Source organism: Nicotiana tabacum, chromosome 4 (assembly GCF_000715075.1).
Source record: "Nicotiana tabacum cultivar K326 chromosome 4, ASM71507v2, whole genome shotgun sequence".
Taxonomy (NCBI): domain Eukaryota; kingdom Viridiplantae; phylum Streptophyta; class Magnoliopsida; order Solanales; family Solanaceae; genus Nicotiana; species Nicotiana tabacum.
Genome location: NC_134083.1, coordinates 55,113,402 through 55,257,580, shown reverse-complemented (window position 1 = coordinate 55,257,580; position 144,179 = coordinate 55,113,402). Strand labels below are relative to the sequence as shown.

Sequence of the window (144,179 nt, the reverse complement as noted above, 5' to 3'; positions counted from 1 at the left end):
CGAGTTCATAATCTTTGAATTTATAAACAGCCGGGTATTGAGTGTTGCCCCTCAAAAGTTGTTTAAGTTCTTCACTGAGCCTGCAAAGGGTCAATTATAGTAAGATCAGCAGGTTATGGATACTAGCTACAACTGTGAAGACATCTAGGCTAGGTCTAAACCTGATCATTCAGAAGGATGAAGGGCCTATCGAAGAGTATCCAACAGCCTTGTGTTCTTTCAAAGTGCTGGCTAACCAGTCCAGTCCCTCGTATAGGCCATCCCCTCTAAGAGCACATGTACCTTGTATATGCCATTTTCGGTTTTTAAGCTCATAGAGACCAAGGCCTTCACACACTTCCATTGGTGTCATTGCTCCTTTCTGGATAAAAAAAGATATTCAAGATGATAAAAATTAGAGACCAACACTAAAGGGAGGAAATAGCATGTGGATAAATGAAACTTATAGTTTCTTGCCACTACGTGACTACATGAAACATCATCTTTTTTTTCTTCGAAATGGTAAATATATTATAGAATTGGAATAGCACAACGATTGTGCCTGTTTACTATCTATGCAGATTCTCTGTACACTGTTACCTGGGTCTCTGAGTCATTTACAAAATCCATCTTACCACAATTTCTTGCTTTGACAGACTATTGCTTTTAAGTGATAAAATTCTTGCTTTTAACAACTCTTTTCTAGAAGCTCACTCAGCTACAAGAATCAGCATCCAGGCAGAGCCAAGCAATTCAATGATTACGGACGTCTACTTTCTGAAGGTTTTATTGCAAAGACAGAAATAATAACAACAACAACAAACCCAGTGTATTCCACAAATAGGGGGTCTGGGGAGGGTATTATATACGCAGCCTTAGCCCTACCTTATGCAGGTAGATTTGCAAAGACAAGACAGAAAGATAAGGAAAAAGAATGAGTTGTTTCTTTGGTGGAAACTGGAAAGCAAGAAAGAGAAATAAGGGTGGTCTGTGCACTTGTTCATTGGAGACCATGTTAACCTACTTTCAGGGGCGGATCTACCTTGAGAGATAGGGGTGGTACAGCACCCGCAAGCTTTTGCAAAAATTTTGAAAATGTATCCATATATCTAGTACAAGACGAATATATAAATTAAGTGCCACCCGCAATACAAAAATGAGATGTGGGTGCCACTGGTTTGTCGAAGGCTTTAAGGTCTTTGTATCCTAAAGAACCTGAGCTTGAATATCTATGGACACATTTAATGCTCTAGGTTGCTGGTGTGCTTTTCATTTTCCTTGTTCCTATTCTTTTTTATTTCCTTTTTTCCTCTGCTGAGCTCTTGTTCTAACCTCTCTTTTTCTTCCATTTGTTTGCTATGTGTCCCTCTCTCTTGTTCTTTTTCTTCTTTTTTTTTCTTTTTTTGCTTCTTCTTTTCTTAAAAAAAAATCTTTGCATTAACCTTCCTTTTTGCCCACAAGTATACTTACTTCAGAAGCAACTTCTTTTGATAAGTCATTTGAATTAATTTTAGGAAGTATCTCTTTTTTAAGATGACGCGACATTAATCTATATATACTGGAGTATAATTGAGCAATATCACTCTCTTCTATTGACTTTTAAAAAAAATTGCTTTGCAAAGAATTGCTATACAAACTTGGGAATTAAGAGAAATAATGAACTCGAGAATATTGAAGGTAAATTAATCTAGTTAAACAAACAATTTGAAGTGGTTAAGCTATTTTATAAGCAAATTTTATAATTGGGGGTGCTCCTTCATTAATTTTTTTTTCCCGCAATTTCCTTTCATGATATAATTTAAATTTAAGGTTGAAAAAAAAAGTAACTAGACAAAATCGAACTTATTTGTTGCTTATGTAAATGAAATGCTTAATCAACTTAATCGGAGTAACAAAAACCTTATTGAATCTACCCGCCTTTTTTATTCGGCCTTTGCGACTAGAGGTAGATATATGATTTATATAAACAATGGCACCCGCAACCTCTAAATCCTTGATCCGCCACTGCCTACTTTGAATACCGGAACTGAGTGAGAAACTATCTACTGAGACAGATACCACTTTGGTTTCAATAATAAAGGATCAGAATACATGTGTTAAGTCCGCTTAGATTTAGGTAGAACCTATCTTATGAGATATGGACAATAGTTCAGTTTCACTAATCAAGGAATCAAGGACTACAGCATATCATCCTCATCCAAAGGAAATTTTAGTTATAACAAACTACAGAGCAGAACATCTCAAAGTCAAGGACAATAAATCTGATACGTTGCTCAATGACATCTACAACACCTTTGAACCTTTATTTTCTTTTTAAAATAAAAATGGTAACAGTAAGTTGAACCTTTATAGTTTCTTGGATTCATTTAGTAGCTTTAGCCTACTTTTTTTTAATGTCTAAAAACCAAGTAATCCTTGAACCGATGGTCTTATTGGAAAGAGTCTCTCTACCTAGACAAGGTAGGGCTAAGGTCTACATAAAGATTACCCTCCCTAGACCCCACTTGTGGGATTACATGGGGTATTTAGTTGTTGTTGTTGTTGTGTAAAGACCAAGTAATAAGAGAAAAATGGAAAATAAGCATTTAATTGCATTTTGAGGACGAGTAACATACTGGAACAAAAAGCAACTTACCATGTCCTGTTTGTTAGCAAAAATCAAGATGATTGCATTAAGCATGAATGGATCTCTGATGATGGCCTGAAAACACAATAATTTTTATAAGGAAAACCTATTTTTGAACAGGAAAACACATTATAAAGGCCATTTAATTCTGTCATCGACAAAGAAGCCTGACTCATAAATTAAGGTCTAGAGAAACAACCTGAAATTCTTGTTTCGCCTTTCCAATTCTCTCCCGGTCCAAAGAGTCGACGACATAAATCTGTATAACATTAATACACTTAGTGAAGAGATATTGTATATAGTTTAGAGAGGCAATTTACAACAACAACAAATACCCAGTAATATCCCACACTGTGGGGTCTGGGGAGGGTAGTGTGTACGCGGACCTTACCCCTACCTTGTGAGGATAGAGAGGCTGTTTCCAATAAACCCTCGGCTCAGGAAAGCATAAGCACCACATTAATGAAAATATAGACAAGAAGAGACGGTACCAAAAAGTCATATAAAAGCAGAATAAAAACAACAAGACAGTAAGGTGATCAACAATGAAAGAAAACAGTTAGTCATAAAAATCTACTACCAACAGAAAGCGAGACTGCGTGCCAATACTACTGTTATGAACACTTTAGACTACCTACTCTACTACCCAAATCCTCGACCTCCATATCTTCCTATTAAGGGTCATGTCCTCGGTCAGCTGAAGCTGCACCATGTCTTGCCTAATCACCTCTCCCCACCTCTTCCTTAGCCTACCTCTACCTCTCTGTAGGCCCTCCAATGTCAACCTCTCACGCCTCCTCACCGGTACGTATGTGCTCCTCCTCCTCACATGACCAAACCACCTAAGCCGCGCTTCCCGCAACTTGTCCTCAATAGGGGTCATACCCACCTTGTCGCGAATAACTTCATTTATGATCCTATCTAACCTGGTGTGCCCGCACATCCATTTCAACATCCTCCTCTCTGCTACCTTCATCTTCTGGACATGAGCGATCTTGACTGGCCAACACTTCGCCCCATACAACATCGTTGGTCTGATCACCACTCTGTAGAACTTACCCTTAAGTTTCGGTGGCACCTTCTTGTCACACAAAACACCGGAAGCGAGTCTCCATTTCATCCATCCCGCCCCAATACGATGGGTGACATCTTCATCAATCTCCCCATCCCCCTGAATAATAGACCCAAGGTACTTAAAACTCCCTCTCCTAAGGATGACCTGCGAGTCCAGCCTCACCTCCCCTTCCCCTCCTTGAGTCTCGCCACTGAACTTACACTCCAAGTATTCAGTCTTAGTCTGGCTCAACTTGAAACCTTTAGATTCCAGGGTCTGCCTCCATACCTCTAATTGCGTGTTCACACCGTCTCGCGTCTCGTAAACAAGAGAAGCGGTAAGTTTTGTCAATCGTAAGGATTGGGCAAAAATATATTTAATAATGCATGTTTATTTTGTATACCAAATTCAAGCATTTGGATAAAAATATTCATATGTTTTCTTATTTGAAATATTCATCTCTTTTCATTCCCTTTTGTCCTTCTGCGTGGTCTGTGGAGGGGTGGGGCTCAGAAGGAAGGGGCAAATAAACTTGGCCCCAAAGTTGGAGGGAGAAGTATACAATTGAGTGTATAGTTAGATCCTTGATAATTAATTTCATCACTTTCAAGACTTTAAATTCCTCTTTGTTGTTACGCAAAGTAAAGAAATGATTTGCAGATATAGAGTAGAAACGAAAGAATACAATCTTTATTCTTTTAAGAAATAGAAAACAAAGAATAATAATGGGTGCAGTTACCAGTCCATCTGTGTTATTGAAGTAGTGCCTCCAGAGTGGCCTTAATTTCTCTTGTCCACCAACATCCCACACCGTAAAAATTACATTTTTGTACTGTACTTTTTCCACATTGAATCCTGCAAGACATGCAAATACAATCATTTTTTACAGTGGTTTCAGACACGCATAGACAAGTATTCACCTGGTGATGCAGATGTTTTAGGGTATTTTCTCCCAAAGCTTTAATGACATTACAAGCAGGACGAATTTTCACATCAACGCTCAAGATTTCAAACTTCCCTGATGCAAATATTATGTTGAGATAAAAAGCAATGACATCAAAATTAGAAAAACCATAACGTATTTTAAGTCACATAAGATAAGATCTGACTCCGAGACGCGACAACCAAAGTAATGTAAGAAAATGAAAAGGATTCACCTAAGGAAGAAGAGAGAAGTATGTGATTTATCCCCAAAAGAAAAAAAAAAAGATGTAGAAAGTATGCCATGGAATCAAGTGTTGCACCTGATAACCGGGAGGCAGTTTGCAAGTAAAGAGGAAGTCAATTAGATAGGATAAGCCAGCTTTTGTTAAGGTTCCATTAACTATTTTGGTTAGTGCTGGGAGCAATTTCCCAAATAAGTTACTTCATGAAGTAGTATGCACCAGCCACTCTCAGAAATTCATAATGAACTAACAATGACCAATAGAAAGTTATAAACTGTCGTCTCCGACAAACATTTTCCCATCTATTCTTTTGGATACCGGGTAGCTCTGTCAAACAACAAGAAACAAAAAAGAAAGCAATATGCCCATGCTGACAGTGACTTTACCACAACCAGATTGATTGAAGTTCTAGAAATACGAACTTCATAATTGTTCCCATACCACAGTAAGCAGAAGCTAAAACAAACAGCATACCAATGGTAGGAACGGTTGATAGAACTTCTCCTATGTGCAGTTTGTATAATATAGTTGTTTTGCCAGCCGCATCGAGCCCAAGCATTACAACCTATCCCAGTTGAAATTAGAATCAGAGACAAGCAAATAACAGTAGAGGGAAAACAAGAGAACAAGAAACACGTATTATTAAAAAGTAACTACACATACAAGCAGAAAATTTAAGATCATCCTGCAGGAAATAATTCAAGATGAAACTGAGGTTGGTGAACATAGATAGCAATGGACGAATAATGAAAGCAAATTCTTGAAGTGTGGATAATAAAAGTTGCATTTTGTGATCATTTATTACTTCTGCAGAAAACGAATTTTCTGCTGCGGAAACCCGAACAACTTGCACCAGTTGTTTGCTAAGAGAGAGCAATAATAGCCATTAGGGGAAGCAGACTGATTTGGCTCAAAGAACCCATTCCTTCTAATGTTTCAACACGTTGGACGCTGTACCACATGCCTAATACCCCAAGGGAGAAAAGTTTATTTGATGATATTTCATATGTTCGGGCTTGCCTTAAAGGAGAAATTAAGGATGCTGACTAGGATCATATTACCTCTGACACAGTGAAGGTGCCAACAAATTTATGGAGGGCCTTTTACCCTCTCTGACTTTCAACTGGTTACCCTATCTACTTAAGGCCCTTCTTGAAGGGAAAGTGGAAACTGATTTCCAAGTTATTTATTCCAATTTGCTAGCTGACATCTTGCATTGTTTTCTTCAACTGCAACTCAACCCCAACTACTTTGGGTCGGCTATATGAATTCATTCTGGTACTAAGTAATTTATCTTTCAAACTAAATTAGGGATTCTCTAAATCTCACATTTATCTCTACACCAACATACAAGTCTCTGACAAAACTAAAAAGACACTTGGATGTGAAGTGATGTATACTCTTATTTCTTCCCATTCCTTATACCTATGATCAATCACAACCTGCATACGGATAGGTAGTTTTGGAAATCTCTCACTTGTTATTCCGAACTGACAATGTGCAGTTTTGTATTTCAATTAAACTACTTTCATGTTTCAAAGGATCTAATTTATCACTTAACTATATGCACTACAACAGTGCATTCAATCAATGTCAGAAAGGAAGCAACCTTGAAGAAGCATACTAGCTGCAGTAAGTGCACAACAGATATTACTAACATTAGTGGGGTTAAAAGACTGTATTCCCCATACTAAGTTTAGCTGTATTCAGGATTTGTAGTGTTGGAGGATTAGAAACATAGCAGCTGAAATTGTAGAAATTTTAGCTCTTGTGTATTCCTTACAGGCTTAGGAGTAGTAAAGGACCAGACACTGTTTACAGATTAGTACTGCCTTGGTACTATCCTATTTAGTAAAATTCTACCTTCATCAGAGAAAATATTATTAACATTGGTCTGCTGCGGAAGAAAACATTTTCAATCAATCATTCTAACTAGCACTTAACACGAAAAATGGAACATACATCACAGTACTTGTCATAAATTCGTCCAATATCCCTTACCAACAGATACTTAATTATGTTAAGGTGCCTTTAATTATTTTCATGTGCTTTCAAAGATAAGTTTCTTTCTCATTCAATATTCTCAAAAAAAAAAAAAAAATAAATAAATAAAACGGGAAGTTCGAGTTAAAATTAGAAATCAACTCAAAAAGTTTTCCAGCTCATACACAAAGACAATATTTGTGATATGCTGGCTAGAAACACAAACGAAATACACATTAGTTGAAGGCTCAGCACGATCCAGCTTATTACAGATAGTCCTGAATAAGCTCAAACATGTTTCATATAACACTTGGCTTCTTCTAATCCAAAGAAAGGAAATTTGGAAACATATGAAAGAAAACGAGCTAAGAACAAGTGCGGAAAGCTTAAATTGGCAAATAAATTACGCAAATTCAGACAAAGCGCTACAGAAAAAGAGCAATCAATAGATCATATTATAATGGACAAATAACAGGAGAAGGACTAGGCCGGGATTGTTATACCCTCATCTCAGAATTTCCGAAGAAGGTATCGAAGAGCTTGCGAAAGGCTTGCCCCATTTTACCTCGCCTTTCTCTTCTTCTCGCTTCTCTATCCCTCCTTCTGTCTGTCTCCAAAAGCAAATAAGATGAAACTGGAGAGTGAAACTTCAAGAATCGATGCCACGGAAGCTATTTCACCTAAAAGTATATTTAGATGATCTGATGATAAAGCAGCTTGTTAATTGGATGATCGAATTTGAGAAACAGACAGGCGGAAAGAGTACAACTTGTGCTTGAAGAGAAGGTTGCGTTGTTTTTCCTTTTGGTTTCACTTTCTGCTGGCAACTTCTCTGAGTTTCTTTTATTTGCTCTTTTCCCCTTTTCCCCTTTCCTTGTACTTACCATTGTTTAAGTAACACATCATAATTGACTTTTCTTTGTCCCTCTTTTTTATATTTCCAGAAGAATTGCCACTGGAATCAAGTCGCATCACAATATACGTATATTGTTTTTGCCTTGAAACTTCTAGAAATTTCTCAAAGGGAGAAAAGCTGTACAATTGAGCAAATATTTTAATTCAGATCCAAACAGTCAAACTCATTGAACTGAACGGCTTGTAATAACTGCCGTAAATTAAGTAACTTTCATATTCTCATAATTTTCTGTTTACCATAAGCATGTTGTCGACCTTTTCGTATAACTTCTAGCCGCTTTAAACTTTACACTAATAAATAAAGTGATAATATCAAAATAGAAAACAAATTATAATTTAAATGTAGCAAACACTCTGCGAAAATCAGCTACTTTTTGAGAAAGCAGTTTGTGTTAGACTAATTAATTTAAAAAACACTTCTGAGCAGCAATTAATTTTTGATCATATTTTTAAAAACTACTTCTACGTGTATTTTTCTCAAAAATACTTTTCAAAAAAATACTTTTGAAGAGAAACTATTTTCTCCGCAAAAGCACTTTTTTTTCAAAAGCTTGGCCAAAGACTTAAACTTTGGAAAAAAGCACTTTTTTTAAAAAAAAAAAAAATGCCTCTAGGAGTGGAGAACTTGGTCAAACAAGCTATAAATTTCTTTCATTGCTCTAATTTGTTAAGTCATTCAATAAATTTGAATGAGTCTGCGTCTTCTGCAGCCACGCGTGGTCTATATTCCAGCGAAAATAAAACAAATAAAATAGAATACTCAGCACATGTGCCTATATTCCTTTCTATTCCTTTTGTGCAAAACCAACGGTAATGTTCCCGTAATGAAACAGAGAATATTATCCCTAAACTTCGCTGAAAATTCATAGATGCCCTTCATTAATACATTTCAAACCACAAACCGCATATACCAATAACCAAAAATCATATTTCTGAGTATAGTCCAGAAATACACTGTTGTTTCCACCAATAAACAAAAATGATTTCTGCACCACTGGCCGATGCCTGTATGTATACATAATAAACCTACTCTCAATGGCTGAATTATGTCAATTCAACAATCCATCAACTACTCTAACAAACTACAATATCGAATGAAACCATGAATGTCCAATAAACACACTGTACTCCTAGATTAGGATCTAACTACTCTACACCCAGCCAATCCTTTTCTTGGAACCATTGTCATGAGTCCTAGAAACCACTTCCACTACTACTCCGAGAATTTTCGCAACACGATAGAAATTCTTTTAAAATAGGATGTGCTGGCCACTACAGTTCGTGATAACACACTCCAAGCACCCACACCACCTCCAGGGGCATAAAACGGAATGAAGTATCAATACATGGTGGACATTTTGTATCTCATGAGTCCACCATTTCATCCTGTATCTCATTAGGTGCAATTAGACCGGGAATAGAAAGCATTCGCTGTCGTTCCCTTTCTCTCTGAGCAGCTGCTTCCTCGGCAAAAAGGTCCTTATTGTCCTGCAAGAAAAATGAAGCATCCAAGTGAGGATATCAAAAATCCAGCAAAGGAAAAGATAGATCTTTATTTTGAACAGGATTAAGTGGTTCAAAGAACAGCAAAAGACGGAAAAAAATGACAAGCTAGTTAATAACATTACTAGGGAAAGAAAAACATTAGTTTGGATGTAAATGGGGCAGGGCGGGATAGGCAAGCCTTAACCCCCCTAAAATTCCAACCCGCCAGCCCTGCCCCGTTTAGCATTTTTCCATAATTTTGCCTCCTGCCCTGGCATGCCCCATTTATGTTCTTTCGTTTTTTCACTTCATAATATTCTATTTATTTTTTCACTTTTTCGATTTTATTTTCTTAGAATGGAAAATGGCTCTTTTAATACTGAGAATGGGAATTGTGTCACAGAAAGTGATTTCTTGAAATCTAGAACAAACATTTGAGCTTTTTCTTTCCAGTTTTGGCTAGATAGAATCCAAACCTGCTGCGTTGCATCTTTGGTATCCTCCAAATGATGCTAATAGGTCATGTACAACAAGAAAGAGGAAGTCGCTGTGAAGAAGCTAAAGCTTTTTGAAGAACGGCAAAAGGCCAAATATACCCATGTACTTTCGAAAATGGTCTAAAAATACCCTTCGTTATACTATTGGGCTATATATACCCTTCCCGTCATACTTTGGAACAAATATACCCTTATTTTGGATGGAGGTGCCACGTGGCAGCACCAGATGAAAACGACCCATTTCTTTTTTTTTTCTACCCGATTCGTTTTAAAAAACCAACCGCCCGACCCGTTTTAAAATTCAGTTTTTTTAAAGTATATTTTTGTAAAAACTGGAAAAAAAAGACTCCTAAAGCAGTGGACTACATATGCATTAGTTTTAAAAAAATGAAAATATTTTGCAAAGTCTTTTTTTTTTCCAGTTTTTACAAAAAAAAAATACTTTAAAAAACTGAAAATTCTATATTTTGTAAAAACTGAAAAGAAAAAAAAAAAAATTTACAAAATATATATTTTTCAGTTTTTAAAGTATTTTTTTTTTGTAAAAACTGAAGAAAAAAAGATTTTGCAAAATATTTTTATTTTTTTTAAACTAATGCATATGTAGTCCACTGCTTTAGGAGAGTTTTTTTTTTCAGTTTTTACAAAAAAAAAAATGTTTTTTCAATTTTTACAAAAAAAAAATACTTTAAAAACTGAAAAGACTTAAATATATATATATTGCAAATTCCTTCTTTATTTCCAGTTTTTACAAAATATATGCTTTAAAAAAACTGAAAAAACTGAATTTTAAAACGGGTCGGGTGGTGGGTTTTTTAAAACGGATCGGGTAAAAAAATAGGTCTTTTCATCTGGCGCTGCCACGTGGCACTCCATCCAAAATAAGGGTATATTTGTTCCAAAGTATGACGAGAAGGGTATAAATAGCCCAATAGTATGACGAGGGGTATTCTTAGACCATTTTCGAAAGTACATGGGTATATTTCACCCTTTGCCGGAAGAACAATCATGCCAAAATCTTGGACGAGATCATGTCATAATCTTAGACATGACAAGAACTTCCCAGAACTAAATGACAAGAACAATCATGTTTGTATAGATGTTTAAGAGCCCATTTGGCTAATTTAAGAAGCCAAAAGCACTTTTTTGGATATTTAAGGCATTTGGCCAATACAAGGAAGTTGCTTTTGAGCTAAGTTGCTCAGACTCGGGTGCGGTGTCCGATACGGGTGCGGATCTAGAGGTCAAATCCTTCATGATCTAAATTTAAAGATTCGGGGGTACAGATCCAGGTACGAATACGGGTGCAGGGATTCGGCTAAAAATAATTCAATTATTTAAAAATAGAGTTATAAAAATATGTCTAAATTATGAGACATTATGTGAAAAACTTACAAGGTATTCCGAGAAGGAGAAAATATTGAACAAGAGTAGAATTTTAGAAGGAGATAAAAGGAAAAGGACTGACATAGAAATTTATATATACAAGGTATTCCATTTTCTTCCATATCACCCTAGCTTTTGATTTGTTTTCAAAAATCATTGTATCTATCCCAAATTTCTCCGTTGATTTTGGTCAAAGTACCCAAAATCGGTTGACCAGATCCGGTACGGATCCCACACCCATACCCACACCCCGTCGTGTCGACACGGGTGCGGCACTGAAAGTGAAGAGTCCGAGCAACTTAGCTTTTGAGCACCAGCAGAAGCAGTTTTTCGGCTTTTGGAAAAAAGCAATAAATTCTAGCTTCTTCCGAGAAGTAGAAGCAGAAAAAAAATTCAACACAAAAATATCCTTACTGAAAATTTATATTTCCCAAATTATCCCCTCATTAATTTAACTTTTTTCTTTCTACCATCCATTTCTTCATTTTTCTTATTTTCTATCGTTTTTTATTCTTCTCCTATTTTTCTTTGGAATAGTCTCTCCGCTATAAATATAGCTTTCTTTTATATAGAATTTATGGAGTGGGTTTTTAGTTTATACTGAACAATGTATATTGATATGTCTGAATCATCATGTAAACAATAAGTAATGCCATATATGCAATATTATTTCTTTGGATAACTATATTTTATATTGATTAAAATCTTTAATATATATTTTTACTTTATATTTTATAAATACAATTCTCTTTTACAAATAATATCAATTGTAAATTGAACACTTACTGTACTTTTTTCGTAATTTGATACTCAAAAATACTTTTTGGAAAGATTAGCCAAATAACATTTGCTTATCAAATATTGCAAAAAGCACTTTCTAAATGACCAAATGGGCTCTAACTTAGGCAGCCAACCATGAGAAGGTCCTCAAGCTGCAAACTGTGAAAGCCAGAGACTTTGTACATTGCTTGCTAATTTGAGTCGGTTTAGGTTGAGTATTTCACAACCTGCCACCCATCTTGCCCTGTTATAGATTTTCAGGAAATAAATTTTGACCCACTCGCCCATGCCCATCTAAGGTTTCTCCCCGCTCATTGCCATTCTCGAACGTTATACTTATAAGACCAAGATTGAAGAACCAAAAACCTTAATAGACTAAGCCCAGACTCATGAGAAAGCAATCCACATATATCAAACTTCAGAAGGAAAGGGGATAAAACTACTGAACTTTGATTGTGTAACTTTTTGATATCCAGTAACAGGAGATTATGAAATCATGTTTTTGTTTTAAGTTTTTTCCAAAAGAAGTTTTTGCGAAAAAATGTTTTTACGGTACCTTTTAGAGAAAAGTTGTTCCATTCAAGAAATGCTCAGAGATCTTCAAAAATAACTATAAATGTCCAAGCACGTTTCTTTTTCAGAAGCTTTTTTTCCCAATATTTTTTCATAGAATTTTTCCACAAGTCATCCAAACGGCTCTAAAACTAATGGCTTTTGTTTGTGCAACTTTTTGATATCCAGCAAAAAAATTGCTTCTGAAATCACATTTTTGTTGATGTTTTATAAAAGCAGTTTTTACAAAGAATTGTTATTTGAGTAAGTTGTTTTAGGGTACTACGTAGAAAAAAGTTATTCACTCAAGAAATGCTCAGAGATCTTCAAAATAACAACTATCCAAGCACGTTTTTTTTTCACAAAACATTTTCCACAAGTCATCCAAACAGCTCTACTTGAGATATGAACAAGCAGGTTGTCTGGAACTCACAATACGACCTAAACAGAGTTCAATTCAGAAACGTTTATGCCAAAGAATTATTTAAAGGTACATGAATTAGTGGACATAGGGTAGAAAATTAGCATGTAAGCTGATATGAAATTCACAGAAGGACCACGAGTGCTAACCCATGACAAAAAAAAAGACATTCTAAAGCCCTACACAATTTAATTCATCAGATCCATGATAATTTCTTAGTAACTCCATCCTGTTTAAATGGTCTCAGTATGACCTAGCATAGACATTAGAGATAACTTCGAAATTGTGAACCGTTTTTTATTTTTTGTGGGAACATGTGACTCATGCGCTGATTTTTACACTTTTGAAGAATTTGAGAAAAATGAGTAATGAATAGATTGAAAGTAGGGTCCTACATCTTATGAGTTTTCTTTTCAAGGAAACTGGGTACCATTATGCCAAAATTAAAGCATGACAATCTGTTTGGATCTTCTGGAGCACGTATATAAGGGGCAGGGTAGAGAAATAGAAGACCTCCACTTAAAACCCCTCCCCCACAAAAGACATACCAATAAAGCTCGGAAACAAATGGTCTACTAGTAACACTAACCTGAGAGGAGAACTCTTTTGATTGAACGAGGAAGTCCCTTATGTGATTCTTGAATGTGGGAAGGTCATTTGTTGACTCAAATAGCCCACTGACAAACTGAGTCACCTGAAAAGAGCAAAGCATTATTAACATCTAAAGAAAAACTATAAACAAATTTAGGTGAAAAAACACTATGTAAAACTTATGGTCATACTTCAGCTGATGTCATGTTGGGGAAGGATGTACTAAGAAGTTTAATGGTGTATTCACGAACAAACATTGCATTATTTGGATATGGATAAGGTACTGTTGATGCATCCCATAGTGGCTCAGTCAATATGCTAGACTCCACCTGGAATCACATCACTATGTTACAAAAAATGCAAGTATAGATAGGAAACCAATCTGTTAGCTAGACACATACCAGGCAAAACAAATGCTGTAGCACCAATACATGCAATTTAAACCCAGGCTTATGAAACGTATCTGTTAGTACAGCAAAAATTTCTTGCTCGATCGTCAAAAAGTAAGTCCTATAAAACTGGTTAGCAAATTCAGAAGCCTGCCATGAAAGAAGAAACTATTAAACCCCACCGCGTAGATTTAACAATCAATAGGAAGGCCAACAATAAAGATGCACCTGAAAATTTTTTAGCATTTCCAGCAAGAGATTAAGTCCAGTCTCAGCAATGTTCCTCTCTGTGTGCCGAAACGCCCATATTATAGAATCCATAACAAGTTTTAGTTGCTGAAAAATAATCAGTACATTATGAAAATCCAGCACAAGCTTATGCAGACACTAAAATAAATGTGATACCGTATAAATAAATCTCTGAAGAATTCTAAGCTTCATAAATTAGAATTGGTGGTCCATACAGATACCAAGAGCAGGCAAAAAAACATACCTCGCTCGACAGCCGTATCAAAGCAGGAAAACAATGTGTAGCAATTGCACGAAGTAACGAAAAGAACTTAAGCCGATGCTCTGGATAATCTTCAAAGTTTTTTGTAATCATCTGTTATACATAGAATGAATTCATCAAACAGATCATGTGTCATCTCAATGCTGAGCTTCCCAAATGTTTATTATAGTAACCAAATTATATCTAAAGCATATAACAGGTCTGCAGCTGAGTCACCCTGATAGGGCATATGATAATGACCTTACTACCCGTTAAAATTGTTTGGCAGTCAACAAAAGGTTACCTCTAATAAAACCACGATGATAAAAGCAGTTAGTCACCAAGAAACAGGATGCAAAAGTAGCAGAACAAAGAAACATGCAATCAAATGAATGAAGATGGTGAATAGTATCATCTAAATTAAAGATTTAAATGAATACATCTATAACATTTATGAGAAGATGCAGCATTGTTAAATTAGGAAAACACATCATCAAAAAAGTACTTTATAAGTATATATTTTAATTACATAACGTTGGGGAATATTTAGTACAGAAGAGACTACATATAATATTATAAAACTTATCAACTCAGAATAAATTAAAAAAAAAAAAAGGGGGGGGGGGGGGGGGGTTGTCTAACCTCCAGAGTACACTGGAAAACAGCTTCAAAAATGCGAGGGACATCCTCAATCATAGCACCCTTGTACCTAACAAAAAAATGTTAGATACAGAAGCAAATGCACCATAAGAATATGGACAGTATTGTGCACAAAAGAAAGTCATGGAATCTTGAGCGCATTGTGTGTTACAAAGACAGTCAGTTAATGTATGGAGCAGACAGTCACAACTTATGAATTGTCAGTCCTGCTGAGTGCCAGTTAGGGCTGGGCATATATGGGGTATAACCGGTAGCCCGAACCGACAAAATGTTATTGGGTTATCGATATCGGGTTATTGAGTAAACAGCTTGGTAACGGTTTAATATTATTTGACTATTGGGTTCGATTTGCCTAATTTTATTAACGGTTTAACCGATAACCCAATAAGCTTTATCAATTTATAATTTTCCATTAAGTACGGCTTCATTCTCTCAATTCTCTCAGCAGTTACTCTTCATCTTCAGACCTTAATTCTTAGAGTAAGTTTTAAACTTTTTTGAGTTTCTCATATTAATTTTTTCAGTTAAGATTTTTAGTTTTAAACTTTAAAGAATTAATTATTCAGACTTTTAGTTTTTCTATTTGTTTCTTTTTTTGCACCGATTCTTTAGCATTTAAAAGATTAGGATTTTATTTTTTTTCTAGGAATTATGCTCGCCCACAGTGAGATAGTTAGTAAGATTAAATTGTTGATGTGTTTTTCTTTACTCCTACTAACTTATAACTTTGAAAATTGAGATAATTCACGGGATTTTTAAATGCAAAGAAAGTTTTCTTTTCTAAAGTTGAAATTTAATCCTTTCTTAAGAACAAAAATTTAGTTCCTTTCTCAAAACAGTATGATCGCGATTTCTATAATAAAAACATAAAATTTTTGGGTGTTTTGATTCTTATCGGGTAAACCGATAACTGAACCGATAAGGATCGATAACCGACTAACCGATACCAGATAACCGATATCTTATCGGTTCGATTATCGGTTTAGCATATTTATAAACTGATAACCGATATGCCGAACCAATAACATTGACAACCGAAGCGACCGATGACCATCCTTAGTGCCAGTTGGGAGTTGGAGGCAGTTAGCTTACTTGTTAATAATTGTTGCAAAAAGCGAGAGAACTTCAGATTCCCTAGCATCAGGCACATTCCTTGCATAGTCTCCTAAAACTGGGTCCATCATTGGTGGCACAAATTGCTTCCCGATATGTGGTTGATCTTCGGCCTTGTCCAAAAATGTTTCAATAAGCTTTAATGTTTCCCTTTTTACCGAGCTGCCACATATGACACATGTAAGTAAATGCATCTTAAAGCTGGCAAAAAAAATGGGAAATCTAAACTGGAACCTACCGCAAGAGTTTCACAATGGATGTCCTTGAGGCAAAGGGCCCTCCTTGTCCTATGCTTGTAGATATAAGCTCACTGTACATTCTGCAACAGAAAAGGTTCGCAATTAAAAATCAGAAAGCACCAAATATTTATAATAAAGATGCCATCTAAATATTTAAAAAACATAAAATCAAATAAATATGATATCCATACCTATAAACATTGAGCATGTCCAAAAAGATGAGAGTAATTTGAGGTAAGAAATAAGTCCCAAGTGAGCTAGCAGCACTTGTATTAGTCTGCAATGCAAAAAAAAAAAAAAAAAAAAAAACTCATGTTCAGAATAAGAGAATATTATGCAAAAGGCATTGCTAGGATAACATTTAAAACCAAATAGGATATGAATACTGATCATCAAAGCTCCCTGACCAGCACACAGAAGTAGCCACGTGATTTCAAAATAACACAGCATCCGGATTGGACATATTGGTTGACGCTCAGAATACTCCTCAAACTAGTTTCTCAACTTCAAAATTCTCTATTTCAAGTTAAAGTTGGAATAATGGACAAAATAGAATGAACATTGATTTGCAAATAATATTTCATTATTTTCAAATAATATGCAGGTCCAAGTGCCTGCTAAGTTTGTCATAGAAAAAATAAAAGGAACATATAGTACTAATGAGAGGCCTGCATTAAGAACCCCAAGTATACTAGCCAGCTTGTGTTAGCAAGTCCCATTTAATATCCTGTCATAATGACATGACAAACTGTGTACCACATTTTGTGACTACAGTATTCAAGGTAGAAAATTTAACATGCGGTAAAACTAAAACTGGGATGATTTTCTGAGGTCTGACAAATGTGCAAACAGATCATGCATAAGGAGAAAAGGATCATATATCATACCACACGCTTTCTTTAAGTCTAAATCACCAAAGTATTTTCTATTTTGGAGAAAAGTAAATCACCAAAATTAAACCTGAAAGATTTGATAGCACTAGTAAGATTATATAAAAAATGACTATTAAAGAGCATGGAACACTTCTTATGGACTCGCTGAAAATGATCTGATCCAGTTCATGGCCTATTGGAAGTAGAAAGCAGTCGGTTGGGATACTTGTCCCTGCCCCCGGCTTCTTCCTTACTCTGGCAACTCGCAAGACTTTGTGAGTAACTACAATGAGAAGAGAAAGAAGGCAAAAGGAAAAAACAAAATCACAAGCGCATGCCAACTTATACATTTACAGAAAGAGCTTAAGAATTTATCATCTCTATAAAAGGTAACCTGCAATATATTTAGCACAGCTCGGATAACATCTTGATCTTTAAGATAGTCCACGCTTTGTCGTGCCTGTCCTATAATTTCAGTCCATCTCTGTAAAAAGTATATGTTCGTAAGCCAAAATAATATGCAGTGTATACTCCACGTATTGTTATGTGGCGCATTTAACGAACGCAAAAGCCAGATATTAATACACAAAAAAATATAAATAAACAAATAAAGAAATAGATAGCACCACCCAAATACATCTTATCTAGACCATAGGTAAATACCTGATTTGGAAGCACCATCAACCTCTGCAGATACTCATCTCTTTTTTGGGGATCAGGCTCTGCTTGAATCATTTGACCAACCTAACAAAATGATATAGAACCCCACCTTTCAGTAATAAAGATAAAGTACTACTCCCTCTTTTCAATGTTATATCATTCTTTCCTTGTTAGTTTGTTTCGGAAAAATGTACACCTTCCCATATTTGGAAACTCTTTAATTTTAAACTCCCCATTTTACCAATAATGAATTCAAGTATGTAACGAAAGTATCTTTATTTCCTAACTCTGTACCCCTTGATATATAGAATAAGACATAGTGAATACAATACATCTAAGGAAACAAGTAAAACGAAATGAAGTATATTCTTTCGAACAAAAAAACTCTTACAGATTCGTAGAAGGCATGAATCTGATGAGGTTCTAAATCTGCAATAGTTGTCGGGAGAGTGGTTAGGAGCTCCGAGACAAATGGCTCATTTTCTCCAACCTGAGAACAAGGATAGTGGTCAGTACAAGATCAGTGTTAAGTCATTTTGTAACTCTTGTATCGTCATAAAAACTGATGCTATTAACAAACAATTCTCTTACCTGGACTACAACAAACTTGCGCTTGCACTTCTGAACGATTTTCAAAAATGTATCACAGGCCATATCCTAGAGAGCAGAGACAAAAGGTCATCAGGAACAGAAATGAAGCCATGACAATGAACCATAGCATATAAGCACAAGAAAATAGTTTATTGCAGTGCAGTTTTCTAGGCCAAAAGGTGAAATAAGTACCATGCACTCTAACCCCTCCCCTCCCCACCCACACTACCAGAAAAGAGGGCGAGGGGTGGGGGGCGGACTCAAGTCACATGTAAGTCATTTGATCATTTATTTAGAGGCCAATACTAATAACGAAAAGACATCTGATTCCTGATACCATATGACATTATTCCATAGGACATCCCAAACGATCACCAAGTCATAAGCGCCAGCACAACAATTGGTGATTTGTGAACCAACCAATCAGTAATTTGAGTGGGAAAAAAAACTTCTAAATAAGGATAAACAGCAAAACAGTAACTTATAGCCAAATCATTAATCAGTAGTCAAACCTGCACTCCAGGATGTGTTTCATGCATGAACTCGAACAATTTGTTCACAACAGTCTTCAAGAACTTCCAATGAGCTCTCAAAAATCTAGGATATTGCCCAACCACATACCTAGCATTTAATCAACACAAGCCATGACTGCATTTCTTGAATGAAAGAATTCAGTGTACCCGTAGGCAATACAACCATTTAACAAATTTAGTATAAGCAACATTCTGGAAGATCAGATTTGTAAATATAAAGCACGAGAATTGAAAATTCTGGCAAGAGAATAGAACTGGCAGACAACAATGAGATCGCATCCATACATTATATTACTTGCAATTACAGCTTTGTTGTCTTTCCCTTTGGTGATTTCACATAGGTTTAGCAAATCGCGTATCACCATGACAAGAAATCTGTTCTCCTGCCAAAGTGAACACAAGGAAAATGTGAAAATTCAAGATCTTAGTATGCAAATTATACAAAAGATCTAAGTCATATTGCTTGGTTCAATGCAAGAAAATAGTGATGCACACAGAAGAACATAAAGCAAAACTTTACCAAAAAATGACAGCATGCAACAACACTTAGGACATATCTTGTGTGAGGGCTAAGCAAGAAAGTTGCACAGCCAAAATACAGTTGTGAGCCTCAGTGAAAATCATGTAATTTGGTTAATAACTACATAAAACAAACTATTATAAGCATACCTGCTCTTCCAGCATCGACCCAGATATGGACCCAATTGCCCAACATAATGTATTTAGATTGTTCCACGACCAATCCTCCCCATTGAGTTGTTTGCTAAGTTTCTTCAGCATCTGGAGTGATACAAGAATATGGAAACATTATGAATCTCGAAACATAGCTGCGGACCATAAAACAATCTTTTCAGAAACACCATGTCAAAGTAAAGAAATGATAATTAACAACACCCAATGAAAAGTAAAGGTTCATCAAAGCCAGAAGCAACTAGCAACAGTCACTTGAAAATATGTTGAAGATAAACAAATGAACAGCTCAACCATAACTAAGTCGCTGAAGTATAAAACAAATTGCAAATTAACCCGAAGACAATTGAAATTGTTAGAACCTCCTTTCCAGGAGTTAGTAAAGAAGGATAGGATCATTATCTCGACTAAAACTACAACATATCAGGACTTAATGAATCTCCAGCAATTACCCATACGCTCACCATAATTGAGAAAAGTAATAATAACACATCCAAACCAGCTATTTCTAAAGTAGACTTCTTGGGTGCCGATTAACCAACCAAAAAAGTATAATGTGAAAATAATGTTGCCCATACGAATTACACAAAAATTCAGCATGCTGCTTCGACTACATTTATTTAGGTCATATCAAAGTTGATGGCTTCAAAAGAAGTGCACCTGCTTTTCGGTATCGTCGTGATCAAGATGTGACAAGTAGATCAAAGTTTCCCTCATGATCTGCAACATCAGACATCATTAAACACATAAAAAGGGGGGGAAAGACACAACATTGCAAAACAAGAATCAGGCAAAGTGCCTTTTGCCAAATATAGCATGCATCTTACTCCAATCAAACAAGAGGAGCCTAAAAATGTCAATCAAATTCAACAGGTTATTCTGTAATAAGATAGATACCTTGTATTGCACAAGGACGTCATTGTCCTTCATAGTTTCACGGACAATGTTCCCATTTTCATCTTCAACAATGAGAACTTCTTCAGGTTTTGCCATACGAGATATCATAAGTAACCTCAATTTGGACATTGGACCAGCATAAAGTTGTCTCCTCTGCATAAGTTGCGCTCCAAGACCATCAGCCATACCGGAAAGCAATGGTATCTGCTTAATTAACACAAAAACTTGCATATGAGCAGTTTGTTTTTGGAGAATTTTAGTCAGCAAGGATACAGGTAACTTCTCATACTTGAAGCCCCATCATATTTGCAGTCATTGCAGGATTGTCAAGATTATGATGCGCTTCAAACAACTCAAGAACTAAGGAATTCCAGTAATCCAAGCAAACCTGTGAAACCACACATTAGGAATCAGACACTTCCAAGAAAGTGTATCCATCACGAATAAACAGTGGAACAATACCTTAAAAACCTCTGTGTCATCCACGTACGAGATGTTGATAAGATACTCAAGTCCCAACAGGAGGGCATTTATATTCTCTTGTGATGTTTCTAGCACACGTATATGAGACTGCATACAAAGTAGCTTCTCAGACACAATGCTGACTACTACGGTCCAAAGTCATATTGTCAATAAGCAACTACAAAGTGAAAGCTGTCATGTAGTAAACACAGAGTAAAGAAGCTTGCCTTAAAAAATGACGTAAAAAACAATGCCAGATTTTGAATGAATGCCTGGATAAAGGAAAGAGAAGCATTAGTTACATGTTGATACAACAATAGACTAACCATTCACTGTCTCAAACAAACCTGCTCTTCATTGCTTCCATTTGCATAGGCCTCGGGAATGTTTGTGTTGGGAGGAAGAATAGTCTAGATGTCACAAGCACAAAAGCACAAAAGCACAAAGATAGTTAGCTAATACAATAAGGTATAACTAAATAAGTCCTATCAACAACATAAACACCTAGGACAGCAAATGAATAAAGTTCAGCTGCAAGTTTGGACATTTTGCTTCAATCAACTGAGTTTACAGGGACATTCCAACTCAGATATCAAAGCAACCAAACTGTATGCAATCAGCAAGTTGAACGTGATGTGTTACTTAATCTAAATCGAAAGGCAAACTCAAACTTATCATAGCATCTGCTGAAAGACACAATTGAAGACTAGTATAAGCAATTTAAAGGAGGCCTCAGTTGTGTTAACAAGAGAACAATAACCTAGTCTAATGAGTTTTAACACCTTTGCTTTCTATCAACAACATTAACACCTAGGACGGCAGATGAATTAAGTTCAGCTGAAGTTTGGACATTTTGCTTCAATCAACTGAGTTTACAGGGACATTCCAACTCGGATATCAAAGCAACCAAACTGTATGCAATCAGCAAGTTGATCGTGTTGTTGTTGCTTTCAGCCAGTGTCTAGACTTAGAGAAAATTTAAAAGATTCCCTTTGCACCTACTGGACTACATAAACAACAACAACAGCAGCAGCCCAGTGGAACCCCACAAGTGGGGTCTGGGGAGGGTAGTGTGTACACAAACCTTACCCCTACTCCGGAGGAGTAGAGAGGCTGTTTCCGATAGACTGGACTACATAACTCTTATTGATAAAGTAATAATTTCACAGATGTGAGGAAGCACTGGTATACATGTGGTATACAAAATAGTAAGGGACCTACAGACAAATATAGTTCGCCTCGGACCACACCAGATCATCCAAATAATTCAACTTCCAAACATAATGCATCAATACTGTCCACTATTCCTATAATGAAATTTTGTTTGCAGTATGTCAGTGATTGAATGTTCTACACAAAGGTTTTCATGAGACTAACTTTCACCTTTAAAATTTTCAAATTTATTAGAAGAAGACCATGCATTCGGTACAAGGTCAACCACAACCTTCAAAGCTCACAGGAAACTTTAAACATAGATATATATTTGGCTAACTGCTAAAGAAACGGATAGGAATACCATAGGAGTGCTGTTTTTACACAAACAAATGGAGCGAAAGACACTTGCTCTCATCAATTCATACAACAATTCAAAATTTGATACCTAGAGAAGGTTCAGTAATTCTTCTAATAACTTCTATCCATGTGTAGACCAAGCAACCAATTCTAGGAGAACATTTCTTAAGGCTCAATTGAGAAACAAAGAGAAGGGTAGCCTCACTTCAGAGTAAAACCAAATGGCCGTACCACACCCAAAGATACAACTCCACCGACAGCCGTTATAAAGAAGCAAAAAAAGTATTCCCTCGTTCATTTTTACTTGTCCACAATGGACTTTGCACTCCCCTTGAAATAATAAATGAAGTATTACAATAATACCCATAATAATGATAGCATTTCAAAAGTAAAAGCGAATGGAGGGTGTAGATACAACAATACAAAGATGTAATTAAGAATCATAGACTTCCTTCATCTTGGTACATCTTGAACTAATTAAAAAAGCATAACGCAACATCAAGAATTAATTTAACTCCACCTGCAACTGCACCATGAATATGGTGTACTTCTTGACGTACTGGTCGTTATAAAACTCCCCAAAATTAAGGGCAGCAACCTGTCATATTAAAACAGCAACCAACAGTATACTGAATCAATTTGGATTGATTTAATTGTTAGAAGAAACTCTACTAGAGATCTTGTCATAATATACCTCTGTTAGACACTGAAGTGTGAGGTTGCGATAAGCTGGCATGGGGAAAAGTTTAAGCAGGGTTTCCAGCTGTAATATGAAGAGACAAAGGTCAGACAGCACCTCTCAAACACAATCTGTATTGAAACAATAAATTGTAGACATGCTTCAATCAAAAAGATAAATAATAAGCAGCTGAGTAATACGAACCAGTGTTGATTCAAAAATATAGCCAAGTGGAATCCATGAAAGGAAAGCATGGAGTGTAGCAAGAGTAGCCCTGATGAGCTCGGTTCTTTGGGATGCTGATAGCACATACAAGCATAGCTCATGGATGAGTTGAAACTCGCTGTAAATAAAGAAAACCAACACTTTAGAAAAGATAAGTCTAAATAGAATTCGTTATAAACTAATATGTAAATAATGCTTATATAAAAGACCTTCGGCTTCAAAATGATAAAAGGAGCTCCGCAATTCATACAGTGTATAGGTTCTTTTAATTCTCAAAACCGACTGATATTACCCAAGCATAGAAGAAATAAACAGGTTTTAATCGCATTGAATGTTTGAAAAACAAATAAGAGAAAAATAAAAATAAAAATTAGCAGGGAAGAACAAGTGTTATGTTTATAAAACAAGTGACTAATACAATCGAAAAGAAGAAAATAGTATTTAATCACAGAAAGATACAAATGTATGCATTAAGGGGTGAAAAAGATAAATTTATGCATAAAATCTTCTTCTTTCGTGAAGGGAAAAAAATAGAATGGCGAAACATTTTCGCCTGTGCCCACAAAGTCTCACACTAAAACAGTTATAACTCTATCCTATTTTCTATAGCAGCCAAACAAACTGTTTCGGATTTCTCTACCATTTGCATAATTCTATTGAATTACTTCTCTTTTATACCGCAGCTTCAAAACTTTAGCCAAGGCCCGACTTGATGGCAAATTCTAGACACTATTCAACATCAGTATGTCAAAAAGCTAGTTTTTCAGAGTCCTATAAATCAAACAATCTTATGTCGAAAATCACAAACATGAAAAAATGTATCAGGAAACAACTCATATAAATCAGGAGTTGTACCTGTTTAAAGATTGTTTGAGCTCCTTAATCTTTTGTTGAGTCATTTCACCCCTCGAGAAATCAAAAACTTCCTCGCTTAGAAGCTGAAGAATAGTGTTTCAAGTTATCAAGGTGTACATTCTAATGTTTTCACTGGAAGATGGAAATGGAATGTAGAGGAACCTTCAATATGGCCATGCAGTTTTCACATATAGTTTCGCTTGTCTTTGCGGCTGCAACTAAGTCAGGAATGAAGCTTCTCCATCTTGCAGGCCACTCATGCTTCAAAATCTGAAAATACAAATTCACAAGAAAAAGATAATTTCTGTAAGACATTTCAACTTCATGTGTATCTTGAGTCACAATCAGTCCCATCACTTGCAATCACCAAGAGAGAGAGAGAGAGAGAGAGAGAGAGAGAGAGAGAGAGAGAGAGAGAGAGAGAGAGAGAGAGAGAGAGAGAGAGAGAGCTTTGTGTATTAAGAGTACCTGAACCAATGTTATGTTTAGCTTGCTAATATACAGCTTTTCCCGCCGAAGAGATGCTTCATCACTGGAAAGCTGAGATCCATATATGGATATGCATAAATGTAACGGATAATAAAATCCATTGGAATGAAATATTCAATTCAAGATCCTCAATAACTTAAAGAGAAAAATGACAAGAATTATGTAGTTATACCTTCACAATAACTTCAGATATATAGTTTTTCATTCCATCTCGTTGTTCGACTGGCAATGCATTCCATCTATACTTTATAACACCTTCTAGAACCTGCAGGGTGAAGCCAGTCAAGTATTTTACTCGGTTTCCTGCCATATATATCAAAAACCGCAAACAAACAAAGACAACGAAGTGAGCCAAAAGAACAGTTATTTTTTTATTTTGGGCAGTTACACGGTAAATGCCACCTATCAACATCTCTATCGTAACCAATCAATATTAAAACACATAACTTTAGCATCTGTTTCAATTTTTTTTCCTCGAAACTAGATAACTCAATTCAAATTCCCATTTTTAAAAAAAGGTATTTGGATTGTCAGCCCTCCTTTATCTCTCCAATGTCCAAGTATAATTCCTGAACTTAAGCTCTCATCTTAAATCATGAGAAATTAATACATGAATTACTTTTTTCGCCAGTACAACATCAGTCAAAGTCACACTTATAAGAGAAAACATTAATGATAGTATGACGGTTGCGTTAAACAATCCTATTCTAATTTAAACACCAAACTAAAAATTTAAAAAAAAAAGTCATAGCCGTAAGTCAAACTTCACAAAAAAAACACTGTAAAACTGACCTGCAAAGCGAAAAACTTAGTATTCAGGCTTTGAGTGCTCGATAGAATGTGAACCACTTGCAGCCACATATCTGGGTTATTTTGCAAATCGCGCAAAATGTGGTCAGCTGCAGCCCGCTGCAAAGCAATAAATTTAGTACATACTTACCAAAAGAGCAAAAGCAAAACAAATCTTTCTAAAGCTAGGTATATGCGTCCAAAAAAGGGAATCATCAGTGATGATGACATAGCACATCATCAGACAAGCTATAGATGTGATCCTTTGGGGGTAAGTCATCTTCTGTTGTTTATTCTCAATAATTGTTCATCTCCGAAGTTCCCATTTATCCACATAAATTTTAATTTATAATCTACATGTCTAACGTGGAACAACAAATACTTGAGGTTTCTTTTCTTCCGAGTCTATCAGAGAATAGAGAGGTCCTCGTAAAATCTGGTTCCAAAAAGAAAGCAGATGTAAAAGTCACATCAAATACCAGATGGAATTTTCTATCAGTTACCACTATTATTATTTTCCAGTCTTTGAGATTTTCTTTTCTTTTTTTGATAAGGAGTCTTTGAGATTTTCTTGTAATATGGCTAGCAACATGAACAAGATTTTGCGAGTTCCAGCCCTCAAAGTAAACCCTTTAGTGTATGCAACTATACCTATCATTCCCTTTCGCGCATCCTGTTTCTTTGTTAATTCCATGTAAACCATAAGTCCAGCTAAAATGATGTTTTTTAAGGCATTATCAGCTGATCAATAGAAACAGTCACAATCGTAATACATTTCAACGACATGAAATAACTCAGAATTAGACAACTGTCTCCGTGAAGCATCACTATTTAAGGCTTGTTGATACACTGCTTTGACTGGTCTACCACAAATCCTAGAATTCAAAAAAATAATAATAATAATTGCTGCACCGAACAGTAACTGCTTAACATACTTGTTATAACTACGGACAATTAACACTGCCTAACTGAATTGTTATTCACACTAAACACTCATTAATGATATTTAACATTTTTTTCCAAATCTGATACTTACTAATTCACAGAATACAGACCCCATTATCCAATTGGTGAATCTACGGGTATGAAAAGCATTTAAATGATCCTGAATAGAATGCAGTAGGTCATCTTTTTAAGTGTTCTAGCAGCAGCCTGGCAATATACACCAACTGGGTAATTACTAATTAGTGTCATACTGAATTACCGCAGAGTTAATTGCATTTTTCCGTATCCACATATCAGGATTGAGAATCCTTCCAATATGCCACTATCTATCTATCTTCAAGATAACAACAACAACCACAAGCCCAGTATTTTCCCACAAGTGGGGTGTGGGGAGGGTAAGATGTAGGCAGCCTTACCCCTACCCTAGAAGGACAGAGAGGCTGTTTCCGATAGACCCTCGGCTGGAGAACGGATGACAAAAGTAATGGCAACAATAAGAAATAACAACAAGATAAAAATATTGAAGCCGAGAAAGCAGTTAAACTCTAGGTAGTAATAGCAATCTATGAATAAAAGGATATTATACTAATACTAATACTAGCGAACTGGGAAAGACAAAGAGATACGCTCGACTACCTACTAGCCTTCTACCATAATCCTCGACCTCCACACCCTCCTATCAATGGCCATGTCCTTAGTCAACTCAAGCTACGCCATGTCCTCAGTCAACTCAAGCTGCGCCATGTCCTCAGTCAAGTCAAGTTGCGCCATGTCCCGCCTAATAACATCCCCAAGACTTTTTAGGCATACCTCTACCCCTCATGATACCCACTAAGGCTAACCTCTCGCACCTTCTGACTGGGGCTTCTATACTTCTCCTCTTAACATGCCCGCGTATTTAGGTGGGGCCTTTTCCCCTTTCCTTCAGTTTTCTCTTACGTTTTCCTTTTTTTTTTAACTTGTGGTGAGAATAAAGAATGGTAACAATGTATATTCCAGACCTCTGAAACTAAGAGTCCTTAGGAATTGGACAGAAGTCAATATCTTGAATAACAACAATGAGTTAAATTAAAAAAATTAGAGAAAAGCTATAGGAATGGCTGGCGTAAGCAATACAAATCTTCAAGTTTAAGAAAGGAAGTGACGCTTCCTTGAAACCAATTAAAAGCCAACCGTAGAACTTATAGCACCATAAAATCAGTAAAGTAACAAATTTATCTTCGTTGAGCCAATTTTCCAATTTAGAACGAAGTAAAACTGTTCAGCTAAACACTAGCAATCAGAAAACTTTCAACAACCGAGTCAGAAAAGTAATTGGCGTCCCACGCAATTGAAAACAAAATCAACCAGCAATTGTAAGGGGGAATAGATTGTCACGCAAATGAACTGGAGAAAATTAGACAAATTGGGAGAGAAGGCAAATAGTTCTCACCTCTTCCTTAGATCCGGTGCCATAGAAAGCGGCAACAGTGGCGTCGAGCAACGAAACATCAATAGGCTGACTCAAATCTCTAAGCTTATCCGCCGCCATGGAGAGAAAAGATGAATGAGTGATAAACCCTAGAAATCAACAGTCCAGTTCAAAAACCCTAGAAACAGAGAGATGTGGACAAAAACCCTAGCAAAAAACGTGAGCGCTCAATCTTAAGTCTGTTCAAAGTTGTGGGGATTTTGAAGCTAAGTTCTAGAAGAAAGAGGCCAAAAAAGGAAAAAACACAGAGACAGCTTCAATTTGAAGCAGAAACAGTCTTCTAGAGACTAGAGGGGAGTAATAACAAAACGTACTAAACAAAAAGAGATAAAATAGGGGCTTCGGGAAATAATATTTTAAGCGCTTTTCCCTCCTCCCTCCCTTTTATATTTAGTGTGTGCGCGAGGAGCGTTTTTTACGTGTTTTTTTTTTTTTTAAAAAAAAGGGTTAGTGAAAGGGGAAATTAGAAAAACAAGGAGGCAAAGTTTTGGGAGTTGCGACTGGTTTGAGTACCGCAATGTCCCCCGCTTTGGCTTTTATATGGAAAGGGGGAAAAGAGGGAAAATGAGGGTATTGCCCCACTCACATTCCCAATAGTGAACACTTAACAGTGAAAGTGGAGTTTCTGTTTCACTCTTCTTTTTTTCTTTTAGGTTGTTTTTCATTGGTTTTGGACCTTTGGTGTGTGATTCTAGAGATTTATTATTATTTTTTTGGTTAAAGGGATGCATGCATAGATTAATTAAACTGTTTGAATAGGTACAACAAAGGGAATGCTAGAATTCCACATCAAATCCGGGTACTGAGCCACTGTATTTAGGCCGCTAATATTACAATCCGTAATATGTCTAGTAAATGTACTTCCTAGAATATTGCCAAAAATGCTTCATTTGCAATCACTGAGGAACTACGAACATGGTCAATTTTTCAAAAACTTCCTTCTTGATTCCTTGTTTTGCCAAAAGATCTACCTGTAGTTGTGCTTGAATGATATTATGTTCATTCTTTGAATCAGCATTCTGCACTCAAAGATAATAGGATTATATGTGATTTAGAGGTTACGATTAGAATTGCGAGACCGAGTGTTTCACAACAAAATTTTATCACGTTTCATACTTGTGGTATGGTAACTATTAAGTATGATATGAAAGTAATCGCGTTATTTGATCAATATAAATCTTTTTGACATTATCGATCATATATGAAATGTAGTTTTCCTATTTGTTAGGATCGGGAACCCGGACAGTGCGAATTTTAGCCAAACAACGGTATAATGACAATAACAAAGACAATTGAAGTTGGTAACAACGACAATTAAAGTAGATAAAGAAGACACAAATCTAACATGGTTCGGTCAAAGTGACCTACGTCCACAAGCGGAGAGAAGCAATTTACTATAACAATAAGAGTATAAAAGAGAGTACAAAATTAGAGTAAACGCTCTAATTAATCCCAAATACCCTAAGAGAATAACGTCACAAGATCACTCCAAAGAAAGGATTCACACAAGTGCTTCCCAACACTTAACTTTCATACAAAACACTCTTAATAAAGGAATAAATGAAGAAACAAGAAATGAAGACTCAAGTCTTGTTAGTGTGTCTAAAATGAACTAATTGTCTTCCCTTTTATAGGCAAAAAAGTCTTGGCCTCTTAGATGTAAAAGAAAAGATACAACTTGTGCAAATGATGTCCACCACATAATGCAATATTTTTGGGTACCAAAGAATATTGCCAACAAAGTCTACACTTTGCAAAGATGCTTATGCTTATATGAGATGGACTCCATTAGCCAAAATATTGGCCATAATTACAAATCTCCACCTTGGTCTAATTTTGGCTGAAATAGTAAATTTTCTCCACCTTCTCCGCAAAAGCCCCAATGGGCATATGTCAAAATTTAATGCCATCAAAATCAGACAAGTTATTCGATACCGAAACTGTAGTAAGGCCTATAACAGTGGATCCCAATAAAGTATACAACGAACCAGATCTGTGTGCTTTCATGATCACAAGAGCACCATGAGAAACTTTCAGAACTCCACCTTCACCTGTGTACTTGCACCCAAGAGATTCTAGAGTGCCCAAAGAGATGAGATTGTTTTTCAAGTCAGGAACATGTCTAACATCAGTGAGAATTCTCACCACACCATCGTGCATTTTGATTCGGACTGTACCTTTTCCAAAAACTTTGCAGGCAGCATTGTTGCCCATCAAGACAACTCCACCTCCAATAGATTCATATGTGGTAAATAAATACTGATTATGACACATATGATAAGAATAACCCGGATCTAAAATTCACTCATTGTTAGATTTGAAACTATTATTAGTTGCTAAAAAAATAGTTCCCTCAGTCTCATCAACAGCCACACTTGCTTCGGCAATGCCAGTATTTTTGTGTTCAGTTTTCCTTTCCTTATGTTTTTCTTTATTTTTCAGCTTATAGCATTCGGAGATAGTGTGACCTTTCTTATGATAATAGCGACACTCTAAATTATTGTATCCGGATATGGAGTCGGATTTGTCCCTAACAAACAAGCCTACTTCCGCTTGAGTTCCACTAGCTTCCCTAGTAATATCACTATCTATTTGTTCTTTTAATTTTAAAATAGATTTAATATCCTTATAAGAGATATTATCCTTTGCATAAAGCATAGTATCTCTTATATGCTTAAGAGATGAGGGTAGAGAACAAAGCAGTAACACGGCTTGATCCTCATCTTTAATTTCAGCATCTATATTACTCAAATCCATAAGAATGGAATCAAAGGTGTCAAGATGAGAGAGAATAGAGGTACCTTCACCCATACGAATTGTATAAAGCTTTTCCTTCAGGTAAAGTCTATTTTCCACCGTCCTCTTCATATATAAGGTTTTTATTTTTTCTCACATGCCTTTAGCTGTGGTTTCTATAGAAACTTCACGTAAAACCTCATTTGAGAGATTTAAAATGATACCTGTTTTTGCCTTTTTGTCTATGATGGCAAACTCTTCGTCCGTCACTTTATCCGACTTCTTCTCCTTTCCTTGCAACGACAAGTCTAAGCCATCTTGAATTAGGATAACTTATATTTTTGATTGCCACATTCCGAAGTTTGCACTTCGGTCAAATTTCTCAACATAGATCTTTGTTATAGTCATTTTGGCTATTAAAACTAACCCGGTTAGATTCGGCTCTGATACCAATTTGTTAGGATCGGGAACCCGGATAGTGCGAAATTTAGCCAAACAACGGTATAATGACAATAACAAAGACAATGGAAGTTGATAACAACGACAATTAAAGTAGATAAAGAAAACACAAAGTTAACGTGGTTCGGTCAAAGTGATCTACGTCCACAAGCGGAGATGAGCAATTTACTATAACAATAAGAGTACAAAATTAGAGTAAACACTCTAATTAATCCCAAATACCCTAAGAAAATAACCGCACAAGATCACTCCAAAGAAAGGGTTCACACAAGTGCTTCCCAACACTTAACTCTCGTACAAAACACTCTTAATAAAGGAAGAAACAAGAAATGAAGACTCAAGTCTTGTTGATGTGTCTAAAATGAACTAATTACCTTCCCTTTTATGGGCAAAAAAGTCTTGGCCTCTTAGGTGTAAAAGAAGAGATACAACTTGTGCAAATGATGTCCACCACATAATGCAATATTTTTGGGTCCTAAAGAATATTGTCAACAAAGTCTACACTTTGCAAAGATACTTATGCTTATATGAGATGGACTCCATTAGCCACATATTGGCCATAATTACACTATTGGTATGAAGTTATGAATTGGTCTCTTAACCATTGTTTAGTAGGAAAAATTACGTGATACAATAAACATATACTCATTCGTAGTTATATTTGATCTTTATAGCAAATCTACCTATAATACTGAAACAAGAGATCAATTGTTTTGAACTGAATTAATAGAGCAACAAGCTCTCTTAGCTCAATTTGTTAAACCACCCCGAATACAATATTCTTTGTACACACTCCTGTATTTTGCCTTGGTTTTATTCGTTACGTGAACGCATAAGGTTAATACAAATTGTGTTCATTCGATACATGTTATATTCGTTGCGTGAAAGAATACATTTGATATAGGTTGTGTTCGTTGATACAGATTGTATTCGTGCGCGAAGGAATACAGTTGATATAAGCTATACTCGTTGCTCGTCTGAATACAAGTGATACAAACCGGTAACAACTAAACAATAACTATAGATGATAATTAGACAATCTGTAGGTGCATATGATAATTAGGCTCTAAATTGTAGTGATTTAGAAAATTCCTCTTTTTAGTACTGATGGTATTCTATTATATCGACATAATACTCTTCCTAGAAGGTGATTGTAAAACTACATGGTTATGTATTAAATTTTTGTTTTTGTATGGTAATATTTCGCAGTTATTACCAAAACAAATCCTTAGTATTCTATTCTTTATTAGTGTTTGTAGTATACCCTCATTTTCACATAGACAATATTCTATTCATCACATTTTATTGAACAAGGGGATACATTTTATAGACAATACGTTAGTTTTGACTTTATATTATGTTTGGTAACAATAGAATAAAGATATTAACACAATGGTCGAAATGTTAGTTTGGTATAAAGATATTACGTAAAGTTCCAAATCTGAAAATTATAAATAATAGGGCCAAACGTTTCAAAAACGTTAAAAACATATAGAATATCATACAAATTAAATCAGATAGTAGAACATTTCAGTTAAACTGTTTTTTGCTTGTATTTGTATTCCTAATACTGTCATCTTTTTCCATAAATGCTAATTCACGTGCATTCCTAAGTAAGTGCTTTGTTATCAAGTGTTTTTCCTATTCTATTGTATGGGAAAGAGCAAAATCATCTAGTCTAAGCTCTGGCAGATAAACTGCTATATATTCCCATTGTGTGAGTTATAAAAGAATAACAAAATTGTTATTTCCCCTGAAATGTCTCACATAAGGGAAAAAACTAAAGAAGAAGAATGAGAAAGAACAAGAGTGTGAAGTTTATTTAAGGAAAATTGGGTGTAGCATATAATAAGTGAAGTTAAAACTCAAAAGGAGTACAAGATTTTTGAGATGCTCAAGAAGAAATCCTATCAGAAGACAAAAGTAGTCAGTTGCTGAACTAAAATACAACACTTATACAACTTACAGAACCTCTTGTAAATTCCATTGTTCAATTGCTATTTCTAACTGTACGTCCAAACTTCAGTCTGCACTTACGACAAATATACAGTTGTGCTAGCTTCACATTTCTGCACCTTCGCTTTGTCCTTGGGAGTTCTCTGACGAAATTGTTTTTCCCTTACTATCAGAAATTCCTAAAGCATCTGCTGGTTTCTGTGTGTTTGGATTCTCTAAAAGCTTGAGCTGGTTTTGCAGAACCTGATCATAAATACAGTGTACAACAGCGGCATAATTGAATGAGAATTAAGCTCTCCATGAGAGAATAAACAAAAGCATTACAGAAAAATAGAGAGAAGGTAAGAAAAAACAATCATCCAACATAAGAATCCGGTCCACTATAAAGCAGCCATGAGCATGATTCATATATCTTATCCTTAGCCCCCCCCCCCCCAAAACAAGAAAAATGATAAGATAACAAATAAAGCAAAGCTTGCAATTGTCTAAAAATAGTAACAAAATCCCAGATTAACATTCCAATCCAGACTGTTAATGAACTCTATCTAGAGATCATTGTCCACAAACAAACTAATGAATCGAATGAATCATAAATACCAAACAGGAGCCATGTGAGCTATAAATTACTTAGAGAACAAAGAAAGGAAATAATTTACACAAACAAATGTGAGTAGAATTGACAAAGGAGCATAAGATTATTTCAATAACTTCATAACTCTAAACAAACATAGGTGAGTAGAATTGAAGAAAAGACCACACTTCAAGTTCCACGCATGTAGAATTGATTTGTGCATTGGAATTTACCTGCTCTTTTACAGAGCAATACCAAATGTATAATAGAGGCATATAGAAAATGTTACCAATCAAGCAAAGAAACTTTAATACCTCAATTTGTTGCTGTAAAAGTATCTTATGGGCCTCAAGTTGAGCATTTGGAATACTAAGGTTGTTAGCACCAGGATACTGAAAAGGGAGGAAACCACATTGTGGATATTGAGCAAAGGGCATATTTGCTAACTGATGTTGCGGTGACTGTTCATTCGATGCCCGCTCCCCATCTGGGTGCACATTGACAGAACTGCCTGTTGGACAATAGTACGGAGGAACTGGAGCATATCCAGGAGACCTGCAAGCAAGACCCCATTGTTTCAATTTCCTTCCAACAGTTATGAAACTTACTAAAATACAGACTCCATCTTCAACTGCCAAAACAGAAAGAAAGAAAACAGGAAGGGGGGTGCATTGTCAAAAAGTTGAACTTGAAGCAGCCACCTTCCACCTCATTCTGCATCAACCATTAGTTTCTATCGCAGAACAAAGAACTACAAGTTGAAGGCAACCTCATTGACAGTCATGGACAGCTAAATGAGCAGCTATTAATAGAGGGTCCATGACAAGCAAGTAATTTCTAGGAAACTGACCCAATTGAGTGAATCGGAAATGACCCACAATCAGACTAGTGATTACATCACAATCCCTGAAGGCATGCTAGTGCGAGACATTGTTTGCAAATTCACAATTTCATGCTCAATTCATCTCAAGCAGAACTATATTTGACTTTCCATATACCAAGACGACACTTAAAATGGATCTATTTTAAATGTTCTTTGGGGAGCATGTAAGAGGCACAAGTTAATTTTGTAATTTTGTAAAAATCGGAATACGAAAAAAGAAGCACAAAGGTATAGATAATAACTTCTGTACCACGTAATATGCTAACAAAATTTTCTTTTTAAGAAAGATATTTATTTGAGAAGCACAAGAAATGAACGTAGCCATCCAGTGGCAACGCAAGGGCAAAGAGAAAAAGCAGGAGTTGACTTATCCATAGAATACAAAAACCAAAATAGATCTGCCCTGTGTAAAAGAGCAGTGCAGTAATAAAGTGCACAACAGAGTGGACCCTTTACCAAGTGATAACAACTTTATGTTGTTAAACGAAGCATGTATAACCTAAGCTGCTCGGATTCGGGCATCCGATACGGACACGGATCTGAGTGTCGGATTCGGCAAAATTTAAATTTTAAGATTTGGGGGTGTGGATCCAGGTATGGATACGGGCGCGGGGATTCGGCTAAAAAAATTCAAAATTATAAAAAATAGAGATTAGAGATATAAAGAGAAAAAGAAAGCAATTCAAGGCCTTCCACCAACTCTCCATCTATATCGCTGTCACTGTCTACCAGAAGTCCGAACTCAGAACACGACCCCTTAAATTCCTGGTTTTTCCGAAACACAAAGCATTGCTATGAGACAAAAGTACTACAATATTGAAGGTATGCCATCTCCATGTCTTAAATCTGTTTTATTTTTAATTTTGAGAAATCAAAATCTCAATTTCCCCCCAAATTTGTTGATGGACTCATGTCAAAATATCCGAAGTTAGTTGACCGAATCCGGGACGTATCCCGCTCCCGCCCCGTATCGAGACGGGTGCGGCACCAAAAACGAAGAGTCCGCGCAACTTAGTGTATAACAAAGATGAAACTCCCTCTTATTGGTGTCTATAATGAAATCCTATCTAACCTGCTTGTAAAGTTCCTCAATTTACTTATCGCTAACTAGTAGGCTGAAAAAGGAATATAGACAGGTATACTTCAGCTTTTCACATCTGTAAGATGAGGAAAGGTCTAAAAATATGCAAAGCAAATAATCAATAATGTGTCTACATAAAAGATAAGAAAATCAATACCACGCTAGCGTTGGTACAGAAGGGTAAACAAAGGACTTCTGATAAACTGCTGCTGCTGCTGCTGCAGCTTGGAGTCTAGCCTGGTGTTGGCTAACATTATTATTTGCCACGGTATTTGCCTGCGCACTCTGAGATGTACTTGCACCACTTGATCCAGGGCCTGAGAGAGAATTAACAAAGGTTCAGTAAAATATATACAAGTGCCACATTCATCCATTTGTACAAAAAACATATATACATAAAAGTGTCCCATCTCTGGATTAGCTCTTCCGACATGACTGTCATCCTTAGCATACGAAAACTAGACATACATTCACTTCTCGAAAAAAAAAAAAAAAAACTAGACATACAATCCAACAATCATAGTGACAACAAAGTATAAACCTCGGGAAAAAAAATTCAAAACCGTCCTCAAAAGTCAGAAGTCTGCCATTGGACGGCCTGCTATTAATGTGATTCACACTTCAGCACTTATGCTACAATTTGATGCTCGAAAACAGATTATTAGCAATGAATGGAAAAACTTATACCTTGTTGAGCATCTGGTCGTGATCCTACCACATTCGTCCCATTTTCAGCTGGCACAACAAGGGCTCTGCAAGTAGGACAGGTGTGTTGACGCTCTAGCCATGAACGGAGGCAATGTACATGAAACAGATGCCCACAAATAAGTTTCTTAGCAGTGGTCATCTCCTCACGACATATGATGCAGGTAGCATCACTTCTGCATAAGCATAGAAGTAACTGATTACATTAGAAAGTTGCGAAGAAACCAAAAATATACAAATGCTATGAGTGATCAACTTACACATCGAGCTCTTCTGGTGTAGCATCTGGAAAACGGTCATTCATATTTGAAGTGATCCTCCGATAGCGTATGTAATCGGCAACTCGAATCTTGAAGTTGCGGAATGTCTCATAAAGCTCCCGAATCAAATGCAGGGGCACGCCATAGTTCCTAGAAAGTAGAAGAAACAAATAAAATATAAGTGCTAAGCAAGGAAAAGGAAACGGAGATGAACAAGTAACATGAGAAAAACCAAGTGAGGTGTCTCAATGTACTAATAACAGGAGCGAAAGAAAAAAAAGGCTTAATAAACAAGCCTGGGTCAAAAAATTGAAAGTAACATCAACATAGATAAAGAAGAATGAGCGCTTCTATCAAAAGGCATACAGATCTGCAGAACAAGCAACAAGTATCACACACCAGCTTGACTATGTAACTATGTCTACCTGAGGAACCTTAGTAAGGTTTTGGAACATTGTGCTTCCCTATTTCTAAATGTCCCTCATAAAAGAGGCAGAGGATAAAAAAGAACATGGTGAACTGCTGGCAGCTGCAAGGTTTATTTCTTATACCAAAAAGAATGTCCCCAACCGTACATGAATCGATAATGTGTTTCAGAACCTATCATAAAAGAGGAAAGCCTCCAGGGGAAAAAGAGAAATGATGTACTCAAGTGGGTTCATCTTAGTACCAGTTTACCAACAGAAAGTACCAAGCACATCGAAGAAATGAACATGCTTCACTGTCACCTATTTCATCATCACAAAATAATGATAACTTCCATTAGGGTGGCCAAAAAATTATGTATCCTCGGCACTCCTTCCAACACATAGGCAAAGCCGGCCACAGAACGTGCAGAGAGATCTAACAGGGCCTATTGATCCAGAAACTTGACTGTAAGAAAATTTAAAAAAGAAAAAAAATCGTTTCAGGGAAACCTATAAATGTGGCTCATTTGGTTCACAGCGACGACAACCAATTATATGAATGCTGGTGTGCGGCCAAACTTATAGCTCTCGGTTCATTAATACTATAATCCCAAATTCTGAATATTTTCAACTCTATTCTAAATCTTGTGTTGGTCAGACTAAGTATAATAAGATGAGAGCAGCTTTTTTGCTACAAAATTGGCAACTGATATCATCAATAAATGTCTAGATAAGGAAAATGGAATGGACTAATAAATGTTTCCTTACGGAAAAAAAAGAAGTGAAAGCAGTCAAATAAATGGATGGAGCTTTCTACAAGAAACTATGGCTGCTCTTGATCACAATAGAAACTTATGTAAGAGAAGGATGAAATTTTTTATATCCAGAAGAGATACACCTCTATATAATTACTCTTTTTTTGCTGTTGGTAGAAAAACCTCTAGACACTTTATGAGCAGAGAAATCAATAGCAAAATAGAAGTTAAATTTGACTTACATGAAAATCACCATGAAGAAGCACAAGTACAGAGACAAGTGGAGCAAGTCTCGGATAAGTTCTAAGTAGAAAGTATAGACAGGCTTCCTCTCCCATTGTCCTTCCATAAGCATGTCGCTTATGTAGAAGACATATTTTACAAAAGTTGAGACAGTTGTTGTCACAAGTATCATGTACCTGAATCATTACCCAAAAGAAGTTGCTCTTCATTAGGGAGAAGAATATAGGATACAGTTAACATGATCAAACTGCAGTTAGGAAAAAGAATACGAGAAGTAATCAAGTTCAAGAACATATTTCCAACAGCTAGAAATACTAATACTTAGTAACCACAGTCTTGAAGTTCCCTCATGATGATCCTCAACTTGACATCTGGAGAGTATATACTGAAAGCTATGATCCAGAACTTAAGAACGATACGCGGATCAGCCATGTGTTAATAGAATTCATGGATATAACAATGTTAGTACATGCATGAAAAAACCAAAGGATTCCAACCAAACAGTGAATCATCATTAAAATATACATTATAAAAAATCAATCCTAGCAAAGAGGATTGAAAATTGGGTGTACTAACATCTTTACCTGATTAAGATTTGTAACGTAGTTTACATGACATATGAGATAAGACTGCTATTCCAAGAGATTTGACATCATCCAGCCCTTACAATAGTCAAATCAGGTTTCTAACAAACACGAGCTTTAACAATGCAATACTAATAAGTATACCGAAATCACGGCATTTTGCATCAGCTTAGAAGATAAGCAAAGTAGGAACTGCGTAAAAGAAAATAGCACTCTTAGATCCAAAGCCTACTGTCAACTTTGCTAACGCGCCAGCGCACACATAAACATGATACAATCCCATGCTCCAACCAAATGATTTGTAAGGCATGAAACACGACTATGGAGGCCCTCAATCTAATAAGACTACTAACGTCTCTTTTTTTGTTTTTCGAAAAGGTAAGGTAGTAAGACTACTAACATCTTTAGCTTCTTCTCTTGGAATATCACTCGCAGTAGTAAAATCACCACAAACTAGTAGTGGAACTCATGGAGCACATATTAAGCAAAAAAGGGAGCAACAACAGTGGGTCAGAAGAGCTTGACTTACTCGAATGCAAAGAATAGAGAAACAGATGCCTGTCTTGTCTGAATCAAATAGCTGACAGAGTCGTACAAGAAGAGACTGTCTATGAGGAGGAGAAAGCCCAAGAAGGAGACTATGCGAACATGGGACAACGTAGTAACAGTTGGGGTTGTTTCAATATACTCAACCCTCTTTTGAGCCAACCAGTGCAAGCCCTTGATAAGCAAGAGTGCAGTTACCATTGCAAGAAACATAACTGAGAAGTCTTGCCGGAAAATTGTGATGGCAAAAAGTATTTCCATGAGTTCCCTCCAAGACTGCTCGTTCAGCCTCTCCACCTCAGCCTCTCGAAGAGAACCAAGGAAGATTTTCTTAGTCAGCTGCCACAAAATGCACATGAGGGCAAGACCCATGTTAAGAAGAAGAACCAGACTGATCTTGGACGTTGATAAATAAACCATTGCTGGGTAAAATTGGCCTCTGCTATTAAACGCATGATAAATAACGGCCAGTGTAGCTATTATGCTAAGCCCCGCATAAGTTTGTAACCTCACCATCTTCTCTAAATCCTGTCAATATCAAAAAGCTTTAAACCAGATCAAATAAAAGAAGAGAATATATTTATCTCCATAAATTACAAGTGTTAAAAGGGATGGTTTTTGGTTTTATAAGCTAAAAAATGAAAGAGCATCACGTTAATTTACATCCTAGGTTATAAAAAAGGCCAAATATCAAAACAATGCATGTGTGTAGATCGATTCCACAGGATACTATGATCCTAACCTAATGGCGCAATGGAAACAATAAACTTACGAATTAGGGAACAGATTTCAGACCTTTTACTATGATTCTGAGATTTAAATTACCTCTGGAATCAGAACAAAAACACTTAACTAATTTTTGTATGAACCGGACGCGAATGGAGCAAAATAATGGATATAGAGGATTCGGTTAGTTGACTGAACCAGTTTGGAATAGACAGTAGTTGATTGATTGATTGACTGGACATAGAAACAGCAAATTAAGGGTTACGAAATGCGTTCAGATCGCAGATATTTACCTGTCAAAATTACTGTATCCTCGCGGCGATTCCTTAGCTATTCCTTGAAATCGTCTAAAGCGTAAGTTTGATAGCCATGGGAGAAGGTGGATGAGGAGGAGGAAGGAATTTGTTTTCCGCGTCATCGAGGGAGGTTTAGCCAATTGTTATTCGCCACGTGTGAATTCACAACGCACAACCTGACCCGATCCGGTAACCATATCGGTTTTCAACTGAATTTATTTTCTTGATACACCCTGTATTTCTGAAATAAACATTTACATCCTTAGTAATGTGAACTTGATTGCAAATACACTCTTTGCATAAAAAACTAAACACTTACAACCCATGTACTTTGTGAAAAAATATTTTTTTTAAAATACTTCCAAAGATTAAGGAAAAGACCTTTGAATCAATAAAGAATCAAAATCAATTAATTGACTTAGGAATAAGCCATTTCTAAAATATCCATGGATCAATCAGGTATGCACAAACATGAATTATGTAAGAATCGAATGCCGACAAATAGGGAAATTTGATATAAAAAACTGAAAAATGATTAAGGCAATTAAAAAGTTCTAAAAATCCAAAGATCAAGTATGAAGATTGAATATCAGTACCGTATATTATTGTATTTAAAAAATTGTGAGAGTTTCAAATTATACTTATTATAATATACTCTGCAAAAAGAGTTGTTCATGCTACTAAAAATAAACCATATTCTAGAAAAAATAAAAGTCATAATAATTCTCATCGTGCTAGATAAAGACCTCATTTTTTAAGTAAGAGAAATATTTTGCGTTATTTGTTGGTGGTGAACAAGTAGAAAATTATTTGAGTGTAAGTTATTTGTGGTGATAAAAAATAAACTACATGTTAATGGTGCATGCCAAAAATAAGTTTTGATCTAGTGAACCCTCGAACAAAGGGAGACTATACACATGCTTAACTAAATCATTATGGATATTGTTGTGCACGGATCGGATCGGATCGAATTTAGCACATTTCGAATTCGAATTTCGTATTTTACAAAATGCAATCTGAATCCGATATGAATTAATATTGGATCGGATCAGATTTTAAACTTTGGATCAGATAAATATTTCGGATTGTCGGATCGGATTGTTCGCGTTATTATGGCTTATTGCCAATCATACTCACTTTTTCGTAATGCTCTATGTTTTTTGCCACTATAGAGCCCGTTTGGACATAAGAAATTTTTTCCTTTTTTCCAAAAAAAAAAAATTTTTTTTTCTAATAGCCCGTTTGTTCATAAAATTTATAATTTTCACTTGAAGATGCATTTTGAAAATTTTCGAAAATTTGAAAAACTTCAAAAAATTATTTTTCAAAATTTTCACTCAAATCACTCACAAAACTTCAAAAATAACCCAAAATTATATTCATGTCCAAACATAACTTTAAATTTTAAATTTCATTTTCACTTGAAAATTTTTCCCCCCTATTTTGGAATTTTACAATTCTTATATCCAAACGCCCACTAAGATTGGTGTTTATCAATAAAAACATAAGAATGCTGCTTAACGTTTCAAACCACAATATGAATTACATTGAAAGGCAAAAATTGTCTTTCATTGTAATAAACAAAACACAATCTTCATATCAAAATAAAACAAACCAAAATCCCCACAATTATCTAATAAACTGAATCAACAAAAATTCTTTAACATATTACACAAAAGAGTTCCAAGTTCCAACTTTCGGGAAGTCGCATATATACTTTTAAGACAACACAACCAGACCTAATGTAGCTCTCAATTTCAGTAGGATTGTGAGACAACCAGTCAAGAATCTGCAATTTCAAACAATTCAAAGAGCATTTCAGAAAAAGAAGAAGTAAGATAAATTACGGAGCTCAAATGAGCACATAAAGCAATAAATTTTCCATAATTTTTGCAAATTACAGCTAAAAAATTAATTCATTGACGAGCAAAGACTCGATCCGAAGATACTAGTGGCAAAGCCAAATCGATACATACATATACACAGAAAAATTGGAAAAAGACAGCATGAAAATTCAATAAAAAAAATACACAAAACAAGGAGTGTCTTACCGTCGCGTCGAGTAGTTTGGTCTTGACAGAAAAGGGAGGCGGAAGTCGAGCAAGGAGTTAGACTCTTGGAGGCGGAAGTCGAACAAGGAGTTGGAGAGTGTTGGACTCTTGTTCTTGTAGAAGAAAGGCGGAAGCCGAAACAGAGAAATGTGAGAGAGAGTAGTTCGATATAACTTATAGGTTATAAGTTATAACCTAACATAAGTGGGCAGTGGGATGGGCTAGTGGGCTGTGAAAAAGTGAAATACTCCCTAACTCTAAAATTTTAGTATATAGGTCCATATAATTTTGGATTTCGGATCAGATCGAATTAAAATTATACCAATTCGAATCCAATTCGAAAATTCAAAATTTTATAAAACATAATCCATATCCAGTCCAAATATCCGAAATGCAAAATTGAGCGGATCGATTCGGATTTCGGATATCTGATCCAAATAAACAGCCCTAACTCACCAGTCATGTGACATTATACTGTTTTTTTTGCATTTATGAGTTATTTTCTTCTTCTCGTGCTTATTTTATAGAAGGATGGTCTTCTATTGGCAACTCTACAAAATACTTCCATCATTCAAAATTAAGATTTTTCCAATATATATATATATATATATATATATATATATATATATTTAAGTTTATCCTAATCAAACGAACTTCAAATAAAGAAATACAAAAAATAGATAGTAATTTGAATATAATTATGTATAATTTTTATCTTCTATTTTCGCATGAGATTGATTTTTAGCCTAAAAAGTGATAACTTTTAGGGTACAAAAATAATTAACATCTCCTTTGTGTGTTTTATCAAATTACATGTCATTAGACTTTTTTTTATAAAGCGATAAGGTATTTGTTCATATTTACATGACACAAATGATGCAAATTGACACCCATTAGCATATGTCATTTGTTTTTATTTGAAAATAAAATAATTTAACAAAATAAACTAGCTAGAAATCAAGCAAGGGAATGAAACACAATGTCTCTCCCACTTAGCGAATAAATTCTAGGAGGCATAAGCGCATGCAATTCAAAACGAGTCAAGGTATAAGCGTATACCATTTAAAATGAGATTCTTGACTAAAGGCCAAAATTGGCTAAACTATCAGTTACCGAAATAACATCCTATATATATGAGCATATAGACCATCCAATTCCTAACAAATAAATAAAAAATGCGGTTGAAAATATCACTATTCTGATGAGGCACGTACTTTCCGAACCGTAGCACATGAATTATACTAGAATTATCAATTTGCAAGGCATCTCAATGCAATATTAATGACAATAGAAATTAATATCAAAATTAATTTTGCACTTTGTAATTTTTCACTTTCGTAATGTGAGGGAAATATTTAAAAAAAAAAAAGATACCTTGCATTTTGGAGTAGATTAGAAATCCATTAAGTATACTCTTGAATAATTTTGGTTCTCTAAATTATTCAAAAATTAACATTTTTGGTCCTCCTCAAACACTTAGCAGATTTAGGCTCTTAAGTTTAATAGAAAATGTGATTTTAAAAAAAATAAAAAACAGCATGAAAGTCCCGTAAATCTCATAAGTCTAAACACCAAAAATTGTACCGAATACAAAAATAAAATAAAAAAGTAGAAACTGCATCCTTAAAAGCTGCACTAGTCGCACCCTCACAAAGGTGCCGCAATGTCTTTCTTCATACCATTCCACCAATATTATTCTTTGATGGTTTGCTACAATCCTTGTCGATACTAGAGTGAAAATGAAAAAGGATAACTATGGACTTTGTTTCTGGACTTCCGTGCACTTAAAGAAATCATGATGTAATTTGGGTTATAGTTGATAAGCTAAGCAAGAGTGCTCGTTTATTGGTAATCATAATGGAGTACTCACTTGAACACTTAGCAGAATTATGCATCAACGAGATTGTGAGGCTGCATGGGGTTCATGTTTCTATTATTTATGACCGAGAACAGAGGTTTACATCCAAATTATGGGCAAGCTTGCAAGAAGCTTTGTGTACGTACTAGATTGAATTTTCATACTTCTTTCCACCCTTACACAGACGGCGAGTCTGGGAGGATAATGCAAATCTTGAAAATATATGCTTCGAGCGTGTATTATTGAGTTTGAAGGTAGTTGGGATAAACACTTAGCCTTGATAGAATTTGCCAACAATAATAGCTGCTAATCAAGTATATGCATGTCTCCTTATGAAGCTTTATATGGGAGGAAATAGAACTCTTCTATGTTGGAGTGAAGTTGGTTAAAGAAAATTGGTTGGTCGTGAGATTGTGCAACAAACTGAAGATAAAGTGAAAAATGTTCATGTTGAAGGACCGCTATAGACTTTCAGATAGAATCATTCAAACCATATTCGAATCGCCTGCACTTATCTTTTTCATCATCGATAATACCTCCAGCACAACGAGAAAACCTGAGAAACTTTTGTTGATATTCAACAATAGATGTACCCTTTAGCTTTAAATCCAGAAACTCATTTTTCTTTATGTCACGATAAGCAGGTGAGACATACTCAATGGAATTATTTGACAAAATCATCCCAAGTAAGCACCAGAGGTTTTGCTTTGGCATGGTACAATTGCCCATCCATTTGTAACAGTGAGATTGCATACTTAAATTTGGCAGCTTTTGAACACTCAAATTACTCAAATACTCTCTCTATGCCTCTAAGCCATTGTTCAGCATCAGTAGCATCAACAGTGCCTTCAAACTCAACTCCACCCATTTTTTCTCATTTTCTCAAAGTTCACTTCATTAGGATTAGACATTGTTTCGGCCAAGTGATAAAATAAATTAGCCACTTGTTAAAAATAAGGGTTTGTAGGAGGAGTACTATGACTTATATGAGGATGTGAACCAACTCTTGCACCCTGATTATTTCTCACTTCGGATCCACTAGTACGAGAAAAATTAAGATCATGAAAATATTCTCACACACCTTTATGTAAGTGAGGTTGGGCATAAGAGTTATTAGAACCCTTACGAGTGGATTTCATATGTCTATTAGAATAAGAAGTCACAGCTTGATTCCCACATAAAGGAGATCACATTGCATTATGGACATTTACATGATGCATGTAGGCAATACACGAAATGAAGCATGTTAACAAGAAACAAGTGCACTAACAAGACACAACAATAGTCCTAGAATCACAAACCTAAAGCTCTGATACCAAAACATGTAGCAATCTCTTTGGGAGGGTGCTACTTACGAAACAAAGCTAATTTACTACTTAAAATGCTAAGAAGATATTAATCTAAAAAGACATTCATAATAATTTAGTAGCTTACCACAATAGAAAGGTACAACTTGTGGTTTAACAAGAACGATACTTGATGGTTGACTTAGTTGAAGAACCCGGAGTGTTTTGGTGTAATCTCTCTAAAGATAAGAAGGAGAGAGGATTGGGGTTTCATTGTCATAAAAGAATGAAATGAGAGGTGCTTGTCGAAAGTAGTATTACAAAATAGATATATATTACTTAGATAAGGATAAAAAGGTTGGCTGCCCCAAAATACTTATTTCCTATTTTATTTCTTACTAATTTAACAAAATGATAAGAAGGGTGTTCTACATAACAAAAATATGTCACCTCCTTATAAATATGACCACAATATTGTATGGCCCCAAAAATATCTTTGATATGGGTAAGCCACGTCAGCATTACTATAGCCATCGTCGACCAGCACGTGTTATCAGTAAGGTCCCCACAAAGATTGGCCTCGAGGTGAAGTAGCTTCAAAGCAATGAAGGATGCGGTCGAAGAGTCAGCAAAGATCAAGGTCGCGAAGTCACCGAGGATCAAGGTGGAGGTCGAGGTTGAGCATATTTGGCAGAGTTAGAACGTCTAGTACTAAGATAAGACATAAAGGAGAATATTCTAGTGGATATTCTCTGCATATATACTATTAGGGTTTTCTAGGAACATGTTTCATATAAATAGAAAAAGATACAATGATAGAGGACAGAAATTCATTTGTAAGAAAACACATTGACTTTTTAAAGAGAATCTTGTCCTATTGCAGGCTCACAAAAATAATATTTTTACTAAGATTCATGTCTAGCATTTTCCACATGATCTAAGAACAACCTAAGTAATTAAAGGCTCATCAATTATTCATCATTGTCATAAAGAATATCCACTGATCTCATCCATTTTCGGGTGACTCACACGTTTTATTTACTTAGACGTCATTTATTGCTATTTATTACTATTTAATGTCATACTTCACCTTTTTGGATCATTGAATATTGTTATTATTGCTTATACTCACTGCCATCCAGACAAATATACTAGTTATTTGCTACGGTCCCAACAACTTTATATTTAGGATATTATTTTTAACTAAGATTAACTCTCATTCATTTAAATGTAATTGGTTGAACCAAGATCGATATTTTTGGTCAAACAGTTTGGCGCCGTCTGTGAGGATTTCTTAATTTTCTTTAGATCTACAACGTAAATCACTAACCTCACAAACCCCAAGATTTTTCTCTTTTTTTGCACGTACAAAATCCTATATGGCAGGTAACCAAGGAGAGAGGACAAAAGTAACAAGTGATTTCCATAACAACCTCATGAATGATATCAACGAGAGTTGTGAAATGCTAGGCGAGGACGTGATACCAACTGGCTCCCCTAGGCGCTAGAGGTCGACTCCTCCCCATTACAATATAACAAAACCCGATGGAAAGGGGGCTTCCACGTCCGCAGAAGAAGGGACGCCACCGGCCGTGAAAAAGCTCCTCGAAGCATGGATGATTGATACGCTAGCGAGCGTGCTCAACAAGCCTGCTATATGCACGACTACATAAATCGCAAGAGCTTGCACAGTACAATGAGCAGACGAACAAAGTAACCGACCACACCCTTCAACATCAAGTATAGCTCACAATGTTACTAATAATGTAGGTGATAGCGCCCTCGTCGTTGTTCTAAAGAGGATGGTGGAAATGGAGAATGAAAACAAAGAACGAACACCAAGAATGAGTCGACAAAATACCGGGCGCTCCTATGCTATTGCCAAAGAGGGACGCCGGCAGGTTCGTAGAGCAGTCGTACAACGAAGAAGCAGCCTCGCATGCCATACCAAAAACCTTCAAAATGCCACCCTACCTCAGGATATACGATGGAAAACCGGATCCCGAAGATCATGTGACTCATTAGGTCACCTCCGTGAAAAGCAACGACCTCACCAAGGAACAAGTGTCCTATATTTTGCTAAGAAGTTTGGCGGAACCCTTACTGGAGGGGCATTAACACGGTACTCACAGCTACCAGTCCGCTCCATAGAAACTTTTGAGAAAATGGCTGATAAGTTCGTATCGACATATGCCGGAGCCAAGAAAGTTGAAACAAGAGTAAACGACATATTCGCCATCAAGCAGTCCTTGGGAAAGGGACTGAGGGACTTCCCCACCCAATCCAATACGATAAGGATGACTTTGGTGAACCTGTCCGAGGGGATGTCAGTCACAACTTTTTAGAACGGGTTGAGTAGAGATGGTTCGAGAGAAACGAGAAAACTGCTGAGCCGGTTGATGAAATATCCTCCAACCACTTGGGACGAGATCCATAATGCTTAATGTGCTGAAGTACGAGCAGATGAGGACGACCTCAATAGACCAACCCATCGGCTCACCTCGCTACAAGCCGAGTCCAAAAAAGAACGAAGAGACAACATTAGGAGTGATCACTCGGTCTTACGACCCAACAGGGAAAGACATCAGCCATACGTCAGGGCCCACGCCCCACCTTCCCCCTGATATGAAGAAGACCCATCTAGGCCGAGGATAGGGATTCACTGAAATGACAGAGTATGCATCCTTATTATCTACTCGCAACTTTTGTGTATCACCTACAAAAATAGTCTATGATCTGGAGAAACTCGAAAAGAAGGTAAAGTGGTCGCCGAAGATGAGGTCCGATCCGAGCACTAGAAAATCTGATGCCCTCTATGAGTTCCACCATGAGTTCCACTAGGAACGTGGGCACAAAATAGAAGGTTGCATCACCCTCAGGTAAGAAGTTGTAAACATGTTGTTGCGGGGACACCTCAAAGAGCTGATAAGCGACAATGAGAGGAATAAATTAGCCAGAGGACGTGAACACCAAGGTCCGCCGAAGCCGTCATCACCAGCTCGTACTATCCATATAATCATCGGCGGCAGCGGCGACGCTTCCATTAACGGCATTATATTCATCTCCACTCACAAGCTCAAGCGATCTATCACCTACAGACGGTGTGACGGACTCGAAGAAAGTATCATCTTCAACGAATCAAATGCTGATGGTTTGATCCCTCATAATGATACACTCATCATTACTTTGCACATTTTAGATACTGATGTCAACCATATTATGGTGGACGATGGAAGTGGAGCGTGTTTCATAATCCATCCCCGAGTCCTCACCCAAATGAGACTCGAGGATAAAATAGTGTCGCTCTACATCACGTTAACCAGTTTTAATAATGCATTTGAGCGGACATCGAGAGAAATTACACTCCTCATCTTTGTCGGTGGTGTAATGCTAGAGACGACATTCTACATCATGGACCAGGCCACCACGTACAATGCCATAGTAGGACAACCATGGATACATCCCATGAGAGATATCCCCTTCATCCTATACCAAGTAGTTAAATTCCTAACACTTTGGGGGATATTCAGCATACACGGAGAACAACGTACATCTCGAGAGTGCTACCGCATTGCCTTGGACAACACGATAACCCAACAGAAAAAGACAATGAAAAAGAGGCATAACAATCAACAGGACCGAGGTCGACGCAAGAAGAGACTATGGACTTCATTATGGATCCCGAAATGGTCGAGGCTGCGGACTCTGCCATAGAAGACCTCAACACCGTTTAATTAGACCCCAATAACTGTAGCAAAAATTCCTACATCAGCCGCAAACTCCGAGAACCAAGTAAATTAAGTCAATTCTTAATAACTAATGCAGATTTATTTGCCTTCAGCCATGCAGATATACCGGGCATCCTCAGGGAGATCGCCGCACACAAATTAAATGTCGACCCGTTATACCACAGTAAGGCAGGTCAGACGTAAATTCAATCCTGCCATCAACAATGCCGTCCGCGCAGAGGTGGAGAAACTATTAGAAAATGGCTCCATTAGAGAGTCGAAGTACCCCAAATGGATTGCCAACGTAGTGATGGTCAAAAAGAAAAATGGGAAATAATGGATGTGCGTGGATTTCACGGTCTTGAACAAAGCATGCTCGAACACACGAGATGCTAAGTTTCTTGGAAGCGTACTTAGGATATAACCAGATACTTATGGAAGAAGATGGCAAGAAGAAAACTACGTTCATCACCTACCAAGGAAAATATTGCTATAAGGTTATGCCATTTGGACTGAAGAATGCGAGCGCTACGTATCAAAGACTGGTCACGAGGATGTTCAAAGATCAGCTCGGCAAGACCATGGAAGTATATATCGACGACATGCTGGTCAAATCCATAAAGGAATAGGACTATATCGACCATTTGAATAAATTCTTCGACATACTAAGACGGTACGGAATGAAACTAAACCTGGAGAAATATGCATTTGGCACAGCCTCTGGAAAGTTCTTGGGCTTCTTAGTGTCACAACGGGGGATCGAGGTCAACACAGACCAAATAAAAGCTATCAAAGGAATGCCAGAGCTCTTAACTACTAAGAAACAAGTCCAAAGGTTGACTGGTCGAATCGTCGCCTTATCGAGATTCATCTCAAGGTCGTGCGACAAATGTCACAAATTTGTCAGCTTGCTCAAAAAGGACAACGACCTAGAATGGACGCCCGAGTGCGTACAAGCTCTGCGAGAACTGAAGATGTATCTCTCATCACCGCCTCTTCTTTTAAAGCCCGAACTCGGGGGACATCTCTTCGTCTATCTGGCCATCTCCGAAGTAGCAGTTAGTGCAATCCTAATCCGAGAAAGCAAAGGTATGCAATCTCCCATCTATTACATTAGCAAAATACTCGTCGACACCGAGACTAGGTACCCGCACCTCGAGAACTGCCTTGGAACCAGTCATAGCTTCACGAAAGCTTAGACCCTATTTACAGTGCCACCCTATTTCGGTCGTTACCATATTTCTCCTAAGAGGCATTTTGCATAAACCTAAGCTATCGGGGAGGCTGGCCAAGTGGGCCATCGAGCTAAGCGAGCATGATATCACATATCAGCCGCGAATGACGATAAAGTCACAAGTGCTCGGTGACTTCGTCTCATACTTCAGTGCAAAGATAGTGTCTGAAGTCGAGAAGGAACCCGTCCAAGATTCCGTCCAAACATAAGATATGTGGGTCCTATACACCTACGACATATCAACATTTTTGGATCCGGACTGAGACTCGTACTCGAGGTCCCTACAGGCAAAGTAATTCGCCAGTCCATAAGATTTCCGGATATAACTAACAACGAGGCTGAGTATGTGGCCGTAATTATAGTATTGAGGCTAGCACTCAAGTATGGGGCGAAGCGGTTGAAACTCTCCTATAATTCCCATATCGTAGTCAACCAAGTCATGTGGACTTTCCAAATCAAAGAGCAAAGGTTGCAAAAAGATTAGACCGAGATTTGTAAGCAACTGCCCGAGTTTGACGGATGCCTTCTCGACCAGATCCCGCGTGCGCAGAATGCCGAAACGGACGGCCTCGCCAAATTGGCCGCAACTACCAAAAGCATCATGATCGGGGATAAAAGTGTAGTCCACCTCCTCAACTCATCGCTAGACAAATCGAGGTAAGAACTGTAAGCTTAACTTAGGACTGGCACAGTCATATTATTGCCTATTTACAGGATGTCGCACTCCCAAACAACAAAAAAGAAGTCAAGAATCTGAGAATGCAGCCAGCCAGATACAGCCTCCTCCACAACGACCTGCATAAGAGGACATACAACGACCCTTTAGCGAAATGTTTGGGCCTAAACCAAACCTAGCGCGTCCTTGAAGAAGTCCATGAAGGCCATTGCGATGCTTAATCTGGCAATAGAGCGCTCGTTAGGTGTCTCGTACGGGCAGGATACTATTGGCCTACCATGAAAAAGGATGCCTTAGAGCCCATGAAGAAATACGAGCAATATCAGAAATACGCCCCAATAATTTACCAAGCAGGCGAACATCTCCACTGAGTTACCTCTCTATGGCCATTAATCAAATGGTGAATAAACACTGTAGGCCCCCTCCCAGTAGGATGAGGTAATGTACGATTCCTTTTGGTTTTAAATGAATATTTCTCTAAATGGGTAGAAGCAGAAGCGTTCGCCCAAATACGCTAACAAGAGGTAATCACTTTTATATTGAGGAACATCATCTGTCGATTTTGCCTACCCAAGGAGTTCAGCTTTGACAACGGACCCAGTTCACGGTAAGGCTGTCCAACAGGACGGGACGTCCCGTCCCGTCCCACTTAATTTTAAACGGGATGGGCCCATGTTAAACGGGACACGGGATGGGACGGAATGGCCATTTCGTCCCGTTTATCCCTTCCCATTTCGTCCCGTCCCGCGTCCCTTTTTTTGAATTATAGCCGTTGGGCAACGACTATAATTGCAAAAATAGTCGTTCCCAACGGCAAAAAAGGCCATATTTGGCCCCCACTCCCACCAAAACACCCCCTATCCACCCCTACCCCCCAAAATTTTAATATAATCCCTAAGTTTATTAAATTATAATTTGGACCTATTTTCTACTATAAATACCCCAATCCTTCTTCATTTCTTTCCACAAAAATAAATCATTCTCTCTCAAATCTATTACATTCTATCTATATTATTCTCTCAATTTTCTCGCAATCAAGTGATAAGTTTTAAGTATTTGGACAAATTTTTGGAGCAACTTTCAAGCTTCAAATTAATTCTTCAAGTATTTGGAGCAATATTTTGCGCAATTTCTTCAAGTTTTAATATTTAATCACGGTGCACTCGTTCCATATCCTAATTTTAATATATATTTTTTGCGCATTATTTTAGTGCTTAATTTTTGTATTTACTTTACGTGTTCTATTTTCGTATTTCAATTGTTTTTAAAAATTTTGTGTTAACTTTTTAAATTTAATTTCGTATTTAAATTATGTCACCTAAAAACGTATTTGACGTATTTTAAAAAAAAATAGTAAAGGTGAAAGCAGTAGTAATCCTAATCCTAGCCCTTCTCCTATAATTAGAAAACATATAGATGAAATGACTCATGTTGATGAAACTTCATTTTTCCGAACCCCGCATGTTATAATATTAATTTCGGAGAATAACTAGATCATGAAACTTTACAAAGACAATTTGGCAATGATATTTTTATTGAGGACGAAGAAAATAAGGAAGAAGAATTAGATGAAACACCCACTAGTCCCGCAACACAAGCTCCAACTCAGAGTCAATCTCGGTCCGGAGCTTTACCCCTTGTACCTCCTGTAAGGGGCAAGCCTAAGGGTGAACGTCCCAAAACATCACTTGTATGGAAATTTTTTAAACATGATAAAGTCAATCAACGTGCTACCTGTGAAATATGTAAGCAACGATTTGCGCACACCAAAAGTGGAGGGAGCGTGGCAAGGCTTTTCCAACACTTTCAATAATGGCCCGAGATATCCTTGCTATTCAAGCATCATCAGTAGCATCGGAGAGTACTTTTAGCGCGACAATATTTCAAATCGGAGATCATAGACATTCATTAGCGGAGGACAGTCTAAAGATTTCCGTATTATTCAGAGATTGGATTAATTCAGAAAGAAGAAATCTTGGTTTTGAAAAATTAACCACTAGGGAAGAAGAAGAAGAATATAATGAGATACTTAGCACTGGGAGCGATAACGGCATGGAACTCATGGAACATCAATCAACATTGCCAATTCCAGAACAATGTCCGAGAGAAATTATAGATAAGTTACAACGAAGTTATATAGGAGCTTACAAATATTAGTATGATAATTTGTTATTGGCTACTAAGAGGCCTAGTTCAAACAGAACCCTTCCTAGAAGGTGGCTGCGTAGATTAGGTGCTCTTCAAAAGAATTATATTTGTATGTGAGATTTGAAAGTTCTATTAATAAAATAAAAGGCTCTAAGCGTTGAATTTATTTTATGAATTGTCTTACACTCTTACTTAGTTATTTAATGGATTAAAATTATATTAAATAAATTATAACTCTATTATATATTTATAATTGCTAGAATATTTTATTACAAGTCTTTTATTTTAATATTTTATAATTTTTTACTTAGTTTCCTAATTTTTGTTTAATTTTTAAATTTATTAAATAAGTCAAAAAACTAGATGTTGCAAACTTTAAAAACTTAGTCATTGTCAAAAGAATATCTGTTGCCAAACTTAATGCTTAAATAATTTTTTTTAAAAATGGCACTTAAGGCCCGCGAACCCGTCCCGTCTCGTCCCGTCCCATCCCGTTTGTTAGCGGGACGGGATGGACCTACCGTTTTGCCCCGTTTGTCCCGTCCCGTTTCGTCCTGCCACCGTCCCGGCTAAATGTCGTCCCGTCCCGTCCCGTCCTGTTGTACAACCATAGTTCACAGGGAAGAAAACTATCGAATTCTTCGAGAAATGACATATTAAGAGGATACTTTCAACCCCGTATCACCCATCAGGTAACGATCAGGTATAATCCTCCAACAAATCCATATTACATATCATGAAGAAAAAGCTCGAAGGCGCCCTGAGACTGTGGCCAGAGATACTGCCAGAAGTACTATAGGCATATAGAACAACTCTGAAGACGAGCACAAGAGAGACGCCTTAATCTTTGGTCTATGGGACCAAGGCAGCGATACTTGTCGAAGTCGGAGAACCGAGCCTAAGGTACTCCCACGAAAGCGGTACTAGTAATGATGAGAGTAGAAAGCACGAACTCGACGAAATCGATGAACGAAGAGATATGGCGTACATAAGGATGGTCGCCCAAAAACAACAAGTAGAACGCTATTACAACAAAAAAGCAAACATTCGGCCGCTCAAAGTCGGGGACTATGTGCTCAAAGCCCAAACTCAAGTGACCAAAGATCAACGAGAAGGCAAGCTGGGAACCAACTAGGATGGCCCGTACAAAATCACAGCCAAAGCAAACAAAGGTTCGTTCCAATTAGAGACAATGGAAGGAAAGCAACTACCGAAAAATTGGAACATTAGCCACCTCAAATACTTCAACTTCTAGGGGAAGAAGTGCCCCCAAGTCGTACTCTTTTCCCCTCACTTGAGTTTTGTCCCATTAGGGTTTTCTCAAGGAGGTTTTTAAGGGGGTTACTAAGAGAACACTTTGAGTCGAAGTACGCAAAGGAAAGACTGTTTTTCTCTTTCATTGTCCGACTCCTCAATACTCTCCAAGTCAAACAATAAATGAACTAGGTAGACTGGGACTGGGACTGGGACTGGAACACCAGCTAACGCCCAAAATCTATAAATCTCTCCAACCATGTAACCAGAGCAATAACATCAAAGTAATAAGAAACTTACATTTATCAGGACACCTTTGTATGTTAAGGTTAAGTTCGACCACGCACGAATAACACATATCGGCCCTCGGCCACGATTTAACAAAAGGTTAGGTTCGACCACGCTCTAACAACACCTATCGACCCCCGTTTCGCCACCTTCTCCCTGAGGATAAGTGGTTTCATACCAGACGTCCTCATCGAGTTGGTCCACACCCTCTTCCCTATCCTCTTCATCACCCTGAGGCGTAGCGGTATCATATCCACAAGTGACTCGAGCTTTACGAGACTTAACCCGGACATCCTCAAGGGCAGCCTCATGAATGGACCCCGTTGTATGCAAATCTCGAAATACATCTAACTGGGCCTCGATATGGACCTATTCTTCATATAACTCCCGAGGTATATTGGGAAAATTAGAAGTGTTGGAAGAGTACGGTCGTGCAAGTAGTTGAGCCTTCTCGGCCTCTAGAGCGGTCACTCGATCATGAAGAACTGAGTCGTCTTTCTCCGGCTCCGCGATCCTCTCCGTGAGCTGGTCTTCTTTAGATCTCACCGTTGATTGATCATTTTCCCGCTCGGCTCGAAGAGTCTTATTTACCAACTCAAACATATCCTCCTTCCTCTGAGCGTCCAAACAAGAGGACTCCGGCTTCTCAAGTTTATCTTATTTTTCGACGATCTCGCCGTTGTGGGCCTCTACCTGAAACCGACACTCTTCTAGTTGCCCTTGCAATTCAACCACTTGAGCTTGAAGATCACTACATTGGGTCTCTACGCCCATGTTAACCTCAAGTCCCTATTTCCTACTCCTTAACGTCCCCTCGAGGACGCTACACTTCTCAATGGCTTGCACCAACTCATCGTCCCCCTTCTTTAGATCGCCCCTCAAGTCTTGCATGTCACTACCTTCGCAAAACCGACTGCGAACCGATACTTACTGCGATACTCAAATTATTTATCTTTCAGTTTTACAAATATCTCTTTAAACCTCTTCTCTCTCCGGGTGCTCTCAATCTCCAAAATCACCGCCTGCAAACATTAAAAAGAAAAAAGTCAGAACAAAGAGCCCCCTGAAAAACATGAAAAAAGGTCGAATCACAAACACTCACCCTAAGAGCGAGGCCAACAATGCTCCTCGACAAGGTACTAACATCTATTTTCTTAAAGGTCTTACCCTCAACTGCAGAACATAGAGGACCAAGGGCAGGGACTACCTCCTCGGTGTTCACTAATAAGTTACGATCCATAGGTATCGCAATAGTCCTTGTAGACCCCTCCAACCTTACATCGAGCTGAGTAAGCCCCTCTTCAATCATCCTCAGGTCATCCGCATCAACATCGAAACCTGATTCATCGCCCTCTTCAGCGATTGCTTTTGCCCCTTCCGTCTGCAGGCAAAGAGGTATCAGCGGTCGTCCGAGAGGTCGAAGCCTTCTCTCGCCGCGAAGGTTCAAGAACGTTGGCAGTCGCCCTCTCAGTCTCCATCACCTCAAAATGAAAAGATACGTCTACGTTGGCTTCCATCAACCTCGAAGCCTCGAGACTCAGTTCAACATCGTCTCGCATAAGAATCGTCATCGTCTCGCGCAACGAGAAGTCCTCTTCTGCCGCACCAGTGGCTATGGCAACTCCGGCACGCGCATCCCCAGATCTCCTCTTTCGAGGTTGGAGATCTCCGTCACTGGTAGATGTCTCACCGTCCTCGTCAATGAGAGAGTAGAGAGGAGGAGTAGAAATCACAACGGCCGAAGCGGAGGCGAAAGCGTCTACGGGTGGAATGGGAACAAAGACAAGATCAGTTGTAGTCGAAGCAAGGGCGGAGACTGAAAGTGTATTGGCCTTCCTCTTCCGAAATGAGGGTGCAGGAGATCTCGACCTCCTCGTAGACCCCCTGATCAAAACTAAAGAAAAATGGGAAAGGGAAAACACATTAAAGGTAACAGACATGGGCGAAAAAATCGCGACATCAACGGTAGGGAGAAAATTACTTGCCGAGGGAAGAGACGACCTAACTCTCTGGGAAAAGCTCGACCATTCGCGTATCCCTGCCGTATGAGGACGAATCTGTCTAACCCAATCGGCAATGTGGGTCACCATCTGAAGAGGCCGAGCAGTAGTTGCAGAAAGGATAAAGCCAATTAATCGACCCGCAGTAAGGAAAACAGTAGAAACGAAAAGGTGTGTAAACTAATATGAACACTTACGAGTAGGGTTCCAAACCTCAGGGAAGCCTAAGGCAGCGGACACTACTTCTTTGGCCCTGACAAAGAAATAGTCAAGCTAGAAATGACGACTAACTCTGTCGTCCATCCTCACCACCAAACATTTTCCCCTTGCGGTGGCAAAGATTCAGCAAATTCCCTCGATAGAAATGAGGGGCGAAGAGTTGAATAAGGTGACGTACTGTTATGTCGACATCGGCCAATTCGGAGAACTTCGTCAACTTCACGACCACCTTAAAAATATAAGGGGTGAGCTGCATCAGACATATATTGTAGTAGCGGCATAACTCTTCTATCAACGGTGGCAGAGGAAATGAATATCCAATTAAGAACAGATATGAGTAAAGGGCGTAGAAGCCGGGACGGTGAACCCGAACCTCGTCGTTGCCCGCAATGATCAAATCCACGTGACTAGGAAGGCCGAGTCTAGACTTGAGTTCGGTTAATCGCTCAACCGTCATTGTGGATTTAAACCTCTCCGTCACCACTTCTAGTGCCTTTTGGAAGTTAGGTTTAACATCGAGACACCAGGTACGATTTCCTCTATAGTAGGTATATTTTCCTCATCAGCGGCAATTCCATCATCTTCCCCCTGGCCGGGGAAAATGATGTCTAGAGGAATAGAGTGGTCTTCCATATGGACATATGATGGTAGGTCATGCATTGTTGTGAGAAAAATAGGGAAACAAAGAAAACAACGGAGAAGTGCAAGGGTTCTGCAAAGAAGAAGCTCTGCTTATGAAACGAAAGGAGTTTGGAAAAGTTTCAAAATCAACAAACCACCCATATTTATAAGAATTGGGGGCACCAGAATCGAAACGGCATGCCATGAATAGCACGAAGATTGAAACAGCAGAACAAATCAATGGTCACACAAGAATCGGCGCAACGCATCGGGAAACAACATCATTATGACGCGTGACGTCATGACGTCACTTTTTCTCTTGGACCAAATAGTTTCAACGGACTTCCCGGGAAAATTCAAAGAATTCAAATGCGACACTCAAGAAGCCACATTGACTAACCGTCACGACCATGACCAGTATAGCCAGCTCGACAAAGTTTTACCATAAACGATACTATCCTCTCATCGACCTCGCCAGCACGAATAACCCTCGTCGACCGGAAGCCTCAAAGCAATAAAGTATGCGGTCGAAGAGTCAGCAAAGATCAAGGTCGAGGTCGAGCATATTTGGCAGAGTTATAACGGCTAGTTCTAAGATAAGACATACAAGAGAATATTCTAGTGGATATTCTCTGCAGATGTACTATTAGGTTTTTCTAAGAACATGTTCCCTATAAATAGAAAGAGACACAATAATAGGGGACATGAGATATTCATTTGTAAAAAAATGCATTGACTTTATAGAGAGAATTTGGTCCTATTGCAAGCTTACAAAAATAACCTTTTTACTAAGATTCTTGCCTAGCATTTTCTACCCGATTCAAGAATAACCTAAGTGTTCAAAGGCTCATCAATCATTCATTATTGTTAGAACGAATATCCACTGATCTCATCCCTTTTCGGGTGACTCACACGTTTTATTTACTTAAAAACAACATTTATTGCTATTTATTACTGTTTAATGCCATACTTCACCTTTTTGATTCATTGAATATTGTTATTATTGCTTATACTCACCGTCACCCGGACAAATATATTTGTTATTTGCTATGGTCCCGACAACTTTATTTTTAGGATATTATTTTTAATTAAGATTAACTCTCCGTCATTTAAATGTAATTGGTTGAACCAAGATCGATATTTTTGGTCAAACAAATATAAAATAAGCAATTTTCAAATATTGTCAAATTATAGTTTAGGAAGCACAAAGTAAACTATATCCTTAGTGTAAAGACATGGTCAATTGATAATGCAAATATTACTTTAAAGATTTTTGGGTGGTTACAACACCAAACTCTAGGAATAGATTAAAAAAAGTAAAAATTAAACCTTCAAATGTGAGTTCTTTTTAAATTATTTTTTTCACAACTGTCAATTAATCTAACAATCAAAATTATTACTACTGTTATAAAATAAAAATTGTAAAGTAAATAGATTGAAAATAAGTATAGAGAGATTGATATATTATTCAATTTCAAACTCATGTATATAATGAACTTAAAACTCCTCTATTTATAGAATAAATGAAGCAGTTGTGAGATTTTTCAGGAAGCGGTTGCGGGGCTTTTCAGGAAGCAGCTGCGAGGCTTTTCTTGAGCTGCTTGTAAGCTGTCTGCATGAGCTGCTTGCAACCCGTCTGTTTAATAAGAAATTGCTGCAAATCATTTCATTGAGTTGCTTGCAACCTAACTGCATCAGCTGCTTGTAGATAAATTTCATTAGAGTACCAAAGGAAAGATTATCTATAGAAGAGTAATAATGGACATCCACATTACAACTACTAAATAGTTGATGGAAATAGAAAGTGTCGTTCTTGAAAAAATTAAACATCAAAACTGGTGAAGATAAAATTTGGTAAATGGCCAAATATACCCCTATACTTTCGAAAAAGGTTTAAATGTACCATTCGTTATACTATGAGTCCAAATATACCTTTACCGCTATACTTTGGGTTCAAATATACCCCTCATTTAAACGGAGAAACACGTGTCATCGTCTTGTTGGTCAATTCTAAATATCTCCTAATTAATTAAAAAGATTCATACCCATACTTGAAATATTTGTAAAAATTGCTTTTAAAAAACTAAAAAATATTTTTTTTATAAAAACTGAAAAAAATAATCAACAAAATATTTTTATTTTTTTAAAACTAATGCACCGGTAGTCCACTGCTTTAGGAAAGTCATTTTTTCAGTTTTTATAAAAAAATCAATTTTTTTCCAGTTTTTACAATAAATAAATGCTTTAAAATAAACTGAAAAAATTGAAAAATATCTTTTTGTAAAAACTGGAAAAAAAAATTCAATATTTTTTTTTAAAAAACTAATGCACGTGTAGCCTAATGCTTTAGGAAAGTCTTTTTTCATTTTTTAAAATAATGTTTTTTTTCAGTTTTTACAAATAAAATTGCTTTAACAAAAACTGAAAAATATTTTTTTTTGTAAAAACTGAAAAAAAAGCTTTTGTTTTAAAAAATAATAAAAAAGACTTTCCTATAGTAGTGGACTACATGTGCATTAGTTTTAAAAAAATGAAAATATTTTGTTGAATTTTTTTTTCTAGTTTTTATAAGAAAATATTTTTCCGTTTTTCAGTTTTTTTAAAGTAATTTTTATAAATATTTCGGGTATGTGTATGAGTTTTTTTAATTAATTAGGAGATATTTAGAATTGACTAACAAGACGATAACACGTGTCCCTCCGTTTAAATGAGGGGTATATTTGAACCCAAAGTATAACGATAGGAGTATATTTGGACTCATAGTATAACGTAGGATATATTTATACCTTTTTCGAAAGAATAGAGGTATATTAAGGACTACTTCGAACCTTGAATTGTCTTCCAACGGGTTCGAAGCGGGTCAATCTGTCGGATCTGTAAACCCGACCGACCCTCCTCAGGCCCATAATATTTTCATCGCAGCAAGCGAATCTCGGTGTCTGTGAGTTTCAGAATTCAGAGAACGAAGCAGAAGAGAATGGCGTCGGTGGTGAGGGGCATTTTCAAGTCAATCAGGGAAAAGGGCATCGGAAATTTTCTCAGGGAGGTCCGCGAAGAAGGATACCTGTTAGTTCTCTACCTTTTATTTATCTAACCTCATTTTGATGTTTGCCGTAAATGGCAAGTCTGATATGCATCTTTATCTATTTGATTCCCTAAACTTAATCTAAAATCGACTATTTGTGCTGATTATTTCCATTTAATTTCCTAGTGTAAGCTCAAACTTGAGAATTGGAGGGTAAAAGAATTATTGTTCTTTCTTGATTTGAAATCTCTATAGTTCTATTATTTGGTTTTGTAATTCTGTTGAAATTGATTTCTTTTGGATTTGCATTAACAAGAACAATAAGATAACATTGAAATAAAATCAGTAATCCTATTAAATTGTCTGAAGTCTAAACATTTTTTTTAATCCCGTTAAATGAGGTAACTTTCGTTAAACTGTATCCAAAAGATGCTAAAAGCCACCTCCAGGTCAATGTAACCCCGAAAATGACTCGGATTTTTGCAAACAAGGCAAGATGTACACCACATACAAATGTTCGCCTCCAGTGACCGGCAACACAAAAGCTGTTTTAACCCTAAATAGCTTCCAAAAGGGTGGAGATGGCGGTGGACCATCAGAATTTGACAACCAATACCACTCTGATGATACTCCAGTTGTTACCCTTTCAACCGGATGGTACAGTGGAGGAGATAGGTGCCTTAACTATATCACCGTAAGTGCTAATAATAAGAGTGTGAAGGCTAAAGTTCTAGATGAGTGTGACTCTACTGCGGGATGTGATGACGAACACGATTATCAGCCTCCATGCCCGAATGATGACCTGGAGGTGGCTTTTAGCTCCAGTACAATGTTTAAATGGTCTGAAAAAAACGATTATAGAATATGATTCTGGTAAAATGCTGTGGTGTTTTTCATTCGTCATTATTGTGGGATAATACTGTGTATGTTGTTGTTGTTGTTATTGTGCATAATGACATGTGATAAAGTTATTATAGTATATTTCCAGAAAACTTCTGATCTTTATGGGAGCTTTTCTTTTTGGTGAATACAACCAGTTTTTGACTGAGGTGCAGTTGTTGTGATTTTAACCAGCTTAAACTTATTTAGCTCTGCCCCTTAATTGACCGAAGTAAATTGGATATTATGAGCGATTGTAGACTTCCAGTATTTTGGGGCATTAACTTTTTATGTGTTCTTGGTACCGTTCATTTCATTTAAATGCTTTTCTATCATAATATCTGGAAATTTACTTACTTTTTGCTCCATCACCGTTGTTACCAGTTAAAAACATTTATGTTTCTTGTTTTTATGTGGTATTCATTACTCTCAAACTCTCAGCTAACTATATCTTCCATCTTTGCATGTACCAGGAACTGTCTCACTGATGGAAATCTTTTGTAAGTACCTTTTTAGCTCTCTTTCTAATGAAGTACTTTAAAAAATTGAGCTACTTTTGGTGGGGATACCAGCCTTGAAATGATGAATGCATAACTGAATCATTCATTTGTCAATGAGGGTAAAGTTGTTGGGGGGGGGGGGGTTGTATGAATTTTTCATCTTTATTATATTGTTCAATACTTGTTGGAGTTCTGGCCTCGTATCTAAACTATTCAGTGGTCTACAGTGTTGTTTGCTGTGCTTGTTACCGTCTAGACTAGTGATTATTGGTTGAGCAAATGAAAAAGCTGTTCATTCCATTTATTTGTTGTTTGGTTGCCCAAATTCTGGTTGACTTGAGCTAAAAAGATGACAGCACGGGATATGGACCATGGATTTTTCCTTTAAGATTCGTGGTTGTTGTGGAGGGATGGGCCGACGTGACCTCTTTGTTTGGCCTATTTCTTTAGCTGCTTTAATAGGGTGGTTTAGCACTTTTAGATAGGGGAGTCATTAGTAACTAATAAAACCTTAAAGTTAGATTTGTCCAGGCTTTTATGTGTATAGATAGATTGGCACTCATATGCATGAGCGGTAGCTGTGTTTTCATTTCCCCTAGCAATGTGTTATATTGAGGTGAATAGGAACTCAACGGCCAAATACTTTTACATGCACAAAACTTCTTACCTTGACGGGCAAAGAGGCATTACTGGCTCTTTTCCCTGTCTAGTCTCATTAAGTTTTCGATCTTGGACCTAAAAGTCAGTATAGTCAGCGATTGAGATTGAGTATTGACTGTAGTAGAACTTAGGAAGAAAGTAAAATCAAGAAAGTGATAGCTCTACTACTTGAATACCTATAAGTTATTACCTATCTGTAGGGCAATTGCTAGATTACCATGTCAAGGCTTTTGCATAACCCTTAAAGTATGGTCAGCGATTGACTGTAGTAGAACTGAGGAAGAAAATGATATTTTTAAAATGTGAAGTTTACTAGAGTACCTTCAAGTTTTTACTTCGCTGAGCTGTAGAGTAATTACAACATTACGATGTCAAGGCTTTTGCTGATACTGTATAGACCAGGTGGCTTGCGCCTGATAGGCACAACAACATGAAGTCTTGATAGTGAATTAGACTTTTCAGCGGCGAAGTCTTGTTTTTACTTGGCTCTCCTACAATTGAAGATCATATGTCTCAAAGTGCGCAATGTATTATAAGAAACTTTTGTGATAAGTGAGTAAAATTTATTAATCTGGTTAGTACCAAGTAGGTACTGGATAGATACAAAAGTGTTTGAAGGAATCATGGACTTCACATGCTAAATGAGACCAGGAAATACAGTTTATATTCTGTTTACATCCTTTCTATGCTAAAGGTACAAATGCTGAAGACATTTAACTATACAAAAGGTAAGGATAAAAGCTCATCCTCAAAGCACCTATGGTTTCTCTCTATCCACACTGTCCAAGATATACACGATGGGGTATTTTTTTCATTTCTCCTTCAGCTCCTTCCTGATAATCTATCCATTCCAACTGGTCATTGTGTCCTTCAAGTATAGGAAATTATCTACCTTTAATTGGTTTTTCATCACTAGTTGAAAGTTTTCTGTAGTTCTGCCCTCAAGACTTTAAGCTAGTGGTAAGAGCGCAACAAGTGACGTGTGGATTAGGCGCATGTCACGAGTTCGAACAGACAAAAACCTGGTACTTAAGTGGAGAATGATAGATGGGCGGGCACATTATCAATCAAGATTCGAACTGTGTGCCAATGGGCCCTTGGGGATTTCTTGGTTATAAAAAAGATAATTCTGAAGTTCTATGGTGGCTGAACTAGATGGCCTCCTTAGTCCTTGTGGCTGAACTAGATGCTCTCCTTAGTCCTTAGTATGTAATAATTAGACAATTGGTCCATTTCTTGGATGGAATGGGGGTGGAGTTAGAGCTGTTAATTGGTTAAAAGTTATTAGACAAGACAAATTTAAGGGGAATGACTTCATTTTGGTTATTGTCTGAGTTTTTAGTACTACTACTTCTCGTTATTCTCTATTTTTAGTTGCTTATGTCATGATCATGTCAAGCAGGTCTACTTTTTGATTTCTCCCAGCTTCTTGTCTGGGGTTGACTTTCTTTGTTGAGGTTAATATTTTTAGGAAATCTGGATAACTAACTCTATTATGAAAGAAGTCCTACAAAGTCCTTTGGTGTTGTACGTGTAAATCTTGGAAAGTATTTTTTTTCTTGTTTTCATAACCAACAATAATGATACTCTCTTTCTCGACCTTAAATTTTCTCCGCAGATGCTAAGGTTTCAAGCCCTGAAGAAAATTTGCTTTGGTAGAAATGTGCTGTAACTTTAGATGTTCAACATAGAACAACAAAACTCATATTCTTGTAATTGACTGAAAGTTTGAATTGGCTAGTTTCCCTCTTTGGTTTGGATGTTTAGAGTTTTTTTTTCATCTTGTTGCTTTCATGCTTTCGAAGCGGTATATTACATGCCTGTGTAAGAGTTCATTTGAAATGATTTGTTGTGTTCTTTTGTTGTTTAAAAACTAACTTTCTGGAAAAAAAAATACATGTCTAAGACTCTGAGTAAGACAATATTTTCTCTGTGAGGTATTAGTGAGACAATATTGATAGACCTTGCCACCCCTCTTTCTCATTAAAGTGATTCCTTAAATTTGCATCTAAGATAGTATTTGTTTTTGTTTTCTTGTTTCTTCTTTCTTGTTGGTTCAGGCAAACCAAGATCCACAACATAGGTGGAACACTTGTTGGTGTGGATAAATTTGGTAACAAATACTATGAGAGGCTAGACAACGAGCAATATGGTTGGTACAGCTGCTTCCTGCTTTCCTATGTCTGAATCATTTTGCCTCTTACATCTCACTTGTTGTTATCTTGTTCTATGGAAGTGTCCGCAGAATGCATATTCAAGGTTACGGGTTCCCTTAAGTATCATTTAAAAGTTGAGGGTTGTGTCATTTGTGTTGTAATATCTTATGCTCCCCTTTTCCCTTAAGGCGATCAGAGGAAAGGCTTTATGTGGCCTCATATAAGAAAAGTTATATATTCCCCTTGTTCTAGGTAAAAAAGCAAAGACCTCTTGCACTTTATTCACTGAGTAGTTTTTGCCGGCTGCTTGCATTATCCACAAGCAAGAGTTGCTACTTTGTCCAGACAATACTTCATGGTAACAGAATTTAGTGCGGTTCAAGTAGTCTGCTTCGGCATGTGTATTCTAGTGATCTTTCTTGGTAGAGGATGTTAACTTTACTGGAGGCTTGTTTGTTTCACGGTGTGAAATAATAGTTTTCTACCTGGTTAAACATGCTCTTATAGGTGGTTTTCGGAAGCTTGAAAATACATTTTCATATTCTAGAGATATGTTAATCTTGTTTAAGTAACTAACTGCATAACCCTAAGAGTAAAAGTTTGGAGTCTCATCACCCTTAATCCCCATGTATGTCAGGGAATAGTTCCTCTACCCAAATTTGAGAGACCTTTGACCTCAGTGATTTGTTTATTTTGTATTTATGATTGCTTAAGTAAACATCTTTTTGTAACATGATTATACAGGAAGACACCGGTGGGTGGAGTATGCCCAGAAGGATCGTTATAACGCTTCACAAGTTCCAGCAGAGTGGCATGGCTGGCTCCATTACATCACTGATCACACCGGAGATGAAGTAAGTCCTTGCAACTTCTCTTTGATGCGTACCACACCATTTCAGAATTCTTATAGTACATGCCATGCAGCTGCTATTGCTGAAACCAAAGAGGTACGGACTTGAGCACAAGGAGAACTTCTCTGGTGAAGGTGATGCATACATATATCACTCCAAGGGACATGCTCTAAATCCTGGACAAAGAGATTGGACTAGGTACCAAACTTGGCAACCCGCTAAGAAGGAATAAGTTCCGATTTCTTCAAGAAAAGCAACTTCTACAGCAGCTGGAGAGTTATATGGATATTCTGCCATGCTTCGTTAATAAAAAGCCCTTGTACTGAACCTATGGTTATAAGCGCTTGTGTGCCATCAAATTTCAGGTCGATACACTTGCTATAAAATTTTCTTATCCTGGATATGGTGTTAGGTGTTGAATTGGATCCACAATGCTGTAATGCAGTCTTCATTCCTTCACTGGCTTAAAGTATCTGATGGTTATTTATTGAAACTAATCTATTCAGTGATGTTTGGTCCCATTGAAACTGAAAATGGTGGCACGAGGTGGAAAGAGCCAATGATGATGGTTGCTATACATGCAGTGAATGTTATGGTTCGATTTGTGCTGAGTAACTGCTGAGAGTTGTTTAATAACACATATTTTAGGCTTAATACATAGTTGATCCTCTCAGCCTGTAGACAAATTCCTTCAACACACCCCAAAACACGAGCAATTTTGTATACACCAACTGGTTCTCCCAATCGTGTGTATTTTACACAGAACTACAGAAGAAGAGCGTGAATAGTAAAAATATTGTAAAACTTTCTCTCGGCTGCTGCTCTCTGCTCTCTCTCATCTTACTCCCTTCATCATGTACATACTAAATTGAATATACAACAGAAAAAAAGAGTGCTCAATCAGTCTAGGTTTCAGACTCTACATTTACTTTTCAATCTTGGTTTCAGACTTTAGATTTACTTACAATGATTTTCACCAATTAAATCCAAAGAAACATTTTGATTACCTTTTTCAAGTAGCCCATGGATAAGCACAAGTGTTTCTGACATACACACTACAAAGCAAATCTAAAATACGTAGAAAGGGGAAGATAACCGAGAGTGAATTCACATGGAACAGGGAGGTTGAAGTTTTGAGAAGCATACGAGACCTTGATTGTAATTTGCAATTGCGGCATTAAACCTATCAGTACCAGTAAAAGAATCACCGTTTTCTCTCTTTTGGACAAGCATGCCACTGGGTCTCGTTACGCTTTCATTCCCAAATATAGATAAAAAGAACAAAAAAAGTCCCTTAGTTACATTCACTTCATTTTGAGTAGTTCTGCCTTGATCGCTTCTTGTCTTGATTTAGCATTATAGCACAAAGTTGCAAAAGATGCCTTTGTTCAGTTCCCATATCGGTGAAGGAAAAAAGAGAAAAGGAAGCTACGAACTATAAAAAGCCAAACGAGAAACGGTTCAAAGCATACCTTTCTCGGCATTTTGGCTAAGATCAAGTGTAGTATGAATCATCGATTCACACGATATTAACTTAATTTTTTAAGGGAAGAGTCTGTTAAGGTAGCTTGCTATCTGGGCTTTCGAGCGTCGTCTATGTGTTGCACTACAGCATGGGCCTGGCGCACCCGCCAAATCAGTTTAAATTATTAGCAAATCAGGTCCAGTGGCCCAATGTGGATGTTGCATTATTAAACCTTTCCATAACTTAGCTTTACATTTTAATGTATCCGATAGGGGGCAATGTTTAATACTTGAGTATTATAGCGAACAATGATTAGAGTATTATAGCGAACAATGATTATCAAGAAGTGACAATTGAATTGTAGCTGTGCGAGGTAATTTTGTAACACTTATTTTGGGTGTCGGCTATGTGATTAATCATTTTTCATAATTGGCTCTTTATTTTCTACACACTAGCTAACAAGAAGTGTAATTTTGTAACAATAATTTTGGGTGATGTGCCATGATTAATTGTTGACTGTATGTTTACATTTCTTTACCGTACTAATATCTGCTATTTGTTAATTATTGACTGTATACATTTCTTTATCGAACTAATAGGTGTCTATTGTTATTGAATTAGAGAAGTAGTTTATCTGTTTTAATTAAATAATAATATAGGTTCAACTAGTGATTTGGTGTTTAGCTTATATAATCCAGTGACAGAAAGTCTATGTAGGCTACTCAATCTTTTTTAGTTCCTATAATAATTCACATAGAACTCAGTTTTTCATTTGGAGAAGTTCTAAAATGTTTTCACACAATTCCACATTTTACACGACTTTTATAAGAAATCTATATCTATATATATCTATATTATTATAAAAGTATGAATACAATGTTGGTTTACAAAAATAACCTTATAGTATTAAGCATAATAACTCATAATAAAAGGATATAACCGAAATTATAGATATTAGCCTTATAATCCTATTAGTTCTAGGACATAATACTACACGTTAGAAATCTTACATGATTACCTTTAGAAACTCTATTAGTATAATTACTTTGGGGCTGTCTAATTTATATCAAAATTGAACAAGTAAATATCTTTAGTCATGTAATCCTATTACTTCTTAAAAATTCCTATTACTAATTTATTTTGAAAATGTATTATAATGTCCTATTACAAATTTAATTTCAAAATGTATTATATTGTCCAAATCCATTTAGAAAAATGAGAGCATATATTATTATAAAAGCATAAATACAATATTTATATATCAAAATAGCACAAAAATAATAAACAGAAGAACTCATGGAAAGGACATAACTGCAATAACTTATTTTTTGGACTACAATACCTTCTATGCTAATTTTTAATATTAAAGATTTTAAAATTAATAAAATTATCTATTAAATTCTTATTAAAAATATGTAGGAAGGTTTAATAAAATCAATTTCATTAAATCCTCCTTATTGGCATTACATTACCACTCCATAATGTCTAATACATAATGTCGAATACGAAGAAAAAATAAAAGTAATATTAAATATACTACATAAAGAGTTGAAATTGAGAAAAAAATACCCCCACGATAATATATTTTTATATTATATTTGAACTATTTTTCTACTCAAATAATTTTTTTAATCATTTTTTCGTATAATATTAAAAAATACCTAATTATTAAACAACAACCAAGAAAATATTTAAGAATATAAATGTGTGAGAAAGAGAAAAAAAATGGTTGGTAGAGTCAATACCTCTAATGATTCTACAAACATAAAGATCTAAAAGTGAAATGTTATATCAATCTTTTACTCTTTGAAAATAAAATTTATGGTAGATAAAATTATAATTAAGATTAAATATTTAAAATAAGAGATGAACCAATATTAAGATCTGAATCAACATAGAATAAATTATTTTTATGTTAAAACCAAATAATTAATATTTTAATTAATTATTTAGCAAGAGAATCCAATTCAATTATTTTTTAAATTCATCATATGAGTAAAATTCTTATTCAAGTTAAAAAAAAATCTTAGGATATATAAATTTATTCTATAAAAAGAGCATTAGAACACAATAAAAAGGTTAGTATATTATTAATAATCAAAATGCTATACAAGTGTCTCGGTAAGCACAATCAAAGTTAAATCCTAAACAAGAACAAACTTTCAAAACTATATTATAAAGAGTCGACTCTGGTATAATGATATTATTCTTTGTAGATGCCTCCGGCGGAATCGAAATAATATTTCTATGTAATGCATTACTTGCAAATATCATATCAAGAGGCATGACACTGTTAACAATAATAGAAAGTGGTGTACCAACAACGATTTTATTGTGAGACCACCTACTTTAGATTTGACATACCTCTTCAAACAACTTAAATAACCATCACAAATATATCAAAGCAGAGCAATGGTGCTAAATTTATAAGGAAAGCAAACTTGATAACATGGAATGAAACACTTATGGCTAAATGTCAAACGATCGAAATATTTGCTCGAAGTTCTAGAGATATATTAGATATTAATGAACTGTTTGGTGAAAAATTAATGGTGGAGGTGACTGTCAAGTACTATTAGTAGTTCCAAAATCGACAAAAGCAGAGATTGTAAAAGCTAGCTTGCCAAAGTGATACTTCTGGCCTCAAACGAAAAAGATTCAACTGACAAAAAATATAAAGTAAGAACAGATCCAGTATTCAGTGTCTTCTTGCTTCGTTTGGGAAACGAAGAAGGGCATCCAATAAAAGATGATTTGGTTCTTCCCGAACACTTGGTTATCAATCCCAATGATAATAGTAGTGCATTTAATAAGAAAAATATTTCTATCATTACATTAAAATGTAATTTGTGCAAATCGCATAATAGAATCAAAAAGATATCTTAGCCAACATAAATGATAATGTTGATTGCAAAATTTTATAGTAAAAATAAAATATTTTTCAGTTTTTGACTCAGCAGAAAATAATATCAATAATTACTACCAAGAAGAATACTTAAATACTTTAATACCAAATGGACTTCTATCATACATGTTTATTGTCAAGTTTCTTATTTCTTACATATGTTAGTGTCAATGTATATATAATAGACTAAGTTAAAATTGATCTTCCATTGTATATAGGTTAATTTTGAAGAAAAATATGCTCGTCATGCTACTGCAAAGCTCAGATACGCCGAATAGCTTATGTAATTGCATACAAATGGTATATAGAAGTTTTGACAATAACGTCATGCATGCAAAAATTATCATATTGGTTAAAGTGCTTCTAAGTATATTCTTATCCCTGAATTCAACTTTCCTCTTCCGAAACTAAGAAATATCCTTTTAAATTTGTGTGAAAGTAATGTTTAGTATGTTTATGTTTTGCAAATATAATAAATAAATCACAAGGACAAATATCCTAAATATTGGACTATATTTACCGCAATATATTTTCTTACATGAACAATTATATGTTGCACTTTCAAGAGGGATATCAATATCGACAATAAGAGTTCTGATTAAGGCAGAGCAACCAACGCATTAAGAAAAAACATACACAAAAAAATTGTCCGTAAAAAAATTGTTCGTTAAGATATCATCATATTATTACTTTTAAACTATAATATATAATTATCTAATTAACATGACAAAATTGATCATTTGTGTAAGTTTTGATGATGTACTTTTATTTTAAATTCATGTATTATGTTAATGTAATAATATTTTTCGGCATGTAGATGATTGTTGTATTAATATACATAAAATTTCTCTCATTAATTAAATTTTATTGTTCCTTCATATAAATAAATATTTAAATCATCACATACTATTATTAATGTGCAACGCACGTTCATAGATACTAGTTTAACAAAGAACGTAAAAAAAAGAGAGGAAGAATTAAATAAAGAACGAAAGTATTTCTTTATGTGTTATTTATTCTACGGAAAAGGTCCAAATACCCCCCATGAACTATACGATAAGGTCTACAAATAACCCTCATTAGAAGTTTGGCCCATTACCAACCTTGCCTTTATACTCTTGGCTCGGATACCCCTTAATTTTAAACGGCTGCCACAGTGGATAGGTTATCCACTCATAATTTGACATGTGGAATTTTAATTTACACCCAAATATTTTAATTCACATCCAACCTGATTTAATTAGCCTACTTGTTATCCGACCCGTATAACTTAACCCCTTTTATCTCGTATAGTCCAAAATGTTAAAAAATATTTACCGACTAAACCACATTGTTTTCTCTCATCTAGTCCGCCCAAATTCCGCTAGGGTTTCTGCATATGCGAAGGAATGCCAATCGAAGGAGGTTTCTGCTGAAATTTATAACATCTTTTTGACTTTTCTAGTCAAGATAAGTTACTTTGCTTCTTTTTTTTTTGTTACATTTTACTGTTGGGTTAGGGTTTTAAGATTAAAATCGTTTTAATATGCCTTTGGTGGAGTTAATGTTTGTCTGTTTATAAGTATTATATATGTTTGTTTATTGCTGGATTTTGTTTGTTCTCATGATTTTATTGGGGATTTGGTGGGTCTTTGGTTGTCCCGAAATCAGATTTGTCTTTTAGGTTTTTTTTATTCCTTGCTTTATCTTTATACGTATCTTTTCTGATGTGGTCCCATCTCTGTTTTTATTTCTATTTTTTTCCTAGCTTACGAAGGATGATTTCAAAGGTTGATATTGTGTTCAATTATGGGGGTAAATGGGTATTTTCACCTGACCTAGTATACTGTGAGGAACTCGTGCACTTATGGACATCATTTGATCCTTATTTATTGAGTTATAAGGATAAATGTGATGAGTTTACCTCTAGATCAGGGTTTGTCAAAGCTAAACAATTGTTAGTGGTTGGGCCTTCGGGTAAGTACTATTTGGTAGAAGGTGATGGGAGTATCATGGCTCTTCTTTGCTTATTATGTAACAAATTCAAGGTCTTAAATTTCTTTGTTGTTGATGAGAGTAAGTCGACTATTTTTAATCCACATATCACAGACCAAACAGAAACATATCATGTAGATGTTGAGGTTGGTACAAACTGTGAACATAGTCTTGGTTCTGGTAGTGTACATGAACCTTCAGATGGTGAGGAATATAATTCTGAAGAAATGGAGGGTATTAGCAATGAAGTGAGGAGGGTTATAGAAGATAAGTTGGAAAACTATAAGGAGTTGAAGCTAGGTATGTCATTTAAGGACATGAAAAAAGGCAGGCAAGCTGTGAATTTATATGCTTTAGCTAACAAAAAGGCTTTGGAGTTGATTAAATGTGAAAAAAAGAGCCAGATATGGTTGTCAAGAAGGGTGCCCCTTTAGGTGTCTAATTTTTGGAGATGGGAGAACTGGTGGGCTCAAGATTAAAACCTGGAAGGATATACACACATGTGAGGATGCCTTTAAGAATCCTAGAGTTGATTATGCCACATTAGCTCAGTATTTTAAGAGTAAGGTCCAAAATAACCCTAAATACATGATTAAAGATATGATATGTGAGCTTGAACATGATTTCAAGTTGAATGTGAATAGATCCAAATTGAAAAGGGATAAGAATTTGGTTCTTCATAAACTAGAGGGTAGTTTTATAGATGACTACAACAAACTTGAGGCATACTGTCAAGAAATTAAATTGTCTAATTAGGGAAGTGATGTAGTCATAAATATTTCCAAAGATGCACTAACAGAAGGTAACAATTTTTTTTTGAGAATGTATTTATGCTTTAATGCTTTGAAGCAAGGCTGGAAAAAATGGTTTGAGACTATTAATTGGAGTAGATGGTACATTCTTAAAGGGTATAACCAAGAGTCAGTTGTTGGTGGCATTAGGACAAGATTCCATGAATCATTTCTACCCACTAGCATGGGTTGTGGTGGACAAGGAAACAAGCAGGACTTGGAGTTGGTTCATGGTGCTGTTGAAGTTGCCTTTGGAGCTTAAAAATGGTGCAGGAATCACATTCATATCAGATATGCAAAAGGTAAATAGTTCTAATTTTCCTTCATTATGCATTTTAAAGTATATGATGGTTTGCACTAATAGTTTAATATTTCTTTCATTCTTTATTTTTGATTCACTTCACAGGGCTTGTTGGATGCTGTTAGCATAGTACTTCTTGAGGCTAATCACATGTACTATGTGAGACATATTGAGACTAACTGGTGCAAAAAAATGGAGGAGTGGTGAAATGAGAAAGTTGTTATGGTGGTGTGCATGGAGTTCATATGATGAGGAGTTTAAAGACCAATTGAAAAAATTAGGGAATCTGTTTGAAGATGCTGCAAAGGATATCTTAAAGTATCCCCCAAGGGCATGGTGCAGTGCATATCTTGACACTCAATGTAAGAATATGATGGTTGATAATAACTTTACTGAGTCATTTAATGCATGGATTCTTGAGGCAAGAGGAAAACCAATTATCAAAATGTTGGAGGATATAAGAGTGAAAGTGATGGTGTTGTTAGGAGACAATGAGGCTAAAGTGAGAAGTTGGAATGCAGAATATAGTCCAACTTGCTTGAAACTGTATTGTGATTGGAGGGGCATAGCACATGACTGTAAGGTCATATTTAATGGAGATTGGGGATAGGAAGTGTCTGGAGGAATTTATAGACACTGTCAATCTGCAACAAAGAAGATGCACATGCAGGTTATGGGATTTATCTGGCATTCCTTGCCCTCATGCAATAAAAGCAATGATGTATAAGAGGGTAGAGTCTGTAGGTGAAATCTATTAGTGGTATAGTAAAGAGGCATACTTGCTAATATATAAGGAAAAGCTTTAGCCTGTTAGGGGTCGACAGTTCTGGAAAGTTGAACCTTCACATGCCATGTTACCTCCTGATATTGTGAAGCAAGTTGGCAGACCCAAAGTGAAAAGAAATAGGGAACCAGATGAGGTAAGAAAAAAGATAGGGCAGTGGAGCCAATCAAGGAAGGGGACACATATGACATGTAGTAACTGTGGTGAGCCAAACCACAATGCAAGGGGTTGTTTCAAGGTAATACTTTTCTTATTCAGTAATAGTTGTATTGTTAATTGATGCCGGAAAAAGTGTTACTATTTAGCAGCAGTGGTTGCATTGATACTGTTAATTAACTTTAACTTACATTTTTTGAATAGCCCAACTCTTTTGGAAATGTTACAAGTTGCAGTCAAACTCAAGAATCTGATCAACCAAACCACAATGAAAGGAGTTGTTACAAGGTAGTACATTTCTTAATCTTTGTTTAATTGAATAACAGTAATAGTTACATTATGTATTGACGTTATTTTTTTGAAAATTCAATAGCTTAAGTCTACTGGAAAGAGTTCGCAATCAAGTAAAAGAAAGGGTGCAAGCTGCAGTCAAACTCAAGAGTCTTATGCAATGGAGAGTGACCAAGAGTCACAAACTGATTTTGGACCATTTGCTGCCACCCAAGAGGTTGAACCATATGGTCCGGAAGTTGACAATGAAGAAGACCCTCAACTTAGGCCAATGGTTGTTTCAGAAACACAGTCAAGGATTGAGAGGGGCAACCTAAGAGGACCTACAACTGGGGCAAGAAAAATTAAGTTTACTGGAGGAGATCACATTGGGGCTTCGACACCTACCAATCTTCCTTATTCTCCAACTAAGCTGACATGGAAGGGAAAAACTGCAATCTCATCAAGCCAAGTCCAACTTGAGGCAAGAAAGAGAAATACCAAGATGATGGCAAAAAAGGGCAAACGAAAAATTGCATCTAATGATGAAGATTTTCTTTAAAGTCAATTGCTATGGTTTTTGTTATGATTGGTTATTAAAACAATTATATTTAGTTAGTAAACAAACATTAATGGTTGGTTGGTAGTTAACCTTTTTGGGGGTTGGTTAAGTATCTGATGGTTAAGTGTGGTAAAACTATTATGTGCCTTATTCAAATGGTATTGATGAAACCTTTTTTGGCTATGTACAAAGCTGTGGAGCACTCAAGTTTATTTTCTGCAAATTTGTCTACTTCTGTTTGACTTCAATTCCTTTTTTCTAGTTTTAAGAAAGAAATGTCGAAGAAATAAAGTTGTCTCTATTGTCTTTTGTTACTACTTTTAATAGAAATTTGGAAGTTGAATTTTTGCAAACTTTGACCTCTTAATAGAACATGCAGATTGGTGAATGCATAGATGATCCATGTCTCGTCCTGTTATGTTACTCTTCAGTCAGCAACTGTAGCTAGAGTTAACAACATACAAGGACAGGATGTGCCACAACAACAATAAAGCCTTTGTTTCTTTATATACTGTTACATACTAATTAAGTGGAGCACTTCTTTACTTTGGTCTCTCGTGTATTTATATAGTAGATTTAGATGAAATTAACTTACTTAAGAACAATAAATTAAATTCATAAGCAGAAGCAAGGACTTTAGGCTTAGAAACCAGAAGTCTTATAAGTAAACCTAATGATGAGTTTGAAAACTGAGGAAAAATAGTGATTGAAAGCATATGTGCAACGACGCCAATACTGTCATGGCTAAATATACGATCACTGGAAATACAAAAGATGATCCAAACATACATTGGAGTGTTTCTTCATTCACTCATATCTGCAAATGCAAATAATCTTCTAAAACATTGCAACTAGTAACATACAAATACTTAAAAACATAAATTAAACCTTAACCATGTAAATTATACATAAACCTTGTTTGAACATAGGTTACATAATCACTTAAATATGTCAATTACACCTAAACTTTGGTTGATCTTAAGGTAGCAGAATGTCTATTTCATCATCCAAGCGCACATGAACCCAACGAAGCAACACCATACCATACCAATCACATTCCATTTTTTCAGACAACTTTCCTTCACAAACACTAAACCTCCATCCGTTTACTCCTTAGAAACATCATTTTCCCCTTTAACATCATCAAATTCCTTGAAATCTTTAATTTTTGCAACATCCCCTGCTAAGACACTTTCAATCTCGACAACCTTCATCAGAAGATTCCTTTCACATCTAGGAGCTTCATTTTCATTCTTTAAGTTGCTGATCAATGCTATAACTCTAAGAGGAAGTTCATCATCTACCCATTCCCAAAACTTATATTTCTGTCCCTGCGCAATAATTAGAATAAAATTATTGACAATTTTCGATCATAAACCTAAGCAAAAATACACAAACAAGTCTTATAAAATTTACCTTAGGCATTGAACACTTGTTAAATTGTCTGCTGGCATTATTTGGAGTCCAAGCAGTGAATTAGCTAGCAGCAACTCCACAAGATCACTTCCTCCTCGAACCATATGATGAATTCGAAGATCCCTGGCTCATATTTTGGGAATTGAATGGTGAAAAATGGTTGGGACACTAACCCTAACTTGGTCTTCCAGAATTGTACCGGAATTTGCAGCAACTCTATGAGTTCCTCGTTGAGATTGAGAAGAAGAGCTATCCCTAATTGATAAGTGAAGTAATTCAGGTGTTTTTAAGAAATGGGTTAAGTTATACGGGTCGGGTAACGGGTAGGCTAGTTAAATCGGGTTGGGTATGAATTAAAATGTTTGGGTGTAAATTAAAATTCTACATGTCAAATTATGGGTGGATAACTTATCCACTGTGGCAACAGTTTAAAATTAAGGGTGTATCTGAGCCAAGAGGGTAGTAAAAATAGCACGGGCTAGCCAGTTTCCGGACTGGTAATTCAAAAATAGTTAGCGTTTGCAAAGTCATTGAAAAATAACCACTATTTTGCTGCAACACAGACCGATTCAGCATAATATACTGGAGATTGGTGCACATGTGTATGAACTTCTAGCATATTATGCTGGAACTCCAACACGCGAAAAGTTTCAGCATAATATATTGGAGATTGGAGCACTAGTGTATGAAATTCCAGCATATTATGTTGGACCGGTATATTATACCAGAACTCCAGTATATTATGCTGGAGTTCCAGTATATTATACCGGAACTCCAATATATTATGCTGGAGTTCCAGTATATTATACTGGAACTCTAGTATAATATGTTGGAGTTTATACTGGAACTTCAGTATATTATGCTGGAATATTTTTCGAATTTTGAACAGTGTTTTCGTTCAGATTTATCTTTATATGAAAAGTGGCTAAATTTCGATTACTTTTGAAATTGTGGCTATTTTTTTATTACCACTTGTAAATCTAACTATTTTTGAATTTCTCCCAAGAGTGTAACAGCAAGGTTGGTAATGGGCCAAACTTATAAGGAGGGTTATTTGTAGGGCGATGTGCACAGATAGCCAGTAATAACACATGTATTTACTTTTAAGCCACTGTTTTAAATATATTTAGTCTTTAGCTACTGCTTTAATAAACTTTTACCCGCCCGGACGAAAATACCCTTCTGCTATATAGGATTTCGCTGATACATACGCTCCTTATTCACGATCAGCAGCAGCTCAAACTTACGTGTAGAGAATTGTTGTGATCGTCCAAAATTGTAGAAGCTTCTCTTCCGATTTTAAACTTTTTGTCTAAGTTCAGAATTCAACTTTCTCATCCAAAATTCACCATAAAATTACAGCAAGTTCTAAAGTTTCAGATATCTCTATATGCTTTTGTGTGTTTGTGTGGATTTTTATTTCGTTACTGACGAATAAGATGCTAGGAATTTGATTTTTTTCTTTTCTGTATTAATATAGTTAAGGACATCGCGTCCTTAACTCTGTGATTGTTCTGTAAATATTGAGGACATAATGTTAAGGATTTGGTGTCCTTAACATGATTGTTGTTCTAAAAAATATTAAGGATAAAGTGTCATGTGTTTTTGCAACTTGTATTAATAAAGTTAAGGACACGATGTCCTTAACTTCATGACTGTTGTTCTAAATATTAAGGACATAGTATCCTGTATTTGCAAATTGTATTAATAAAGTTAAGGACATGATGTCCTTAACTTCATGACTGTTGTTCTCAATATTAAGGACACTATGTCTTTAATATTTTCACTGCACACATCAAAGTGAAGGACACCGTGTACTTAATATTTTCACTGCACACATCAAAGTTAAGGATAACTTGTCCTTAACATTTAAACTGCACACATCAAAGTTAAGGACAACTTGTCCTTAAAATTTTCACTGCACACATCAAAGTTAAGGACAACTTGTCCTTAACTTTTACAATGCACACATCAAAGTTAAGGACAACTTGTTCTTAACTTTTACAATACACACATCCAAGTTAAGGACATCATGTCCTTAACATTTTGACTACACACATCAAAGTTAAGGACATAGTGTCCTATTTTTGCAACTTGTACTGATAAAGTTTAGGACATGATGTCCTTAACTTCATGACTACTGTGTAAAAATTAAGGACATAGTGTCCTGTTTTTGCAACCTATACTAATAAAGTTTAGAACATGATGTCCTTAACTTCATGACTACTGTGTAAATATTAAGGATATAGTGTCCTGTATTTACAACTTGTATTGATAAAGTTTAGGACATGATATCCTTAATTTCATGACTGTTGTTCTAAATATTAAGGACATAGTGTCCTGTGTTTTGCAATTTGTATTGATAAAGTTTAGGACATCTTGTCCTTAACTTTACAATTGTTGTATAAATATGTCCTGAATTTTCCATTTTCTTGACTTGCAGGATGGATACAATATATATTATAGTTGCTTTTAATGGTAGATGGACTGCAGACTATAAGTATCTTGATCATCAAACAAAGCTTGTTCTAGTACCTGAGGCAATTCAATTTGAAGATTTCATTAACCGGGTCTTTGAAGTTATTGAATTGGATAGAGACAAGTTTGAAGCAATGATATGGTTTGATATCAATCTGGGAACAAGCAAGGGAATACTTGTATCCAAAGATTTAGATCTTCACACATGTATAGAGTTACTAAAAAGTCATTCACTATTCAAGGGCTGTCGTTTCATTATTGATATTTCAGAAAGAGTTTTTGATTCTACAAGCACCTTTGAACATGTCAATACAGAAACTCAACAAGACAATCAAGACAAATGCCAACAGATAATGAAAATAGATGTGGTTGAAGCTCAACCAATAACTGAAGAGGTGCTTCAAACATTTGATTCTATTCAAGTAGATGGACACAACATTATAGAGATTGACAACGAACAAGCTTTGGGTATTCAAGTCTTAGAGAGTGCACCGGTAATAGAAGGAGTTGTTGAAAAAACCTTTACTCAACTAACTAGACAAAGCTCAAATTCGAAACAAAAAGAATCCCCAACTACGATATTAAGAGAAAATGCTTCGTTGGATGAAATAAAAGTGGGATCAATATTTGACAAAAAGAAGAGTATAATTAACTGTTTTTTCAATATAGCAATTAAAGGACATTTTGAATTCAAGATTGTTAGATCAAGCTCAATAAGATATTCGTTGAAATGCAATGATGATAGGTGTGGGTGGTATGTGCGTGCTTTCAGAATTAAAGATTCAACACTATTCAAGATAGTAAAGATTGAGAAAAATCATGACTGCTCAGTTAACACTATGAAAGCTGATCAAAGGCATGCAACTTCAAAGTTGATTAGTGGTTACATTATCGACAATCTTCGAGACCCAAGGTTTGAAGTTACACCAGCCTTTGTCATGGCAGAAATGCAAAAATTGCATGGACTAGACATTGGTTATCACAAGGCGTGGCGTGCTATTCAACGTACTTCAGCTTTAATAAGAGGAACTCCTGAAGAGAATTATGAATTATTGTCTTCATACTTGTATATGATGAAAAGTAAAAATCCGGGAACATACACTAACATACAGATAGACGACAACAACATGTAAACAATCAAAAAGAGTTTATTAGTCTGTTTTATAAACTTTAGGACATAGTGTCCTTAACTTGGATGTGTGCAATAAAAATATTAAGGACATGGTGTCCTTAACTTTGATGTGTGCAGTGAAAATGTTAAGGACATGGTGTCGTTAACTTGAATGTGTGCAGTAAAAAAGTTAAGGACATGGTGTCCTTAACTTTGATGTGTGCATTATAAAAGTGAAGGACATGGTGTCCTTAACTTGGATGTGTGCAGTGAAAAAGTTAAGGACATGGTGTCCTTAACTTTGATGTGTGCATTATAAAAGTTAAGGACATGGTGTCCTTAACTTTGATGCGTGCAGTGAAAATGTTAAGGACATGGTGTCCTTAACTTTGATGTGTGCAGTAAAAATATTAAGGATATGGTGTCCTTAACTTGAATGTATGTAGTGAAAAACTTAAGGTAACTTTGATGTGTGCATCGAAAAAGTTAACGAGATGGTGTCCTTAACTTTGATGTGTGCAGTAAAAATGTTAAGGATGTGGTATCCTTAACTTTGATGTGTGCAGTGAAAATGTTAAGGACATGGTGTCCTTAACTTTGATGTGTGCACTGAAAATGTTAAGGACATGGTGTCCTTAACTTTGATGTGTGCATTGTAAAAGTTAAGGACATGGTGTCCTTAACTATGATGTGTGCATTCTAAAAGTTAAGGACAAGTTCTCCTTAACTTTGATGTGTGCACTGAAAATGTTAAGGACATTGTGTCCTTAACTTTGATATGTGCAGTGAAAATATTAAGGATTTGGTGTCCTGTATTTTTAACCTTCTGTTAAATATTAAGGATTTGGTGTCCTGTATTTTTAACCTTCTGTTAAACTGTATTTTCAGGTTTCTTTATATGTTTTATGCATATGAATCATCAATAGTTGGTTGGAATCATTGTAGACCAGTGATTGCTGTTGATGCAACTTTTTTGAAGTTAAAATATCGTGGTGTTTAATGATTTCAGTTTCAAAGGATGCAAATAACCAAATATTCCCACTAGCCTTTGTAATTGCAGAATCTGAAAATAACAATTCCTATGAGTGGTACTTTAGTGGGCTTCGCAATGCAATTGGGAGCCATGACAATTTAATTTTTTTATCGGAGATGCATCAATCTATTGCACATGGCATTGCAAAGGTATATCCTGAAAGCCACCATGGGATTTGTATCTATCATTTGGAGCAGAACCTAAAGCAAAGGAAAGTGAAAAGTGAGGTCATAAAAATTTTTCAAAGTGCTGCAAGAGTATACAGGCGTAAAGAATTTGATCTATACATGTCAGATATAGCAAAAGTTGATAAAAAGACTTTTGACTACTTGATGGAAGAACCACCGGAAAGGTGGGCACGTTCTTGTAGTCCACGACGAAGATATGATATGCTCACAACAAACATAGTTGAGTAAATGAATTTTGTGCTATTAGAAGCAAGGGAGTTGCCTATATTAAGAATGATGGATTTCATCCAAGTGAAGCTACAACGTTGGTTTTATGAAAGAAGAAATGAAGTAGAAGGAACTTTTTATGACGTTTCTTGTTGGGTAGAAGAGGAATTGAAGAAAAAGATAGATTTAGCTTTTACTTTAAATGTAAGTATTATGTTCTTACTTTAGCTTATTATTTTAATGATAATTTAACATAATGTACTAACTTATAGTTTTTCAACTTTGAAGGTCTTCCCTGTTGATTCATGGCGTTCTAGAGTTGAGGAAGAAGGAATTACTTTCTTGGTGGACTTAAACAAAAGAACATGTGATTGTTTTCAGTTTCAATTTGATGAATTACCATGTATACATGCAATTGCAGCTATCGAGAAGAGAAACATCAAGAAGTCCAATTTCTGCTCGGACTGGTACTTAAAGGAATCTTGGCTGAAAACATATGAAAGACAAATACATCCTATAGGACATACGGATTCTTGGGTTGTACCAGAGAGTGTTAAGTCACAAATCATTAAACCTCCAGATTTCAAAGTCCCGCCAGGTAGAAGGCAGAAGAAAAGGCATATTGCAGCTACCGAATCATAAAAAATAACATTCAAATGTGGTCGTTGCAACAGAATTGGTCATAATAGAACATCTTGTATATATTCTCCGGTAGTCCATCCATTTTCAACGAAGCATAGAGAATAATAGATATATCCACTTATGTTTATCTACTCTTTTAAGTTTTTGCTATAAATTGAATTCATTTAGATTGTTTTTATTTGAGCAAGTAAACATTAGCAGATGGTTATATAAAAGATGTCCTGAATTTTTAAAGTTTCTTTGCACTTACTTGCTCTTTGTTTCTTTTTCTTTTTCTGGGAGTTCAATTTACCTTTGTCGCACCAATTATTGTTTATGGGATTTTATTCTTGCCGTAAGTAAACAAGAAAGTCCTTTTCTTTATATAATTTGACGCCTGCAACTTGCTAAATCTTTATTTTTAAAATGAGATTGGTACAAGTAAAACTTAAGGACATAATCTTTTACAAGTCCTGAAAATTTCAAGTATGAATATAATATTAAGGACATAAATTTCTAAAATGTCCTTAACTTCTGAAAATCTCAGATTATTATCTAGATTTCCAAAAGTTCAGGACATTTTAGAAAAATATGTCCTGAATATTATTTTCATCCTTCAACAAATCAGGACGTTTATGAACATAATGTCCTGAAGTTCTACAACAATCAATGTATCTTTTGCTATATCTCTACAAATTTAATAAAAAACTGGCAATTTAAAATGGACAAATCACTAGTTATAAAATTGACATCTGCAGCTTGCTAAACACAGCTTGCTACATCTTATTTTTAAAATGAGATTGGTACAAGTAGACTTCGGGACATAATTTTTTGAAACGTCCTGAACATTTGAAGTATGAATCTAATATATAGGACATAAATTTCTAAAATGTCCTTAACTTCTGAAAATCTCAGTTTATTGTCTATATTCCAGAAGTTTAGCGCATTTAAAAAAATATGTCCTGAATATTATTTTCATCCTTTAACAAATAAGGATGTAGTTAACAGATTCTGAAGTTCTACAACAATCAATGTGTGTTGCTTTGAATTTCTAAAAACTTCAAGACAATTTAATCAAAGATTGGCCCTTTAAAACTGTGAAAAAATGGACAAATCAATAGTTAATAGAAAGAAAGAAATTAATAACACGATGCCTTCATATTACTGCTGAAATTGTAATTTAGCATAGCTGTGACCAAAAAATTATGCTATGCAAACAAAATAAAGTGCCTTGTGATAATTTACAGGATATTTCAGAATTCATATGGATTCTTTACAATTATTTTATACCAATTTCACTACAGCTGACTTTCTTTACAACTACACTACAGCTCCTTTGGGCAGAAAGTTTCATTTTCACTATCATAGTCGTCGCCGACATTTTCTGGTGGTGTATCATAACCAGAATTTCTTTTCCACTCTCCATGTACCCAAAGATTTGTTGCAAGTTCTTTTCTGAAGTTTGATATGTCCTCAGGTTGGAATTTCCCCACATCCTTTCCCATCATCAGCAACTCCACATACTTGATTAGGAATGTACCACAATCAGTCCTAAGAAAAATATGGAGTCAATTAAACAATATCTTTAATAAAATAAATCTAAAGTACATATAAATTATATAGCAAATGACAACACGTACGATCCAGTTTGGTGTGGTGATCTTTGCCACTGAATATCAAATTTGTAGAATGCATTTCCAAAAGACTTGTGATTTTTCTTAAACTTTGAGAACTTTAGCAAGTGGGGGATCATGCGTGCATACATTTCAATGTGTTTCATTCCTTGCTCATATGGCTCACTATATATAGAATCGTACACATCAATCTTTCTCTCATTCAAGTCCAATACCCCCAAAAGAAAATGTGTCACAACATCATTATCTTCTGAAGGAAGCCGACATGGAAAAAAGATTTTTTCAACCCCTGTCCAAGCAATTCCACATCTACGATCGTCACCCCACACATATGATGTGAGAACCAACTGATTATCATCACACCAAAATAAATCTGAAGCATCTTCATTGAAATCCTTATACACAGTTAGCATATAGTTATCAAAAAGTATATCTGTAGTTGTGCAACAAAAAGGATGGGCGCAAGAGTGGTAGCAATCCTTCTTTCTCAAATAATACAGGGCAATGTCAATATGCTTCATAAAAAGGCAAAAAAATAAAAATAAAATCCATCAGTCATAAATAATTAAAAAATAATAAATTAAGAAGAAAGAAAACAAATGCCTTGTGAATTATCAAACCTTATCATTAAGTACAAATCTACTATCTGCAAGCTCAAGGAAGAATATTTTTCTAGTGATTTTTTTATGGTATAATTTATATGGATTCTTTCTCACACCATTATCCTCAACATATATATCAGTTTGTCCCCTGAAAATATTGAAAATATCAAAGTTAGAAAGTTTATAAGTTAGGCCTCAATTCCTAATTAAGGACACTTGGTCCTGAACTTACAGTAATAAGGTCATAAGTTTAGGACACTTGGTCATGAAGTTAGAGTTGCAAATTTAAAATTTAAGGACAGGATGTCCTTAACTTACAGTTACAAGTTCAAAAGTTAAGGACACTTGGTCCTGAACTTAGACTTACTAGCTCATAAATTAAAGGACAATTAGTCATGAACTTAGAGTAACAAGCGCATAAGTTAAGGACAATTGGTCCTGAACTTAGAGTGGAAGTTCAAAAATTAAGGACACTTGGTCATGAAGTTAGAGTTGCAAATTCAAAAATTAAGGACATGTAGTCCTTAACTTACAGTTACAAGTTTAAAAGTTAAGGATACTTGGTCCTGAACTTAGACTTACTAGCTCATAAATTAAAGGATAACTAGTCATGAACTTAGAGTAACAAGCTCATAAGATAAGGACAATTGTTCCTGAACTTAGAGTGGAAGTTCAAAAATTAAGGACACTTGGTCCTGAAGTTAGAGTTACAAATTCAAAAATTAAGGACATGTAGTCCTTAACTTATAGTTACAAGTTCAAAAGTTAAGGACACTTGGTCCTGAACTTAGACTTACTAGCTCATAAATTAAAGGACAATTAGTCATGATCTTAGAGTAACAAGCTCATAAGTTAAGAACAATTGGTCCTGAACTTAGAGTGGAAGTTCAAAAATTAAGGACACTTGGTCCTGAAGTTAGAGTTGCAAATTTAAAAATTAAGGATAGGTAGTCCTTAACTTACAGTTACAAGTTCAAAAGTTAAGGACACTTGGTCCTGAACTTAGACTTACAAGCTCATAAATTAAAGTCCTGAACTTAGAGTGACAATCTCATAAGTTAAGGACAATTGGTCTTGAACTTATAGTGGAAGTTCAAAAATTAAGGACACTTGGTCCTGAAGTTAGAGTTGCAAATTCAAAAATTAAGGACAGGTAGTCCTTAACTTACAGTTACAAGTTAAAAAGTTAAGGACACTTAGTCCTGAACTTAGACTTACAATCTCAAAAGTTAAGGACACTTAATCCTTAACTTAGAGTTACAAGCTCAAAAATTTAGGACATTTAGTCATGAAGTTAGAGTTGGAAGCTCAATACACTTAGTCCTGAATTTAAAATTACAAGTTCAAGACACAAATGTAAGCAATTAAGAAATAATGAATACATTTAGGGACTTACACTTTTTTGCGACCTTTCCATTTCTCCTTGCCCAACCACCCAATGAATTTCTTCAATAAGTTTTCATCATCTTTGGCATAATGAAAAATACATGTACGAGTATATTTTGATTTTATCCAGCGTGTATACTTAGGAGTATTTTCATTGTGCGCCATCGATGTTCTTCTTTTTCTTTTCTGTTCAAAAGGAGATTTCAATTGCCAACTAAGCTTATTATTCCTTTTCCCTCGACCAAGCTCTTCTTCAACATTTCCTTCAACCTCCATAGACAAACCCTCATCAATGCTCATTTGTGTAGCGGAGGAGTAGGAGTAAGAATAGCAAATGATGGACCATCAAAACAAATACTATCTCTCTTCCTTTTCCTAGTATATTGGTTAACGGCTTCATTTTTGTTTTGCTCTGCAAGCAACACTACATATACATTAGTTTGCTGCAAGTCATCAATTCTATGAATTATCAAATAAAAATACAAAAACTAAGGACATAATTTTTGAAATGTCCTGACAATTTGAATTATGAATACAATATTAAGGACACAATCAATACTTGTGTTGGCCACGCTGCCTTTTTGTATTTCTTTAACAGACAATAGTGCTGACATATTGCTTGCATTTTCTTTATCTTGCAATTTTTCTCCATGTTCTTCGATTGCAAGTTCATAAGATTCTGCAAAATATTTACAGGAGCTAACACAATTGGTACTTGTTACTAATCTTTGATTAAAATAAACATGTATAAGATGAAAAAAAAACTCCGTCTAACTTTTTGCAACTGTCAAGATCATGCCAGTTAAATCATTATCTTGACTAGAATTTTTTTGGCTTCCAATATTGTCTGTAAGAGAGAGAGGTGTAGAGATATCATACGTTCCTTCTATACATTTGCAAACAATCTCACTTATGCTTGTTCCTTGGGTATTTTCTATGTCTTGAGATTGTCCTCCACTTCTCTCTTTTGAAATTTCATCATCTTGATAGTCCACTCCATCTTCTTTCCTTGCAGTTTCAAAAGATTCTGTAACATTTACAATTAATACTTGTTACTAATAGTTTACTAAAACTAACATTCAACATGTCATGAAAATTCCATCTAACCTTGATTGGCATCATTTTGATTTCCAAATTTCTCTTTAAGTGAGAGAGGTGTAGATAGATCATATATTTTTTCAACACATTTGCATACAATCTCACTTATACTTGTTCCCAATGGATTTTCTAAATCCTGAGATTGCACTCCAGATTTACAAATTATGTCTGTTATACTTGTCTCTTTTGGATTTTCCTGGTCTTGACATTCCATTCCATCTTGAAATTGCACTCTACCAAAAGATTCTACACACATTTATAATCACAAAAAAGTTTATATGTATTATGCTATTGAATATAAATTTCAATGATAACAAATTCAAAAACTATATCTAACATTTCCCAATTTCGATGCCAATATCAGCTTCATCTTCTAGATGCGCATCTCTATAATCGCTTTCATGATGATCTTCTACATGCACATATATATCATCACATTGATCATCAATTGCATCTTTGCTAATTGGAACACTAGGTTCTCTCTCTATGGTCCTTTCATGAGGTTTGCCAAGAAGCTTCAATAAAGTATCAATCTTTGATCCTAGGTTTTTCTTTAAAGCCTGTGAGATAGTATTTAAAATAAGAATCAGAATGTTAGCTGCTTATAAGTTACGAACATTGGTCCTTAATATAGAGGTACAAGCTCACAAATTAAGGACAAGTGTTCCTTAACTTAGAGTTACAAGAACAAAAATTAAAGACATGTAATCCTAAACTTAGAGTTGCTAGTTAAAAAGTTAAGGACAGGTAGTCCTAAACTTCAAGTTACAAGCTCACAAATTAAGGACACTTAGTCTTTAACTTAGAGTTACAAGTACAGAAATTAAGGACAGTTAGTCCTGAACTTAGAGTTCCAAGTTCAAAAAATAAGGACATGTAGTCCTGAACTTAGAGTTACAAGTTAAAAAGTTAAGGACAAATAGTCCTAAACTTCAAGTTACAAGCACAGAAATTAAGGACAGGTAGTCCTGAACTTAGAGTTCCAACTTAAAAAAAATAAGGACATGTAGTCCTGAACTTAGAGTTACAAGTTATAAAGTTAAGGACATGTAGTCCTGAACTTAGAGTTACAAGTTAAAAAGTTAAGGACAGGTAGTTCTGAACTTAGAGTTACAAGTTAAAAAGTTAAGGACATGTAGTTCTTAACTTAGAGCTACAAGTTAAAAAGTTAAGGACATGTAGTTCTGAACTTAGAGCTACAAGTTAAAAAGTTAAGGACATGCAGTCCTGAACTTAGAGTTACAAGTTAAAAAGTTAAGGACAGGTAGTCCTAAACTTCAAGTTACAAGCTCACAAATTAAGGTCACTTGGTCCTTAACTTAGAGTTACAAGCACAAAAATTAAGGACATGTAGTCCTGAACTTATAGTTACAAGTTAAAAAGTTAAGAATAAATAGTCCTAAACTTCAAGTTACAAATACAGAAATTAAGGACAGGTAGTCATGAACTTAGAGTTCCAAGTTAAAAAAATAAGGACAGTGTAGTCATGAATTTAGGGTTACAAGTTATTAAGTTAAGGACATATAGTCCTGAACTTAGAGTTACAAGTTAAAAAGTTAAGGACAGGTAGTCCTGAACTTAAAGTTACAGGCTAAAAAGTTAAGGACATGTAGTCCTGAACTTAGAGTTACAAGTTAAGAAGTTAAGGACAGGTAGTCCTAAAGTTCAAGTTACAAGATCACAAATTAAGGACACTTGGTCCTTAACTTAGAGTTACAAGCACAGAAATTAAGGACATGTAGTCCTGAACTTAGAGTTACAAGTTAAAAAGTTAAGGACATGTAGTCCTGAACTTAGAGTTACAAGTTAAAAAGTTAAGGACAGGTAGTCCTAAACTTCAAGTTACAAGCTCACAAATTAAGGACACTTGGTCCTTAACTTAGAGTTACAAGCACAGAAATTAAGGACATGTAGTCCTTAACTTAGAGTTCCAAGTTCAAAAAATAAGGACATGTAGTCCTGAACGTAGAGTTACAAGTTAAAAAGTTAAGGACATGTAGTCCTGAACTTAGAGTTACAAGTTCAAAAGTTAAGAATAGGAAGTCCTAAATTGAGAGTCACAAGCTCAAAAATTAAGGACATGGTGTCCTTAACTTAGAGTTACAAGCACAGAAATTAAGGATATTACCTTGATGTCATTTTGAATTCTTTTTTCTGATAAAGCTATTTTTGATGTATTATAGTACATTCTACCTCCATATCCTTTTTGAACTTCTCCGATAATATCTGAATTAAAAACCATAAACACAAAAAAGTCTCTTAAGCAAAAATAAGTAAATAAAAAACTAATGGTATTCAAAGACAGAAAACCTACGTTAACAATTTCCTTAAGCAAGACTTCATTAAATTGTGTTGAAGGCATTGAACTTTGATCTTGAGACAATGGCACATGCACACTAGTGGGCTCCGCATCTACTTCAGAAGAAAGAAATGGTACCATCTCGAGAAACTGATACAACTATTATATAAGAAAAAAAAACGTAAGTATTCAGAACTAAAACACATAAATAAAAAAATAGCTAGTAATCTTGTTAACTTACTTTTTCATTATGGAAGTACTTTTTACATAGGGTGTCATAATGTGGAGATTTCATATCTGAATAACATAGCATCCGGGGGAACCCACATTCTCTGAAGTTCACAAATTATTTTTCCTGAAAAATTGGGAATACTTCCATAATCCAAACACAGAAGGCGAAAGGGAAGCCAAGTATAGTATAACTGTCCTTCTCTTTATCTTTCTCTTTCTCATTCTCATTGTCTGAAGTATTTTGTTTGGGCTTCAAGCAGCTCTTCAATGATTTTAGTAACTTTTCATAATAAAGAGAGCCCCAATTGAAAGAAGAGCAGAGTTCATCGTCATCTACGATTTTCATTACCCGTTCAGACGCATTCCGATTCTTGCGCTTCCCCATCAACACAGATTCAACAAAATAAATTGTTGCCAACTTCACCGCATCGTCATGGCTGCCTACAAATGATGCAGTTGTACCATATGGGTGACTAGTAATAAAATACCACAAATTGCCTAACTCGATTCTATCCTTTCCAGGGAAGTAGACTTTCGAAAGCCTATTCTCTCTTTCACGTAAAACTTTGAAGTCCACTGAAGAAGAACATTTCAACCCAGTAATTATCTGGAACGCTTCACGTGTAAACTTCACTTCATGATCACAAACCTTGAATGTCATTGAATGCGAGTCATTGCTTATAATTTCTGAAAGCAACACACAATGAATAAGTCTACCACAGAACTTCACACCTTGTAATCGAAAAAAGTTTCCGAAAACACTATCCCTCAACTTCTTCCATTGCGTGTTCGACAAGAAACTTTTTATTGTTTCCTTATACTGAAAATCTCCTTTCCAATAGCTCATCGAATTACGCCAATCATCAAGCTCGAAAACACGATCTCCTTCCATTAGCACACTACAAAGAAGGAAATAGAACGTAATTATTAGGACTATTTTTCTGAAATGTCCTTAATATTTAAACTGCAAAACTAAAATCCAGGACCTAAGTAGATGCATCTTTAATAGAAGAACAATAAACTAAAATTAGCTTACAAATTCTTAGGACTATTTTTCTGAAATGTCCTTAATAATTAAACTACAAAACTAAAATTCAGGACCTAAGTAGATGCATCTTTAATAGAAGAACAATAAACTAAAATTAGCTTACAAATTCTTAGGACTATTTTTCTGAAATGTCCTTAATATTTAAACTAAAAAACTAAAATCCAGGACCTAATTAGATGCATCTTTAATAGAAGAACAATTAACTAAAATTAGCTTACAAATTCTTAGGACTATTTTTCTAAAATGTCCTTAATATTTAAACTAAAAAACTAAAACCCAGGACCTAATTAGATGCATCTTTAATAGAAGCACAATTAACTAAACTTAGCTTATAAATTCTTAGGACTATTTTTCTGAAATGTCCTTAATATTTAAACTAAAAAACTAAAATCCAGGACCTAATTAGATGCATCTTTAATAGAAGCACAATTAACTAAAATTCGCTTACAAATTCTTAGGACTATTTTTCTAAAATGTCCTTAATATTTAAACTAAAAAACTAAAATTCAGGACCTAATTAGATGCATCTTTAATAGAAGTACAATTAACTAAAATTAGCTTACAAATTCGTAGGACTATTTTTCTGAAATGTCCTTAATATTTAAACTAAAAAACTAAAATCCAGGACCTAATTAGATGTATTTTTAATAGAAGCACAACACTAAAAACACGAATCACACATAGATTCAAGCCTAATGAACTTTGAAACATTCAATTTCTACAAACAATACCAGAACCTATCAAATCAAGTCCGATTGACCTCAAATTTTGTACGCAAGTCATAAATGACATAACGGAGCTATAAAAATTTTCAGAAATTGATTCCGACCCCGATATCAAAAAGTCAACTCCCCGGTCAAACTTCTAAACTTTAAATGCCTATTTTAGCCATTTCAAGCCTAATTTCATTACGAACTTCCAAATAAAATTCCGAACACGCTCCTAAGTCCAAAATCACCATACAGAGCTGTTGGAATCATAAAAATAACTAAAATTCCTAAACACAGTTAGCTTACAAATTCTTAGGACTATTTTTCTGAAATGTCTTTACATAATCAATATATTGATTGAACCACAAACACATTTCAATACCAAAAAGTTCTCAATAACTTTCTCACAAAAATCTGCACCTTATTCCTCGGCGAATCAAGTTATAATCATTATTTTGGACATTTCACACATACTTGATGACAAATACAGCATTGATCACGATTAGAGATATACAAAAAGAAAAATGCATAAAAGTAAAATCGAAAATATACCAGTACGCTGGTTCGCTGCAGAGAAGATGACAAAGGAGAAGAGATTAAGTTGGACAAAGTATACGCAGAAAATTATTGTGGGCTGGGCAGAAACGATATTGAGGGAGCGAAATTTTGGCTCTGAATTTCAATCGAGAGAAGAGAGTTGCATGCAGGAACGATATTGAGGGAGCGAAATTTTGGCTATGAAATTTTGGATATGAAATTTTGGCTCTAAACTTAAATGAGAGAAGCGTATAAAGGAAGGGTTTGAGAATAAAAGAAATAGAAGAAAGGATAAAAATATCTTTTCATATTAATTTTAATAGAGTAGTGGCTATTTTTGGTCAAAGTTAGAATTGGTGGATAGGCTACCACACGCCATTTTTACTGTTTTTACACCTTATCATATAGTTCCGGGGTATTTGGACTTTTTCCGTTTATTCTATTAACTATCCTTGGGCGTTTTCTTATTTGTTTTTGTTTTTCAGAGAGAAGTCCACCATGTTCCATCTAACAAATTCAATTTTCTGCTAAGTTGAATAGCAACGATGCTCTCATATTGGCCGCTCCTTTGAAATTAGTCATCTGCCTTCTACTGCTTTCTAATTTCTATATTTGTATTTTCTTTCCTAATCATTCTCAATTCTTCACCTAACCTTCCCAGAATATAAACCACTAAATAAGAAAAAAGAGTAAATACAGTTAGCTTGACATACTCTAAACTGTAAGCTTAAATCTTCAAATTGGCCTTCTCGAATGGCGACAGCCAGCGATCCGGAGCAGCCGATTGTCTCATTCATTGACAAGGTCGTTTATTCTTGTATATTTTGCTAGTAGATGTTTTTATTCATTGTTTGGGGAAAGTGCTGTGCAATTTTTCTGATTGTGAATTGGTATAGGGTGAGATTAACAACGTGCGAGAGCCACTTTTAAAAGGGGAGCACCATCCCGAGAACTACTCAATACGTTCAGCAATACTTCCGTGAGTGTTTACTAATTGAGTCCACTTTGTAATCTGAGTCATCAAATTTAAGCATGTGGTGCTGAAACTGAACATAGTAGCCTCCATTTGTAACGTATCAGTAAGACGTATTCTGGAATTGCAAGTCAATTTCTTTGATTATTCAAATAATATGTGTTTACCCTAAAAACGGATAACAATTGAATTTATACGTGGTTTAAGGATACGTGATTTTACTTGACACAAACTGAGAAAATATCCTAATTGATATTGAAATTGACTGTAAAGAAAAATAAAAGCAAACCAAATGAGATGTGCACCTTTGACCCTCGAGCTAAGTTAAATAGCAAATGAAATATAAGCAGAGTAACAGAGTATTGAGAACCTAAAGAAAAGAATAGTATATTGCTTTTTATTGCGTGAATCCCCCTTTACAAATGATCTATCCCCCTTTATACAGTAGGAGAGTCCTACTCTTGATACAATTCTAAATACAGTAAGGACTCTCATGATAGGCTAATTAATCAGCCTCTTCTTGATACGTGTCGTGATTTCCGCCGAGATTCTCCCCCTAATTGCGGCTATAATGACTTTTTTGTTTCTTGGCTCGATCTTGATCCTGGCCGATCTCGATTTTGGCCGATCTCGATCTTGATCGGTCTCTGGGTCTTCGAGCTCGATCTTGGCCGACCTCGATCTTGATCGGTCTCGAGCTCGACAACATATACTTCGCACCATGGCTCGATATTACAATGATGAATCTTGGACCATCATGTTCCAATCTCGATTAATCATACGAAGGGCAAAACTCGGTTTTGACCGTATACAGATAGTCCCCTCGTTTCTCGGAAAGAGGATGATGAGAAGCGATATGAATTTCCGGACTCCGACATAGTGGATGATGATGTCAGCGACGAGCCCGATTATGACGTATGTAACAAACGTCCCGTCGGTCCAGTTACCCTGTCAGTCGTTGGTCGGCCACTATCGGTTCTGAACCGTCATCACCAGGCTATAAATATTCACAGTTTCATCTTCATCCAAACTTTTCACTCAAAAGGTTTTTCCCTACTCTTGCATCTTCTTCAAAAAATCCCTTTGCTTCATACATTTTACATCGCATGCAACCCTAATTCTCGTTCCCCTTGTTTATCAATGGCGAAAACCTCCAAAACGGTGCCGCAAAAAGAGGCCGCTTCTTCATCACGACCCGCCGGCGGCGAGGATGCGGCGGAGCCTCACCATGAGGAATTCGTTGCGATAGGGTGCTCAACTGCCATCGATTTTAAGGTTGAAAAACCTTCTTCGGTACTGGGCCGGTGTGAGCCGATCTCGAGTTACCAGTGTTCAATCACCAAGAAAATTCTCGACAAAGTAAAACATGAATGCAACTGGGGTGACAAGCACGTGGTAGTCCCATCACCTGAAGAATCAATTACTACCCATGTGGAAGGGTTCTTAAGTGTTTATACTTATCCTTTCACGTTGGGTTCATTAGACCCTGTCATCGTCTCCTTTTACAAGAGATACGACGTGACCCTTAGCCAAATCCACCCTTCTTTTTGGAGAATAGTGATTGTTCTTCGATTATTCTCAAGCAAAATCGAGGGTGTCTTTTCACCCTCGATCACCTTATGCGCCTTTATAGTCCCCGACTCTATCGAGGAGGGTTAATCAAGCTTGCTCGCCGAGCCACTAAAGCGCCGTTCTCGAGTATAGACGAAACTCGTGATCGAGGTTGGATGGGCCAATTTGTTCGAGTCTAAACCTCGGACCTGATCCCTGCCGATGACATGCCGTTTCCTGAGAAATGGAATATGAACCGTGAGTACTTATTTCCCTTCGAGCGTTTTAATTTGTGACTGCCTTTCATTTTCTTGATCCACTTTTTCTTTCTTGTTACAGCTGTGGCTCGGATGCCGGAACCGATTCCGGGTCTTAAACAATGGGTTGAAGGTCTGGTGCTGCAGAGACCGTACTCCGAGCACGCTTGGGTGGAACTATCAAAGGGTCGATGGGAGGCCTGCAGTCATGGCAAGTCTCTTTCTTAGTTTGTTTGTCATTTGTTCTTCTTCACTTGCTTACCTTTTTCCCTTTGTACGATTTGGGAAGGATGTTGCCACGAGGCCCCCATCTGGTGATGAAGAGGTCCCTGCCCTGAAGCAGGTTAAAGAGAAGAAGAGAAAAGATGCACCGAGTTCCCCGGTCTCGGAAAAGAAAAAATCGGCGAAGAAATCTCGCAAGCCCAAGGGGGGCTCCGGTATCATGCCTTCGGACTCGATCCGCCGATTAAGGGATGAGCCCGAAGAAGGAGAAGAGGAATTAGCCTGTGTACGGGCTAATGTTGTGATACAACAATCCTCCGAATCGTCAGAGGTAGATAAGGGAACCCTGACCATAATTCCTGAAAAAAGAAAAGCCGAGACTATCCCGTCTCGAGCTGAGATGGTTGAAGGGGAGAACGAGGGCAAGGCTTCTCGGGTAGCAGAAGATATCTCCAGGGACGAGCTCGAGGTAATTGACATTAGCGGATCCCCTCAGATTTCGGATGCTATGATCCGTGAGGCCAACATGTTGGAAGGTCGATCTTACGAGGGTATTCAGGAGTCGACTGATATCCACGGCTTTCTAGATGGGCTCGAGTCAGCTGCCTCGGAGGAGATTATCGGGTTCGATGGATTACCGGTACCGAAGAAAGCATTATGGTCGGGCTCTACCGGGTCTTCATCGGTTCCAAAACTAGTGGATCGATTCCCGGCCCCGAGTGTTAATCCCGATCGTAAGCGGAGGATATTGCTCTCCGTCCCGGAGGATGCCTGAATTTTCTCTCCCTCTGTGGGGATTGCTAGTTACCTTCGGTCCTTGGTGACCGAAGAGGATCAAACTGTGATGAATGGCTGAGAAGGTATTCCGAATTCTTCACGATAGTGAAGATGAATGGGAGATAACCACTAACGATCCGATTCTGCAGGTTCGACAGAGGCTCGAACAGATTGGACGGCTCAATTCGCAGGTAGATGAGCTACTGTCCGAGGCAGAAAAATTCAAAGAGAATATGGACGTCCTTGCCTTGAAAAAGGAGGCCGTCCAAGCGCAATTGGAGTTGGCTGAGACCCAGCTTCGGGCTGCAGAAGAAAATGCCTCGGTGCAGATCGAGAAGATTAATGAGCTTCAGCATCGATTGGATTTGGCCACTTCTGATAAGGCAGGCTTGGCCGATGAACTCGAAGTGGCCAGATCCGAGGTGGGCGAGGCTAATAAAAGAGCTGATGCTAAAGTGGCCCAGTTCAGGATCGATGTTGAGGTCAACCAGGCCAAGGCCAAGAGCGCTAAATGGCAGGCTCGGAGGGAAGCTCTCGAGGAGGTCAACGCTCAGGGCTTCGATGTTGCGTCCGAAATTGAAAATGCCAAGGCGGAGGAAACCAGAGCCCGAAGGCTGGCCTTCCCTGAGGAAGACTCCGAGAGCTCGAGCGAATCTAAGGACGGAGAAAATCCTGAGGACGCAGCCTCCGATGAAGACCAAGCCACTTAGGATATTAGGTTTATTGTTTTTCTTTTGTATCTTTTCTGGGTCCGATTTGGCCTTTTGTAAAAAACTTTTGAATATATATATAAGGCTTTTCTTGCCTTTTTGATTCTTGTGTTTTCCCTTTGCTTTTCTGTATTTTGCGAAGGTCGAAAATGCCTTAGCATAAAATTGTATCCGAGGTTTAGACAATTTGATTGGAACCGAATTAGTATAGCCCTTAGGTTTTTCGATCGAGTGAGTGCTTGCTCGAACTCGAAGTAATGTAGCCCTTAGGCTTTTGTAAGAAAGGTTGTTTATGGCTTTCTCCCCTTTTCGGCTTAAAAAAGTATTTTATCATTTGTATTTGCAAAAAACTCGTAATGCCTTAGCTTGAATTAAGGAATCTTTCAGGAGTTCAAATAATTTTGTACTCATTAGAGTTTTCGAGGCTTGATATTACCGAAGTCTTTTATGATTTTGCCGGGGTAGCCTTTTTAACCGGTTTATGAAAGAATTCGAAGGCCTGTTTTGTTACAGAATTCGGACGTCTCCGACCCGTGTTTATTCGGCCGTAGCCTCTTTAGTTCGGGATTTGCCCCTTGGGCTTATTTTCCCGTTTTACTTCGAGCTTGCCGCAAGAGTCAGTCCCCGAGTGGGTTGGCCGTGGCCTATAAAAATTGAGGGTTGCCTAAAAGGTCTTATGATCTCGGAATTTTAATAATTCGATCTCGTTTATTATTCGGACTACAGTCCCGAGCGTGGCGGTAATTATCCGAACTCTGGTTATGGTCGGCCCTTAAGCCTGTTTACATAATAGATCGAGAGTATGGAATTGTAAAGAAAAATACTTCTCTTTATAAATGATTATACATGCGTACATGTTCTGTGCCAGGGCTCGAGCAAACTACGCGGGCACGGTTTGTTTGACCGTTTGGCCCTTACAAATTTTTTCCTATCGAGACCCTGCTACCATGAAGTAACTTCCTCGCATCAAAGTTGATATTCGAGGGTAATGCCCCCCAGTGTTCGAGGTTGATTGTAAAGAAACCTCGGATACTGTTGAATTGTTCTAAGTTAGCACGATCCATGGTTGCCTCATTAAAAACCTCACCGGAAAACCCATCTGGGACAAAACCGGTCTAAGGGAAAAAGAGTGCAATGCGTGCTTTCAGACCTAAAGGCTTCGTGTCGAAGAATCCATCTCTGTTTCTGGTCGAACACGTGCAAGGGTTAGTTTAAAATATAAATAAAAACGGAAAGAGCCGTACCTTAGCAATAGTATTGTTTTAGGTGCGATACGTTCCAATTGCTCGGCAGTTGTTCGCCATTTATCGCGCCGAGCTTGTAGAATCCTTTTCCGATGATTTCGAGAACCTGGTACGGTCCTTCCCAGTTCGGACCCAGCTTCCCTTCATTCAGATTTCGGATGTTGAGGGTGACTTTTCTTAGCACCAAGTCCCCGATGTTAAAATGTCGAAGATTGGCTCTTCGATTGTAGTACCTTTCGATCTGCTGTTTTTGGGCGGCCAATCGGACGAGAGCGGCTTCGCGTTTTTCATCCAACAATTCTAGGCTCGTATTCATGGTCTTGTTATTCGACTCATCTGTTGCATATCGAAACCTGATGCTAGGTTCTCTGACCTCGACCGGGATCAGATCTTCGACGCTATAAACTAACGAGAACGGTGTTGCTCCGGCACTGGATTTCGATGTTATGCGGTATGTCCATAGAACCTCGGGTAGTATTTCTCTCCATTTTCCTTTGGCGTCGGTCAATCTCTTCTTAAGATTTTGGATGATGGTTTGGTTGGTCGATTCGGCTTGTCCGTTCCCGCTGGGATGATAAGGTGTTGATAGGATTCCTTTGATCTTGTGATCCTCGAGAAATTTAGTTACTTTGCTGCCGATGAATTGTTTTCCATTATCACATACAATCTCGGAGGGCATCCCGAATCGACATATGATGTGGTCCCAAATGAAGTCTATGACTTCCTTTTCTCTGACTTTCTCAAAAGCCTGTGCTTCAACCCATTTAGAGAAATAATTAGTCATAAACAAAATAAATTGAACTTTACCTGGGGCCGGCGTGAGAGGGCCAACGATGTCCATTCCCCATTTCATAAAGGGCCATGGGGACAGGATCGAGTGGAGTAGTTCCCCGGGTTGATGAATCATGGGCGCATGCCTTTGGCATTTGTCGCATTTTCGAACGAACTCCCTTGCATCCTTCCCCATATCGGTCCAATAGTACCCTGCTCTGATTACTTTGTGGACCAGCGATTCGGCAACGGAATGATTTTCACAAGTGCCCTTGTGAACTTCTCGTAGGATGTAGTCGGTATCTCCCGGTCCCAAACATATTGCCAACGGTCCATCGAACGTCCTTCTAAACAGCGTTCCGTCTTCGGACAAAGTGATTCGTGCTGCCTTTGTGCGTAGAGTTCTCGACTCCTTTGGATCCGATGGAAGCTTCCCGTTCTTTAAGTACTCTATGTACTTGTTTCTCCAATCCCAGGTTAAACTTGTGGAGTTTATCTCGGCGTGACCTTCTTCGATTGCCGATCTCATGAGTTGTACGACAGTCCCCGAGTTGAGTTTGTCGTCCTCGACCGACGAACCTAAGTCTGCAATAGCGTCGGCCTCGCTGTTCTGTTCTCGAGGTACATGTTGCAAGGTCCATTCCTTAAATCGATGTAGAGTCACCTGTAGTTTATCCAAGTACCTCTGCATTCGGTCTTCTCGGACTTCAAAAGTCCCATTAACTTGGTTTGCCACGAGGAGGGAATCACACTTAGCCTCTATGACCTCCGCTCCCAAGCTTCTAGCTAGTTCGAGACTTGCAATCATGGCCTCATACTCTGCCTCATTGTTAGTCAATTTTGTAGTTTTGATAGACTGTCTAACTACATTACCTGTGGGTGATTTTAGTACGATGCCTAGTTCGGACCCCTTCGCGTTCGAAGCACCGTCCGTAAAGAGGGTCCAGACTCTCGAAGATGTACCCGATTTTATCAGTAGTTCTTTTTCAACCTCGGGTACGAGGGCCGGCGTAAAGTCAGCCACAAAGTTTGTCAAGATTTGAGACTTGATGGCGGTTCGGGGTCGATACTCAATATCGTACCCACTGATTTCTACGACCCATTTGGCCAATCGACCCGAAAGCTCGGGTTTGTGCAAAATATTTCGAAGAGGATAAGTTGTTATAACACATATTGGATGACATTGGAATTACGGTTTTAGTTTCCTAGAGGCGCTTATTAAAGCAAGTGTGGATATCTAGTTTCGGCCGTACCTAAGGTCCGACTAATATAATTGTGAGAAGGCACGGGAGAAAATATGTTATTGATATTAGATGAACAATACAATACAAGATGTCCTTATTTATAGCTATACTATACAAGGACATACTACTCTTCTACCAATGTGGGACAATACTACACTATATACATGCTGTAAACTAACACTCCCCCTCAAGCAGGTGCATACAAATCATATGTACCGAGCTTGTTACATATATAACCAATACGAGGACCAGTGAGAGACTTGGTGAAAATATCTGCAAGTTGATCATTCGACCTCACAAACTTTGTTGCAATCTCTCCTGAAAGTATCTTTTCTCTGACGAAGTGACAATCAATCTCAATGTGTTTAGTTCTCTCATGGAACACCGGACTTGATGCAATATGAAGGGCAGCTTGATTATCGCACACAAGTTCCATCCGACTGATTTCACCAAATTTCAACTCCTTGAGCAATTGTTTGGTCCAGACTAGCTCACATGTTGCCATAGCCATTACTCGATATTCTGCTTCTGCACTAGACCGAGCAACTACATTTTGTTTCTTGCTCTTCCAGGACACCAAATTTTCTCCTACTAAAACACAATATCCAGACGTAGAACGTCTATCAGAAGGTGATCCTGCCCAATCAGCATCTGAGTATCCAATGATTTGCTCATGACCTCGATCCTCAAAGAGTAACCCTTTGCCTGGAGCCGATTTTATATATCGAATAATGCGGACAACTGCATCCCAATGACTATCACAGGGAGAATTCATAAACTGACTTACAACACTCACAGGATAAGAAATGTCGGGTCTAGTCACTGTGAGATAATTTAATTTTCCAACCAGCCGCCTATAGCTTGCAGGATCGCTAAGCGGCTCCCCCTGTCCTGGCATAAGTTTAGAATTCGGATCCATCGGAGTGTCAACAGGTCTGCAACCTATCATCCCCGTCTCCTCAAGAATGTCTAAAGCATATTTTCTTTGAGAAATAACAATACCTGAGCTAGACTGGGCAACCTCAATACCTAGAAAGTACTTCAATCTGCCTAGATCCTTAGTTTGGAAGTGCTGGAAGAGATGCTGCTTCAGATTGGTAATACCATCCTGATCATTGTCAGTAATAACAATATCATCAACATAGACTACCAGATAAATACAGAGACTTGAAGCAGAGTGCTGATAAAACACAGAGTGATCAGCTTCACTACGAATCATGCCAAACTCCTGGATAACCGTGCTGAACTTACCAAACCAGGCTCGAGGAGACTGCTTTAGACCATAAAGTGACCGACGCAAGCGACATACAAGGCCACGAGACTCCCCCTGAGCAACAAAACCAGGTGGTTGCTCCATATAAACCTCATCCTCAAGATCACCGTGAAGAAAGGCATTTTTAATGTCCAGCTGATAGAGGGGCCAATGACGAACCGCAGCCATGGATAGAAAAAGGCGGACTGAAGCCACTTTAGCCACGGGAGAGAAGGTATCACTGTAATCGAGCCCAAATATCTGAGTATATCCTTTGGCAACAAGACGGGCCTTAAGTCGATCAATCTGTCCATCGGGACCAACTTTGACTGCATAAACCCAACGACAACCAACAGTAGATTTACCTGAGGGAAGAGGAACAAGCTCCCAAGTACCACTTGTATGTAAAGCAGACATCTCGTCACTCATAGCCTGTCGCCATCCTGGATGAGACAACGCTTCACCTGTAGACTTAGGGATGGAAACCGAGAACAATGAAGATATAAAAGCATAATGGGGAGATGACAGACGATGATAGCTCAAACCGACATAATGAGGATTAGGGTTAAGTGTGGTCCGTATACCTTTCCGAAGTGCAATCGGTGTACTAGGAGCAGGGTCCGCAGCAGGAGCAGGGTCAGGTGCAGGACGAGAACCAGTTGGGCCTGATGGAAGACGCAAACGACGATGATAAGTCAAGAGTGGTGTTCCTGTGGCTGGGGAACTAGGGGGAACAACACTAGACTCCTCAACGGTTGGTATGGATGAAACCTCTGTGGTCGAAGGTGGAGGAGGAGCTATAGTAAACTCCTCAAAGGTCGGTATAGGTAAGACCTCAGATATATCATGGTGGTCAGCAGAGGTAAAGAAAGGTTTAGACTCAAAAATGTGACGTCAGCTGACATAAGGTACCTACGAAGATCTGGAGAATAACAACGATATCCCTTCTGAACACGAGAATAACCAAGGAAGACACACTTGAGAGCACGAGGAGCTAACTTATCTTTCCCAGGGGCTAAGTTATGAACAAAACACGTGCTCCCAAAAACATGAGGTGGAAGAGAGTATAAGGGTGACTGGGGAAACAATACTGAATGCGGAATCTGATTCTTGATGGGAGATGAAGGCATCCGATTAATCAAATAACAAGCTGTGAGAACTGCATCGCCCCAAAAACGCAACGGAACACGAGATTCAATTAGAAGTGTGCGAGCAGTCTCAATAAGGTGCCTATTCTTTCTCTCAGCAACCCCATTTTGCTGAGGGGTATAAGGACAAGATGTCTGATGAATAATTCCTTGAGAAGTCATAAACTGCTGAAATTGAGAAGATAAATATTCTAAGGCATTATCACTGCGAAAAATGCGAATAGAAACACCAAATTGGTTTTTGATTTCAGCACAGAAACTTTGGAATATAGAAAATAACTCAGAACGATCTTTCATTAAGAAAAGCCAAGTACATCTTGAATAATCATCAATGAAACTGACAAAATAACGAAATCCCAAGGATGAACTGACTCTACTAGGACCCCATATATCAGAATGAACTAAGGAGAAGACAGACTCTGCATGACTCTCAACACTACGCGAAAAGGAGGCTCGGGTATGTTTCCCAAGTTGACACGACTCACAATCTAATGTAGACAAACTAGATAAACTAGGCACCATCTTCTGAAGTTTGGACAAACTCGGATGCCCTAAACGTTTGTGGATTAGATCTGGAGGATCTGTAACTAGACATGTTGTGGAAGGACTAAGTGAGTTAAGGTAGTAAAGGCCTTCTGATTCACGTCCTGTACCAATTGTCTGTCCCGTACTGCAGTCCTGCATAATAAAAGAATCGTCAATAAAATATATACCACAATGGAGGGCACGAGTCAAACGACTAACAGATGCAAGACTAAAAGGACAGCCAGGGACATAAAGAACGGAATCTAGGGTGATAGAAGACAAGGGATTAGCTTGTCCAACTCCTTTTGCCTTAGTTTGACATCCATTGGCTAAAGTAACAGTGGGAAGAGACTGTGAATATACAATATTTGACAAAAGTGATATATTACCAGAGATGTGATCAGAAGCGCCGGAGTCCATGACCCATGGGCCAAGAGTGCTAGACTGGAAAACACAAGCAAAAGAATTACCAGTTACAGAAGTATCAGTCTGAGCAACTGAGGCTACTTGTGGAGATGTCTGCTTACTTGCTCGATACTGAAGAAGCTCATTATATTCTTCTTTAGATAAAGAAAATCCTTGGTTACCTGGAGTCTCGGTCTGAGCAATGTAAGCATTTTTGGGTGGACGACCATGTAAGGAATAACACATTTCACGAGTGTGTCCAAGTTTGTGACAATAAGAACACTTGGGTCTAGATCTTCCAAAACAACCTCCTCCTCGTCTATGCTCCATAGTTTGAGATGCCCGAACATCCATTGTCTGGGATGCAAGAACAGAGGAATCAAGTATCTGTGATGAGATCACTGGTGGACTTGGTGCTGCAGCAAGGCGGAGTAATCGAGAGAATAATTCATCAACTGTCGGGACAGACGGACTAGCCAAAATCTGGTCGCGTACTGAATCAAGATCATTAGGAAGTCCAGCGAGGGTAAGAACGAGAAACATCTTCTGTCGCTGCTCTTGTTGTTTTTCCACACTAGCAGAAACTGGCATCAACTTCTCAAATTCCTCCATGACTGCCTGTACTTGACCCAAGTAAGTAGACATATCCAATTCCTGCTTCTTTAAGTTTGTCATCCGTGATATCACATCATAGAAGCGAGATATGTCATTAGTGTATAAGGTGCGTGCCTTTGCCCAAACCAAATAACATGTCTGGAATGGACGAAACAAGGGCATCAACTTGGAATCAATAGATCGCCACAAGATGCTACATAACTGAGCATCGATTTTTTGCCCAAAGTGCTATTGCCTTTTCATCTCCATCGCTAGACTGTTTGATTAGATGATCTTGAACACCTTGACCTCTACACCATAACTCGACAGATGAAGCCCGAGCTAAGTAGTTTGAACCTCTCATTAAAGGTTCCGAGGTAATAATAGCACTAGAGCTTCCAGAACTCATGTTTCTAGACCCAAAAGCATCAAATCCCAAAGACATTATTGCAAATTATTACCAAATGGGAGAAAGAATCAACTGCAATCCACTGAAACAGTGTACGGAAACACAGAAACAGAATACTGAAATACTGTAGCTACCTGAATCTACTGTAGCTGTCGGAATAGTACTGTAGCTGCCGGAAAAAACTCAAAGTTGTCGGAATGAAATGAAAACAGTAGGGGTAGGATCGGAATTACCAGGCGACCCAACTGTTCTGTAGGAAGATTTTCAAAAGAATGGCCGGAAGTGGTCGTACGCGCCGGCGCGTGAGCTCACGTGCGTGAGCTTCTGGTGGCGCGTGAGGAGGCTGCTGCCGGAATTTTTCACTGGGGTTTGGTCGCCGGACAGTGACGACTCTTGTGGTAGTGTTGGATTTTGCACAACACTGACAGAAATGAAGCAGATAGAAAACAGCCTTAAAAAAGTACTGATTTCTCTTTCCCGGAATCGCTGGAATTTATGCACAACGATTTCTCTTTCTCGGAATCGCTGGAATTTATGCACAACGATAAGTTTCTCACAATTGCTCTGATACCATGTGAGAAGGCACGGGAGAAAATATGTTATTGATATTAGATGAACAATACAATACAAGATGTCCTTATTTATAGCTATACTATACAAGGACATACTATTCTTCTACCAATGTGGGACAATACTACACTATATACATGCTGTAAACTAACAATAATAGACAGGGAATTGCGTACCTTGTTCTTCTCGGATCAGGACTCCACTTACCGCTATCTCCGAGACTGCCAAGTACAAGTAAAGTTGTTCGTCCACTTTCGGGGTGTGAAGCAACGGCGGGCTCGATAAATACCGCTTTAGTTCCTCTAAGGCCTGCTGGCATTCCAGAGTCCATGCAAAATTGCTCTTCTTCTTAAGCAGTGAGAACAATCGGTGGCTCCTAGCTGAGGATCTCGAAATGAATCATCCTAGGGCGACTATCCGCCCCGTCAGCCTCTGCACGGCTTTTACATTATCCACTACCGTGATATCTTGATAGCTTTGATTTTATTGGGGTTGATCTCGATTCCCCGGTTGGACACAATGAAACCAAGAAACTTACCCGAGCCAACTCCGAATGCACATTTTTCGGGGTTGAGCTTCATATTGTACTTCCTTAGTATATCGAAAATCTCTTGCAATTGCTTTAAATGGTCCTCTACTCTTAGGGACATAATTAACATGTCATCAATATAAACTTCCATTGACTTTCCTATTTATTCTTCGAACATTTGGTTTACTAAGCGTTGATAAGTTGCACCAGCATTTTTTAGACCGAATGGCATTACATTATAACAGTAGGTGCCGTACTTAGTGATAAACGAGATCTTTTCCTGATTCTCCGGGTTCATCTGTATATGGTTGTACCCGGAGTAGGCATCGAGAAAACTGAGAGTCTCGTGGCCGGCCGTGGCATCAATCATACGATCGATATTAGGCAAAGGAAAAGAATCCTTGGGCATGCTTTATTCAGGTCTTTATAATCTACACATTCTAAGTTTGTTTCCCTTCTTAGGTACTACCACTACGTTTGCTAACCATTCGGGGTACTTTACTTCTCGAATGGATCCTATTTTGAGAAGTTTGGTTACCTCGTTCTTGATGAAGGCATGTTTGACCTCGGACCGGGGACGTCTTTTTTGCTTTACCGGGCGGAATTTAGGGTCCAGGCTTAGTTTGTGAGTGGTAATTTCAGGTGGAATCCCTGTCATATCGAGGTGGGACCAAGCAAAGCAATCCGTGTTAGCTTTAAGGAAATGAATAAGCTTTTTGCTGAGCTCGAGGGTTAGCCCCGTGCCCAGGTATACCTTTCGTTCGGGCTGATGCTTGGCCAGTGTGACTTGTTCCAGCTCTTCGACCATTGACTTGGTGGCGTTGGAGTCATCGGGAATTACGAAGGATCGAGGGATCCAGTAGTCGTCATCCTCGTCGATCCCTTGCTCTTGCAATTGGGTCAAGGCCGGTATCTGTGGTTGCTATTTGGCCTCCTGTTTTCCCTTCGATCCCTTCGTTAATGAGAGTGCCGATACCGGTATCACTTCATCGACTGAAAACATTTCCTTGGCGGCGGGTTGCTCCCCGTACACTGTTTTGACTCCCTCCAACGTTGGGAACTTCAGAACTTGGTGAAGTGTCGAGGGTACTGCCCTCATGTTATGGATCCAAGGCCTTCCGAGCAGGGCGTTGTACCTCATGTCACCATCGATCACATGGAACTTTGTTTCTTGGATGGTCCTGGCCACGTTCACTTGTAAAGTAATTTCACCTTTGGTGGTTTCGCTTGCCATGTTGAAGCCGTTAAGTACTTGGGCTGCGGGCACAATTTGATCTTGTAGGCTGAACTGTTCTACGACCCTCGATCGAATAATGTTGGCCGAGCTACCTGGATCAATCAAAACACGTTTAACTTGAATTTTATTCAGAATGATAAATATTACCAGTGCGTCGTTGTGGGGTTGTAAGATCCCCTTTGCATCATCGTCATTGAAAGACAAGGTCCCTTCCGGTACATAGTCTCGAGTTCGTTTTCCCCTCGTGATCGACACCTTGGTGCGTTTGAATACGGCTCCCTGAGGAATATCGACCCCTCCCACAATCATGTGGATCACGTGCCGCGACTCTTCTTGCTCATTCTGTCTGTTTGAATCTCTGTTCTTGAAATGGTTTTTGCCCTGATCGCTTAAGAATTCTTGAAAATGCCCTTTGTTGAACAAACGGGCTACCTCCTCCCTCAGCTGTCTGCAATCTTCTGTTCTATGACCATGTGTGCCATGATATTTGCACATTTGATTAGGATTTCTCTGGGCCGGATCAGTCTGTAGAGGTCGGGGCCACCTGGTGTCTTTGATGCGCCCAATGGCCGAGACAATAGCTGATGCATCAATGTTGAAGTTGTATTCCGATAGTCGTGGTGCTTCTTTGGGTTCGACATTTCTGTCGAAACTACTCTTACTCATGAGCCCTCGAGAGCTCTGTCCTCGATCATTTCTTCTATCAGTTCAAACGGGGTTGCGTCCAGCTCCGTTGTTTCTCCGATCCCCACCGTATGGCTGATATCGATCTCTGTTTGACCGTGGTTCCCGGTCAATATCCCTTTTGACTTTGTCGATGGTCCTGTTTGGATAAACGGACCCGGAAGGAGTCCCCAATTGGTCATCCTCGACCCTAATCTTTGACTGGTACCGATTATGCACGTCGGCCCAGGTTACAGCTGGATATTCGATCAAGTTCTGCTTCAACTGTTGTGAGGCTACCGAACTTCGTATGTTTAGGCCTTGAGTGAAAGCCTGAACGACCCAATCGTCGGCGACTAGGGGCATATCCATAAGCTCCATTTGGAACCGAGATACGAACTCTCTGAGCATCTCGTTGTCTTTCTGTTTTACTTTGAAGAGGTTCGACTTTCTAGTCTTGACCTTTATCGCTCCGGCGTGCGCTTTGACGAAGGAATCTGCGAGCATGGCAAAAGAATCAATGGAGTTAGGTGGTAAATTATGATACCATATTATCGCCCCCTTTGATAAAGTTTCTCCGAATTTCTTCAGCAGTACAGACTCAATCTCATCGTCCTCTAGATCGTTCCCCTTTATTGCGCATGTGTAAGAAGTGACATGCTCGTTGGGGTCGGTAGTTCCATTATACTTGGGAATTTCTGGCATGCGGAATTTTTTCGGAATGGGCTTAGGAGCTGCGCTCGGGGGGAAGGGCTTTTGTATGAACCTTGAATCCAAACCCTTCAAAATTGGTGGTGCTCTCGGAATTTGATCAACTCTGGAATTATATGTTTCCACTTTTTTGTCATTCGCTTCAATCTTCTTCTCGCCCGATTCAATTCGCTTTGTCAGCTCCTCGAGCATTTTCAAGATAGCAGGGTCGGTTCCTGTCTCAATTCACATTTGACCTCCCCAGCACTGGTTCGGCCCTGTGAACAATTTCCTGTCATGGCTCGGGTTCGACCCTACTTGGTGCGTGGTTCTGATTTTGAAGTTGTGCTATTGCAGCTTGTTGAGCCTGCAGCATTTCGAATATTATTCGAAGGCTGATCCCGCCTTCTTCGCCGCCCTGTGAGTTCTGACCGGCTGATCGAATGTCTCTGCGGACGCTGTTTTCGGGGTCGACGCCCAGATTTGCATTCAGGGCAACATGGGAACTGACGTCGATGGGGTCTGCAACTGGTACTCCCTCGAGGTCAACTGGAAGCACTTCGTTTCCTGGGGCGGCTACGTTGTCGTTTTCGCTATGAAAACCAAGGCTGTTGTTGATGTGTGTGGGTACTGCTTGAGAGTTCGACATGCCCAATCCTAGAATCAAAAACGCTTACAAGAACAAGTGTAAAGCAGTGTGTGTTATAAAAATTAGCACCAAGCAATCACTATTATCCTTAGCCCCACGGTGGGCGCCAAACTGTTTACCCTAAAAACGGATAACAATTGAATTTATATGTGGTTTTAAGGACACATGATTTTACTTGGCACAAACTGAGAAAATATGCTAATTGATATTGAAATTGACTGTAAAGAAAAATAAAAGCAAACAACTTTGACCCTCGAGCTAAGTTAAATGGCAAATGAAATATAAGCAGAGTAACAGAGTATTGAGAACCTAAAGAAAAGAATAGTATATTGCTTTTTATTGCGTGAATACCCCCTTATCAGACCCCCTTTATATAAGTAGGGGAGTCCTACTCTTGATACAATTCTAAATACAGTAAGGGCTCTCATGATAGGCTAATTAATCGGCCTCTTCTTGATACGTGCCGTGATTTCCGCCGAGATTCTCCCCCTAATTGCGGCTATAACGACTTTTTTGTTTCTTGCCTCGATCTTGATCCTGGCCGATCTCGATCTTGATCGGTCTCTGGGTCTTCGAGCTCGATCTTGGCCGACCTCGATCTTGATCGGTCTCTGGGTATCGAGCTCGACAACATATACTTCGCACCATGGCTTGATATTACAATGATGAACCTTGGACCATCATGTTCCAATCTCGATTAATCATACGAAGGGCAAACCTCGGTTTTGACCGTATACAATATGTGTAACTTATAATATGGATTTTGGCTCAACAACAATCCTCTATTAGGTTATCTTAACTATCTATATAAAAGGGAATCTTCTCTTCAAAATTTAGATTTGTTAAGTCATCCTTTGCTGTAATTCGGCATACTATGATATTGTTGGCAAGATAGATATCGGTCTTTATCCTCAGATATGAATTAATCAGATGATCCAAATGAAAAAAAGAAGCTCTGATGTATGTTATGAAGAACAAAGAAAGAAACTTTCTAGCTTCAAAGTGTTAGCTTTGGGTTATATTTTACTGAAAGCTGTACATGACTAGTTGCTTAAGGTTTAGCATTCCAGATTAAAAGGAAAAGAAAACTAGGATAGAAAAATATTATGTTGATTAGCTTTGTAGAGATACTTATTCTTTTCATCTTTTCCATCTGAATACATTATGATAAGTTGATGAGCAATTTCCAGATTTCTGTTCCCCGCTTTTGGAGGACTGCTTTATGGTTATGATATTGGAGCCACATCCTCTGCTACAATTTCCATAGAGGTATCTTCTTTCCTTCGACCTAGTAAAGAGTCCTTGTGCTTGTTATAATTAAAAGAAAAAAGAAAAAAAGGAAAAAGAAAAAAGAAGAAATCTAATTACCATTTTTCTAGCTCTTCTACTCCTTTTTATGTTCTCCTAGCTTTATTAGATGATGCATAAGACTGTTCATAAGAGCCTTTCTGGATTCTGGATTTACTTTGTGTAAAAGGACAAGAGAACTGATATTGGAGGAAACAGATGGAAGTTTCAGCGTTGGTTCTGGCAAGTAGGAAAAAGACTGAACTTGACAATTTTTATCTGTCTTTCCGGACCTATGAGTAGCCTTGAGGGGTCACCGGACCCCGTAAACTTCGGCTGAAATCTTGTATATGTGTGTGTATACCTTGAAAATGGTTAATTTAAATCACCCTGAACACTAGCCTTTGGGGAGCACTGGTTGAGCAAAATACTGGTGCCCTCGTCGCGTTAATCCTGGGTTTGCTTCTTCCGGTTACCCTGTTTCTATTTCCCAGCACATGGTAGTTTGTAATATGTTTTTAAGTTTATTTTCAATTGAGATCAGGCTTTGAACATCTTGTGTCTCCAGATCTTTGTTATTGCAAAGATGTTGATAGTCATATAAATGCATCCACTTGAATTACTTGTTTCTCTTCAAAGGCAGCTATATATATTTTTTACAGTTTCAAGTTAATCTGGAAAAGTCATCAAATGATTCTGATAGTGATCCTTTTAAATGCACCCAACTGTTCACGGTTCATAATATTTGCTTGTCACATACGCTATTGTTATTAGTTCTGGTATATAGAAGTTATGGCTTCTAATTGGTCACCTTGGGTATATTCTGCAGTTGGCTCAGTAATTAAAAAGAACAACTTTTATCAAGTTAATGTTGCTTATATTCTGCAGTCAGCTACATTTAGTGGAATTTCTTGGTATGACTTGTCTTCTGTGCAACTTGGTCTCGTAGTAAGTATCTCCTTTTCTGGTAAATCATATGTGCCTTCTTCTGTCAGAGCTTTGGAAAGATCTAAAGTTTGCTCATTGTCACAGACTAGTGGCTCACTGTATGGTGCTTTAATTGGCTCAGCGGTTGCTTTCCAAATTGCTGACTGGCTTGGTTAGTTTTTCTATTGACCACAATTGGTGTCACATTTCAACTTGTGACTGAAACTACTTAATTAATTTGTAGGGAGAAGAAGGGAGTTGATTGTGTCTGCTTTGTTCTATTTTGTTGGAGCTCTGGTAACAGCATTTGCTCCTGTCTATGTTATTATGGTAATTGGGCGCTTGCTGTATGGTGTAGGAATTGGACTGGTAAGATACTGCAACGCCTTCAACCTTCTCTTTCCATTTTATTTATTTTACCAGGGGTTTTCGTATTTTCACCTGTGAATTGAGATGGTGCGTTCTCAGCACGTGAGTCCTTCCACTTGTTTATATCTCCTTTAAAAGTTGTCTACTGTTTACCATTTTCTTTATTCTCTCAGGTGTCTTTCTACTTTCGTTGAACTCTACCTGATGCTTTTACACACATGAAACTCTCACTTCTATCGTTCTCCTTTATGAGTTGTTTCCTGATTAAACTCCTGAACACAGAAATGAACTCTTTTATCTTCCTTTCTTCTTCATGTTTGGTATGACGAGGCAACAATTACAGCAGGCCATCAAGGTCAAGTCATGAATTAAGGAGTAGTAACCGGAAAAGTATTTCGGGAATCTACTTCTTATTAAAGACCCAACTTTCAAACTGATTGCTCCATTTTCTCCTTCTGTTCCATGGCAGGCAATGCATGCTGCTCCGATGTACATTGCTGAAACGGCTCCCAGCCAGATACGAGGACAGCTGATTTCTCTTAAGGAGTTCTTCATAGTTTTTGGGATGCTAGTAAGTACGACATACTTGCCTGGAAATTCTGGTTGGTCTATACGGCCATTAATGTAGAAGAAGTTGCTCTTTGGATCTATAGGTATATTTCATGGTATTATTATTTGTTGTACTGGGCTCTTTTCAATTGTGCTAAGCTGTCATTTGTAGGTTGGATATACAGTTGGAAGCCTTCTGATAGAAACTGTTGCTGGTTGGCGATATATGTATGGAGTTAGTGCCCCTTTAGCAGTTATTATGGGAATTGGAATGTGGTGGCTTCCTTCGTCGCCCAGGTGGATTCTTCTATGTGCTATACAGGGGAAGGGTGAGTTGCAGGGTTTAAGAGAGAAGGCCATATGTTGCTTGCGCCAGCTTAGGGGAGCAGCAATTGGTGATTCAGCACCTCGTCAAGTAGATGACATTCTGTCTGAGCTTTCGCAACTAAGCGAAGAAAAAGAGGCTACTATAGGTGAAATGTTGCAAGGAAAATGCTTGAAAGCCCTCACAATTGGTGCTGGACTAATCTTGTTTCAACAGGTAGCTATATATCTAATATTTCATTTTCATTCCACTAGCAATTATCTAACTGTGTGCTCACATCTTTTGCTTTTCACATGGCAGATAACTGGGCAACCAAGTGTCTTGTATTATGCTGCAAAAATTTTTCAGGTACACTTGCCAAATAGGTGAAGGTTGCTTAGTGCTAATGCCGTTCTTATATTACTTTCTCTTCTTTGTGCCATTCTAACTTATCATACAATCACAGGATGCAGGATTTTCTGCGGCAGCTGATGCTACAAGAGCTTCGATTTTCCTTGCGCTGTTGAAGGTGATTTCTTGAGGGAGATCGTTTTCTTTCTCTTTCTATTTTAACCTTGTTCTTACCTGGAAAAGAATGAAAAAGACAATATGTCCTCTCGGGTGGTAAAGGACACTGTTTTAAGTTATACTGTTTCTGGTAATGTCAGTTTGCAACTTCCTGTGGTGTTAAGTAGATAAAATACTTGTGGGTTTGTTCAGAAAAACTTTGCAAAGTTGATGCAGTAACATTCATTGATGTAGAAATAATGATAATTGTCGTACTAGTCTGGCTTTTCCTTTTAGCTTGCTTCCTTTGTGGCTCTGTGCTAGTTATCCTTTTTACGTTTATGGTATATTGCTGCTAGTTCACTTAACTTTTGCTACAGCATTAGAATGACCCTACGATTCCCTTTTTCTCACCATGTTCAGCTCATTATGACTGGAGTAGCAGTTGTAGTTGTTGATAAGCTTGGGAGGAGGCCTCTGCTTCTTGGAGGTGTGTCTGGGATTGTAAGTACTACACCCTCTGTTTCATTTTGCATGTTTGACTAGACAACTGAGTTTTAGATGTTAATTTGACATGTGTATAGTGGTAGTAAAAAGTATTAAATTAATGGTAACTGGTTTGAGAAAACATTACTTTATAGTTAAATGTATTGGAATTCTAGAAAGTAGTGAAACTTTGTATTAAATGATATTATCAATGGAATGTTATCAAACATTCTGGAGCATGTCAAAATGAAAAGTGTAAATTGAAATGGAGTGAGTATTAATTATATTAGTTTATGATTTCAGAAGGCCTACCCAGGTGGATTTGACATGTTTAACCTACTAACATAACTTACTTCTAAAGAAGCAACTTCATAACAATCAATGTTAATTTTACTGAAGCTCCCACTAATCATGTATTCTCTGCAGGCAATATCACTTTTCCTCCTGGGATCATATTACACTTACCTGGGTAATGTACCAGCTGTGGCTGTTAGTGCTCTGCTACTGTATGTTGGCTGTTACCAGGTAATTCAAGCTTTATTTCTTTTAATATTTGTGCTTGAAAGTGCTATAATAGATTTGTTTGAGTGAGTCCAACTTTTGGCTATACAGTGTGAATGACATCATGGTTTTTGTACAAATTTTATTAGCTGCAGTAATTGTAGATTTTTGTCTTCTTTTGAAAAGTAAGCAACAACCTTTGCTCATCTTTAACCCCACTGGTATAATGGAAATTATTTCTTTGGATGTTGTGAATGTCCGTTACTTTAAAAATTTCAGTGGACTGTGAAAATAGTCAAATCTTATTGGTAACTGGCGTTGGAACGGTTTGTTTTGAGAAGCTTCTTCTTTTCATTGATCTTATACTAGCAGAGCTTATAAAAAGGAAAAAGGTAGGAGGCCATTTTTTGACCGTTACACACCATCTTTTGCAGATCATGAAATTAGGCCATAGATCAGTAGAAGAAAAAAGTATGTGACAGTTATTCACTGAGGTACTAGAAAGTATTTTTGTGAGAAAGCGCAAGAGAAAAATATATTATTGATGTTAATTATAATATAGTGAGCCTTATTTATGACTATACATAATATATATCCTACTCCTATTTGTGAGAAGGCACGGGAGAAAATATGTTATTGATATTGGATGATAAATAAAATACAAGAGGTCCCTATTTATAGCTATATACTACAAGGAGATATTACTCCTCTTCCAATATGGGACAAGACTACACTATACATATCTGTAAACTAACACTCCCCCTCAAGCCGGTGCATACACATCATATGTACCAAGCTTGTTACACATGTAACTAATACGAGAACCAGAAAGAGACTTAGTGAAAATATATGCTAGTTGATCATTCGACTTTACAAACTTTGTAACAATATCTCCCGAAAGTATTTTTTCTGTGACAAAGTGACAGTCGATCTCAATGTGTTTAGTCCTCTCATGGAACACCGGATTTGACGCAATATGAAGAGCAGCTTGGTTATCACACACTAGTTCCATCTTGCTGATTTCTCCGAACTTTAACTCCTTGAGCAACTGCTTGACCCAAACTAACTCACACGTCGCCATAGCCATGGCCCGATATTCGGCTTCGGCGCTAGATCGAGCAACTACATTCTGTTTCTTGCTCTTCCACGAGACCAAATTACCTCCTACTAGAACACAATATCCAGACGTAGAACGTTTATCAAAATGTGATCCCGTCCAATCAGCATCTGTGTACCCAACAATTTGCTCGTGGCCTCGATCCTCGAATAGTAATCCTTTACCTGGAGCTGACTTTATTTACCGAAGAATGCGAACAACTGCATCCCAGTGGCTATCACAGGTAGAATCCATAAACTGACTTACAACACTCACCGGAAAAGAAATGTCAGGTCTAGTCACTATGAGGTAATTCAATTTGCCAACCAACTTCCTATATCTCGTAGGGTCTCTAAGAGGCTCCCCCTGTCCAGGCAGAAACTTAGCATTCGGATCCATAGGAGAGTCAATAGGTCTGCAACCCATCATTCCAGTCTCCTCAAGAATGTCTAAGGCATACTTTCGCTGTGAAATAACAATACCTGAGCTAGACTGAGTGACCTCAATACCTAGAAAATACTTCAATCTGCCCAGATCCTTAGTCTGGAAGTGCTGAAAGAGATGTTGCTTCAGATTAGTAATACCATCCTGATCATTACCAGTAATAACAATATCATCAACATAAACCACTAGATAAATACACAGATTAGGAGCAGAATGCCGATAAAACACAGAGTGATCAGCCTCACTACGAGTCATGCTGAACTCCTGAATAATTGTGCTGAACTTACCAAACCAAGCTCGAGGGGACTGTTTCAAACCATATAGTGACCTGCGCAATCTGCACACACAACCATTAAACTCCCCCTGAGCAACAAAACCAGGTGGTTGCTCCATATAAACTTCTTCCTCAAGATCACCGTGGAGAAAAGCATTCTTAATGTCTAACTGATAAAGAGGCCAATGATGTACAACAGCCATGGACAAAAAGAGACGAACAGATGCTACTTTAGCCACGGGAGAGAAAGTATCACTATAATCAAGCCCAAAAATCTGAGTATATCCTTTTGTAACAAGACGAGCCTTAAGCTGATCAACCTGGCCATCCGGTCCAACTTTGACTGCATAAACCCAACGACAACCAACAGTAGACTTACCTGCAGGAAGAGGAACAAGCTCCCAAGTGGCACTGACATGTAAAACAGACATCTCGTCAATCATAGCATGTCGCCATCCTGGATGAGATAGTGCCTCACCTGTAGACTTAGGGATAGAAACAGTGGACAAAGAAGATATAAAAGCATAATGAGGTGATGACAGGCGATGATAACTTAAACCGACATAGTGGGGATTAGGATTAAGTGTTGATCGTACACCTTTGCGGAGTGCAATTGGTTGACTAAGAGGAGACAAGTCCGTAGTAGGTGCAGAATCTGATGCGGAGCGTGAATCACCCGGTCCTGATGCTGGATGTGGACGACGATGATAAGTCAAGAGTGGTGGAGCTGTAGAAGGTTGAACTGAATTATGTGGAGGAACTGGATCTATATGTGGTGGAGCTACAACCAGAGCTATAGGTGGTGGAAATGGAGCTATAGGTGGTGGAGCTACAACTGGAGCTATAGGTGGTGGAGCTACAACTGGAGCTGTAGGTGGTGGAGCTGGAGTGACTGAATCTCCAAAAAATGAAACTGGTAGTACCTCAGAAATATCTAAGTGATGACCTGAACCTGTGAAGTATGATTGGGTTTCAAAGAAGGTAACATCAGCGGACATAAGGTACCGCTGGAGGTCAGGAGAGTAGCATCGATACCCTTTTGTGTTCTCGAGAAACCCAGAAATACGCACTTAAGAGCACGAAGATCTAACTTATCTGTTCCTGGAGTAAGGTTATGGACAAAATAAGTGCTTCCAAAGATACGGGGTGGAAGAGAGAACAAAGGTAAGTGGGGAAACATGACAGAGAATGGAACTTGGTTCTGGATAGCTGAAGATGGCATACGATTAATAAGATAGCAAGATGTAAGAACTGCATCCCCCCCAAAATGCAATGGAGCATGAGATTGTATGAGTAGGGTACGAGCAGTTTCAATAAGATGTCTATTCTTTCTTTCAGCTACCTCATTTTGTTGAGATGTGTACGGACAAGATGTTTGATGAATAATCCCATGAGATTTCATAAACTGCTGAAATGGGGAAGACAAATACTCTCGGGCATTATCACTACGAAATGTGCGAATAGAAACCCCAAATTGATTTTGAATTTCAGCGTGGAAGGTCTGGAAAATAGAAAACAACTCAGATCGATTTTTTATCAAAAATATCCAAGTACACCTGGAATAATCATCAATGAAACTGACAAAGTAGCGGAATCCCAAGGTGGAACTGACCCGACTCGGACCCCAAACATCTGAATGGACTAAAGTAAAAGGTGACTCTGCTCGATTATCAAGACGCCGAGGGAAATGAGAGCGGGTATGCTTACCGAGTTGACATGACTCACACTCTAGAGCTGACAAGTGAGATAAACCAGATACCATTTTCTGAAGTTTTGACAAACTGGGATGTCCCAACCGTTTATGTAATAAATCTGGTGAATCAGTAACAGGACAAGTTGTAGAAGGAAGACAAGATGTGAGTCCATGTGATTTAGCAAGGATAAGGTAATAAAGTCCGTTTGATTCACGCCCGGTACCAATGATCCGCCCCGTACTGCGTTCCTGTATAAAAACATGGTCATCAAGAAATAAAACAGCGCATTTAAGTGATTTGGCTAAGCGACTAACAACACACTAAGCGGCTCAGGACAGTTTCAATAACACTATCCTGAAGCGCATTTAAGTGATTTGAGGAGAGCACACTGTCCTGAAGAAGTTTCGCGAAAAAATGGCCGGAACCCTCACCGGAAAAGTTGTTGCCGGCGCATGTAGGAGCGTGGCGGCTTTTCTGCCGGATAAAATTTCAGGGGTTGGTCGTCGGAGGGTGATCTACCTCGTGGTGGTGTTGGTTTTAGCACAACACCGACAGAAAGTGACTTTCACTTAGACAAGCCTTAGGTCACCGGAAAAATTGCACGATGACTAAGTTCTTTCTTCCCGGTTAACGCTGGAATGACGCACAACGATCTTTTCTCACTAATGCTCTGATACCATGTGAGAAGGCACGGGAGAAAATATGTTATTGATATTGGATGATAAATACAATACAAGAGGTCCCTATTTATAGCTATACACTACAAGGAGATATTACTCCTCTTCCAATGTGGGACAAGACTACACTATACATATCTATAAACTAACACTATTCAATGTGGGACTCAGATTAATAACATATTAACTACATAACTATATAACACTCCCTTTCAAGCCGGTGCATACAAATCATATGTACCGAGCTTGTTACATATGTAACTAATACAAGGACCAGTGAGGGACTTGGTGAAAATATCTGCAAACTGATCATTCAACTTCACAAACTTTGTAGCAATGTCTCCTTAGAGTATCTTTTCTGTGACGAAGTGACAGTCAATCTCAATGTGTTTAGTTCTCTCATGGAACACCGAATTCGATGCAATATGAATGACAACTTGATAATCACACACAAGTTCCAGCTGGCTGATCTCACCAAATTTCAACTCCTTGAGCAATTGTTTGATCCAAACTAGCTCACATGTTGCCATAGCCATTGCTTGATATGCTGCTTCTGCACTAGACCGAGCAACCACATTCTATTTCTTGCTCTTCCAAGACACCAAATTACCTCCTACTAAAACGCAATATCCAGACGTAGAACGTCTATCAGAAGGTGATCCTGCCCAATCGGCATCTGAGTATCCAACGATCTGCTCATGGCCTCGATCCTTAAACAATAATCCTTTCTGTGGAGCTGATTTTATATACCGAAGAATGCGGATAACCGCATCCCAATGACTATCACAGGGAGAATCCATAAATTGACTCACAACACTCACAAGAAAAGAAATGTCAGGTCTAGTCACTATAAGGTAATTTAATTTACCAACCAGCCGCCTATATCTTACAGGATCGCTAAGCGGCTCCCCCTGTCCTGGTAGAAGTTTAGAATTCGGATCCATATGAGTGTCAACAGGTCTACAACCTGTCATTCCTGTCTCCTGAAGAATGTTTAAAGCATACTTTTGTTGTGAGATCACAATACCTGAGCTAGACTGAACGACCTCAATACCCAAAAAATACTTTAATTTGCCCAGATCCTTAGTCCGAAAGTGCTGAAAGAGATGTCGCTTCAACTTAGTAATACCATCCTCATCATTTCCGATAATAACAATATCGTCAACATAAACTACCAGATAAATACAGAGATTTGAATCAGAATTGCCGATAAAACATAAAGTGATCAACTTCACTATGAGTCATGCCAACCTCCTGAATGACTATGCTGAACTTACCAAACCAGGCTCGAGGAGACTGCTTTAGACCATAGAGTGACCGGCTCAACCGACATACAAGGCCACTAGACTCCCCTTGACCAACAAAACCAGGTGGTTGCTCCATATAAATTTCATCCTCAAAGTCGCCGTGAAGAAAAGCATTCTTAATGTCTAATTGATAGAGAGACCAATGGTGAATAACCATGGATAGAAAAAGGCGGATCGATGCTATTTTAACCATGAGCGAGAAAATATCACTGTAATCGAGCCCAAAATATCTGAGTATACCCTTTGGCAATAAAACGAGCCTTAAGTCGATCAACCTGGTCATCTGGACCAACTTTGACTGCATACACCCAATGACAACTAACATTAGATTTACTTGAAAGAAGAGGAACAAGCTCCCAAGTACCACTCGTATGTAAAGCAGACATCTCGTCAATCATAGCCTGTCGCCATCCTGGATAAGACAATGCTTCACCTGTCGACTTAGGGATGAAAATAGAGGACAAAGATGATACAAACGCATAATGGGGTGATGACAGACGATGATAACTTAAACCGACATAATGGGAATTGGGATTAAGTGTGGACTGTATACCTTTTCGAAATGCAAGCGGTGGACTAGGAGAAGACAAGTTTGCAGTAGAAGTAGGGTCAGGTGCAGGACGTGAATCAGTTGGGCCTGATGCTGGGCGCGAACGACGACGATAAGTCAAGAGTGGTGTTCTTGTGGCTGGAGATCTAGGAGGAGCAACACTAGATTCCTCAATGGTTGGTATGGGTAAGACTTCTGTGGTTGAGGATGTAGGAAGAGTTATAGGTGGTGGAGCTGGAGTTGGAGTTGTAGGTGATGGAGCCGTGGAGGAAGGTGAGTTGGAAATAGTGACTGAATCTCCAAAAGATGGAACTGGTAGCATCTCCGAAATGTCTAAGTGATCACCTAAGCCTCTGAAGTATGACTGAGTTCAAATAAGGTAATATCAATAGACATAAGGCACTGCTGGAGGTCAGGTGAGTAGCATGAATACCTTTTTTGCGTTCTCGAGTAACCTAGAAATACACACTTAAGAGCACGGTGAGCTAACTTATCTTTTCCTAGTGGTTATGAACAAAACATGTGCTCCCAAGGACATGAGGTGGAAGAGAGAACAAGGGCGAGTGAGGAAACAACACAGAGAATGGAACTTGATTTTGGATAGTTGAGGATGACATACGATTAATAAGATAACAAGATGTGAGAACTGCATCCCCCAAAAATGCAACGGAACATGAGATTGTATGAGTAGGGTACGAGTCGTCTCAATGAGATGCCTATTCTTACTTTCCGCTAACCCATTTTGTTGAGATGTGTATGGACAAGATGTTTGATTAATGATCCCATGAGAGTTCATAAACTGCTGAAATGGAGATTTCAGAAGACAAATACTCTGGGGAATTATCACTACGAAATGTGCTGATAGAAACCCCAAATTGATTTCAGATTTCAGCGTGGAAGGTCTGAAAAATAGAAAACAACTTAGATTGATTTTTCATCAAGAATATCCAAGTGCACCTGGAATAATCATCAATAAAATTGACAAAATAGCGGAATCCCAAAGTAGAACCGACTCGACTAGGTACCCAAGCATCTGGGTAGACTAAAGTGAAAGGTGACTTTGCTCAATTATTAGTACGCCGAGGAAAATGGGAGCAAGTATGCTTACCGAGTTGACATGACTCACACTCTAGAGTAGACTAGTGAGACAAACCAAGTATGATTCTGAAGTTTTGATAAACTGGGATGTCCCAACCGTTTATGTAATAAATCTGGTGAATCAATAACATGACAAGCTGTTGAAGGAAGACAAGATGTGAGTCCATGTGATTTAGCAAGGATAAGGTAATAAAGTCCATTTGACTCCCGTCCGGTACCAGTGACCCGCCCTGTACTGCGTTCCTGTATAAAAATAAGTTCATCAAGAGTTAAAATAGAGCATTTAAGTGATTTGGCTAAGTGACTAGCGACTATAGATCATAAGGACTACCGGGAACATAAAGAACTGAATCTAAAGGTAAGGAAGGAAGTGGACTTGCTTGACCTATTCCAGTTGTCATGGTTTGAGACCCGTTCGCCGTTGTGATTGTTGGAAGAGATTGAGAATATGAAATAGTAGTGAAAAGAGATTTGTTACCAGAAATGTGATCAGATGCACCTGAATCAATGATCCAAGAGTCGGAAGATGAAGATTGGGAGACACAAGTCACGCTATTACCTATTTGAACAACGGAAGCTATCTCTGAAAATGTCTGTTTACATGCTTTGTATTGAATGAACTCAATATGATAGAGAAACCATCCAACTATTCATAGTATTGGATCTCATTTCGCTACAATTAATTTCTTAAATTCTTGGCTAAAACTTATATGGTTAATCAGAGCTTAACCTGGAGATTTTTTTTCCTTAGTTATCCGGAAACCAAGTTCTTCGCTTGAAATAGTGAAAATAAGTAACTCCGGCAGGAAAAATATATGGGAAAACACTGTTCACAATAAAGGAAAATATATTGTTCATTGCCGGAAAACAATGTTCCTGAAAAATTCAAAAAATTATATGGGTAGAGTCGGAAAAAGAAGCGACCACCGCAGAAGAAAACCCAAACTTGGAATATGCGGGAAAATATGCTCACGCGCCGGCGCGTGAACAGAACTCGTCGGAAATTTTGGAGACCTTCGCAACGCATGTGGGCGCGTGGAGCGAGATGTGCCGGAGAGGGTGACTGGGGTGTGGTCGTCGGACTATGGTAGATCTCGTGGTGGTGTTGGTTTTCACACAATACCGTCAGATATGAAGGTTAACGCGGACAACCACTTAGGTCACCGGAAAATTGCACGGTGATTGAGTTCTTTATTCCCGGATGTTGCTGGAATGACGCACAACGATATTTTCTCACCAACGCTCTGATACCATGTGAGAAAGCACATGAGAAAAATATATTATTGATGTTAATTGTAATACAAATAGCCCTATTTATAACTATACATAATACATATCCTACTCCTATTCAATGTGAGACTCGGACTAATTACATATTAGCTACATAACTATCTAACAATTCTGGCTTGTTCCCAAAAAAAAGTGAAGTTTTGACATACTTTTTGAGAGAAGAAACAAATAAAAAGGAAAAAGGAAAGATTCTACTATGGTGTATTGACAGTTCCAAGATAACATCTGCAGTTTTTTCTGTGATTTTCTTAGTTTTTTTAGATTTTAGGAATTTTTTGTACAATATTCTAGCCTATGGTTTTCTAAACGACCCTCTTGCCTCTTTTCATGTCTTCTTTTGTTTTAATTATAACATTCCTTGAGCCACAAAAAAAAGAAGGAATCTACGACAGCTCTATCCAGCTTCTTTTGGTTTTTGAGCTAGACCAAGTATTGCTCTAACATTTTGAAGTCATCTTTTGCAGTTATCGTTTGGTCCTATTGGTTGGTTGATGATCTCAGAGATCTTTCCCTTGCGCGTTAGAGGGCGAGGGTTGAGTATTTCAGTTCTTGTGAATTTCGGTGCAAATGCACTAGTGGCATTTTCATTTTCTCCTCTTCAGGTAAAGAAAACTCTTTAATACTCTGGAATTTTCTAGATGGTTATTTTTGCACTTAGTCTGTTATAGAATTCCCTTAAAAGCAACGTGAGGCATGCTGTTGTCTGTTGTCAATTCGTTCGAGGAGTTATTTTAATTATCATTTTAAGCTTAATCTTGATAAGAAAACAGATGAAAATGATAGAGGGTGTTAGGAATAAAGCGTAGGACTTCCCAAGATTACCAATTTCAAATATCTGGTTTTACCCTCTATCCTGGAAGAAAAGGATAGAGGGTGAAACCAGATGCTTGGAATTGGTACTCTTGGAAAGTCGTATGCTATATTCCTTTATCATACAGAATTAAATAGTTTCCATTTAAGATTCAATTAAGGCATCTCTTTTGCCTGTCATGCATAGGTTTAAAATATTTTCTTTTACGGTGGAATATCTTCAAGCTTATTATGTATTTGAATGTGCAGATATTGTACACCCTCTAGTTCTAACAGATTGTATTCTAAATAGTTAAGTTAATGATTTGACAATAGGGGGTCTATTAGGTGCTAATTCTGGTACTGTCTCATGGTCAGAGTACATCTTCTTCTGCTGATTAGAATCTGTGTTAGTGGTTGAGCTTTCGGATTTCAATTGTCTTTTTGATTTTGGAAATTCACTCAAAAGAACACATAAACTGAGTAGAGATTACAATATATCAATCAATCATACCTTAATCCAGAGCTAATAGGGGTAGGTTATATGATATATTTTGGGGGCACATTTCATTTCAATAGTCAATACTAAATCAGGTTCTTCAATCTCTCTGATTTTCCTAATGCTTTTTGGGAAAGAAAAAAATATTTGATTGAACCTCCATACATTGAAGGATTCAATGAACTGGTCATCTCAACCAAAGTAAAACCTATTCAAATGAATCAAGAAATGATGGAAACTTGTAAAACCGTGATTTCAAATCTTCTGGAAAAAAAAAATCATTCGCCCCTCTAAATCCCCTTGGAGTTGTTCTGTCTTTTATGTGAATAATAGTGCGGAAAAAGAAAGAGGAGCACCACGATTAGTTATAAACTATAAGCCTTTAAATGCTGTCCTTAAATGGATTAGATATCCCACATTCCTAACAAAAGGGATCTCTTAAAGAGAACTTACAAAGCTAATGTTTATAGCAAGTTCGATATGAAATCTGGTTTTTGGCAAATTCAAGTAGCTGAAAAAGACAGATACAAAACTGCTTTTAATGTTCCCTTCGGTCAGTATGAATGGACCGTTATGCCATTTGGGCTTAAGAACGCCCCCTCAGAGTTTCAGAATGTTATGAACTCCATTTTTAATGACTATAGTTATATGTCTATTGTTTATATAGATGATGTACTTATCTTCTCTGAAAACATAGATTCTCATTTTGAGATTGATTGTCACTTCATCAGAGAAAAGATACTTTCAGGAGAGATTGCTACAAAGTTTGTGAGGTCAAATGATCAACTTGCAGATATTTTCACCAAGTCTCTCACTGGTCCTCGTATTAGTTATATATGTAACAAGCTCGGTACATATGATTTGTATGCACCGGCTTGAGGGGGAGTGTTAATTTACAGCATGTATATAGTGTAGTATTGTCCCACATTGGTAGAGGAGTAGTATGTCCTTGTATAGTATAGCTATAAATAAGGACCTCTTGTGTAGTATTATTCATTCATTCAATATACATATTTTCTCCCGTACTTTCTCACATGGTATCGGAGCAATTGTGAGAGACTTATCGCTGTGCATAAATTCCAGCGATTCCGGGAAAGAGAAATCAATACTTTTTTAAGGCTTTTTTCTATCTGCTTCATTTCTGTCAGTGTTGTGCAAAATCCAACACTACCACAAGAGTCGTCACTGTCCGACGGCCAAACCCCAGTGAAAAACTCCGGCAGCAGCCTCCTCACGCGCCTCCACGTGCCACCAGAAGCTCACGCGCCGGCGCGCACGACCACTTCTGGCCATTTTTTGAAAATCTTCCTTCAGAACAGTTAGGTCGCCTGGTAATTCCGATCCTACCCCTACTGTTTTCATTTCATTCCGAAAACTTTGAGTTTTTTCCGGCAGCTACAGTACTATTCCGACAGCTACAGTAGATTCCGGCAGCTACAATATTTCAATATTCTGTTTCTGTGTTTCCGTACACTGTTTCACTGGATTACAGTTGATTCTTTCTCTTATTTGGTAATAATTTGCAACAATGTCTTTGGGATTTGATGCTTTTGGGTCTAGAAACATGAGTTCTGGAAGCTCTAGTGCTATTATTATCTCGGAACCTTTAATGGGAGGTTCAAGGTACTTAGTTTGGGCTTCATCTGTCGAGTTATGGTGTAGAGGTCAAGGTGTTCAAGATCATCTAATCAAACAGTCTAGCGATGGAGATGAAAAAGCAATAGCACTTTGGGCAAAAATCGATGCTCAGTTATGTAGCATCTTGTGGCTTCAGTCCGCCTTTTTCTATCCATGGCTGCGGTTCGTCATTGGCCCCTCTATCAGCTGGACATTAAAAATGCCTTTCTTCACGGTGATCTTGAAGATGAGGTTTATATGGAGCAACCACCTGGTTTTGTTGCTCAGGGGGAGTCTCCTGGCCTTGTATGTCGCTTGCGTCGGTCACTTTATGTTCTAAAGCAGTCTCCTCGAGCCTTGTTTGGTAAGTTCAGCACGGTTATCCAGGAGTTTGGCATGACTCGTAGTGAAGCTGATCACTCTGTGTTTTATCGGCACTCTGCTTCAAGTCTCTGTATTTATCTGGTAGTCTATGTTGATGATATTGTTATTACTGGCAATGATCAGGATGGTATTACCAATCTGAAGCAGCATCTCTTCCAGCACTTCCAAACTAAGGATCGAGGCAGATTGAAGTACTTTCTAGGTATTGAGGTTGCCCAGTCTAGCTCAGGTATTGTTATTTCTCAAAGAAAATATGCTTTAGACATTCTTGAGGAGACGAGGATGATAGGTTGCAGACCTGTTGACACTCCGATGGATCCGAATTCTAAACTTATGCCAGGACATGGGGAGCCGCTTAGCGATCCTGCAAGTTATAGGCGGCTGGTTGGAAAATTAAATTATCTCACAGTGACTAGACCCGACATTTCTTATCCTGTGAGTGTTGTAAGTCAGTTTATGAATTCTCCCTGTGATAGTCATTGGGATGCAGTTGTCCGCATTATTCGATATATAAAATCGGCTCCAGGCAAAAGGTTACTCTTTGAGGATCGAGGTCATTAGCAGATCATTGGATACTCAGATGCTAATTGGGCAGGATCACTTCTGATAGACGTTCTGCGTCTGGATATTGTGTTTTAGTAGGAGGAAATTTGGTGACCTGGAAGAGCTAGAAACAGAATGTAGTTGCTCGGTCTAGTGCAGAAACAGAATATCGAGCAATGGCTATGGCAACATGTGAGCTAGTCTGGACCAAACAATTGCTCAAGGAGTTGAAATTTGGTGAAATCAGTCGGATGGAACTTGTGTGCGATAATCAAGCTGCCCTTCATAATCCGGTGTTCCATGAGAGAACTAAACACATTGAGATTGATTGTCATTTCGTCAGAGAAAAGATACTTTCAGGAGAGATTGCTACAAAGTTTGTGAGGTCGAATGATCAACTTGCAGATATTTTCACCAAGTCTCTCACTGGTCCTCGTATTGGTTATATATGTAACAAGCTCGGTACATATGATTTGTATGCACCGGCTTGAGGGGGAGTGTTAGTTTACAACATGTATATAGTGTAGTATTGTCCCACATTGGTAGAGGAGTAGTATGTCCTTGTATAGTATAGCTATAAATAAGGACCTCTTGTATTGTATTGTTCATCCAATATCAATAACATATTTTCTCCCGTGCCTTCTCACAGTACCAAAGTGTTAGATCATGAGAGTAGCATGAGAAAAAGACTTAGGAAGAATCATGTTCCTTGGAGCTCTGAACAAACACAATCAGTCATCCAAATAAAAGGTTTAGTACAAAACCTCCCATGCTTAGGAATCCCAAACCCAGAAGCTTTTATGATTGTTGAAACAAATGTTTCCGACATAGGTTACGGAGGAATTCTTAAACAAAGGATAACCCTAGAATCCCCTGAACAATTTGTTCGTTCTACATCTGGAATATGGAATTCTGCTCAGAAATATTACTCTACTGTTAAAAAAGAAGTCATGTCTATAGTACTATGTATTACTAAGTTTCAAGATGATCTTATTAACAAAGAATTTTTAGTTAGAGTTGATTGCAAATCAACCAAAGAAATTCTTCAAAAAGATGTTAAAACCCTTGTTTCGAAACAAATATTTGCTAGATGGCAAGCTATACTATCTAGCTTTGATTTCAAAATAGATTTTATTAAAGGAGAAAATAACTCTTTACCTGATTTTCTAAAAAGAGGGCCCTTCAAGCCTAATACTCCTACCAAAGGAAAAGAAACCAATAATCCGCAAATGGTTAGATCATTTGTTCTTCCTCCCTTTACTCCTACCAAAGCAACAGCCCCTCAAAGGCCCCAACTTCCTTTCCAGAACAGGTATACAGCACTAGCCGAGTATCCCAAGTTACCAGCTCCAGTACCAATTCCATCAGCAAAACCGATTAATCTCCAATCAGCAAAACTTGTTGAAAGAGGAGCATCTTCAAGTTCCTCAATTCAAACCAAAGAGAGTTACGCCATAAAAGTCCCAGAGACTTTTGTAGAAGCAGTTAATCCCTCAATAAAGAAGTCACAAGATGACACACCTAAAGAAGAAAATTTTGAATATGTTACCATTCACGTACTACCTTTATTAGCACTAGATAAAGAATATGAAGGTCTCAGGATAGAAGACCTTATTAAACCATGTTTTACGGATTTCAATTATGTGGATACCGAAAATCCATACAAGACAAGAAGGTACTATGAAGCCATCCTAATAGATACTGATTCCATAAAAGTGGAACACAGTTTGAATGAGAAAAATCCGGAGTATATCAACTACTCTAGAGTCACTATAAAAAAGATTCTATCACCATTGAGTGGTTTGCAGATCACCTATACACACCCATAGCTCTATCAAATGGCGCACAAACCCCAAACCTACAACTGGCATGATTACAAAGCTGCATGGTTCAATTTCTTATACCTCAGACCAGGTCACACTTGGTTCATCAAATATTGTCTAGAAGTCACCAAGGCAATAATCCCAAGATTGTTCTGCGAATGGTGGAACATTTTTGGAGGTAACAAAGAAATATTACCTCAGCAATTACTTAACAGGTTTGATGATTTTCAGACCAAAGAAGCAATATCATCCCTACCAGAGCACATTAAAATGTGCAAATACTTTATTCAGAAGCGAATTTCTTTTATTATTAGTTGGAATTTTTCTAAGGCAGAATTTGAAAGAATCCAATATTTGTCCAAAGAAATCAAGATCAAAGGCTGAACTCCCAAACAACAAACTCCCAAGACAGCAAAGAATGTTCAACAAAGCTTTACAAAAGCTTCTTCATCCAAAGCAGAGCTCAAAGAAAAGCTCAAGCATACCCTACAAAACATAGACAATTACGAAGAACACCAGATTATGCAATTAATCGAAGATGCTGCTTCATTTGGAGAAAGCAGCAATGGAGACATGTGCAACCCCAAAGGGAATAACTTTGGCCTACATGGACCCCAATTGTGAATAGAAAGACCCATCATCTGATCAGACGAATCTTATCTTTACTTTTTTAAAATAACCACTTTACTTTTTCAAAAGGTAGCCGCCCACTTTAGACTTTACTTTTTAAAAAGGTAGCCGCCCACTTTAGTCTTTGTCGACCACTTACTATTATCTGAAAAACTAAACGGTATACTTGTAAGCCTAAGATGAAAAGGCATCTCTTCTCTAGTCTATATAAGGCTCCCCATCCCCTTTGTAAAAGGCACACCGAAAATTCTCCCAATTTACAAAGACCTCTCTCTTCTAGTATTCTCTTATGCTATTCTGTTCTTATGTTTTTGTAATGTTCATCCAATAAATTTCAATAAGTTTTAACGTTTTTCTTACACTATCTTTACTGTTTTAAATACTGCACTTAGTTCCGTCTTTACTGGTATCAGAGCCAATAGGCAGTGTACGTATTTAGCATGAGCAGCTAAGTACATATACTGTGTAGGGCATGGCAAAATTACTTTCAATATTGTATTTTAAAACTTGACTATGCTTATATCTATCTTACTACTGTTCTTTAAAATCATGTTCTAAAATGCTTCTAAGTTTCGTATGAGGTCTTTATTTTCTCTATAAGTATGAAGTAACCGATTAATATCCGGCTCAGACGTTGTTGCCGAGGTAGGCGTTTAGACCTTGTTAGGTGATCCCGTCGCTAAGATGACTTTAGAGAAAACAGATGTAAACCCAAGAAGACTCTACTAAGAAGCCATTAGATTTTTGATTTTAAGGTACAATATCTGTTAGATATTTGTATATTTACTGTTTTACTATCCTTTGTTTAAGAATTCCTCCGTAACCTATGTCGGAAGTATCTGTTTCAACAATCATAAAAGCTTCTGGGTTTGGGATTCCTAAGCATGGGAGGTTTTGTACTAAACCTTTTATTTGGATGACTGGTTGTGTTTGTTCAGAGCTTCAAGGAACATGATTCTTCCTAAGTCTTTTATATAGAGGTTCACAGACTTGTCTAATGTTTGGGATAAAATCTTCAACATAGTTGAGACTTCCTAAAAATCTCTGAAGCTGAGTTTTATCTGTAATCTCATTTGGGAACTTAGAAGAGAACTCTATGGCTCTACAAATTGGTTTGTAAGAACCTTGGTATTGGTCATGGCCTAAAAATCTAATGGATGTTTGGAAGAGTTTAATCTTCTTAGCACTAACCACTAGACTATTTCTCTTAACTATTTTAAGGAAAGTGTTGAGATGCTTAAAATGAGAATCTATGTTTTCAGAGAAGATAAGTACATTATCTATATAAACAATAGACATATAACTATAGTCATTAAAAATGGAGTTCATAACATTCTGAAACTCTGAGGGGGCGTTCTTAAGCCCAAATGGCATAACGTTCCATTCATACTGACCGAAGGGAACATTAAAAGCAGTTTTGTATCTGTCTTTTTCAGCTACTTGAATTTGCCAAAAAACAGATTTCATATCGAACTTGCTATAAACATTAGCTTTGTAAGTTCTCTTTAAAAGATCCCTTTTGTTAGGAATGGGATATCTAATCCATTTAAGGATAACATTTAAAGGCTTATAGTTTATAACTAATCGTGGTGCTCCTCTTTCTTTTTTTGCACTATTATTCACATAAAAAGCAGAACAACTCCAAGGGGATTTAGAGGGGTGAATGATGTTATTTTTCAGAAGATTTGAAACCTCCTCTCCAAATGTACCAGTCTTTCTCAAAATGATTAAAAAATCAGGAAATACTTTCACTCCAGATCCCGAGACCCTTGAACGTCTCTGGACTCATCCTGACAATCAAACTAAGAGAAAATGGTATGTTGCCACATATTCTCTTCAACAAAGAGAAAAAATCAGAGATTGTTGGATGTCAGACATGAAAAGAATTAGATGCGAAATCGACTTCTTTAGATAGTTTGAAATATCTTTTCCGCAAGTCTTGATCAACAAATGGTACACGACCACTAACCAAGTCATTGAATTTGTCACTCCTCCTTTGGAAGGGATAAAAATCCCAGTATCCAACATTGTTATCTCTGCCTCTCCTTTTAAAACTAAAAGCGAAAAGCCTACTAGTATGGTTGTGTGTTCTGACGTTGATCGTATCATTGAACAAAACAACTACACCAATCAACTTCTTCATGTTGTCTCCAGACAAATAGAAGATTCTAAAGAAAAATCTTTATTCAGTGGAAAACCAACTCTTTCACAACCAAGCACCAGTCAGAATATTGAACCAAACCCCGGTTTCAAAATGACTGAATTTTCCAGAGATAAGTATCCAAAACTCAATGACACCCTCATTCACAAACTTTCCAATGATCGCTATCATAATCAAAAAAATTATCATAATCGCCCTTCATTCCCAGATGTTCAGTTCGAAGAAAATTATTTTCTCCACTCTACTGCTCACGAAGGAAGAAGCATCATGGAATGGAACATCGATGGCTTAGCTGAACATCAGATATATAGTAAACTCCATGAAATGGGTGTTTCTATCACAACCTATAAAATACGAGGCTCCTCTGACAAAGAAGCCGCCTCCATGATCGTAGCTGAGTTCACAGGCATGTTAAAACATTGGTGGAATAATTATTTCACTGATGAGATTAAACAAGCCATATACTCCTCTACAACCATTGAAACAATTGTTAAAACTGAGAGTACCCCTATGGAAAAACCTCTCAGATCACTAGAGAAGACGCTTGTGCTATCCTTCTCTATCGTATCGCAAAACACTTCATCGGAGAACCCAAACTCTTCCAAGATAGAAGTTTGCAAATCTTAAACAATCTATCTTGCCCAACCCTAGATGACTTTATCTGGTATAAAAACCAATTCATCAACAAGGTTATGATTAGACCTGACTGTCATCTAGATTTCTGGAAAGAACGCTTTATCAACGGACTTCCCCCTCTATTCGCAAACAAGGTCAGAACAAAAATCCAAGATCGTTGTGATGGTAAAATTCCTTATCATCAAATGACCTATGGAGACCTCGTTAGCATCATCAATGTTGTGGGTCTTGAACTCTGCACTGATATTAAGCTTAAAAATCAGCTCAAAAAAGAGCGACACTCCTCTAGAAGAGAACTAGGAAGTTTCTGTCAAGACTTCAGATTTACCTCTATTGCTGCTCCTTCTACTCACTCTTCAAAAAGAGACAAGAGCTATAAATCTTCCAGAAAGATTCACCGTAGCAAATCTCGCATAAATTTTGAAAACACACCTAGAAAGAAATCCAAATTTCGTAGACCTTCTAAGTCTTCTAACAAATCCAAAGATGTCTGTTGGAACTGTGGAAAAACCGGACACATGGCCAATGAGTGCAAATCTGATAAGAAAAAGAAGAAAATCAATCTTCTAGAAATTAGTGATGATACCAAAAAGGAACTCTTCTCTATCCTAGAAGAAGCCAATTCTGATTCCTCTCTAAATTATTCATCAGATGAGTATAGCGATGAAGAAGATATCTACATCGCTTATAAATCCGATTCTAGCCAATCTGGTAATGAATGCCACTGCACTAAAACCCACTGTACTTGTGGCAACACTCCGGCTTCAATTACCAGTAAAGACGGAACTAAGTGCAGTATTTAAAACAGTAAAGATAGTGTAAGAAAAACGTTAAAACTTACTGAAGTTTATTGGATGAACATTACAAAAACGTAAGAAAAGAATAGCATAAGAGAATACTAGAGGAGGGGGGTCTTTGAAAATTGGGAGAATTTTCGGTGTGCCTCTTACGAAGGGGATGGAGAGCCTTATATAGACTAGAGAAGAGATGCCTTTTCATCTTAGGCTTACAAGTGTACCGTTTAGTTTTGTCAGATAATAGTCAGTGGTCGACAAAGATTAAAGTGGGCGGCTACCTTTTGAAAAAGTAAAGTCTAAAGTGGGCGGCTACCTTTTGAAAAAGTAAAGATAAGATTCGTCCGATCTGATGATGGATCTTTCTATTCACAATTGGGGTCCATGTAGGCCAAAGCTATTCCCTTTGGGTTGCACATGTCTCCATTGCTGCTTTCTCCAAATGAAGCAGCATCTTCGATTAATTGCATAATCTGGTGTTCTTCGTAATTGTCTATGTTTTGTAGGGCATGCTTGAGCTTTTCTTTGAGCTCTGCTTTGGATGAAGAAACTTTTGTAAAGCTTTGTTGAACATTCTTTGCTGTCTTGGGAGTTTGTTGTTTGGGAGCATAATTATGATTGTTGAAACAGATGCTTCCGACAGAGGTTACGGAGGAATTCTTAAACAAAGGATAACCCTAGAATCCCATGAACAACTTGTTTGTTTTACATCTGGAATTCTGCTCAGAAAAATTACTCTACTGTTAAAAAAGAAGTCTTATGTATAGTACTATGTATTACTAAGTTTCAAGATGATCTTATTAACAAAGAATTTTTAGTTAGAGTTGATTGCAAATCAGCCAAAGAAATTCTTCAAAATGATGTTAAAACCCTTGTTTCGAAACAAATATTTGCTAGATGGCAAGCTCTACTATCTAGCTTTGATTTCAAAATAGATTTTATTAAAGGAAAAAATAACTCTTTACCTGATTTTCTAAAAAGAAAATTTCTACAGGGAAAAAATGAGGCCCTTCAAGCCTAATACTCCTACCAAAGGAAAAGAAACCAATAATCCGCAAATGGCTAGACCATTTGTTCTTCCTCCCTTTACTCCTACCAAAGCAACAGCCCCTCAAAGGCCCCAACTTCCTTTCCAGAACAGGTATACAGCACTAGCCGAGTATCCCAAGTTACCAATTCCATCAGCAAAACCGATTAATCTCCAATCAGCAAAACCTGTTGAAAGAGGAGCATCTTCAAGTTCCTCAATTCAAACCAAAGAGAGTTACGCCATAAAAGTCCCAGAGACTTTTGCAGAAGCAGTTAATCCCTCAATAAAGAAGTCACAAGATGACACACCCAAAAAAGAAAAATTTGAATATGTTACCATTAGGTACTACCTTTATTAGCACTAGATAAAGAATATGAAGGTCTCAGGATAGAAGACCTTATTAAACCATGTTTTACGGATTTCAATTATGTGGATACCGAAAATCCATACAAGACAAGAAGGTACTATGAAGTCATCCTAATAGATACTGATTCCATAGAAGTGGAACACACTTTGAATGAGAAAAATCCGGAGTATATCAACTACTCTAGAGTCAATATAAAAAAGATTCTATCACTATTTGAGTTGTTTGCAGATCACCTACACACACCCATAGCTCTATCAATGGCGCACAGACCCCAAACCTACAATTGGCATGATTACAAAACTGCCTGGTTCAATTTCTTATACCTCAGACCAGTTCATCAAATATTGTCTAGAAGTCACCAAGGCAATAATCCCAAGATGGTTCTACGAATGGTGGAACATTTTTGGAGGTAACAAAGAAATATTACCTCAGCAATTCCTTAACAGGTTTGATGATTTTCAGACCAAAGAAGCAATATCATCCCTACCAGAGCACATTAAAATGTGCAAATACTTTATTCAGAAACGAATTTCTTTTATTATTAGTTGGAATTTTTCTAAGGCAGAATTTGAAAGAATCAAATATTTGTCCAAAGAAATCAAGATCAAAAGCTATACTCTCAAACAGCAAAGAATGTTCAACAAAGCTTTACTAAAGCTTCTTCATCCAAAGCAAAGCTCAAGCAAGCCCTACAAAACATAGACAATTACGAAGAACACCAGATTATGCAATTAATCGAAGATGCTGCTTCATCTGGAGAAAGCAGCAATGGAGACATGTGCAACCCAAAGGGAATAGCTTTGGCCTACATGGACCCCAATTGTGAATAGAAAGGCCCATCATCAGATCGGACGATCCATCATCAGATCGGACGAATCTTATCTTTACTTTTTCAAAAGGTAGCCGCCCACTTTAGACTTTACTTTTTCAAAAGGTAGCCGCCCACTTTAATCTTTGTCGACCACCGACTATTATCTGACAAAACTAAATGGTACACTTGTAAGCCTAAGATGAAAAGGCATCTCTTCTCTAGTCTATATAAGGCTCTCCATCCCCTTCGTAAGAGGCACACCGAAAATTCTCCCAATTTTCAAAGACCCCCCTCCTCTAGTATTCTCTTATGCTATTCTTTTCTTACGTTTTTGTAATGTTCATCCAATAAACTTCAGTAAGTTTTAACGTTTTTCTTACACTATCTTTACTGTTTTAAATACTGCACTTAGTTCCGTCTTTACTAAAATGCTAAATGGGGTTCTTAAAACTAGTTAATCTCTAACTCTTACACTTGTCCCTGCACTAACTTATAAGTCTAAAATGACTCCTGACAAACACCAGAAGTGATTAAGTGTACTAGTCTATCGTGATTCCTGGATTAGATTAGGATTGTAGTAACAGTAACCGGATCTGTGCATCAGAGTTAATTTTAAGCATAGGATTAGTTTTCTTTGTTAAATTGAAGATGTACGAGGGACCAATAGAAGGACATAGTTGGCACCTTAAGGAATATCATGGTTTATGATTGTTAATGGATAAAACCGTAGGGTATCCCCTACGCGAAGTATAATTGCACAAGATAGTTTGGTCTAGCACCCAAATTCTTTATTGCTTGGAGACGTCATATTTGCCATTGGTGAGTTTATATCATCTAGAAGTGGTGATGTAATTTGTTCATACAAGTTTATGTCATCTGGCCGTCCATCTTAAGTTGACAAGGTACTGGTGGATTGTGTATTCAAGGCTATTCACTCTTGGGTCACTACCCTTTTTCCATCATATGTTTCTTTTAAGACTGGTATTATTTGGCTTTTGAAATGGATGTCTTTTTTCAAAATCAACTATGAGTTGGTAACAAATAGGTCTTTGAGAAACTATATTTTGTGTTACTCCAAATTGCAGGTCTTACTGGGGGCTGGAACTGTTTTCTTTATCTTTGGGGGCATAGCTGTTTTATCTCTTCTATTCATCTTCTTCATCATACCAGAGACAAAGGGGCTTACTTTGGAAGAGATTGAGGCCAAATATCTCTAGAACTCCCATCTTTAGAACAGATTGGACTATCATTTTCGTACTTGAATTTGTCTCCTTGTCACAATACCTGGGGCAGTCAAGTTGTTTGTAAATAAATGCTCCTACACCAGTATACGAAATGGAGGGCTTGTGATTAGCCTAGTTGTGTATTACATCATAAATGTATTATTGACATCAATAATGGGTCACTATTTTGTACAAAAGGAGAAATATGACAAGCATATTGTTTTAATTTGTTGTTTATCTTGATACCCCACCTTGGACATTCTTTCAGCATAAGTATATTCTCGAATGCCAGAAATTTTTTAATGTACTTTTCTCTATTGCCGTTGTCATATCTACCATTCATAAAATGTTATATCTTGAATTTTTAGGATTGGCGAATTTTTCATTTAAAAAAGAGATCATAATAATTCTAATGAACTAAAACACAATAGTCGAACAAAACGCAGAGACTATATTATTTGCTTTTAGATGCGGGAAATATTGTTTCGACTACACCTTACGCAATAAGGAGTGCCATAATGAATATGACAGAAGTCTTTGTGTATTAAAAAGTATTTTGTCGTTTTTGTTAATCAAAATTTAATTTGATCATAGATTACATTTAAGTTTTATCTAAATTTAATACCCAAAAGCTATAAAATATACAAGTTTAACTTTTGAGTGGAAAGTGATTTACATGTTATGAAGCAGGACCAAAGAAGAAATTAAAATAATAAATATTTTTGAGTGTATAATCGAAAGTCACCAATCGAAAATCACTATTCATTATATTATTTACACAAAACCAAAAAATAGAACGGGCGTGTGAAGCGGGTCGATACATAAACCGGGTCAACGTAAAGCGGCGGCGTACACGTATAAAGCGGCAGAGGAAAAATAACTAGGGTTTAAGACTATAGTATTGAAGGTGAAGGCGAGATAACGTAATGGCGAAATTTAACGAGGTGCAGAAGAAGAGGAGAGCAGTAATCGCAGAGAGTAAGAGAGCAAAACATGGGGACCCAAATACCCGTAAGCTTAAGCAGAAGGCCCAACCTCTTTCTATCTCCGGCAAGCGTAAACGCAAGCTGTTCAAGAAATGGCGCAGGGTCTGTAATCTCTAATAGTATTAGTTCCTTCCTTATTTTAAATTTCTGTATGTATAAAGGTGCAAATTTGTAATTTGAGGCTTGTGAATGATGTGAAACAGGATCAAAAGGAGGCTATTGAAAAGGGGGTGATTACAATGCAGGATGTGGAGATGGCAGTAGCTGATGCTGCTGATGGTAAGTTATTTACTGCTGTAGCTGATTCTCCGGACCTAGTGTTTAAGCAGGGTGTTCGAACCTGCTGCAGCATTTTGCTTATGAGCTTTTGTGTGTGTGTGTGTGTGTGTGAGAGAGAGAGAGAGAGAGAGAGAGAGAGAGAGAGAGAGAGAGAGAGAGAGAGAGAGAGAGAGAGAGAATGAATCCATTACAAGATAGATGAACTGAAACAACTGCTTCAAGAGAGCAGTGGGAGCAATGGCATTTGCTATTCGAGCCAGTGGCAGAACCAGGAATTTATGTATGGGGATTCAAAAAATGAAAATACTAGAATGGCAATAGTTGGGATTTAAATTGACCTAAAGCAACTTTTGAACCCGCTTTATCACTACTATAGAATTTTGCTTATGTTAAGAGGATTCAAATGTTTATATATAACCAAAAGATAGTATTTTTACCCTGTTTGCACAGTATAATTTTTTGGCGAAGGGGATTCAATTCCTCTTACTAGCTCTGCCCCAGACTCGAGCTAGTTAGAATCAGAACCTAGTGACTTGGATCCATTCTAGGCTAGAGAGCTATAATGTTGATGCTAGTCTATTTCTTATATTGAGCTGAGATTGCTAGTTTAGTAGGAAAGAGTTATCAATTTGTTGCTTTACTCTATGTGTTTACAAGTGTAGATTTAATGCTTCCAATATGAATATGTTGCTTCCTATGTGGAGGGGGCTGATCTATGTAACTGATCGATATTTCCGTATTTTCCCAATGAATTCAGGGAAAACTCAAGATGCCAATAAAACTCCTGTTAAATTTCCCATGAAGAGGAGCTCAAAACTTAAATTGAAGCAATTGAAGAAGAAAGGCAAGTTCCTATAGAGTTGCTATTTTTACATTCTTATTTGGACAAGGGATTCTTTGTTAATTTCGCTTATTAACTACAAATTTACAGGAAAGGGAAAAATGAAATCTGATAAGCAAGCTACAGAAGCTTCGGTAGATGCAATGGTGGAGTAAGCGCGATATGAAGGGCATTAGGATCATTTGGCTGTCTGCTTGATGGCAATGTCTTGTCTTTCTTCATTATTTTCTTCTGCCCTACTTTCCTGAAAGTTAAAAATGGCTTGTAATATACGTTTTGTATTAGTTTCGGCTACTAGAAGAAAGGAGGTAGGGGTTCTTATAGTTCTACTTGTTAGTGATTATATGTTTGTATCATGCAATTTTGTGGGTTCAATGGATCTTTTGGGACTCTGAAACAGAGCTCGATAACTCAGGAAGAACAGGAAATGAGTTTTTGCCAAGGAACGAATGAAATAGCTTTCCTGTTTATATTTTTGACAAGAGGGAAACCGCAGCCGCTACACTTGGTGTGCACTGGGTAAACCTCCCATGTGTATCCGCAGCCGTTACAGTTGGTGCGTACCGGGTAAACCTCCCCTGTAAACCACACATGGGAGATAAATCGCACTAGGCAAGCCATGTGCAACAGGCTCAACCCAGAAGGCATTGAGGTATAGATGACCGCCTTCCAAACCAACTGGGCAACCTGAAGGGTCAGCTTTCCTGTTTATATTATGAATGGTATATAGCACTCAACTAATTCCCTGATTTATGTCCTTTTGGAAACCTCTCATTTTCATCCTCACTTCATTGGAAGAAACCTGAGTGGATTTATGATCCCTTATACCCCATGCCCCACCCAAAGGAAATGAAAGATTTCCATTTCTGTCAACCAACGACACTCCTGACATCTTTCAGCCTACAAAAAAGATGAAAATTGTTATAAATATAATACTCCTCCGTTTACTTTTACTTGGTATGGATATTAAAAATAGATTTTTATTTTTGGTTGTCACTTTACGCATATCAAGAGAAACAATTTTTTTTTCCTGTTATACCCGCAGTATTTATTACTCATTTCAAATCATTTTCTCAAATCCAATAAAATATGCATCAATTAATATGGGTATCACGGTAAATTATGCACTTCATTTATTATTTCTTAAGGGGTATGAAAAGTCAAAACGTGTCAAGTAAAAGTTAAAGGAGGGAATATATTTTGGATGTCCAGTTAGTACTCCATTATAAATAAGATTCCTGAAAAAGTTTATCCATATTGGACTCTACCGTAAATATGTTTATGTAATTTAGTACTCTATTGGAAATAAGCCTCTTGAAGAATCTTATCATTTTGGTTCCGTTATGGATAAATATTATCTCATTGATAAATATTACCACAGTAGAAGATTATCTATAGTTGGTACAATAACAACTTAAAAGAAGCTTACACAACTTGTAGTGGGAGCTTACAAGCAACTTATACAGCAACTTCTGCAGTAGCAGCTTCTGCAACAGCTTCCACAACAACTTCCTTTCTTCTATAAATATAGTATATTTCAGTTCATTATGTATATCAGTTTGAAATTGAATAATATATCAATCTCTCTCTTTATACATGTCTTCGGTTTATTTACTTTACAGTTTTTATTTAATAACACGTTATCAGCACGAGACTGCCATTTTGAGCACTTACTTCGAATTCAATTTTTATTTTAGTGTTCATCCTCGATGTAAGGCGAAGTTCTTACGTCCGTGGTTAGATCTTGTTCATTCCGAGCATCATAAGGCAGATTATATCCTTGAGTTGGTGAGCTTTTCTTCTTGACAATAGTGATATAATCACTTACATCTAGAGTGGCCATTGCGTAAAGTAATTTGAGCCTTTTGCTTATATTTGATTTAATATCTTTATCATCGCTTACTTGGTTATATGCTATGTATACAATACTTATTTTGCTATTTGTTTTCATCCTAATTATCTTAATAAAGGTTTACAAAGTGGGTAACATTGTTAGATCCACTTAAACTCCAGCAGAGTTTGCAAGAAATATACAACCACCAGAAGTAGTTATATTGTGTATATCTCATTGTAACTAAATTTTGTTAACCATCAGAAGTGGTATATGCCTATGACCACCAGAAGTGATAATTTAGGCTTGCTATGGTTACAATGAAGATAAGTTAGAGAAAATTTCTCTATATTACATGCATACCTCGATTTGCTTCTGAAGTAGCAAATATATTAAAAGAGGTTAGACGCCAACACAATTTAATGTTGTTATTGCACGTTCAGATAATTATGTTCCATCTCCTGAAGGAAGAGAACTTTTGATAATATTAATCCATTCTCTAGAGTGAATGTGACAATATTAATAAAGCTTGTAAATATGAACGCGCTTTTGATGTAAATATATTACGATTCACCTGTAGAAGAGGTAATATGATTGAGAGTATATATACTTAATATTTTAGTTTAAATTTTCTCCTAAAGTAGTAAAACAATTGAAAATTTCTCCTAAAGTAGGAAAATATTATGAAACGGTGTCTTTCTGTACTTAAACAAAATAATGAGCTATTCAAAGTTATTTTTGAAGAACATTTTCATAAATATCACAACTCATCTCCTGAAGAGGTAGAATAACAAAGGATATAAATATTATTTTTGTGGCATAGAGATCATTGCCGCACGTTGTCACGACCCAAAACCTAACCCGTCGTGATGGCGCCTATCGTGATACTAGGCAAGCCGACCTTTCCAAAACACTTTTAAAATTTAACAGAAATGAACTAAGACATTTAAAATAACCGGAGTTTTTCATAAAAGCGGGGGTAAAACCCAAATAAAACATAAGTGCGGAAAAAAAAAATAGCCCGACATCGGGGTGTCACTAAGTCATGAGCATCTACTAACCAATCTAGAAACAGAGTTTACTACAGTTGTGCCAAATGCCAATACAAGAGAGAAAAGGATAATAAGAAAGGAGAAACAAGGACTGCGGACGCCGGCAGCTACCTCGTAAGTCTCCGATAATTATCCCGCGCACGAACTCAGTGAACGCCAGAACTGTACACACCTAGTTCTGCACATGAAGTTCAGGGTGTAGCATGAGTACGACTAACTCAGCAAGTAATATAATTAAATAAGGAACTGAGAAGCAGTGACGAACTATAATAATACAGATCATTTCAAAAGCTTTCACTAAACAGTGAACATGTTTTCAAATCCGGTGATATAAGTCAAATCAGTTCGAGACCAAGTAAAACAGATATGAATCTTCCAGAAATTTCACAACAACATCAGATAGCAACTAAGTGCAACAATAAATAAAAGCAAGTACAGCCTCTCAAGGCAGCAGTCACTCAACTCATCTCATCAGCTCATACTCTCGGCTCTCAACCCTCAATACACACTTTCAATAGGTATTTGCGCTCACTGAGGGTGTACAGACTCCGGAGGGGCTCCTTCCAGCACAAGCGCTATATCGATGCGGTGTAAAGCCCGACCCAATCATATAAGTAGCCATAAGGCTCGTTGCGGCGTGCAACCTGATCCACAGTCCATAAATAGCCATAAGGCTCGTTGCGGCGTGCAACCCGATCCATATACCCTCACATAGTTCACGGCTCGGCACTCAGGCCCTATCTCAGTCACTAACCTCTCTAGCCCCTCGGGCTCACAGAATATCATAATAATCGGCCCAAATAGAGAATACAACAAGTATCAACAAGAAATGATAGGGAACAAAAATATAACACATAAGTAAGACCATGACTGAGTACAAGACAATAATTAGCAGTCAATTCAACAAGTATACGACTGTTGCGGGTCCCAACAGTGATATCATAAGACCTAAGCATGGTTTCTAATATGAAAGGCAGTCAATTGCTCAAAGGCAAGGAAAAATAAGTGATAACAATGGCTATTCGACTTTATAGTCTCACGGGACGGACCAAGTCACAATCCCTCTATGATATAATTAATGTAGGCTAAAATAATCAATTCCACAAGAGAAACACGAAATTATAAGTAAAAATCTGAAATAGGCTCAAATCGGCCCCCGGGCCCACGTCTCGAAATCCGACAAAAGTTACAAAATATGAACACTCATCCACTCACGAGTCAAACCATACAAGAATTACTCGAATCCAACCTCGAATCACCTTCCAAAATTCGAAATTTTAGCCTATGAAGTTTCTACCATTTTCTCCCAAATTTACAACTCAAATCCCTAATTAGATGATGGAGAAAGCCATAGATTCATGAAATTTAGACCAATCCGGGTAAGAATTACTTACCCCAATATTTTCCTTGAAAATCCTGGAAAAATCGCCTCTCTCCCGAGCTTCTCAAGTCCAAAATCGAAAATGAAAGTCCAACCCTCGAGCTGGTGTTTTTTTGCCCAGAAATACCGCACATGCGGTCCTCTTGTCACTTATGCGACGTCGCACCTGCGAAAATTCCATCGCAGGTGCGGATTTCACTTGAAAAATCCTGACCTTTCTCCTGCGACCCCAAGACCGCATCTGCGCCTATCGCAGGTGCGGGAATCCATCGCACCTGCGGTCATCCTTCGCACCTATGCCCAGCTACCCAGCTCCTTCTTGGTCACTTCTGCGGACTCGCACCTGCGGTTCCCACTCCGCAGGTGCAGTTACACCAGTAGCAGTAGCTTCAGTTGCATTTCCTTAACTCTCATCAAGCCGTTAACCACCTGAAATCACCCCGAGGCCTCCGGGACCTCAACCGGTCATACCAACAAGTCATATAACCCCATGCGAACTTAGTTGAACCTTCGAATCACTCAAGACATTATCAAAACACTAATTACACCCCCGATTCAAGCCTAAAGAACTTCTAAACTTCCAAATTCCCCAAACGACGCTAAAACCTACCAAACCACGTCTGATTGACCTCAAATTTTACACACAAGTCAAATATGACACCACGAACCTATTCCAACTTCCATAAATCCAATCCGACCCCGATATCAAAATTTCCACTGCCGGCCAAAATCGCCAAAATTCCAACTTTCGCCAATTCAAGCCTAACTCTACTACTTACCTCCAAATTACATTCTAGACGAGCTCCTAAGTCCAAAATCACCTAACGGAACTAACAGAACCATAAAAATTCAAATTCGAGGTCGTTTTCACATAAGTCGACATCCGGTCGACGTTTTCCAACTTAAGCTTCCAATTAAGAGACTAAGTGTCTCAATTCACTCCGAACCCACTCCGGACCCGAACCAACTAACTCGGTCGGACATAATACAGTAATAAAGCACAAAAGAAGCAGAAATGGGGGAAACGGGGCTATAACTCTCGATACGACCAGTCGGGTCATTGCATCATCCCCCTCTTAAACAAATATTCGTCCTCGAACGAGTCTAGAAACATACCTGGAGTCTCAAATAGGTGTGTATATCTGCTCCGCATCTCCCGCTCGGTCTCCCAAGTGGCCTCATCCACAGGCTGACCTCTCCACTACACCTTCACTGAAGGTATATCCTTTTACCTCAATTTTCGAATATATCACTCCAAAATGACAACCGGCTCCACATTATAAGTCATATCACCATCCAACTGAACCGTGCTGAAATCCAAAATATGGGACGGATCGTCGATATACTTCCGGAGCATAGAAACATGAAATACTAGATGCACACTCGACAAGCTAGGTGGCAAGGCAATCTTGTAAGCCATCTCCCCTATCCTCTGAAGTACCTCAAAAGGCCCAATGAACCGGGGGCTCAACTTGCCCCTCTTCCCAAACCTCATAACACCCTTCATGGGTGATACCTTCAGCATAACCTTCTCCTCGACCATGAAAGACACATCACAGACCTTCTTGTCAGCATATCTCTTCTGCCTAGACTGCGCCGTGCGAAGCCGCTCCTGAATCAATTTCACCTTCTCTAATGCATCCTGGACCAAGTCAGTGCCCAATAGCCTAGCCTCACCCGACTCAAACCATCCCACCGGAGATCTACACCGCCTCCCATATAAAGCCTCATACGAAGCCATCTGAATGCTCGACTGGTAACTGTTGTTATATGCAAACTCCACGAGCGACCGAAATTAGGGCTGCTTATCGGGTGAATTGGGCGGTTATTTACTCTTAACGGTTTGGCTTATCGGTTATCGGCTTTTAAATATATTAATCCGCTAGCCACCCGATAAGATATCAGGTGGATTGGTATCAGTTTAGCTTTTATCAGCCTAATTCAATATATATTGCGTGCATTAATTGTTTGCTGACCGCTGTGACTCAAAATAAAATTCCTATGCTTAGCAGACTACATTCCAATCTATATAATATGGCACCTAAGAAGAGAGCTAAATAGAAGAAATAGAGAGCTACATTCCAGCGTATTTCCCAGTAGAATCATCTCTGGGGATGAGCCTATTAACAACTTATAACTATCAAAATAAATAGAAGAGAACACTGGTATAATACATGACATCAAAATTATCTAATAGTAACTAACTGGAATAGTAAATTATAACTAAATGTCTAATAGTAAATTAGTAATAGAGATATAGTACTGGAAGTGGAAGAAGGGTTTTTGATTTTTTAATATATATATGGATAAAAATAAATTATACTCCATCCGTTCCAATTTATGTGAACCTATTTCCTTTTTGGTCCGTTCCAAAAAGAATGACCCCTTTTTAAATTTGGAAACAATTTAGCTTAAACTTCCAATTCTACCCTCAATGAGAAGCTTTTATAACCACACAAATACTCTAGGAATCCTTTTTGAATTGTTTAGGACCATAAAATCCAAAAGTCTTCATTTTTTCTTAAACTCTGTGCCCAGTCAAACAGGTTCACATAAATTGGAACGGAGGAAGCAGAAGATATGTAAAAAAACGAAAAAAATATTATGAGTATTTATAGGTGAAATTAGGGCCAAAGTATAATTTTATAAACTTGAGGATTCCGCCCCCAAATTGATAAGCCGTTAATAAAAAAATTTTAATCTATTCCCCATCCGTTAAACCGTTAAACCGATACCAATAAGCCATTAAGCTTCGATTTTCGGTTTCAGTTCGGTTTTGAACACCCCAAACCGAAACTGGTCCCATGAACCCCCAAAATTAATGACACAAATGCGTAACATGTCCTTCAATATCTGGATAGTGCGCTCGGACTGCCCGTCCGTCTGAGGGTGAAAATTTGTGCTCAACTCAACCTGAGTACCCAACTCTCGCTGCACGGCCATCCAAAACTGCGATGTGAACTGAGTACCCCTATTTGAAATGATGGAAATTGGGACACCATGAAGGCAAACGATCTCTCAGATGTAAATCTCAGCCAACCGCTCTGAAGAGTAAGTAGTACTAACTGGAATGAAGTGCGCGGACTTGGTCAGCCGATCCACAATCACCCAAATAGCATTGAACTTCCTCGAAGTCCGTGGGAGCCCAACTACGAAATCTATGGTGATCCGCTCCCACTTCCACTCTGGTATCTCTTACCTCTGAAGCAATCCACCCGGTCTCTGATGCTCATACTTAACGTGCTGACAGTTGAGACATCAAGCCATAAACCCAACT

At 37.5% G+C, this 144,179-nt stretch overlaps 9 protein-coding genes, 2 long non-coding RNA genes and 1 pseudogene across 15 annotated transcripts in view; 7 read left to right on the top strand and 5 right to left on the bottom strand.

Annotated features, from left to right (window-relative positions):
• The window catches only part of LOC107766761 (uncharacterized), a 7,927-nt gene extending 213 nt beyond the window's left edge, over positions 1-7,714 (bottom strand). The window contains exons 1-7 of the mRNA XM_016585602.2: positions 7,312-7,714; positions 5,300-5,390; positions 4,399-4,514; positions 2,805-2,864; positions 2,615-2,680; positions 162-361; positions 1-80 (exon numbers count right to left, since the gene is read on the bottom strand). The exon at positions 1-80 is cut by the window's left edge and continues 213 nt beyond it. Coding sequence (XP_016441088.1) covers positions 170-361; positions 2,615-2,680; positions 2,805-2,864; positions 4,399-4,514; positions 5,300-5,390; positions 7,312-7,368 — 582 coding nt within the window. The 5' untranslated portion in view covers positions 7,369-7,714 and the 3' untranslated portion in view covers positions 1-80; positions 162-169. The remainder of the gene's footprint in view (positions 81-161; positions 362-2,614; positions 2,681-2,804; positions 2,865-4,398; positions 4,515-5,299; positions 5,391-7,311) is intronic.
• Positions 7,715-8,631: 917 nt separating this feature from the next.
• LOC107766762 (protein EXPORTIN 1A) lies at positions 8,632-28,503 on the bottom strand. Of its 4 annotated transcripts, none has more exons than XM_016585605.2 (32): positions 27,958-28,503; positions 25,584-25,700; positions 24,964-25,056; positions 24,771-24,842; positions 24,465-24,572; positions 24,303-24,385; positions 23,427-23,565; positions 23,238-23,306; positions 23,064-23,141; positions 21,379-21,441; positions 21,259-21,303; positions 21,032-21,139; positions 20,859-20,957; positions 20,570-20,773; positions 20,333-20,392; positions 19,652-19,762; positions 19,268-19,365; positions 18,962-19,070; positions 18,450-18,515; positions 18,250-18,348; positions 17,862-17,942; positions 17,593-17,682; positions 16,518-16,603; positions 16,326-16,406; positions 16,067-16,249; positions 14,957-15,023; positions 14,318-14,428; positions 14,053-14,160; positions 13,837-13,974; positions 13,627-13,764; positions 13,434-13,538; positions 8,632-9,211 (listed from the first exon to the last, which is right to left on the bottom strand). In XM_016585605.2, the coding sequence occupies exons 1-32, from the start codon at positions 28,054-28,056 to the stop codon at positions 9,089-9,091; spliced, it is 3,231 nt and encodes a 1,076-aa protein (XP_016441091.1). In that variant the 5' UTR covers positions 28,057-28,503; the 3' UTR covers positions 8,632-9,088. The 4 variants fall into 4 exon arrangements, with proteins under 4 accessions (XP_016441091.1, XP_016441089.1, XP_075107993.1 ...); XM_016585603.2 differs by having other exon boundaries at positions 20,570-20,776; positions 27,958-28,354; XM_075251892.1 differs by having other exon boundaries at positions 24,964-25,094; positions 27,958-28,311.
• Positions 28,504-33,008: 4,505 nt separating this feature from the next.
• Positions 33,009-40,392, bottom strand: LOC107766763 (ERAD-associated E3 ubiquitin-protein ligase HRD1B). Of its 2 annotated transcripts, none has more exons than XM_016585607.2 (8): positions 40,202-40,392; positions 39,166-39,710; positions 38,052-38,228; positions 36,648-36,797; positions 36,370-36,563; positions 35,840-35,999; positions 34,033-34,273; positions 33,009-33,390 (listed from the first exon to the last, which is right to left on the bottom strand). In XM_016585607.2, exons 2-8 carry the CDS (start codon positions 39,696-39,698, stop codon positions 33,253-33,255), a joined length of 1,593 nt encoding a protein of 530 aa, XP_016441093.2. In that variant the 5' UTR covers positions 39,699-39,710; positions 40,202-40,392; the 3' UTR covers positions 33,009-33,252. The 2 variants fall into 2 exon arrangements, with proteins under 2 accessions (XP_016441093.2, XP_016441094.2); XM_016585608.2 differs by having other exon boundaries at positions 39,166-39,727; positions 40,202-40,294.
• Positions 40,393-41,751: 1,359 nt separating this feature from the next.
• On the bottom strand, positions 41,752-42,406 carry LOC107766764 (uncharacterized). The gene is made up of 2 exons (XR_001643782.2): positions 42,256-42,406; positions 41,752-41,993 (listed from the first exon to the last, which is right to left on the bottom strand). It is a non-coding gene; the product is annotated as an uncharacterized LOC107766764 (long non-coding RNA).
• Positions 42,407-48,294: 5,888 nt separating this feature from the next.
• LOC142179930 (uncharacterized) lies at positions 48,295-49,113 on the top strand. Its single transcript, XM_075250827.1, has one exon. The coding sequence runs from the start codon at positions 48,295-48,297 to the stop codon at positions 49,111-49,113; it is 819 nt and encodes a 272-aa protein (XP_075106928.1).
• Positions 49,114-60,374: 11,261 nt separating this feature from the next.
• On the top strand, positions 60,375-66,147 carry LOC107791144 (putative NADH dehydrogenase [ubiquinone] 1 alpha subcomplex subunit 12). The gene is made up of 5 exons (XM_016613155.2): positions 60,375-60,633; positions 61,945-61,971; positions 64,692-64,783; positions 65,532-65,641; positions 65,712-66,147. The coding sequence occupies exons 1-5, from the start codon at positions 60,545-60,547 to the stop codon at positions 65,868-65,870; spliced, it is 477 nt and encodes a 158-aa protein (XP_016468641.1). The 5' UTR covers positions 60,375-60,544; the 3' UTR covers positions 65,871-66,147.
• A 959-nt stretch (positions 66,148-67,106) lies between these two features.
• On the top strand, positions 67,107-67,271 carry LOC142180452 (U2 spliceosomal RNA; annotated as a pseudogene).
• A 4,632-nt stretch (positions 67,272-71,903) lies between these two features.
• LOC107791145 (uncharacterized) lies at positions 71,904-75,069 on the top strand. The gene is made up of 4 exons (XM_016613156.2): positions 71,904-73,075; positions 73,180-74,096; positions 74,219-74,302; positions 74,388-75,069. The coding sequence occupies exons 2-4, from the start codon at positions 73,926-73,928 to the stop codon at positions 74,844-74,846; spliced, it is 714 nt and encodes a 237-aa protein (XP_016468642.1). The 5' UTR covers positions 71,904-73,075; positions 73,180-73,925; the 3' UTR covers positions 74,847-75,069.
• Positions 75,070-75,565: 496 nt separating this feature from the next.
• Positions 75,566-76,519, bottom strand: LOC142180204 (uncharacterized). Its single transcript, XR_012708370.1, has 2 exons — positions 76,263-76,519; positions 75,566-76,177 (listed from the first exon to the last, which is right to left on the bottom strand). It is a non-coding gene; the product is annotated as an uncharacterized LOC142180204 (long non-coding RNA).
• A 4,781-nt stretch (positions 76,520-81,300) lies between these two features.
• LOC107788873 (uncharacterized) lies at positions 81,301-81,921 on the top strand. The gene is made up of 2 exons (XM_075250826.1): positions 81,301-81,483; positions 81,568-81,921. The coding sequence occupies exons 1-2, from the start codon at positions 81,301-81,303 to the stop codon at positions 81,919-81,921; spliced, it is 537 nt and encodes a 178-aa protein (XP_075106927.1).
• A 9,945-nt stretch (positions 81,922-91,866) lies between these two features.
• On the top strand, positions 91,867-134,758 carry LOC107797191 (D-xylose-proton symporter-like 2). The gene is made up of 14 exons (XM_075251887.1): positions 91,867-92,249; positions 92,342-92,424; positions 109,056-109,134; positions 110,041-110,100; positions 110,185-110,251; positions 110,324-110,448; positions 110,918-111,019; positions 111,170-111,538; positions 111,623-111,670; positions 111,768-111,830; positions 112,232-112,312; positions 112,721-112,819; positions 121,690-121,827; positions 134,395-134,758. The coding sequence occupies exons 1-14, from the start codon at positions 92,199-92,201 to the stop codon at positions 134,524-134,526; spliced, it is 1,497 nt and encodes a 498-aa protein (XP_075107988.1). The 5' UTR covers positions 91,867-92,198; the 3' UTR covers positions 134,527-134,758.
• A 648-nt stretch (positions 134,759-135,406) lies between these two features.
• LOC107797187 (uncharacterized) lies at positions 135,407-137,011 on the top strand. Its single transcript, XM_016620050.2, has 4 exons — positions 135,407-135,620; positions 135,722-135,797; positions 136,555-136,641; positions 136,729-137,011. The coding sequence occupies exons 1-4, from the start codon at positions 135,459-135,461 to the stop codon at positions 136,791-136,793; spliced, it is 390 nt and encodes a 129-aa protein (XP_016475536.1). The 5' UTR covers positions 135,407-135,458; the 3' UTR covers positions 136,794-137,011.
• The last annotated feature ends 7,168 nt before the right edge of the window (positions 137,012-144,179 follow it).

Bases quoted from the DNA above. Each gene is read 5' to 3' on its own strand.
- LOC107766762 (XM_016585603.2), bottom strand. From the start codon at position 28,056: ATGGCGGCGGATAAGCTTAGAGATTTGAGTCAGCCTATTGATGTTTCG. The intron at 16,250-16,325 runs GTAGGTTCCAGT...CATATGTGGCAG, and splicing joins TCCATTGTGAAACTCTTGCG to CTCGGTAAAAAGGGAAACAT. The intron at 15,024-16,066 runs GTAAGCTAACTG...TTTTTTTGTTAG, and splicing joins TTTGCAACAATTATTAACAA to GTACAAGGGTGCTATGATTG.
- LOC107766763 (XM_016585607.2), bottom strand. From the start codon at position 39,698: ATGGTGAGGTTACAAACTTATGCGGGGCTTAGCATAATAGCTACACTG. The intron at 36,564-36,647 runs GTAAGTTGATCA...ATGCTTATGCAG, and splicing joins ACACCAGAAGAGCTCGATGT to AAGTGATGCTACCTGCATCA. The intron at 34,274-35,839 runs GTATTGATTTTC...TCTTGCTTGCAG, and splicing joins TCTGTACCAACGCTAGCGTG to GTCTCCTGGATATGCTCCAG.
- LOC142179930 (XM_075250827.1), top strand. From the start codon at position 48,295: ATGTTGTTGCGGGGACACCTCAAAGAGCTGATAAGCGACAATGAGAGG.
- LOC107791144 (XM_016613155.2), top strand. From the start codon at position 60,545: ATGGCGTCGGTGGTGAGGGGCATTTTCAAGTCAATCAGGGAAAAGGGC. The intron at 60,634-61,944 runs GTTAGTTCTCTA...TGCATGTACCAG, and splicing joins GTCCGCGAAGAAGGATACCT to GAACTGTCTCACTGATGGAA. The intron at 64,784-65,531 runs GTTGGTACAGCT...ATGATTATACAG, and splicing joins GCTAGACAACGAGCAATATG to GAAGACACCGGTGGGTGGAG.
- LOC107791145 (XM_016613156.2), top strand. From the start codon at position 73,926: ATGTTACCTCCTGATATTGTGAAGCAAGTTGGCAGACCCAAAGTGAAA. The intron at 74,097-74,218 runs GTAATACTTTTC...TTTTTTGAATAG, and splicing joins ATGCAAGGGGTTGTTTCAAG to CCCAACTCTTTTGGAAATGT. The intron at 74,303-74,387 runs GTAGTACATTTC...AAAATTCAATAG, and splicing joins ATGAAAGGAGTTGTTACAAG to CTTAAGTCTACTGGAAAGAG.
- LOC107788873 (XM_075250826.1), top strand. From the start codon at position 81,301: ATGAATTTTGTGCTATTAGAAGCAAGGGAGTTGCCTATATTAAGAATG. The intron at 81,484-81,567 runs GTAAGTATTATG...TCAACTTTGAAG, and splicing joins ATTTAGCTTTTACTTTAAAT to GTCTTCCCTGTTGATTCATG.
- LOC107797191 (XM_075251887.1), top strand. From the start codon at position 92,199: ATGGCGACAGCCAGCGATCCGGAGCAGCCGATTGTCTCATTCATTGAC. The intron at 92,250-92,341 runs GTCGTTTATTCT...GAATTGGTATAG, and splicing joins TTGTCTCATTCATTGACAAG to GGTGAGATTAACAACGTGCG. The intron at 111,671-111,767 runs GTACACTTGCCA...ATACAATCACAG, and splicing joins ATGCTGCAAAAATTTTTCAG to GATGCAGGATTTTCTGCGGC.
- LOC107797187 (XM_016620050.2), top strand. From the start codon at position 135,459: ATGGCGAAATTTAACGAGGTGCAGAAGAAGAGGAGAGCAGTAATCGCA. The intron at 135,621-135,721 runs GTCTGTAATCTC...GATGTGAAACAG, and splicing joins TGTTCAAGAAATGGCGCAGG to GATCAAAAGGAGGCTATTGA. The intron at 136,642-136,728 runs GCAAGTTCCTAT...ACAAATTTACAG, and splicing joins GAAGCAATTGAAGAAGAAAG to GAAAGGGAAAAATGAAATCT.